Source organism: Neomonachus schauinslandi, chromosome 5 (genome assembly GCF_002201575.2).
Source record: "Neomonachus schauinslandi chromosome 5, ASM220157v2, whole genome shotgun sequence".
Classification (NCBI taxonomy): domain Eukaryota; kingdom Metazoa; phylum Chordata; class Mammalia; order Carnivora; family Phocidae; genus Neomonachus; species Neomonachus schauinslandi.
Window position 1 is genome coordinate 81,013,778 of NC_058407.1, and position 126,212 is coordinate 81,139,989.

At 39.7% G+C, this 126,212-nt stretch overlaps 1 protein-coding gene across 1 annotated transcript; it reads left to right on the forward strand.

Annotated features, from left to right (window-relative positions):
* The first annotated feature begins 25,662 nt into the window (after positions 1-25,662).
* On the forward strand, positions 25,663-91,540 carry BCAT1 (branched chain amino acid transaminase 1). The gene is made up of 11 exons (XM_021690677.1): positions 25,663-25,704; positions 26,773-26,844; positions 36,512-36,712; positions 44,923-45,033; positions 47,363-47,482; positions 65,143-65,306; positions 72,879-73,021; positions 78,144-78,229; positions 81,473-81,613; positions 83,703-83,777; positions 91,404-91,540. Exons 1-11 carry the CDS (start codon positions 25,663-25,665, stop codon positions 91,443-91,445), a joined length of 1,197 nt encoding a protein of 398 aa, XP_021546352.1. The 3' UTR covers positions 91,446-91,540.
* The last annotated feature ends 34,672 nt before the right edge of the window (positions 91,541-126,212 follow it).

Consider the following 126,212-nt stretch of genomic DNA (forward strand, 5'->3'; position numbering starts at 1 on the left):
AAAACAGAGGAAATTATATTACCACAAGCAATAATCCAGAGAAGTTGTACTGAAAAACACTTGATTCTTTGTCATTAAAAAATTGTCAAGTACTTGTAAAATCCAGCTTGTCCCCTTAACACTTGTCATATTGTTCATCGAAAAAGAACCAATTTATTAGTTCTTTATTTTGATAGGTAGATCTGAATATTTGATCAATTGCATTTATAGTCTGTCCTAGCCTGAGAAATACTTTTACTATTTTAACTGTGGATGGTTATTTGCCTTGAGAAGCACTAAGAAGCCTAGGATGTAATTAGAAGGTTCAAATTCTGTCTGATTCCTTTTCAGTCTAGACAGAAGGAGCACCTGTTGGGATGTTCTAGGCCAAACATGCCACAGATATCTCTTACATGACCAACAAAGATTTCAACAGAGTTTGGGCATGAAGCCAAGGATGGATTTGCACAGGGTGATCACTCAGCAGCTGTTAGCATTTCACCACTACATTAAAGGGTGATTTTGCCTAGTACATTTTATTTTAGCTGATTCGGATTCACAGTTATATTGTTTTGATTTTAGTACTAGACGATAGTTCAGGAATCTGATGTCACAGTAAATGTTAATTTGAATTTTGAAGATTAAAAAGTAGAGTTAAATGGAACTATAAGGTTTTCTGTGGAAGCATAATGCATTCCTCAGGGATTCCATGGTTTTCAACGTTGTGAATGTTATGTATACTTGCAAGGTTAATGCTGTGTTAATGGAAGAAATACATGCAAGCTTGAAGAAGGACTTCTTTGCTTAACTAAGATAATGATGCTTAATATTTCTAAATGCCATATAAATTACATAACATTGAATTGTAACCTCAAAACATTTGTATGTTTTGCATTGCAGCTATTATTAACCTCATTTTACAGACAAGGAAAATAAGGATCAGAATACAAGAATTACTTAAGATCACAAATAGCAGAGCATAATAGAAACTAGATATTTTGAGGCCTAGTCCAACATGCTATCCACTTTACCAGTGCTTCTAGGATCTCTTGGGTCTGATATCATATGGGAAATCTTATGAAAAGTATAAACAATCTCTCCAGCAAAATGTACAAACACGCATAGGCATACAAGTTTGCATCTCGGTTATTTGTTATTAAAATCAGGACAATAGGGGCGCCTGGGTGGCTCAGTTGGTTAAGCGACTGCCTTCGGCTCAGGTCATGATCCTGGAGTCCCGGGATCGAGTCCCGCATTGGGCTCCCTGCTCGGCAGGGAGTCTGCTTCTCCCTCTGACCCTCCCGACCCTCCCCCCTCTCATGTGCTCTCTCTCTCAATCTCTCTCTCTCAAATAAATAAATAAAAATCTTAAAAAAAAAATCAGGACAATAGAGTCCATATAGCATGGGAAATTGATGGAAAATACTGAAATGATCTAGTTATTTAGAGCAGTAGAGAGCTATTGGCTCTTGCCTCTATAATCAGCTGAGATATGAAAATATATAAAAGATCCACACTGTCCTTTGAATATTGAAAAACCCCAAATAATCACCTGCCTTTAGCTCAAACAAAAAGGCAGTTTCCTTGTTTTTTTAGCAGCATGTGAGTTATCAGTTTCTTCTTTATGTTTTATCTCATGAAGATCTAAGGTGTATAGTGCAGGAGAGGAATAAAAACTTTTTGCTGATACCCTCTTAGGTTCTGTACCTGGGGCCATTCAAACTAGACTGACGAAAGATAAAGAGAGGAGAACAAGGTTATTAGTTCATGCAGCATACATGCACGTGAGAGAATTTCAGTGATGAGTAACTCAAAGGGGTGGTCTGTACTTGTGCTTATATTGCATCTTCATGAAGAATGATAAACTTGCAGAAAAGTAACAAGGATAAAGGCACAGGTTTTGGGCTTCCAAATGCATCAAACTGTGGGCAGGTGAATACACTGGGGGAATAATCTAAGGGGATTAGGTTTGTTTGTGCAGGTCCATCTCACTGCTGACCTTCTGTCTTAATGCTGTAAAATTTTCTTTCTTTTTTTTTTTTTTAAAGATTTTATTTATTTATTTGAGACAGAGAGAATGAGAGACAGAGAGCATGAGAGGGAGGAGGGTCAGAGGGAGAAGCAGACTCCCCGCCGAGCAGGGAGCCCGATGCGGGACTCGATCCCGGGACTCAATCCCGGGACTCCAGGATTATGACCTGAGCTGAAGGCAGTCACTTAACCAACTGAGCCACCCAGGCGCCCCAATGCTGTAAAATTTTCTAAGAAGTGTCTGCTTTTCGTCAGAGAAGGGAAAGTCCAGGAAGTCTTCTTTCTGCATCTCTTGGATCTCAGTTGCTGTTAGCTCAAAGTAATCCTTATGTCAAAAGGGCATATTTTGATCCCTACACTATTCACAGAATAGAACTTGATTTATAGAAGCTGCACCCTGATAGCTTTGATCTCAATCTAGTTTTGAAGTGTGTGCATGATTGTTTGGTTAAACAGGGTTAATACATAATTTTTTAGTAGAGTTTAATAGTTTTGGGTGCCTTGTTTTCCCATTTCTTAGATATAATTCCCTACCTGTAGTGCCTGTCAAAGGGGCAGGCCTACAAGGCCATGTTCCTACCAGGTGCCCCCAGCTCAGCCACAGCAGATTGTAGCAAGGGTGGATATTTGATCCAATGTCAACCATCTTTTACTTCTTTCTTATTCTCTTGTCCCCCCCATTCAATGAGATATCCTACCCTGTGGATTCTCTTTTCTCCATATCTATATGTTTAGTAAAACATTTTGATTATACTTACCCCAAAGGATGGATCATTAAATTATTTTAAAAGTAAGATCATACTTTTCCTCTGTGTTTGCTGGAAAATTTTTCCTCAGTTGAAAAGATGGAATTCTTATTTTCCTTGTTATACCAAAATTACTTAAGGCTCTCAGTTAAGCTAGTGAATCTCATAAGTCCTAAAACATATCATATAAACATATTAACATATTAACCAAATATTTCAATCCTAAATCAGTTTAATTATACAATTTAATTTAGCTTAAATAGATAATTTAAGCTAAATTAAACTGATTTAGCGTTGAAAAGGATATCAGTTTTTTAAAAGTTTTTGCTGTTGTTCATATTTGTTGTCAACTAAATAGATAAATAAGAAATAGATGTAACATTATATATCAGTTATAGTATGTAATAAATTTAACTTGAATTTAAAAAACCAATAGTGTGCTCCTATAGACAAAGAATGATGGATCTCTGAGCTGTATTATTTCAAATATTAAATATTAGAAATATTTTAAACTGCTATTATTAAAAATAAATGGGTTAATAACTAATAATTTCATACTAAAATAATTATCTCATGTAATTAAGATCCTATGGTTGCAAATGACCCCTCATTCCCAGCTTCAAAGTGTTGTCCTTTAACAGCAAGTGGTAGACTGATGGGCTACTGTAAATAATGTTCTCGGAACATAGGTCAAGAGGAAGGAAGGTGCCTGGTTGACCAGCAGAAATGACATTAATGTTAAGAGGCATGCATAAAATTATTAAAGGCACATAAAACTCATTGACATCCTTTACCTACATATTCACGGAATGACTGACATTACTAATAGAATATTCGCCCTAACGTTACAAAAGAAAATGCCAGTTCAGTTAATAATATTGTACTTTATGGGGCACCTGGGTGGCTCAGTCAGTTGAGTGTCCAACTCTTCATTTTGCCTCAGGTCGTGATCTCAGGGTCTTGGGATGGAGCCTCATGTTGGGCTCTGCCTGCCCCCCCCAAGTGTGTGCTCTCATGCATGCTCTCTCTCTCTCAAATAGATAAATAAATCTTTAAAAAAAAATAACATTGTACTTTAAAACCAAGCAATGAAAACATACATAATGTTATGTGATATATTTTTAAAAAGCATAAAGACTTGTGGCAAACAAGTCAGCATAATCAAGCATAAATGGTTGATGTGTATAACTGAAAGGAAAAAGAAGTAAGTTAATTATCAGGAAACTTTAAATAGTGAATATGCTAGGTGGCAGAACTGCCCACAGAAGATTTGAAAAGTCTTGGTTGTCAAGGTATTTAAGTGGAATAGAATTGAAAGCTAGAAAAATAAACTCGAAAGAACAATCCTTTGGCCGAAGTAAATGCCTAAAATGACCTAATATTTTTCTTCCAAAATTCCAGTATTCAATGAACACTGCCTCTAAGTCCCTCTTTTGTTAGATTTGTTTGTCAGTGTATGCATTCATTAGATTGCCTAAGAACGGCATTGTTCGCAACAACAACAAAAAACATGTTGAACAGTATTGGAATTGGTTAACATTCCCAGACACATGACTTTGTTCTATATTCTAAGTCAGTTCCGGGGCTATGACGGGAGTTTCCCATTACAAACTGTTGAAATATAAAAGCAGTAGTGATTTAGCAGAGTGGCACTGCTGGCTTTATTTGTTAGGAATTTCGTGGTTTTCAGTTTGTATTGCTATGAATTTTCCCAGAAATATTTATAATCTGTTTATGCTTACAGTCTATTTGCAATCTACATAGTTTCACCACTGACATTCTGTAAAAAATCAATCAGGAAATAACAGCTACATAAAAAGAGTTTGGCAATAGGCATTAAAACATGTAAATACTTACTGTTCTCTACATGTTTATATTTTGGAAGTCAGTTAAAGTTTGACTCCAAACAAATATAGATATGGAAAGATGTAGCTGCTGTTTGAAAATGAAGAGGTGAAAAAACACAATTAATTTGACCTGTGAAGCCTAGAAATAGTAGATGATTTAACTCAGCTAATATTTGTAAAACACCAACAATGGTGCAAGGTTCAGGCCAGAGGAAAGGAAAGGTGAGTGCAGAGGGATTGCAGGGTATGATCAGTGTATGATATAAGATATCCTAACTTCAAAATGAAACCCTACTTTTGCCTTTCCACCTTCCACCAATGTTCATTTCCCTGTGAAAATAGTCACTGTTCTCAAAAAGTCCCTGGGGAGTGAGCCACATAGTGAGGGGTGTGCCGGAGGGTATAGACGGGGAGAAGCATAAATGGGGAGAAATGGGTTAGGAGTGAATATGTGGAAATGTAAGTGCTCATTCTGAGGTACAGCAACCCCCCCCCCCATGACTAGAGGAGTGCACAGATTAAAAAAGTGATGGGAGAACAGATTAGAAAAAGACCTCATGCGCTAAGCTAAATTCAGTAGACAATAGGAAAGTCATAGAGGTATTTGAAGCGAGGGAATGACATAATTCAAATAGTGCCTTAGGAAAATTCAGGTTGAGGCCAGTTGAGAAACCTGAAATAATTCCAACAAGAAGCAACGAGAGCATAAATCTCTCTCTCTCTCTCTCTCTCAAAAAAAAAATAAATAGGGCGCCTGGGTGGCTCAGTCGTTAAGCGGCTGCCTTCGGCTCAGGTCATGGTCCCAGAGTCCTGGGATCGAGCCCCAAGTTGGGCTCCCTGCTCAGCGGGAAGCCTGCTTCTCCCTCTCCCACTCCCCCTGCTTGTATTCCCTGTCTCGCTGTCTGTCTGTCTGTCAAATAAATAAATAAAATCTTAAAAAAAAAATGAGGTAAAAAAATCAGTGGAGAGAAGAATGAGGCTCTCTATACAAGAGGAAAATCTCCATGAGACTTTTCACTGTACCTGTTTATATATTGTTTGATTTTTGACACGAGTTTATTATATTCAAAAATGAAAGAAAAAAAGAAAAGGAAATGCCTTATAGTGGTCTTAACTTGACTCTAAAGCCATTATCAAGAAAATCTGAAATTTTGGGAAATTCAGAAATACCAGAAATACTGGGTAATTCAGCATAATTCAGTTAAGACGAAGGATATATATATCTTGACAAAATTTCAAACTGTTGTAATTAATTTTAACTAACTGAAAATGCTCTATTGAGAAGGCAGGTTAAACATAATGCGCACACCCAAGTTCACAGTAACTGTTATATTAAGAGTATGCAAACTCTTCTTTAAACCTAAAATTTATATATTAGTGACCAGCAAACAATGATTGATTCAAGTTTCATTTGGTTAAATACTTACGTAGCTCTTACTAAGGCTATCAGGCTTTGTCCTAGGTTAATAGGCAAATGGAAATGATTCAAGCATTCTTTTTACTCTTGAGAAATAACTATTCAGGGAGAGAAATGTATAATACACAAATGCAATGAAGAATAATAGTTGCCACAATAGAAGTCTGCAAAAGGTACAGAGGTGCCTAATGAAAGATGAGTCAGAGAAATCAGGAAGGCTTTCCAGTGGAGATGAAGTTTGAGCAGAACCATGAAAGGCGGCCAGACGAACGAGGAAGTGAGCTCCTCTTAGGTACATATATGTTCCGCTTTCATCCAACCTCAGACTTCTGGACGGAGGTTCAACCACTCATTTACTGACCATAGAAGACTGTGAGGAAACATACCCGACCACCGATAAACACAGACAGCCCTGAGTATCCAACATCCTCCAGGGAACAAACGGTTGGAACCCACAACATTGGCAACCTGGCAACCAGTGAAATGTTAGACCTTTGCACAGTGCTCTCATGCACCTTCACTCTCTCTTAATGCTCTGTGTTTTCTGCCTTGACTCAACACTCACTGGAACCTCCCACCCAAATTTGTCCACAGTACCCTTTGCAACTCAATACTAGCACATTCCCCTTCCCTAAATATATCCTGCTCTTCCTGGCCTTAGGTGAGGTCACTTCCCTACCGACCTCTAGGGGATGTTGCTCATTTTCTCCACCTTCCTCTCTCAGAATTGGAGGGGTGCTGATCTCCTTTACTGTGCCCAGTGCTGTTTCCACATCAGGCTCCTCCTGTGAAACCTCTTTCTGCTACTCATACCATCAGTCTGTGATAACCCATCTCTTCCTTGTAACTGTCACTGAAAGACAGCCTGGTCATTTTGCCCCCATTATGCACTGAAGATTTTAGCACTTGGTTCCTGCTTCTCTCTTCCAACCCAAGTCTTGTTTTCCCATATTATTTCAAGGTACCTGGATGGCCCATTTTCCTTTCTGGTATCTCAGTCACTTTAATTTCTCATCTCCTTTAACTTGCTTCATTTCCCAGATGCCACCCACACCTATGGCCATACCCTGGACTTTTGAATCACACTAAATTACAAGTCCTGTGGGTTATTTTTGTGCAAGATATAGCTGACATTTGTACAATTCTATTTTAGCTGCCATGTGCCCCATTCAAGCCACTGTCTTCTCTTTACTATGTTTCTTGCTCACTTCCATTTCCCACCCCTAATCTGTTCTCCATGGAGCAGAGTAATGACATCGTTCATCTGCTTAAAAGAATTTCTGAGCCCCTCCCTGTTATGCTTTGAATAAAACCCAAAGTCTCTACTTTGCTCTAGAAGTCCCAGAGGGATCTATCTCCTCTCCCCTTTGCAGACTTACCTTGTTACCACTGTGACCACCTTCCCTCATCCCCCAAACTGTTTCTTCAAGGCCTTTGCATTTGCTGATCCCTCTGCTTAGAAGGTCTTCCTACTCCTCATCTTGCCAGCATCTTATCACCCTGCCAGCTTCAGATTGAATGTTGCTACTTCAGAGAGACCCTTATGACCCCCTGTGATTTCCAGTCTTCCAGAGCATAATTCCAATCTACAATTATTCATTGGTGTGATTATCATTGTGGTTTTGGGACTGATGTCTGATTCTCCCACTAGATCATACATTTCTTGAGGGGAGGGAACATAATTGCTTTTTACTACCATGCAACTGTATGTATTCCAATGCCTGGTCCATTATATGTGGTTGGTGAGCATGGTAGGCTGCATAATGGCCCCTCAAAGATGTTTATATCCTAATCCCCAGAAACTTCTTATCATAAGGGAGATTTGCAGATGTGGATAAGTTATGGATCTTGAGATGGGGAGATTATCCTTAATTATCTGGGTGGGCCCAATGTAATCACAAGGGTCTTTACAAGAGGGAGCAGGATGGTCATGGTCAGAAGGAGATGTGATCATAGAAGTAGAGGGGTGTGTGTGTGAGAGAGAGAAAAAGAGAGAGAGAGAGTTAGATTTGCATATGCTTCACTGCTTGCTTTGAAGATGGAGGAGGAAGGGGCCATGAACCAAGGAATAGAAGTGGCTTCTATGGCTTCTAGAAGCTGGAAAAGGCCAGGAAATAGACTCTTACCCTGCAGCTCCCAGAAGGAATGCAGACCTGCTAACACCTTGACTTAGAATTTGTGACTTCTGAAACTCTAAGATAATAAATTTTTGTTCTTTTAAGCCACAGTATTTGCAGTAATTTGTTACCACAGCAATAGGAAATGAACACAGATTTTGGTACCTGGAAATGGGGTGTTGCTGTAACAAATATCTAAAAATGTGGATGAGGTTTTGAATTGAGCATTGGGCAGAGAATGGAAAAACTTTGAGGAGCATGATAGAAAAAGCCTAGATTGTCTTGAAATGGATTGCTGGTAAAAATATGGAAATTAAAGGTTCTGCTGGTGAGAACTTAAGAGAACTTAGAAGGAAGTGCGGGACATGGTAGAGAAAATATATAGAATCTTACAGAATATCTAAAAAGTCATAGACTGTTGGTAGAAACGTGGATGTTAAAGCACTGCTGATGAGGACTATGTTCATGGAAACCAGAGCAAAGGGAATCCTTATTATATAGTGGAAGAAAGTGTATTGGAATTGTGTATTATAGTTATGTGGAAAGCAGAACTTGTACATGATGAAGTTGGATATGTAGTTGAGATTTTCCAAGCAAAATATTGGCTTTTTTTTTTTAAAGATTTTATTTATTTGTTTGAGAGAGAGAGATAGTGAGAGAGAGCATGAGCAGGGGGAGAGGCAGAGGGAGAAGCAGACTCCCCACTGAGCAGGGAGCCCGATGTGGGGCTTGATTCTGGGACTCTGAGATCATGACCTGAGCCAAAGGCAGACGCTTAACCGACTGACCCCCCCCCAAATATTGGCTTTAAAGCAAAATATTTACCTCCTTCTTTCCATTTCCCTCATGATGATTACCTCAGAGACTGTAAAGTATTTACCGAACAAATAATTGAAGAGTGCCCACCATGTAAGCATCAGGCACTGCTGAAGATCTTGAAGCCATGAGGATGAAGAGTTGGCAAAGTCACTGCCCTAATGGCCCTTGCAGGGAAAGGACATGTATGGTGATAGATATAAGCACATACTGGGGCCACATTGGAGGTGTGTGAGTCCTGGCTTTGCTCTTGAATGACCTCTGTCAAGTTATTTGTGCCTCAATTTCCCCATTTAAAAAATGGTGGTAATAATAGTACCTACCTCATAGAGATGCTGTGAGGATTACATAAAATAGCAAGTATAAGTGCCTGATCCAAAATAGCTCTACATAAATATCACAATTTACTCTCATCTAGTACCAAATATTTCAATTAGTGATGTAATAGGAACAAATAAAATGAAATGATGTTAAAGTGACAGAGTTGAGGGGAACCTGGGACTAATTCATGCTGGCTGGTCAAGGAAATCTTCCCAGAGAAGGTGAACTCTGAGTCAAGAGTGTACCACATACACACACAAAAAAACTAGAGGGTGATCTTGAGGTAGAGTGTCCCAGGTAGAGGGAGTAAGAAATGAGACTTAGTGGGTCTTAGACTTCTCTATTTGTTTGACATTAGACCTCCAAGACTGATCCTCTAATTTTTTTAAAAGATTTTATTTATTTGTGAGAGAGATAGAGAAATCACAAGCAGGGGAGGAGGGGCAGAGGAGAAGGATAGGGAGAAGCAGACTTCCTGCTGAGCAGGGACCCCCTTCCCCCCAAGATCATAACCTGAGCTGAAGGCAGACATTTCACCAACTGAGCCACCCAGGTGCCCCTATCCTCTAATTTCTAATTTTTTTTCTCTTCTTATGCCCAATTTTTGGGTTGGGATGATTTCATCAATGTTATATTCCAACCTTTTTTTCTAAAATTTTAGCCTTCGTATTTCTAAAATTCTCTAATTATTCCTTTTTAAATTTTTTTTAAAGATTTATTTGAGGGAGAGATTGAGTGTGCATGCACACAGGGAGGAGGGGCAGGGAGAGAGTCTTAAGCAGACTCTTTGCTGAGCACAGAGCCTGATGTGGGGCTCAACCTCACGACCGAGATCACAACCTGAGCTGAAACCAAGAGTCGGATGCTTAACTGACTGCACCACCCAGGTGCCCCTCTAATTATTCCTTTTAAAAAATAACGTCATGGGCGCCTGGGTGGCTCAGTTGGTTAAGTGACTGCCTTCGGCTCAGGTCATGATCCTGGAGTCCCGGGATCGAGTCCCGCATCGGGCTCCCTGCTCGGCGGGGAGTCTGCTTCTCCCTCTGACCCTCCTCCCTCTCATGCTCTCTGTCTCTCATTCTCTCTCTCACAAATAAATAATAAAAAATCTTAAAAAAAAATTAAAAAAAAATAACGTCATGTTCTTGTTTCACAGATGAAGTATCTTCCCTATATTTCTGAGAAAATTAGCTAAAAATGTTTTTTTCTGGTCCCTGCATTGCCCCTCCCTCACACCCATTTTGTTTCTGTGTTTTTTGGTGGGGGTTGGGGGGAGGTTGCCTTTCATGTTAGTAGGCTTTCCTCAAATATCTGGTGACTTGTAGCAACCTATATTTAAGAATGAGGCATGAAGAATCCTATAGGAAGCTCTGTGGTATGTTTGGCGCCATCTCTGGTTGTTTCAGTTATACGACCACATGGAAGTGACCAGGCCATTCTACTGGAGCACTCCAGTCTTACCTCTAGGTATTTTCTCGGTGTTTTTGCAAGAAGAATCATTCAATCTGCACAGGACTTCCTGCCAGTGTTCTACAGGCCCACCAGGGGTAGGGGACTAGAGGTTTCATCATTTTCATCATTAAGTGGGTTTTCACTTAATCCCCTGACAACAGTGTTTAGATTACCTCAGACCTGGCTCTTTTCTGCTCATGTCTCCAGTGAACACACCTCCCATTTCTTGCTGGAATCTGGAAGGGGTAGTTACCCTGTGGTGCTGGGCATAGAGACCCAGATGTAGGTGTCTGTGAACCTCCTATGGGTGACACAGGATGCCAAATGAGACAGTGACCTCCATGGAGGTCCCAGTGCTGAGCACAGAGCAACAGGTACTTCCACAGTCCAGACAGCCATGTTGGCATATCCAAAGAATTTTCTGAACAATAGCAAAACCAATTCTGCAACCTTTAACTCCTTATTTATCTCTAAGTTATATTTAAAAGAAGTCTGGAGAGGGGCACCTGGGTGGCTCAGTCAGTTAAGTGTCTGCCTTCCACTCAAGTCATGATCCCGAGGTCCTGGGATCAAGCACCACGTCAGGCTCTCTGCTCAGCAGGGAGTCTGCTTCTCCCTCTTCCTCTGCCTGCTGTTCTCTCTGTCTCTCTCTCTCTCCCCCTTAAATAAATAAATAAAATCTTTTTTAAAAAAAAAGAAGTCTGGAGATTGAGCAGGTAAGGAAGAAGAGGATTATTTGGGAAAAAAAATTGTTGGCCAAGCAAGTGTACTTGCCATTTCCCCTTCTTTACCCCAGAGGAGGGAGGGAGTGATTTTTCCATCTCTCCAACACAATACTCACCAAACATTTTGTGAGGATTTGTGGGTTCCTTTGCCTTAAGGGCTGGAGTGGAGCCTGGAGACTCTTGAGAGCACTTGATTTGTGTTCCCTGGCCTGTTGGGTGTTGGGGGAAATACCAGGCTGTGACTCTCCCCTGGGAAAGTCAAGGCTGGCTGATGCTGCCTATGATGGGACAGTCAGGAAAGGGTTTGCCATGAGCTTTGTGGACTTTGAGGAAAAGAGCCATATCGGGATCACCTAGACAGGTCCCTGTCCAAGAAGGCTACTTGCTGGGGCAAGGAGAGCCCAGCTATCAGAGGCTGTGCAGGGCATAATGCCAGAGCTGGAGCTGAAGGGGCATCATGAGAGGTGAGGCAGAGCGTGCATCATTGCAGTAGGGAACTGTAGGGCAGAGGCCTTCTCTGGTGGTGGGGATGAGTGAAGAAGGGTGTGTGAAGAATCCATAAATGCTCCATGATGCTAAAAAAAAAAGCAGCATTTGAGCATTTGTCTCTGGAGGGGTGAGGGAGGCCAGATTACAATGGTCCCAGATAAATAAGGCCTTTCCCATTTCCTCTCACTCATGGTCCAAACATGATCCTGGGGGGATCCAGAAGCAGCGGTGGCTGGGGACTGGAGAGGAAGTAGAACAAGGGCTTATAGTAATAATATCTACCTTTTAGTGTTATAACATGTGTGTGGAACTAAGGGCCTGATGGAGGATGCATCTGATAGATGGTGGTTGTTACTACGGAATGTGTTAACTGTTCATATAAAGAGCATCTTGTGTTTGTCAGTGTATGCTCATGTCTTTTTGTCAGGTAATACTGACCTACAAATGAATTAACTCTCAAATCTTTGATGACTCATTTGATGGGAACAACAGGTTCCTAAGCTAGTTTATAAGGACTCCTGGTTCTTTCGCTAAAATGTGTGTGTGTTCATTACCTAAGAGGTATTAAATAATTTGGGAATTTTATGGTCTGAATGTGTCCCCCCAAAAATCACATGTTGAATTGTCACCCCCAAAGGGGATGATATTAGGAGGTGGGGCCTTTGGGAAGGGACTAATCCTTCATGACTAGGATTAATGCCTTATCAAAGAGGCTGTAGACAGATCCCTTGCCCTTTCCTTCTTGTGAGGACACTGAGAAGTCTGTAACGCAAAAGAGGGCCCTCACCAGCCATGCCAGTGCTGTGATTCTGGATTTCCAGACTCTAGAACTGTGAGAAAGAAATTTCTGTTGTTTATAAGCTTCCAGTCTGTGTATTCCGTTAGAGCAGCCCAGATGGACTAAGACAGTTTTCCTTTTTTTTTTTTTCCCCCCTCTTCTCTTCATGCTTTCCTTTATGTGTCCCTGGTAATCTGTAAACACACTACATTCATGGCAGAAGGTTACAGAAGTGAGGAAGGGGCATGGAGTGGATTTAGAGAGAAACTTCACAGGTTCTCAAGTTGTGACTAATAGGAACTATTAAAACAAAATGTACCAAAGATATAGCATAAATCCACGCCCTCTACAATTATATTTCTTTTTTTAAAAGATTTTATTTATTTACTTGAGAGAGTGAGAGAATGAGCACGAGGTGGGGGGAGGGGCAAAGGGAGAGGGAGAAGCAGACTCCCTACTGAGCGGGGAGCCTGATGCGGGACTCCATCCCAGGACTCTGGGATCGTGACCTGAGCCCAAGGCAGATACTTAATTGATTGAGCCACCCAGGTGCTCCTACAATTATATTTCTTACACAGTTTGTCCGTTGGCTGTCTTGAGGTGGATGGAAATGCTGCTGAATGTCTCATTAAATAATCCAAAGATCTCTAAGGTTGGTGATATCTCTTAGGGTCAAGAAAGCAAAGCACTGAGGATGCTTCCCCGCTGGTATGGAACATGCCTCAACACCACAGGCACCACACTGCATGAAAGCTGACTTTGAGGAAGAGTACAAATCATACTCACTAAAGGCAGAATCCCAGGGGATATTGGCTCTTGGCTCTGTGGCTCCAGATTTAGAACAGTCTCATATTGAAAGAGTCCTCCATCCTTGAGAACTGTCCATTCATGCCTACATATGTAAAACATGATGGGGGGAGACTGGAGGCTTTGGAGTGAAAACTGGCCTGCCCTCCCCTGGCTGCCATCTGCCATCTGGGCTGTGTGTAGAATCGCTCCGTTCACTGCTCCTATTTTCTGTGTCAGGCCCCAGAGGGCTGGAATATGCTCCAAAAGGGCACCCTTCTTCCAGTTCCTCCTGCTCCAACTGATGCTATACATTCTCAGGAGGATGATATCACCTGTAACTTCTTGAATCAAGTGCCTTAAAAAGATTCTCCATTGCGGGACGCCTGGGTGGCTCAGTCGGTTAAGCGTCTGCCTTCGGCTCAGGTCATGATCCCGGGGTCCTGGGATCGAGTCCCGCATCAGGCTCCCTGCTCTGCGGGGAGCCTGCTTCTCCCTCTGCCTCTGCCTCTCTCTCTCTATCTCTCATGAATAAATAAATAAAATCTAAAAAAAAAAAAAAGATTCTCCATTGCTCGTAGAATAAACTCTTGGCATAGATGTTCCTTAATAATCCTCACACTACCTCCCCAAAATAATTCTCATTAATCTCCTTTATCTTCTATTTTGCCCAGCTTCCTGTGACTAAACCATACTTCCTTTGTACTGCTATCTGCTTTAAAGATGTATGGTGATGCTGAATTGCAATGTAAACCTGTTACAGGCTATTTGGTCAAAATAATTTATGACCAATAGGCTATTATTCTGATGATTTGAAGTAGCTGGAATCAGCACAGCAAAAAAACACGAGGTAAACATAAAACACACGTATGCTAACACTTTTAAAACTGTCCTTTTTTATGGCAGAAGATAGGCTAGTAGAGAGAAGTGCAGTTCTTTACTGTAAAAATAGGCACAATTTTTACACAATAGGTGATTGCATTATTTTAAAGTCATAATTTCTGCTTTTACTTTGTAAGCTAATTCCATTCAAATGCACACCGTGAATTGGTATTTAAAAGCCATCAGTGGCAAAACTTTTGCATATTAGAAACCTTATATCTGTTTTGTAAATTGAGACTGTCATCTATTGGGCTTACTTATAGTGGGAAAAAAATGTTTGCTGTCATCATTAGTGAGAAAGAGCTTCCATGTCAATTTTTTAAAGTAGAGAAATAAGTTAACCAGACTTATTGAGGAAGCAAGTTTTAACTGACTTGAGGACTGTACCAGATCCAAACAGTAAAGGATCTCCAGTAGAAAATTGCTCCAGTAATCTGAAGAAAGGCTAAAAAAACAGTGGACCTCCTACTACAATGGAAGAAGTTCTGGCCACATGGAGTGGTCAGTTTGCCAAGAGGATTTATGGAGCATGTAAGGTCAAATCACCACTTCTCAGCCAGGCAGCAGGGTTCTAAGGAAGCCATGCCACAAGGTTTGGTTTATAGAGAAGTGAAGTATCTACAGGTCCTTTCTTCTAAAATTATAGATAATTCTAGTTTCACAGATGCCAAATTTTCTCTAAATACCTTCAGATTATATTGATGAATCTTCACTGTAATTATTAATTGTAACTAACATAATTTGAGAATTCTCTGGGTGCCGGCATGGGCTTTATGTGAATTTCTCATTCAATCTTCATGAATAGCATTTCACAAATGGAGAAAGTTCCAAGGGGACTACCCAAGCAAAATATCTTGTTAATAGAGAAAGGCAGTTTTAGTAAGTAGGGTTCAATATATCTATGACACAGAGCCTGAACAAATCACCTCATTGAAAATCTATTTTTGGGTGCCTGGGTGGCTCAGCCATTAAACGTCTGTCTTTGGCTCAGGTCATGATCCCAGGGTCCTGGGATCAAGTCCCGCATCGGGCTCCCTGCTCAGCAGGAAGCCTGCTTCTCCCTCTCCCACTCCCCCTGCTTGTGTTCCCTCTCTCTCTGTCTCTCTCTCTGTCAAATAAATAAATAAAATCTTAAAAAAAAAGAAAAAAGAAAAGAAAATCTATTTTTTATTCTTCTATGCCTAACACAGTAGAGTTTATATAGGTATCGGTTTTCTGCTCTCCCCCTATGTGTGTGTGTGTGTGTGTGTGTGTGTGTGTGAGAGAGAGAGAGAGAGAGAGAGAGACACATTAGCTTGTCTATCAATTTTTTGGGGATTACCGCAATAAGTTTAGCTAACATCATACCAATTTTTACTTTAAACAAAAACAGGTGGATTTATACATTCAAACAGTTTATTCAGAAAATATTTTTTGAGGTTTGCACATTTGCCTGGTTGTGTACTAAGTACTGGAAATCCAAAAGACCGGCGCCTGGCTGGCTCAGTTGGTAAAGCGTCTGCCTTCGGGCTCAGGTCATGATCTTGGAGTCCTGGGATCGAGCCCCACATCCGGCTCCCTGCTCAGTGGGGAGTCTGCTTCTCCCTCTCTCTCTTTCCCCCTCCCCCCCACCGCACTCATGCTCTCTCTCTCTCTCCAATAAATGAAATCTTAAAAAAAAAGAAAATGAAGTCATCACCCAGTCAGGCGGGTACTGGTGAACAAACAAGCAGGTCGGTAATCAAATGTCATAACTGCTCTAGCAAGTATACGGCTCAACTAGGATCTCCAACCTCCAGTCATAGCCCTGGAGTTGCAGGATGACTTCCTGAAGCAGTGCACTTGGCCTGGCGAGTTAGGAAGCCAATCAATTTCCAGGTTCCTAACCTTCTTTAAGTCTTTTCCCAAGTCCTGCCTGCAAGGCAACATCCAAGGAGGAAGCATCTTGCCTGTTCTCTTTGCCACCTCCCATTACACAATGGCCCTTCTCCCAGTCTACAAAGGAAAAGCTTTCTTTCATTCACTCCCAATTGTCCAGCAAGCCACCAGAGCATAAAGAAATGGACGGTTCAGATGACTGTGTCAGCAAAACCTCTCATCAAGTCACCATAAACCCACTGCCAGGCTTCCTGTCTGTCTCACTGCTGCTTCTCCTCCACTCGGGGTCAAGGATGGTATTAGAAACTGGAAGTTTTGGTGTGCGTTGCCACCATTAACATTCAGACTATGTTAAAGATGGAAGCAGCAGGAACAGTGCCATTTTGTTTAAAAATCTTGCCTCTTCCATGCCCTCATTCTGGTCTGTGAATCATCAGGGCTGGAGAGGAACACCGAAGAGGGTGGGCCCTTATTTCATCCAGGTGACAGACACATGGCATGCTTCCGTGCCTTATCTCTCCGTATTAAAATTAGAGTATTTGAGGTTTATAAAAAAGCGGACCAGGAATGACAAATCTATGAGGCATGCCTTTGTACTGTCAGCGGGAGAAAGCTTGATAGACTCTCTTCCCATCTGTGTCTTTGTTGCATACTTACAATGTTCTCAAAGAGGTGTTAAGTGCTCTGTTTACTTCTGATGGAGAATGGCCTATCTAAGCGCAAAAGGGACATATCTAAGAGAAGTTAGTAATTTATATTTTCTTGAACATGTATTATACTCACAGGAAAAGCATTTTTTTTTAAAAAAGATGTTATGTATTTATTTGACAGAGAGCACAAGCAGGGGGAGCAGCAGAAGGAGAGGGAGAAGCAGGCTTCCCACCGAGCAGGGAGTCTGCTTCTCCCTCTCCCACTCCCCCCTCTTGTGCTCTTTCTCTCTCTCACTCTCTCTCTCAAATAAATAAATAAATAAAATCTTAAAAAAAAAACTAGTTTATCTTAGTGGTAGTATATTGTGGATTCCACTGTAAATAATGTACTTAACAATCATGAATAAAACTTAATACATCTGGGTTGTAGCCCAGTGCCTTTTCTTTTTGCTGTTAATTTCCTCCAAGTAGATTAACCTGGACTCTTACCAACCCAATAGCTACTTATGTAGTGGTGTAAAACAAAATGTTCTCTAAAGCAATCCAGGATATAATACTCTGGATTTTAAAAAAAACAGCCTCATTTAATTAGGATTAATTTCTCCCTCTCAGACTTGATATGTGATTCTATTTTGGTAAAAAGCATAATTATAAAAGCTTACTTATTTCCAGACATGAAATGATATTTCTAGTCTAGATTCTATCTGGAATTTTCAGGTGTCTGTTCCTCTCTGTCCAGCTGTCATTTCTCTTTAGGGTACCGCAAGATGACCTAGAGATTTGCCATGCTGAGGGTTTCTTCTGTGTACAAAGGAAAATGGGAAGTGCAAATGAGGGTGAGGGGAAGGTCAGGAAGGGAGAGATAAAGAAAGAATCCTGACAGGCAGTTCCAGAACCTGCAGAACCCCACACACAAACTGAGCTCAGGAGTCTGCACTTCGGAGCCCAGTGGTTTCCAAGTGGAGTGTGTGCACACAGGCTGTGCAACAGAGAACACTGGGGTGTCAGAAGCATTGATTATATGTGTGTTTTCTTTAATGGGTCGGAACAATGACTTGTATTGCACTCACCTGGGTTGACACAGGCACCCTCTGCTCAGTCTGTGCGTCAGATGATCACACTGTCATAAACTTTCCTCGGGGAGTGGAAGGGTAGTTTCACTGCTCCAGGGGCCACCTGTGCGGCCTTCTGCATTTGCCCTTTTTCAGCAGGGCTGTGATTGTGGCAATTTATGGAGCTTGGTTAAGAAGATTTACAGATTATGCCAGCCGGTGTTCATTGATAATCCTTGCAAAAGGGACAACTGGCCTTAAAAGATTTCTGCAAACAAAACAAACACAAACAAAAAATTAAAAGCATAAAATCAGATTAAAGAAAATATTGGTAACATAAAAACAAGGATCTAACAAAAATAAGACAGCTATTTGTTTTTCAGTTCTTATTATCACAAGTTCTCCATTATTCATGTTCCAAGATAAAAATATTAATGATTTAATCAGAACTGACAAGCAGTGGGCCACAGAATTTTGGTATCATCAAGAAGGCTGTTTAAGAGGGATTTATATCTACTGTCATTAATGATTACTTGGGTCTTGTGTATACTAGGCCTTCAGCCAAGGATGGTATAAGAAAACAACCGTAATTCAGAAGATATTTTAAAATATGAATTATTTCATGATTATGTCATCTTTTTTACTCCTATTTGTATGTATGATTTATTACATATTAGGTTATTTTCATAAATAACTAAGCAAACATGTTAGGCTTGTATGCTGCTTTGGTTAACATTGCTGTATAACCAACCAACCCAAAGCTTTGTGCCTTAAAACAGCAATGTACTATTATCTCATGATCTGTAGGTTGTCTGGGCTCAACAAGGTAGTTTTAACCTTAGGTTTCTTATGTGGTTTCAGTCAGTCTTCTGGAAGCTCTACGGGGCTGGATGTTCAAGATAGACACTCAGGTGGCTGGCAGTGCATGCTGGATGTTGGTTGGGAGCTCATCTGGGTTGTTGGCTAGTGAGCCTGTACATGGCCTCTCCATGGGGTTCGGGCTTTTACAGCATGGTGTCTGGGTTCCAAATGGGGGAGACCCAAATGCCTTCCTAGAGGAAGGAAGCAGAAACTGCCAGGCCAGTTGAAGTATGCCCCTAAAAATGGAACAGTGTTACTTCTACATTTGTGCCATGTTCTTTTGGTCAAAACAGTCACAGGGCCTACCGAGATTCCAAAGGGTGGGTAAGAGCATATAATTAAGACATTATTAAGAATCTGGTCCCTGGGGCGCCTGGGTGGCTCAGATGGTTAAGCGTCTGCCTTCGTTCGGCTCAGGTCATGATCCCTGGGTCCTGGGATCGAGCCCCACATCGGGCTCCTGACTCCGCAGGGAGTCGGAGACTGAAGTGCTAGCCGTGAGCCAAGCAACACCTGGGGTTAACAGAAGTTGGAAGAGAGGCAGAGAAGGATTTTTCACTGCAGGTTTTAAAGGAAGCCAGGCCCTGCCCACACCTACCCTCTAGCACTGCAGGACAGTGGGTGAGTGAGTGAGTGAGTGAGTGAGTGTGTGTGTGTGTGTGTTTAAAGATATATTTATTTATTTTAGGAGGGGTGGGGCAGAGGGAGAGGGAGAGAGACACTCAAGCAGACTCCACACTGAGCATGGAGCCTATTTTGGAGCTCCATCTCGCAACCCATGAGATCATGGCTGGAGCTGAAATCAGGAGTCTGATGCTTAACAAACTGAGCCACCCAGGTGCCCCTTTGTCTGTGGTTTTAAGCCAGCCAGTTTATGGTACTTTGTTACAACAGCCCTAGGAAACTGATACAGTAACTATATATATTATATATATATATATATATATATATATATATAATATATTATATATATATATATATATACTACAAAGATTTACTCATTTTACTTGGTTAAAGGGGCTTGGCATTAAATAAGCCCAACTAATTCTTTTGTCAAGATTTCTTTCTGGTTCACCTTTCCAGAGACATGAGATGGGGCTTTCTCAGGGCAGGTAAAGCTGTGCCTCGTCCATCTGTGCCTTCCCAATGGCAAGCAGAAACATGTAAATAATAGGTATGCAGTTTGTTTGATGAACCAAACTGGGCCTTTTAAAAATTTTTTATTAAAAAAAAAGAAACAATTAGGGCGCTTGGATGGCTCAGTCAGTTGAGCATTGACTCTTGGTTTTAGCTTAGGTCATGATCTCAGGGTCATGAGACTGAGCCCTGCATCAGGCTCTGCATTCAGTGCAGGGTCTGCTCGAGTTTCTCTCTCCCTCTCCCCCCAACCATGCCTCCCTCTCTCTCTACAATAAATAAATAGGGCGCCTGGGTGGCTCAGTTGGCTAAGCAACTGCCTTCGGCTCAGGTCATGATCCCGGAGTCCCGGGATCGAGTCCCACATTGGGCTCCCTGCTCAGTGGGGAGTCTGCTGCTCCCTCTGACCCTCCCCCCTCTTGTGCTCTCTCTCTCTCAAATAAATAAAAAATAAAAAATAAAAATAAAATAAATAAATCTTTGGGGGAAAAAAGCTAGATAGATATTTTTAAGGTTTTCCCCCCATATAATATTGTCCTGATCATTAATATACCCAATCAAAGGGCTACCTATCAGTGAAAAAAAAAAAATCATGATTTTTTTTAAATTATAAAATAGAAACATAACAATAGCTAACATTTATTGAGCAATACCAAGATGCTAAGTACTGCTGAGTCCTTTATACATATCTTCATGCTGAATCTCATCACTGCCTTATTACTTACTCTGATTTTAAATGTGAGATTCAAAATAGATAATTTGCCAAATAATTGATAGAGCCAGGGTACCAACCCTCCACTAGGACCAAATATATGAAAATGCTCAAATCTGCACCAAGACCAGAGCCATATGTGGCTATTAAAGTATAAATGAAAATGAATTAAAATTAAACAAAATTAAAAATTCAGTTCCTTAGGCACACCACCCACGTGTCAATGCTCAGTAGCCAGATGTGGCTTGGTGCAGGTACAGAACATTTTCATCACTATAGAACGTTCTATTAGAAAGCACTGGTCTGATCCCTTAACAGAATACATTGAAAACCCATGTTACAGCCAGTTAAGGAAAGAGAAGGAATAGCAGAAGGAAGAGAACAGAGGAAAAGGGAAGAGAAAGATTTAGGGTTGAGGGAGAACCTTTCAGTGAAGAAAGAAGCCTATCTCTAGGGGTAGAGTGGGCTCTGAGAATATTTTTAGTCTGTTGCATTATAAATGTTGACAGTGGAAATTCCAAAGCATATTAAATATATACTTTTTAAAAATTAGAGAGCTACAATTTAACAGATAAATCTCAACTGTGTGCCTGGCATTGAGTGAGGGCAGACTGCTAGGTCAACAAATAGGCCTAAGTTACCATCATAAAAATTAGAGAGCTATTAATCCAATAATTAGAATAAAGTATGACAGTTGTATTTTGTTTTTGTTTTTTTTAAAGATTTTATTTATTTATTTGAGAGAGAGAATGAGAGAGAGAGAGAGCAGGAGAGGGGGTAGGGTGAGAGGGAGAAGCAGACTCCCTGCCGAGCAGGGAGCCCGATGCGGGACTCGATCCCGGGACTCCAGGATCATGACCTGAGCCGAAGGCAGTCGCTTAACCAACTGAGCCACCCAGGCGCCCCGACAGTTGTATTTTGAAGTGGAAAAAATTCTATGGAAATAAATAGCAGAGGGGCCCATGGTAAACTTGATAGGGTTCAGGAGTTCCTCCCCGAGGACAAAGTGCCACATAAACTGAGAAAGGAAGGATCATCCAATCATCCAACCATCCAGTGGCAGGGGGGTGTTTCAGGCAGATGGCCAGCGGTGAGAAGGCCTGATTCGAAGAAGGACTGAAGCAGTTAAATGTGTGGCTGGAGACAGGGAGAGCTGCAAAAGGTGAGCCAGGGCGTCTGGGCAGGAATCAGAATTTGGGATGGGTGGGGAGCTTGCTAACATATTTTGTCATAAGGGTGATGTAAAGCTTTGAGGATTTTTTAGCCAAGAAGGGGTACATTCAGATTTGCATTTGGAGAAGATCTCTCTGGTTGCCATGCTAAGGATGGTTTAAAAGGAAGCAAGGCTGAAGATGGGGAGGCTACTTGGAAGCTGCTTGGTACTCGGATGGCAGTAATGCCTGGAGAAATGGTGACTGTCAGGATATTTGGAGCTAGAATGTATAGACATTGGTGATCACTGGGTTGTGTTTGAAGGACAACCTTTAGGTTTCTAGTTAGGGCAACTGCATGGAGTAGGCATCTACAACCTACAGCCGACTGGCCAAATCTGCTCTGTCTTGTTTTTGTAAATAGAGTTTTATGGGAATCCAGCCATGCACATTCTTTTGCATACTGTCCATGGCTGCTTTGAAATATATTGACAGAGCTGAGTAATTGCAGCAAAGACCACATAGCCCTAAAGGCTAAAATATTTACTATCTGGCCCTTTAAGTAAATGCCAACTGGGATAAATTGTCTTACTTTCATTTATTGAGGGATTAACACTTACCAATGTTCTAAATAATTTTCATGTGGTGCGTATGTTATGATACTCCATCCCAATTGGCAAACATGAAGTGTTGCTATTGTCCCATTTTAGAGGCACAGATGTGACATTCTTACTCATCCCCGTAGCTTCAGTTACCACCCCCATACCAGGGACTCACCAAATGTTGACTTCTAAACCAGACCTCTCATTTGAACTTCGGATAGGCGTATCTCTAACAGCCAGTCTCAGAGACGGCCCAAAACTCAATATGCCCCAAACCAGACTCCTTCTTGTCCCCTCAAACCACATCATCTTTCAGTGTTCCATTTTTCTTAGCGAATATCACCAACCAGAAGAGCAAGCCAGAATCGAAGGAGCCCTCCTTGGCACTTCTCTCTCCCTGTCCCTTCTCTTGTCCATTCTATCTAAAGATTGCTGAAATCTGAAATCTGGCTGCTTCTCTTCATCTGGATCACCTACCACCTGCCAAGTCCATCTTATTAATAGGATCATCATTTATGTGGGTTCTGTAACAGCTTTCTCATAAATCCATTTCACTCCACCCAGACCCTCCCCCAATCTTCAAACTGCAGCCAGAGTGCACTTTCAATCGTGTCAACCTCCACCTCCATTCCCCACCTAACCTACCTTTTCGATGGCTTTTCTTGTTCTTAGGATTCCCATCAGTTTTTTCATTGTTTTTATGTTGTTTCATTGTTTTTTAATTACTCTACAGACAACTGATAGGAAGGCAAAATAATTCTTTTCAATACGCATGAAATAAATTCTGAAGGCCAGGGTTCAGTGAATTTAGCCTCCCAATTGTGGAAGAAGCCAGTTTTATGTCCATTACTAATTCACGTCACTGTTTCTGACCCAGAAGTGTGTCTGTCTGAGCAAGTTTTAACATCTGCCTGGTAACTTCATTATAGGAGTTAATACAAGACTATAGACTATAATACAAGTTCATTTTATGTGCATATGACAGTCATGCTTTTACCTTTATCAGGGAAATTATCTTCTAACTCTCTTTATAAGGCACAACCCGTGGTTGGCTCTCTGCCAAGGCTCCCAGTCTCACCCTGGACCAAGCGCCCTCTGTTTGTCTCCACTCCAGCCCTGGCTCTCTCGTGTCTCCTGTAAGCACCACGTTCCTTCCCTTCTCAGAGATGTCCTTTCCTGGAATTCACTTTCATCCCAGATGTTTTTCATCTCTTCTTGTAGTAAATACTTTTTTATCCTCCAGGTCTCTAGTTAAGGATCCCTTGCTGGAAAGCTTTTCCCGACCTTTCCGAGAAGGATGCATTCTATTATTAGAGGCTGGTAAAACACAGGTAGTGCTTGTTACTTTTGCAATTTTACATTTGTAGGATTAGTTGATGCTTTTTAACACAAGTAACATTTTTCTATATGACTAAAGGCAAAGCATGATAATAGGATGGAGGTATGCTCACACTGCCTCCTCAGCACCTAGCCCAATGCCTTCGCCTTTGCAAATGTTACATACACAATAAATATTTTATACAGATTTTTGGCTGTGAGTACTTACTGCTCAAGAGAGGTGGACTGAAAAAATATATATTTGGGAGCCATCACCATAGAGGGTTAGCCATGAAGATGCACAGGAAGCAAAACCATTGGGCTGAGCAAAATGAAGGCTCTTAGGAACCTTGTTCAGGTGGAATAATTGGACAGGAGTCAAACTGTAGCCACTTGAAGTGGGAGAAGCAGAAGCAGTTAATACAGATGGCACTTGCACAAAGTTTGGCTCTGAAGAGATGAGAGGTATAAGGTCTGACACTGTGGTCATTCTTTAATAACCTCATTCTTGTATTATATATGCTTTCTTGACTGAAAAGCAAGGATTTACAAGTAACATTTAAAATAGCAAGAAAATTGGAGCTGTGTAGTATCTACCTTTAAAACAGTAACAGGCTTATAGTGCAATCTGGTGTTGTCAGTTAAACGTAGCTTTTGAATGCAAATAAATTGTTAATTCTTCAACTAAGGGTTTCTTATTTTTAGGCATGGGGACAAGGTTGGAAAATGGCAGCGCTAGAGTTTACTTAGTCTGTACTTTTTAAAAAATTCGATTTTAAATTTCTTCAAAGAGACTGGTTTCCAGGGACCTGTGACCTGCCTGGGCTGTACGGTCTTTGGAGCTTCAGACTCCACCCAAGCATAAGAGGCTTTTCTGTGCCTTTTATGAAAGGAAGGGAGGAAGGGAGAAATGAATGTTGCTTTCTGAGTTGATAAGATTAGAGCTATATTGTCGTTAAGGCTGTATGAAATCAATTCTAAAACCAGACCAGATTTAACCGCTCTTACCCAGAGTAAAGGGCCCTCCCCCTTTCCAAGAACAAATCAGCCCAAGTCACCACTTCCTATTAATTCTAAAGCCCAAAAAAGCTCATAATTTAGGCTGACGTTGCCCTGGGAGAACACAGCAAAGGAGGCCGTAGCTTCCTTTTCCCTTTCAAAGGTCGCATTATCAGCTCTCTTTCTAAATATTGCTTTCACCTGCTTACATCAGAAAACTGTCAGTTCGATTGGGAGCTCTTGATAGTCTATTTTGCCTGAAAACACTGAATGGGTGGGTGGATCTAAGTAGCATCGAGGTCTCTGGGCAGAAAGAGCTCTTAGAGATGTGAGCCTGGTAGCCCTGCAACACCCCGCAACAAATCCAACTTGAGTAGGTGGCGCAAAGAAATCTAAAACCCAGATTCACGTTCTTCCTCATCAGTTTGCGCGTGGGGGTCGGTGGCAGATAAGAGCCAGTGCACAACTGCCAGTCCTGGGCTGCAAACTGCCTTTAGTCGGTTTGTCCAAGGACACTCTCCCCTGATGTAAATTTCTCCCAAGGTTGCCTTCGCCTTGGCCGAGAGGCGTTGCCGAGCCCGTTCACCCAGGGGTTGTTTGGTAAACAAGGATGTTCACGAAGTGCCTGTATTTGGAAAGGCGCTGGCCTGCGGCACGCATTCCCGTGCCCCAGCCCGGGACCAGGTGGCGTGGACGAGGGCTCTGGTTTTACCCACAGAAGAGCGAGAAGGACCAGACCGGTGGAGGCTCCTCCTCCAGAGATGCTGGAGGGACTGCGTAGTTCCCTGCGCCTAACCCTGGCGCGGGGCCCCCGGCGGTGGCAGCCCGCGCCGCTCAGTCAGTGCGCGGGGGCTTGGCCGCGCCGCCCGCTTTCGCGTCCAGCCGCGCGCTGCGTGCCGCCGCCGCTCTCCGCAGCCCCGCGCTCCCGGAGCCTCCCCATGGCCACCCCGACCTGTGCCGCCGCGGCCCTCGCCCGCCAGGTACCCGAACCCGGGTGTTTGTGGAAGGGGGGCGGATTGGACCCGGGGTCTCCGAAGCCAGCCGGCCTGGTGGGGCGCATCGCTGGCGTTTCCTGCACCATCCTGCTTCGCCGCACATCGCCGTTCCGTCTCCACCCAGGCGTTTCCTCTCTCCCCAACCCTAATCGAAATCTAGACCTCCAGCCAGCGAACTCCGCTTTGGAGAGGCCCCTGCCGGCCAGTTCTAGCGCCCAGCCGGTGACCCGCTCCGCAGCGCGGCGCGGACAGCCACCGGGAACGTGAGGCTCGCCATGGAAGCCGCTTTGGGGGAGGAGGGAGAAGCGGAATTTCTGGGCAGCCAGAACTGACAACCACATCCTGCGTGCTTTGGCCACCCCAGAAGATTTTGACCGCAGCCCTCTGCCTCCTTGGATTCTCCCCCCCCCCCCCCGCGCACGTAGCTATATAGCAGATTAGGCTTTTTTCTATTTTATTTTATTTTTAAAGGTCTGCACCTTTTCCCAATTCGTCCCACTTCCATTGTGTCCTTAAGTATCTTTTAAATTACTTCCTAATTCCCTGAGGTTTTGTCCTTAACCCGTGAGGTTTGGTGTCGATGCGCCTGCATTGCAGGACCCTGCCCTTGGAGAAAATGGTTCATTCTCGTCCTCATCCCCTTTCCAGTCTTGCTATTGTGCGCCAGTGATTGATAGGACCACGAGGCTGAGAGCGCCCAGGAGATTTTTCTATAAATGGCTGAAAACCCTAGTCTAGACTATTTACTCGGATATAAGGGGGACAATTACCTTCTTGTTCTTTGCTGGTGAACCCTGGCTCTGTAGGGCGACCCTGGAATTTAACCAGCCTGCCATAAGCCAGCGGTGGAGGACGAAAACAGCTGGGTAGAAAGTGAAGGACAGCACTCCCAGGACGCTCTCCTTTGGGGCTGGTGCCTGGGTGCTTGATCCTCCTTTTCCTGTTTGCTTGGGTACCTGAGCGGAGCCCGCGGTGTGATGGTGAGTGATATTGATTACCCCAGGCCGCAGTTATCCACCTGGTTGTACTTAATGAATTTAATTCTTCTTTAAGGACTGCAATAACGGATGCTCCCCAGAATGTACCGGAGAAGCGGGATCAAAGGAGGTGGTGGGGACTTTCAAGGTAAGTTATTTGCCAGAGGTTAAGTGAAACAACAATCAACTGAATGAATCTGTTTCCTGTTGAGATTTGGGCAATTTTTCCCGGGTGCGTTATATAGTAATTTAGATATGCTGCCATACATTTTAAATTCCATTCTTGGGGGGGGGATCATTTGGGGAGCAGTAATATCTTCACATCTAAAATTACCTGGCAGTTGTTTATTTCATTTCATGAATCATAACTGTTTTCTTGGAAAACAATTAATTTGTAAATATTCACCTAGAGGTTTATCTGATTGTATAAATAAGTATAACCCTTCACTAGTGGAAAAAGTTACACTTATAATTTTTCTCTTTAAAGCAACACCTAACATTATGCAGTAAATGTGTTGTGTTTCCTTACTTTCTCTCTGAATTATGGGTTTTATATATTAAATAACCTCATAACTTCCCAGGCCACTAATGAGCAAATGAGAATCTTGTAAAAGCACTTTGAAAATCATAAAAATACAACTATTAGGTGTATTATTATTTTCTCTATGAATCTTTATCTCCACCCCACCCCACTGCTTCCCACCAACCATGGAGGGTTTTGCTTCTCTTTTAAGTCTCCCTCCTCTCTCCTGCCTATTTCAGTCACTGTCAATTGTCATCCATAGCACAGAGTGTCCTAATGATCTCACATCCTGGCAGGGTTCAGAGAGGGAGTGGAAACTTGACTCATCAATTTCCCACACACCCAGCTCTTACTATGTGGTAGGCATTGGAAATCTGAGGATAAATTCAAGATAAGGTCTCTGCTTTCAAGATGAAAAAAAGAAGAAGAAATAGGTAGATAGATAGATTCAAATATAGTAATTTCCTGACTAGAATAAGTCATTGAGTTTATTTGTCCATAATATTCCTGGTCCTTTAAAGATAATATCCTCTATAGCCTTATAGCTGATCTAATCTACTCTGCTAGTCTATGAAGACTAAGTTTTAATACATTCTGGGGACGTAGGTATTGAGATATGGATTCTAGAAAGAATGAGATAAAATGGACTATTTGATACTCTCTCAGGGTTATTTTATATAGTAGGTATATTCCTCAAAGGGTATATAGACAAATGTGATTTTTCCCTGAAAGGCCTTTATATTTTTATACATAGAGAATTTTTACAAAGTTAAAATTAATTCATAATGTTGGGGCCCCTGGGTGGCACAGTTAGTTGAGCATCCAACTCTTGGTTTCAGCTCAGGTCATGATCTCAGGGTCAGGGGATTGAGCCCTGCATGGGGCTAGAGCTCAGCGAGGAGTCTGCAGGAGTTTCTTCCTACACCCCCCCCACCCCCAACACCACTCCCTGTGCTCAAGCTCTCTCTCTCAAATACGTCTTTTAAAAAATTCATAATATAATCTATTTGTTGAATTTAGATTTCTGTATACTAGGTTTTAGTTAAAGGGGGGTGTACTGACATTCTATGCTTGTATTACATATTAAAACATGAGTTGTAATGGTGGTTGTATTCACAGTGCATATATAATGAGGCAAATGAAAAGTGAGATTGATAATTTGGGGGGGAAATGGTGGGTTTTATAGGACTATTTTTGCTTTTGACAAAAAGCAAAGATATTTTTTTCTTTATTTACTCCATTTGTATTTTTAAATTGCCTTTTGAGTTTCTTATGGGTAAGAAACTTGCATCCCTTCCCCCATTTTGATGCAGTCATTTTAAAGTGAGGATGCAGTTTCCCAACAAGGCCCAGAAATGAGATGCCTTATTACTGGGGAATCCTACAGAATCTTTCTATGAACTCCAGAGCCTTCTTTGTTTCAAAGAGATCAGCTGTCTATTTCTTCCACTTTCCCCTGCTTTATAGATCTCCATAGAATGTGACACTCCAAATCTGTAATTCTCTTCTTCATACCTTTCTACTAGATCTGATTTGACTTTTTTAAGGATTTATTTATTTATTTGAGAGAGAGTGAGCAAGCAAGCTGGGTGAGGGGCAGAGGGAAGGGAGAGAGAGAATCCACAAGCAGACCCCCTGCCCTGCTGAGCATGGAGCCCCATGCAGGGCTCGATCCCAGGACCCTGAGATCATGACCTGAGCCAAAACCAAGAGTCGGCTGCTCAACCTACTGAGCCACTCAGGCACTCCTCTATTAGATTTTAAAAGAATATCTCTAAAAGATAATGAACATAGCACCTAAGGCTTTCCAAATAGAGTAAGAAAATGTACTTATTGTAGAACAAAGTTATGTATCTCCTAATGTAATGCAGAGGGAGCTTTTAAACATTTAAGTATTGTGTCCAATGCAGAGAAGTACGGATACGATACTGAGTGGTGAACAAGAGATGTGGCCTGAATGCTGGCTAATACAGCGCTCAGGTGCAACCAGGTTGCATTAGCCTGCTCCGGCCTTCCCCATTTCAGAGCAGATGGTTACCCAAGCATGAATTTTGTGTTAGGAAGTTGTTATGTTTAATATGCTTTGTTTTTGTCAATACTTGTTGTCATTTCACAGTCTAGTCATTGTGGCCTTCCACATTCTTCCACAAGCATATGGCCTGAAACATCCTGACTTTGAAGTCATCAGAGAACATGGAGCACTGGAAGGAGACAGATTAATTATGCAGGAGAAAGTATCATTTTACAAAGACTGTTATTTTTATCCATCTTTGGAAAGGAAATGTAGAAAAAGGTTTCTAAACAGTGATAAAAACTGTTTGCAAAATTTGTTTCTTTATGCCAAAGATTTTTTTCCCCTTAGAACTAGATTTCACAGCTACTCAAAACCAATCACAAACCTTCAGGTAATATTGGTTATTTTTGAATTTCATTCAGTTTACTAATTGTTTTGATTTAATATTCTTAGGTAATTTCTCTCGGAGCTTAGGTTAAAAGCTGTTAGTGTCAGTTTCCAGAATTACAGAATTTTTTTTTTTTTTTGAGAGAGAGAGCACATGCACGTGGGGGGAGGGTTGCCTGGATGGGCAAAGAGCGACGGAGAGAGAAAATCTTAAGCAGGCTCCACACTCAGCATGGAGCCCTCCCTGGGGCTCCATCACATGATCCCGAGATCATGACCCGAGCCGAAATCAAGAGTCGGATGTTTAACCGAGTCACCCAGGCACCCCAGAAATTGTTTTAAGTGAAGGAAATTAGACTTCTTGATGAAATTCTGAAGGCACTCAGTTGTGTATTACTTCGAAAAAACTGCATGTAGGGCAATCCTTATTTACAAATTAGAAAGTTAGAGGGTTGCTATTCTTATCATTAATAAGTCACATCTTACAAAAGGATATAGTCACTTACTAAAATAGAATACCTGGTAATTTAATCATTTGTATTCAGTTTTCAGGAACTTAACTAGTAGTATCAAGTTATAATTACAAGAGCACGAAGTCCAGCATAAAAACACCTTATTCTATATCTTTGCCATTAACTAACTTGATCTCACAGGGCCAGTGGATCACTGTGGGTTGTCCTAGAGATATTTTAAGGACAGAGTTCAGAAAAGTAAAAATTATATACTGGGCCATGGTCATTCTTAAAGTTGGTTCTTTAAGGATTTGTAATAACAAAAGGGTCTTCTATGAAATACAGCAAGCACACATGATTTTTTAAAAAATATTTTATTTATTTGACAGAGAGAGACACAGCGAGAGAGGGAACACAAGCGGGGGGATGGGAGAGGGAGAAGCAGGCTTCCTGCAGATCAGGGAGCCTGATGCGGGGCTCGATCCCAGGACCCTGGGATCATGACCTGAGCCGAAGGCATTCGCTTGATGACTGAGCCACCCAGGCGCCCCAGCACCCACAATTTAAAAAAACTATAGCAGTCTGTTATGTTGAGATATCCAAAACCATGAAGATCAATCCATGTTTAGCGAAATTTAGAACAGAATTATTAGCACATATTTGATATGTATAATAGTTACTGTGCTAAATGAGAGTCCAGCATAATCTAAAGAAATGACTCCCTTTTCCAATTGTTCAAATTAATTAAAGGATTTTATAGGGGGTTGGGATGTCCAAATAGAGGGGTTGTATGAGCAACTGCTAGGTAGTTTGAAAAGCTGAGGATACCACCAGACTGCTGGGCCAGATGGGGTGCTCCAAACTTCTTCCTGGAGGAAGTTTCCACACTTCCTCCTGGAGGAAGAAAGGAGTTGGGATAAACTGGCTACACCACATGTCCAGTGTTACAGATGGAGGAAATGTTGGGGGAGAAAGAAGAGGTGAGGATGGGAAGGCATCTGTAGCCAAGTGTAGTCCTTCCATGTTAAACAGAGGCATGTAGACAATGCTTAAGAGCTAGTCAGGGTTCAGGCACTGGTGGGCGTGTACCCCCAGTACAGCCCACCCATGTTCCTTATTGACAGATGCTGTTTGCAGTTCTCTGACCTGCCCTGCTAGCCTCCCTTGCAGCTAGATAGATCAGTGTGACACATTTCTGACCAATAAGGCATATGGAAATTCCTGGGAAAATTTTGCTCTTGTGATCAGAGGAAATAGACTTGTCTGCTGTTATCATTTTCCTCCCCTATCTGTGGACCTTGAAAATCATTAAAGCTGAAGCTACAGCCATAATGAGCTTTCTTTTGACTCTGATGAGAAGGCTCAGAAAATCACACGGCCTTGAGATTATGGGGTACTGCCAGGCCTGGCTCCTCCAGACTTACGTGAGAAAACCAATTCCTATTTGTGTGTTTGACTTACTTGCAGCTGAATGCATTGCTAAGTGATAAGTAAAAGGTGAATGCTGGACATTAGTGAGAGGTAGAATTGAACAAAGAAGTTAATGCCATACTTGGGATACTTGATTTTGCAGCTAAAATATTTGGGCTTATCTATGGCCATTATTCTATTCATGGACATTGAAGATTATGATCAAGCATGTGATTATGTTCAGAAAGATGATAGGGAAGAGATACAGGATAGTTGCTACTGACAGGGTAGTAGAAATTGAGGCATCAGACTTATTAAAGAGATTCTTGAAAGTACAGGTGTCTCAATTACTGATAGGGGAAACTGAGGGCTGGGAGAATGTTGTTGAGAATGGTAAATCATCTTGAAAGTAATGAAGATGTAAAGAAAATATAGAAACATGCACAATGAATTTGTTAATGGAGGTCATGTCTGGGAAGTGGGAACATGGTGGCCAGGGTACTAGTTGGAAATGTTATTGACATTTTTTGAAAGTTGGGAATTTTATACTTTTCATTTTTCTTCCCTTTATGGTAGAATTTTAAATAATAAACATGCATTCCTTTTATTAGATGAAGGGTTAAAAAGTAAAGTAGAATGTAATATGATATCAGAAATAGGGATCAAGTTTTGGAGGAAATATGTGCTCTATTTTAGATACGTTCAGTTTGAGGTAACCAAGGTCCTGTGATTACAAAATAATGTATGGCTTTTGATAAGAATTCACAAATGAGACTTGAATCTCTTAAGTGGTTCTCAGCCCTTCCAGTGCCTTGTAATCTCCTGGAGAGCCTTCAGTGAAAATTGATGTGAAGTCCCACTCCTGAGTTTCTTTCTTTTTTTCCGGAGTTTTTGTGCATCTTGGGTACAGCATGAGCAGTGGTATTTCCTTAAGAAAAAAAAAAATCTTCCCACGTGAACAAATTCAGTAGCCAATGTTGGAAACCATTGCTCTTCAGGTTGCTGAAATCTTCAAGGGAGATAGTGTGGTGTGGTTCTGAACCCTGAGTGCCCAGTTAGAATCACTTGGGTAAGTTTGAATAACCAACCAACCACTCCCCTGCCCTATCCCTCTGAGATTCTGGTTCAATTCTGGAATGGACTGTGGTTTAGTGTTTTTAAAAAACTTTGTAGTTAAATCCAATGTGTAGCCAGGGCTGAGGATCTCTATGCAGAGGAGGAAATGTAGAGGCTTAAGGAAAGAGCTCAGTGTTACCCAGATTTTTGTATTTTACCACCATCAAACATCTCCCCCTTCCTGCTTTGCTCCTTCGTATTTTTAAAAAATTAAGGAAGCATGGTAGCCATGTCTCTAGTATTATCCCTGATGGCTACTTCAAATTGCCTGGAGTAAAGGGGTAAACTGGGGTTATTTTAATTGCTAGCAGCCTCTTTGGTAAAGATTCCTGGGGAAATAAGATGGGGTACAGTCTTTTTATTTTTTTCCAAAGATTCACTTATCTATGAACGAGAGCATGTGTGGGTGGGGGGAGGGGGAGAGGGCAAGGGACAGGGAGAGAGAGAATCCTCAAGCAGACTCCCTGTGGAAACCAACGTGGGGCTTGATCCCAGGACCCCGAGATCATGACCTGAGCTGAAATCCAGTCAGACTCTCAACTGTCTAAGCCACCCAGGTGCCCCAGACAGGGTACACTCTTGATTGCACAGAGTCAGAACCCATGGAGAATTGGAATGTTGGTCAGTATAGGATGAAGTTCCCTTTCCCCTACTCCAGCAGCCACAGTGCCTCTGTGACATCTTCTGCCCCTCCCTTTCCCCCACATTTCCTGAATTCCTGCCACACTGAGCCTTTCCTGTTCCTTGAACATGCCAAGTCCATCCCCGTCTCGGGATCTGGGCCCTTGCTTCCTCTGCCTCAAATACTTTGCCTCTACATATCTACATGGCCTACCTTCTTCATTCGAATCTCTGCTCAAAGGACACCTCATCAGGGAGGTCATTCCCAACCTTTCCATGAAAAATCAGCTTTTTCTTCCCCACTCTGTCCTTTTAAGCAGCTTTCATTTTCTTCATAGCACTAATCACCTCCTGACCTCTCTTTATCCACTTATTTCTTTATACTGTTTTCCCTGCACTAAGAGAACAGGACTTGTTTTATTCCCTGAGATTCCTTTGGGCCCATAGGCGTAAGCGCACAGTAGCTCAACAGATACTAGGTTGAATGAGTAATAGTTGCTCACAGTGGCTATTTCTGTCCACGGCTGACGGTGAACTTGCCTGAGAAGGAGGGGCTGGGCCACGGGGCATCTTTGTATCTCTTGTGCCTACTTAGTGCAGTGCCTGTGAACCATTGTGCTGGTGCTGAGTGAATAAAAAGGCAAAATACTAAGAATAAGAAAGCAGATAAGAAAGAGCAAGGGAAGGAAAAATAAAAAAAGATCACCCTACAGCTGTTTGATATGAGGCCATAGTCTCGTTTTTAAATATTATGTAGATTGTTATTGATATAAAATATATATTCCAAGGCCTCTTGTTTTCATGGCAGGTGGTTATTTATTGGAAAGCTTAGAAATCCTGAAAAGTATAAGGATCATGTGTAGTTGATTTCTTGTTGATTAGCTCATGGGAGAATTGGTTTGCTAATGATAGAAATAACGGGGAAGGTGATTTTTATTTTACTTTTGAAGAACCATGCGAAGTAATGGTTCTGTCACTGGGGGGAAAGGCTAAGGTCTGTTGCCTTTGCAATATTGAAGATGTACCCCAAATTCAACAAGCAGAAAAAACTCACGTCTTCTACTCACACTCTCACTTCTCCATTTTTACCTACTCTCATCTTTCTGTTTTGGGTCTTACTACCCTCCCCTGTTATTGAGAAACTTTTACTAATAGTCTTAATAGGTGAAAATTTGCATTGTTTGTGTTACTATATTGATATAGTTACAGATTTTTCTTAGCCCAGGACTAAGAAAAGCCACTTAAAAAAAGCTCACTAAAGCAAAGTCCTAAGTGCTTCATTGTGCAAGAATACTGTGAAACCATTCATGTAATGAAAAGTTTATGTTAGAATTTTACTCACTTTGAATCCCGGCCATCTTCTGCGGATGAGTGTGTCATCTATCGGGGAGTACATCTGAAATCAGCGGAATGTTATTTTGAGTATTTGAGATAACTTGTACTGTATTTTGTATGTGTGAGGCACTGTGCTAGGGTCGGAGATTTAACTGGAATATCTACTCAGTTCTTGTCTAAACAGTCTTGAGGGACTGGCAAACTTTTTAATGGGTCGGATAATAAATAGTTTAGGCTTGAGGGCCATAAGGTTTCTGTCACTATTAGTGGACTATGCCATCACTAAAACTAAAAGAACAGTGTGACTGTGTTGCAATAAAACTTTTATTTACAGAACAGGCCGGAAGGCTGCATTTAGCCTGCAGGTGAAATTTGCCCAAATTCTACTTGGGGGATGAGGTCTAGAGGATAAAGGGAGAGAAATGGGATTCAAGGAGCAAAATAATTGAGCTGGAGTATATCCCTTTAAATAAATTATATTTTTGCACTTAATAAAAGGTTTTAAGTTAAGTTACTTATTTGAATTAAATAGTGGTAGAAGAAAGTCCATGTGCCCCCAAATTTGGCATTTTATTGGCATATTCCAAAGTAGCATTACTAAATCTGGAAATTACAGTAATATGTTGTCTTTAGTGCCTTAGGCTTCCCCATAATATGAGCTTTCTTGTTGTTTTAGAATACATTCAGCTGAATATTATTATAAAAATAAAACTGATTATCATTCATAATATATCAAATGACTTAGGCATGTGTAAGGCAGTGAATTAATCAGAAGCAATTGGATTTTTTTTTTTTTTAAGAGAGCATGTGCATGAGGCTGGGAGTGGGAGGAGGAGAGGGAGAAAGGGTATCTTAAGGAGGCTCCATGCTGGGCATGGAGCTGACATGTGGCTCGATCTCATGACCCCGAGATCATGAACTGAACTGAAATCAAGAGTCAGATGCTTAGCTAAGTGACTTGAGCCACCCAGGTGCCCCTGGATCATCTTAAATATAAGGATAAGAGCTGATGATCTAAAGGGAACTCCTGTACTTGATTTTGGGGGCAATGAGTACTTTTGTGGAGTTTGACCTTCCTTACATCCTATTAGCAAGTAGAACCTGTCCCTGGTTAATATTGTCTTTTAACTGATCAAAAAGCTCCTTCCCCCCATGGTTTTGTTGGCAGTCTACAGTTGTTGTGAAGTTAGAGATGGTGCTGTGATTCGGGTGTGTGTGTGTGTTGGGCCATTTGTAATGGGCTTTGTGGAGAGTTGGTGTAATGCTGCTGTGTGAAGTTGTTCCCTATTACTCTTATTTATCTTTCTCTCAAGAAGAGGCCCTTTGTTCACTGTTTCCTCAACACAGAATAGAGGATTTATATCTTGGTGTTCATTCTCTACTTCTCTGTTTTCAAAGAGGAAAATATTTGTTTCATTCTGCTCCTTTCTTCTATGATGAACCCAGGGGGTTTTGAAGCCTTATGCCAAGAATTCTTTGAGAGAGTTGGAGTACAGCCATCACCAAGAGATTCAATTCTTAATGACTTTAATTTTAGTTTAACAAATCATTATGAGTGTTGCTATCATTGTTCTAGAAGACACCCCTTACCTCATTCCTCAGTGCTCAATAGGAGTCCTGTAGTGAGAGTGAAGGCATGTGTTCTCCTTTTTCCATTATTTTACCCCATCTGCTATTTTGTCCCTGTTTCTAAATATCATTGAATTTGGTTCTGGTCTTTATTAGGCAGTGTTCAGCACAGAGATTTCAAACAACAAGCCAAATTCTGAATGCCAACATGATTTGTTTGGCTCACGTAGTGTTGTTAAATTTCTGAGTTCATTGCCAGCATTTAAACGTCACATGATTTCACTTTTTAGTGGCCAGTGGCCTAAATTTTGTCTTTTCACCCTCTCTATCATCCAGCCAGTGGCTGTTCAGTAACTTTTCTTTAATGATGTCGATTTTTCTTCCCCAGGCTAAAGATCTAATAATCACACCAGCCACCATTTTAAAGGAAAAACCAGATCCCAGCACTCTGGTTTTTGGAACTGTTTTCACGGATCACATGTTGACGGTGGAGTGGTCTTCAGAGTTTGGATGGGAGAAACCGCGTATCAGGCCTCTTCAAAACCTGTCATTGCACCCTGGCTCATCAACTTTCCACTACGCAGTGGAAGTAAGTACATGGGAATCAGTGATGGTGATGTACTAGATCTTCACTGTGAGTAGGGAGTAGCTCTTCCCGCTAAAATAGCTTTTGGGCAGGATGGGCTTTATCATAGTGACTTGAGGAAACCATAACTGTCTTTAAAACTTTTCCCATAGACAGTCGGATTGAAGGTAAGTCTTAAGAACTAATCTTTTAGATAATCTTGAACTTTCCATAATGTCAATAAAAAAATCATTTGCAGCAAATGCAAGGATAATAGGTAAGAAAATTCGCAAGCAAAAATCCAGGACTGTTAATATTTTACTAAGTCACTTCTCAGATCTTCTAATGAGTGAGAAGGTGTCATTGAGCACAGTATTATAGTTAGATTTTAGTGCTTACTGCATGTTTTTATGACCAGCATTAATGTGCAGGTGTATGTTTTAAGAGACATGTAATTAAATGTCATCCTTCAGGCATGAGTGGAGTAATTATAAGCATAAAATATTAAATATGTCGAGAATGCTTTCTCTAGTCCTTGTCAGGATACACACTGAGATCCATGATACACTCCTCATTCTCTTGACCCGCATTTTATTCTACTCATTTTTAATGTGTTGGACATCTTTCCCAGAATATTGGGGTGCTGGAAATAAGCAGTGGCCTACCTATTAAGGGAGTAAAAGTAGTAGATATTCATAACAGTAATGATAAAATTACTTGTGTTTATTAAATTCCGGCACTGTGCTCCGCACCTTATATGGGTCATCTCATTTAATTATTTTAAGTGAGAAAACAGTTAAGCATTCACGTTCTACAGTCAGACTTCCTGGCTCAGATTTGGTGTCTGTTGCTCCCTAGGGAGCTCTATGACTTGGGAAGCTTATTTAAAATCACTCTGTGCTTCCAATTTCTTTACCTATAAAATTGACATAGGGATAATACTTACCTAATAGTGCTAGTATAAGGATAAGGTAAGGTAATTTGTGTAAGTGGATACAGCCATGCCTGGTGCATAATGAGAGCCCAGTTGTTAGCTGTTGTTGTTAACCCTTACAACAGCCTTATCTGTTGTAGAAGCAGGTTCAGAAAAGTGAAGTTTCTCAGCCAAGATTACACAGTATTAAGGGAGGAGACAGGGTTCAAATGCTGAGTTCCTACTCTCTGCGACATCACTCCTAAACATATACACTAAAATTCCGAAGAGGCCTGTCCAATTGATGTGTTCAAAATTATAAATTTGAATCATTTGGAAACCTGTTCGGTGTCCAGACGTATTCACGGGCTGTTGCATCTTTAGTTTCTATTCCCAGCTCTGTGTCTTCACTGTATCAACTTGGATGAGCTCTATGTCTTCACTGTATCAACTTGGATGAGTTCTTTGATTATTTGCTCCAAGCCTCAGTTACAACTATAAAATAAGAGTGGGTATATGCCTGTGTCATAGGGTATAATAAAGAGCAAATGAAATAAAGGAAGGGCCTAAAAAAATTGAAAGAAGGAATATGGCAAATCTTAGGGCAGTGGTCTCAAACATAGCACATGTCAGAGTTTCTGATTTCCCCTGAATTCCCAGGCCATGTTCATGCTGCTGCTTCAGGGACCACACTTTGAGAACTGGTGGCCTATGGGAAGTACCTGAGAAAGGATTAATGTGATTTTTGAAAGCTAAAAACAATTTTGACGGCCACTGGCTTTTGAAAACTTGTTGGAAATCTAATTAGAGGAGCTAGAAAGCTCGTTTGCTTATTAGTTTTGCCAGTTTAGATTTTTGTGACCAGGAGAGTTTAAAACTTTTTTTTTTAATTACCGTTATCCTTTGTCAAATGAAAATTGAAAACTTTTCTATATTATTACTGTTGCACTGACAATATAGATACAAGAAGTGTTTTGCATGAAGAAGATTGTATATTACATCAGTTGTTGATTGCAATGTAACAGATTAATGACTTAAAACAACAACCATCATTTTGTTTTTATCTTCCACGATTCTGGGGGTTGATGACTAGGATGGCCTAAGTGGTTCTTGCTTGGGGTCTCACATGCAGTTTCTGTCAGATAGTGACTGGGGTTGGAGTCCGTTCAAAGGCTTCCTGACTCCTGTCTGGTGCCTGGGTGGGGAAACTCAGAAGGGTGGGGGTGAAAAGCTGAGGCTCTGCCAGCATCCCTCTTTCTCCATGTGGTCTCTCAGGTATGGTGGCTTCAGAGTAGTCAGACTTGGTACATGGCACCACGGGCTCTAAGCTGTGTGTCTCAAGACACTGAGCCCAGATGGAAGCTTCTAGTTCTTTTTATGTCCTAACCCCCAAATCACACACCATGACTTCTGTCATAACTATCATCCTGGCCATCACGAAGGCCTGCTCAAGTTAAAAAAAAAAAGGAGATACACCTTTCTTGATGAGGAATGTTGAGGTTCCAGGAGAGCATGTAGGACTGATAATATTATGTGGCTATTTTCGGAGATACAATCTGTGATATGTATCAGGGATAAATGGGGAGGTAGAGGAACACATTTAGTTTGCTTTTTGTCAGATTGGGTTCTTAGGTTTAGCAGGCAAAATATTAGGACATTGTCATAGGGATTTAGGAAGTGCACAAGGATTTGCCTCGTGCAGAGAAACTGGATCCTGGAATTTTCTGAGGCATTTCAGTCGATTTCCTATTTACTTACTTGTGCAATGGATGCTGAGGGTCTACTTGGTTCCCTGGGCCTGTGCAGTGTGCTTAGGATAGGATGACAAGCAAACTGCCACGATCTTGCCCTCAGTATAAAAATATTTTTTTAATCTTTTAACCGCCACTAACAGCCAGATACTTTTTTACAAAAATTTTCTTCCCAAATGTGTTTGAAACATTCATGTTTTAGGCTTTTTCACAGGTATGACTGTTTCTTTTATACTGATCCCCTTACGGACACTACATTATTGGATGCCAACCTGACTTTGAAGTTCAAAAATAGTTGTAGTTATATTTTTTTTAACCCCAAAGTGAATATATGAGCAGTCTTCTTAAATATCATTCTCCTCCATTCATCAGCCCTATTGATTTTAGAATCCATTTTATTTTGAGATCTGCAACTACATGTGGTTTTTATTAATTATGAAAGTATTCTTTATTTTTATTTTTTAGAGCTTTTATTTATTTGATAGAGTGAGCACAAGCAGGGGGAGCCACAGGCAGAGGGAGAAGAAGAAGCAGGCTCTCCACTGAGCAGGGAGCCAGATGCAGGACTCCATCCTGGACCCTGGGATCATGACCTGAGCCGGAGGCAGACGCTTAACTGACTGAGCCGCCCAGGCGTCCCATGAAAGTATTTTTTAATAGATACATATGTGAAGATTTCAAATAGCGAAATATGAACCATGAGTAGGGAACTTGGGCAAAATATGAAACTTGATAGTAGTTCATTTTCAGGTTGAAAGAGTCAAAACATAATTTGACAAAAAATGGGTAATGTACTGTTATTTAATGAATACTTAACAAATGAGTGCTTTAGATTGTATCTATCTTTAACACTATAATTCTGCCTTTTTTTAGTCTTTTTTTTTTAAAGATTTTATTTATTTATTTATTAGAGAGCGAGCGAGCGAGAAACAGCATGAGAGAGGAGAGGGTCAGAGGGAGAAGCAGGCTCCCCGCCGAGCCGGGAGCCCGATGCGGGGCTCGATCCCAGGACCCTGGGATCATGACCTGAGCCGAAGGCAGTCGCTCAACCGACTGAGCCACCCAGGCACCCCTAGTCTTTTTTTTTTAAAAGATTTTTTATTTATTTGACAGAGAGAGAAAGAGAGCACAAGCAGGGGGAGCAGCAGAGGGAGAGGGAGAAGCAGGCTCCCCGCTGAGCAAGGAGCCTGATGCGGGGCTCGATCCCAGGACCCCGGGATCATGACCCGAGCTGAAGGCAGACGCTTAATGACTGAGCCACCAGGCACCCCTAGTTTTGCCTCTTTTTGAAACTTTATGTAAATGGAAATATAAAGTGTGTGTGTGTGTGTGTGTGTGTGTTGTTTGAGCTCAATATTACGTAAGATTTATTCATCCAGGACCCACATGAACATCAGTGGGGCCTGGGACAAAAGTACAAACAGAAACCCGGTGGTTCACCCACTACCTCTTCCTGCCTTGGCTCCATCCTGTGCCACAAAGAGCCTCACACACATATGTGTAGATACCTATACTATGTGCAGATGGATGAGCCTTGGCCATCCGTTGGTCTTGGGCATGGGCACACCAGTGGTGCTATGTGTTTTCAGTAGGATGAACCTAAGGAGAGTCATTCAGGCTCTGAAAATGGGATCAGGGCCATTTGGGAAGGGAATTCCAGGGAAGTGGGTACTTGGAGCCTGGTCTGAAAAAGGAGCTCAGGGTCCAGATGACTACTTGCCCCAAGGAAAGGTCACAGCTGGAGGAAGGCAGAGATGAGAAGCCCTCTAAAGTATGGGGCTCCTTTCAAGAGGTTGCCAAGGTTAAAACACTTCGCATTAACACCAAGACCATATTTTTCTTTTTCACTGTGTGTTGACATTTGCAGTAAGACTCTGACACCAGCTTCTGCTAGTTAGCCATTATATTCTTTACTGCCAAGTGTTAAAGTATAAAGAACATCAGCTTTACTTAAGAGTGTTCTTGGTGAAGTGGCAATAATTATTAATTTATTAAATTTTGACTTGAGTAAGTGTCATTTTAATCTGTGTGGTGAAATAGAAACTTTGCCTAAAGCACTTCTACATCCTTAAATACTACTACAGTTGTCTCAAGGAAAAGTAATTGTGTGATTTGTGTGTTGTGAGCGTGTGTGTGCTGTGAGCTGAATTGGCTGCTTTTTTCAACTTAGAACCATTTTACTTGAAAGAACAAAGTATAGTTACACAGAATTGGGCATTTTGCACGTGTCTTCTTGAAAATGAACAAAGTGAGTCTGCCACTTCAAGCAAAACAATGGACTATATTTGTTGCCATTGATAAAATTCTAGCTTACAAGTAAAAATTAGGATTTTGGAAAATTTGTATCCACCACCACAAGCTTGAGCCTTTCTACTATTAGAGAGTTTTTTGATGATGTTAGTATAAAATTAACAGATTTTAAAAAAATACGTTGTATGAAAAAGGTGTTAACCTTGGGAAGATCTGCATAGCTTGAACCAATGTTTTCCAGATAACCATTGCATGACATTACAAATTTATGCATGACTTAAGATCCATTCAAAATACAAGATAGACTGTGATGGCTTTTGATGTGTCAGTTTGGCTAGTCTGCGCTGCAGTCCCCAGAATTTGATTTTTAGTTTCCTTCTAGTTAGAATACCTACAAGACATTCTCTTGTGAGTGATGGAGGACAGAGGGAGGCATGACCATTTTATTGCATACACATAATCTTCTAGGTATTCAATCAAACACCCATCTAGGTGCTGTGGTGAAGGAATTTTGTAGATGTGATTGAAGTCCCTAATCATCTGACTTAAAGTTAATCAAAAGGGAAATTGTTCTGGGTGAGCCCAACCTTAGGACTTCTGTGAGGTAAGAGACTCCACACATAGCTAGACCTAGCTTTCTTTTCCTTTGTCTCTCCCTTTCTGATCACCTGAGCGTCCCAGCCTGCTTGTCATCTTCTCTCCCTGATGGCCTGTCTTACAGATTTTGGATTTGCTTAGTCAGCCACCACAATTGCGTTGGCCAATTTCTTATAATAAATCTGGTAATAATATAGGTATCTCCTGTTCTGCTTCTTTAGTTGAACTCTGATACATTATTGGATTTTAATAAGTTAACAGAGTATGAAAACTTTATTGATAGGGCTTCAAATTCCGCATTGCAGCTAACCTTCAAGGAACCACCACTGGTCAACTTTTGAAGTGGTATCAGAGAAGAATAACCACAGGTATCTGAAAAGGCTATCAAAAATACTTATCCCTTTCTCAAGTGCGTATCTGTGAGATTGGGATTTTCTTTGTGTACTTCAACCAAAACAATATACTGCAAGAGCAAAAGCAGATATAAGAATCTAGTTGTCTTTCATTAAGCCACCCTTTAAAGATTTACAGTAATGAAAAACTGCCACACTTAACAATAATCCTTTTGGAAAATATAGGTAGTCTTCATTAAAATATGTTAAACATGTCACGGTTTATTATTGTTAAATAAATTTAAATGGCTCACTTCTAATTTCTCATATGGTAATTATTGATAGAATAACTGCATATATAAAAGCTTTTGGGGGCCTTCATAATTTTTAAAAGTTTACACTTGATCTTAGCCAAAAGACCGAGAAGCAATAATAATTTTTAAAAGTTTAAAGACCTCCTGATGCCAAAAGATTTGAGAAATACTGTGTAAGCTTGTATCGAGGAATAGTGCTGCTAAGTCATCGGATGTATCTTTAGTTTTATAAGAAAAGGGAGACTATTTTCTGTAGTGGTTTTACCAATATTTATACCCACCAGTCTACGGCCGTACCACCCTGAACGTGCCCGATCTCGTCTGATCTCGGAAGCTAAGCAGGGTCGGGCCTGGTTAGTACTTGGATGGGAGACCAATATTTATACCCACCAGCCATGAATAAGCATTCTCACTGTTCCAAAACCTTGCCAACTCCTAATATGGTCAGATTTTAAAATTTTAGCTACTTCTGTGTAATGGCATCTCATTATTGTGATATTAATTTCCATTACTCTTAAGAGGTTGAACACCTTTTCATAGGTTTATTGGGCAATTGGATATCTTATTTAAAGTGCCTATTCAGATCTTTTGCTCACTTTTTTATCATGTTGTCTTTTTGATTTGTGGAAGTACTTTTTGTGTCTGTGTTGCTTAATGAGATTATCATATAATTTTAACATATGTATGTACCTACATCAGGTGCATACAATTTTAAAATTAAAGTGAAGTAAATGGAACCCTATGAAGTTATTTTCTTTTATGTCCAGTTAAATTTAAGTTAAAAATTTATTTTGTTTTGTATGTACTAATTTTGTTTTGTATTTACTAATTAAAATTTATTAATTTTCTTAAAATTAAATAAAATTTAATTTTGTTTTATATTTACTAACAATATAACCTCACCAGCTTTACTTTAGAAAAAATTTGTATGACATTTTGCTTACTATGTCTTTTTGTTTCAGGTGTGTTTCAGATGTTCTCAACCAAGTCCAAAATCTGACAACCTTCTGTTTTAACTGAAGCTTTACTCCTGTTCCATTTAATAAGTTACATATTTGCCCTTAAATCTAATTTAGTGCTTTGAAATTGTGCTACATGATTTAGATTTCTTTTCTCATGTGAGCTGAGCTTTAAGGCTACAAGCTTCTAAGGGCCCAACTATCCTTCACTTCAACAAATTTTCTAAATTCCCTTATTTTTCTTCTTTGACTCGCACTTTATTTAGTGATGAGTTTCTTCCTTTCCAAAATGTTGACATTTTGTTGTCCTCTTTCTGATCCTGATTTCTGGTTTATGGTTGGAAAATGTGTGAAAAGAGCATGCATTCTGCAGGTGGTGTGTGCAGGGTTCTGTCTGTCCGCTAGGTTAGTTTGCTGTTCCTGTTGTTCAAATCTTCCATATCTTTGCCGAGTTTCAGCCTGTTTGTTCTGTCAGTTTAGAGAACGAGTGTTAAAATTTCCCACTAAAATTATTGATTTTTCTCTTTTCTCTGCATTTATCAGTATGTAGCTACTTCAGAAGAGTCTTTTAACATCCCTGCCCAGTGGTTTGTCTGGCGTGGCATTTTGAGAAAGGTGGCCTGGCCCTACCATAGGATGGTCTTGAGCTGCTTGGCTTCTGTGATTGGGGTACTAAACCAGTCCTGGTCACATCTAGATTATCTACTATCCAGAGTTTGTATGAGCCAGATTAAATGAAAGGATGCATGCGTGTTTAGGGTGGCAGGAGTGGGTTCTTTGTGTCCATTTTCATTGACTGGGCAGTTAGCCCACGTTGTGTGATTGGAGATGTGTTCTCCCCACCTCCGTGGAGGTGTTACTTGGCAATGTGGCTCCTGCTAAGGAAAGGATGACTTTGAATTCCTATCAGATTTTGGTACTAAAAGAATTTCTTTTTAACCCAGCTACAGTAACCAGCCTGTCAACTGTTGGCTTCTTTAGATTTGGAGATCTTTGGTCTATGTCAACAGCTTGGCATGATGAAGAATATGAGTGCCCATAGAAAAGTCAGTCTTTTAAACACAGAGATTGTTTTCATTTAGTTATCCCCTAAGATTTATTTCTCTTTTTATCTTTAGTTGTTTGAGGGATTGAAGGCATTTCGAGGAGTAGATAATAAAATTCGACTGTTTCGGCCAAACCTCAACATGGATAGAATGCACCGATCTGCTGTGAGGACCACTTTGCCGGTATGTAAATTTAGGACTTTCTTTGGTGTTTCTCTTGATGTAATGGGTCACTGTGAATTTACCACAAAACAAATCATTTCTGAATACAGTTGACCCTTGAATAATGCAGGGGTTAGGGGCACTGACCCCCAGGCAGTTGAATATCCTCCCAAAACTTAACCAGGATCCTACTGTTGACTGGAAGCCTTACCAAAACATAAACAGTTAACACATATTTTGTGTATATATATATATTATAGATTTGATTCTTATAACAAAGTAAGCTAGAGAAAAGGAAGTGTTATTAAGAAAATCACAAGGAAGAGAAAATACATTTACAGTACCGTACTATATAAAAAAAAATACACATGCAGATGGACCTATGCAGTTCAAATCCATGTTGTTCAAGGGCCAACTGTAGTTAGATCAATATTCAGTAAAAACCATATGAACACTTAAGTTACTTCCGATCTACTTGGTAATCAGTGAGGTAAAAATACAAGCAAATAACCAATACCACTTGGCAGTTCCACAATCTGTTTCTTCATAAATGTCCATGGGGTGTTAATGTGTATGTAAGAGATAATAGGATAAGGAAGAAAAATATACCTTAAACTAAAATCAATAAAATTTGAAGACCCTATGAAATAATATGTGAAATGGAAAATAGGGTGTGCCACACAGATATTTTGGGAGTATTTTGCCTAATTGCTTGGGACACTAGCAAGTTTGCAATGATTTAATTTATTTTACCCTAGGCTTTATTTTTTTTTAAGAAAATGATATCGAATGGTTTGTCATGGCCATTGGTGACTGTCTATAACATTGTTTTGTAAAGAGCAGAATTCATTACATGGTGGGTTGGATTTAGATCCTAAGGCTCATGTCTAGGTAGGAGGTGTCTTAGATTACTTCCCTTCCCTGAGATGTGACCAGGCTGCCTTTCTGAACTGAAGGAGTCCTTTTCTTCTTTTACAAATTCTGTGTGCCTAACTTTTAGGAGCCTAGCCCTAGCTATGCTTTGAAGAAGCCCAACTAACTACTTCTTTTTAGCCGGGCTCTTCCTTCTCCTCCCTATTTTTGTAACCCATGCTCACGCACCTCCTTCAGAGGCCATAATATAGTGCCAAAAGGGAAATGAAGGTAAGTTCTTTGGACCAATTTCACAATTGTGCCATTACAGACAAATTACCAGGAAATACTTTAAAGTGGGGACAGAAGGAAAGGGAAATAACATCTGTTGGACCACAGCTCTGCCATAAACTGTGTTATGTGGTTATACATTCCTTCTCTGTTTAATCATAACAGTGAGCCTCAAGAAGGTATGGGTTTAAAAAAAAAAAAGTTATGTGTTGTACATTTTAGTAGGACCTTTGTACCTAGAAGAAAACTCAAACCTCTAGAGCATAAACGACTTGCCTAAAGTCACAGAGTAAAGGGACAGGGCAAGAAATTGGGTGCAAGTTTTTTTAATTCCTAGTCAAGTTCTATTTCCACTAAATCCTTGGTGACTCAGGGTGATGATGTGTCCTATATGATTGGCAGTCCCGATTTCCTATATTATTGTGCTGTGATTGCTGTTCTAAGTTCTCATTTAAGTAGCCAATTCTTGGTATTATGAGTTCTACTTGGATGTGTGTTTCTGACTCATTTCAACCTTGCATAACCCATGACATACATCTCTGAAAGTATGTTTCTTTGCCCTGTTAAGTGAGTAGAAACTACTTATTTTACAAACTGTCACCCATCTAGTATATGAAAGCCTTTTTCTCCTTAGAAATAAACTGCTCTTTGCCTTTGCCCATTTTCCTATTAGATCATTTGTGTCTTTCTTACTCATTTTCAGAATATCTTAACATATTCAAGTTATGATCCTTGGTTAATTATGGGTTACGAATAACTTCACCCAATTTGTTGCTTCTCAGCTCAGAGTCTGCTTAAGGACTCTCTCCCTTCTCTCTGTCCCTTCCCTCCACTCTTGTGCATGCACTCTCTCTCAAATAAAAAAATCTTAAAAAAACAAACAAATGCTTTCCTACCTTAAGGTGACAGAGGTATTTTTTAATTTTTACTTTGTAAAAGTCTTAATGTTTTATCGCATTTAAATGTATAATCCAACTGTAGTTGATATTTACTATGGTAAGAGGTAGGGATCCACTGTTTTATCTCCTCCACGTAGATAATCCATCATCCCATCACAATCTGGGGGTAAAAAAATGACAGAAAAAGATTCTTGGTTGGTTTTATTATTACTATTTTTTTTTAACAGTCTAAAGCTTTCATGAGGATCATTACTTATTGCTACAGTGGAGGAAAATTCCACTCTTCATTATGTTTTCCATTCCTTCAGGTATTTGACAAGGAAGAGCTTTTAGAGTGTATTAAACAGCTTGTGAAATTGGATCAAGAATGGGTCCCCTATTCAACATCTGCTAGTCTGTATATTCGTCCTACGTTCATCGGAACTGAGGTACAAACTGACTCCCTGTTTCTGGGTGGGCAACTTATCATTCATTCATGTGTGAAACTTCTAATATCTAGTTTGAAATAGCCCCCCAAAACATCATAAGTGACTCCTTTCTCCTGGTTATCAAGACCAGGTGTCAGCAAACATTTTCTTTCTTTTTTTTTTAAGATTTTATTTATTTATTTGACAGAGGGAGACACAGCGAGAGAGGGAACACAAGCAGGGGGGGTGGGAGAGGGAGAAGCAGGCTTCCCGCTGAGCAGGGAGCCCGATGTGGGACTTGATCCCAGGACCCTGGGATCATGACCTGAGCCCAAGGCAGACGCTTAACGACTGAGCCACCCAGGCGCCCCAGCAGACATTTTCTTTAAAGGGCCAGATGATAAATATTTCAGGCTTTGTGGGCCTTATGGTTTCTGTCGCAACGACTCAATTCCACCATTGTGATACAGAAGCAGCCACAGTTACCAATGTAGATGAGTCAGGAATGAGCAATGAGCAAGGCTGTTTGCCCTTCCTTAATCAGGATTCACCAATATTTCCTCATATTTTCCTGAGTGTCCTCAGAGGCATTCCTCAGTGTAATGTCTCTTGTCTTGGCAACAGTTCTCCAAGGCAGAAGTGGTAATGGTTTTGAAATTTGGAGGAGGGAGAGCTGCTGCTTTTTATTTTCATTTTCCTGAAGTCTTGGGATTACCAAGGAGTGGGAGTGGAAAACTCTTCCCCCACAGGAAATATTGAAAATGAAGTTCACAGTGGGAGTTAGGGAAGGAACTTGAGAACTAGAGTTGTAGCTTTACACATCATGCCGATAAGATCTGCTGGTAGGTCCCAGTCTACTGGTGGGTGCCCTTGCCAAAGAAGGACATGCCTGGAGTAGCTAAGGCCATTTGTGTGGGTTGAGGATGCCTTATAAAGACCCTATCACTTGTCTCCTTCCTCTTCTAGGCAGCTCTGGTTTTATGGAGAGTGGTATGGAGGGATGATTGAGGTGGGGAGATTGAGTGTGGGTGGGCAATGAAGGGGCTGTGGCATATGGAGATTTTTAGGAATAGGGAGAATGAGATGACACTCTTTTGCTATATAGTCTATCCATTCTGCTCTCTACCAGGTAATTGTATGCTTACCAGGTTCTCTACTCTGTCATCTGAATACAAGAAGTACGGAAATACATAAGGCCATAGAATAAATACCTAAGTGGTCCTTTGGCATCCTTTTGATGCCTTTTGAAAGACTATTAAGAATCTAGGTAATGAATTTCATGAATTGCAGTCTCCCTAACAAATTTGGAAGAATTGGGACAATTAAAAAAGTTATCTACTCCTTATGTCTCTGACATTTTAATATTAATGAAGTTTTAGTTTTTAGTTTTATATTTTTATTTATATATTTTTAGTTTTTATATTTTAGGATAGGAAGAAGCAATTTTTAAAGTTTGTTGAAACATTGTTACTACCCTGGAAGCACTGTCTTGCATTTATCCTGAAGTACTTTCCCCCTCTAAGATCGGATTCTTTTATTCCAAGTTTGTTGAGAGTTTTTGTTATGAATGGATATTGGATATTGTTGATGCTTTTTCTAAACGTCTTGATTATGTGGTTTTGTCCTTTATTCTATAGTTATGTTTGTTATATTCATGTTATATTTCCTAGCATATTTTGTTCTGTGATTTAGTAAATTGTTCTGACTCCTGGAATCCTTTAATCTAGAGTTAGACAAGCTTTTAAACCTGATTTTATAGTCCAGCATGTTGTCACAATAATCCTCTCTATTGGTGGTCTTCAACTTTTTGCATTTGAATCACCCAGGTTTGTTTGATTAATTGATTGTTTGATTGGGCGGGCAAAGGGAGAGGGAGAAACAGAATCTTAAGCAGGCTCTAGCCCTAGCATGGAGCCTGATGCGGGGCTCGATCTCACAACCCTGAGATCATGACGAAATCAAGAGTTGGATGCTTAACTGACTACTGACTGAGCCACCCAGGTGCCCCCACCCAGGTATTTTTTTTTTAAACACACATATTGACCCTATTCCCAGAGATTCTCATTGAGTAGGTCAGAATGGTGATTCTGATGCATGCCTAAATTTAAGAATCTCAGTGACAAAAGCTTGCCAACTAGTTCGCTCCAACTACACTCTTTCAACTTACCTATTTGATTATGGTTTGGAATCAAAAATTTTTTTAAATCTGCTTTACAAGCAGTAAGTTAAGAATCAAAGGAAATAACGGATATCGTTTGGTAAGTCGACGTTATTTATATTTGGTATATTTATATCAACTAGAATTTTTCTAATTAAAGGTACAGGCAGAAAACAATCACCTGTAATTCAGAAACAAGCATAATACAAACAATGTTCAATAAACCATATGGATTTAAACATTTGTACACCACACAGATGTTCTACAATCTAGTCTGGTAAGTTATCATGCACGGTCTTTTCATGGTGGCTGCATTTGATAAGTGCGGTGCTGGCTGGAGGGTTAGGCCCAGTGGCTTCCCGTCTACTGGGCCGCTTTCATCAGGGGTGGCTACTTTTGCTGGCCTTTTTATGTTACTTGGGTTCGTGATGGCTCTGTCTTGTCACTGGCTTCCCAGAATAATTGCAGGCTCACCTCTGTGTCAGTTATCTGATGTTTTGGTCTTGTCTACTGCTGGCTAACATCCACATTTTTCTTTCATGTTCTTTTCATGGTTAGATTAATTGATTAAGTGGGTCTTCGATCCAGGAGGTATTTTGACTTCTTTGAATGAGCAAATAAATATACGTCGGGGTAATTTATTAAGTGATATCAGCCCCTCCTTGATCTCATGTGCCCAGTTTCTCTTCTTGTGTGTGATACTCCCTTGTGTGTATAGAATATTCAGTATTCTACAACAAACTCATCTGTATTGAGCTCCAGTCCAGATCCAAATAATCTAAATCTGTGGAGCCAGGATCAGAGACTCTGCATTTAAACAAATTCTCTAAGGATTTCTTAACTACTTTCAAGGGTATCACCATCTCAAGCCTTGTGAAAGAATTAAGTATATGTCTAGCAGTCTTTAATGCTTTATTTGCTCCTGGGTTTGCATACTGGCACCCGGTAGAAATATTTACATCTTTGAAAGCTCAACTTCATCCCAAGGGCAGGGTGTTGTTTTCACTTTTAGGGGCCATGATATAACAGTCTAATATTAATTATTCCTTCTCACGCCCAGTATGATTTGGTAGCAGCCATGTAATAAGAGAGTGGTTCTACTCTCAACTTATGAATTTCATTATGTTTGCAAAGTATTCTGCTTCTTTCTTCACATGTTTTATAATTAACTGACCCTTCATTTTTATTAATTTCCATAGGTAATACTTATGTATGAATGTTTTTATGCAATTCTTCATATGTCTTCCAGCCTTCTTTGATAATAATTGGATCCATTGCTAAAATCCTTTTAGATTTAGGATTATAGTAAACAGAATAGTATTTTATTGGAACATTTGTAATTAGCTATTAATATATAACCAGTGGGTAGAGCTTGCCAATAAAAAATACCAGGCTGCCAGTGGGTGAAAATTTAAAAAAAAAATATTTTTTCCTGTAAGGTTCATATTATTAAACAAAATACTAAACATTAATACATAAACCTCTTGTAAAAAGTTTAAAGAGTAAAGTCATTCATGTTACCAAAAGATTTCTCATTAAAAAAGGAATTTCAGTATCCCTTTAGTATCTTCTGAAATATTTATTTAAAAGCTTTTTTTTTTTTTAATTCATTTGAGACAGAGAGATACAGAGAGAGAGAGAGTAGGAGCAGTGGGGAGAGGCAGAGGGAGAGGGAGAAGCAGACTCCCCGCCGAGCAGGGAGCCCGATGCGGGGCTCGATCCCAGGACCTGGAGATCATGACCTGAGCCTAAGGCAGACGCTTAACGACTGAGCCACCCAGGTGCCCCTAAAAGCTTTTTTTTTTAAAGATTTATTTATTTATTTGACAGAGAGACACAGCGAGAGAGGGAACACAAGCAGGGGGAGTGGGAGAGGGAGAAGCAGGCTTCCCGCTGAGCAGGGAGCCCGACGACGAGGGGCTCCAGCCCAGGACCCTGGGGTCATGACCTGAGCCGAAGGCAGATGCTTAACGACTGAGCCACCCAGGTGCCCCGAGGTAGTTAAAAACTTAAAGAGAAACTAAAAGCTGGAGTGCTTCAGACTACTGCTGATTATGTGTCAATTGGAAATTAAGATAAAATCTGAAAGCCTAATATTTAAATAAAGAACATTTACATGAACAGTTTCTAGATTTTCCCTTTATTAGACAAGAAGTTAAAATTACATGACTGTCAGTTTCAATACTGGATACCAAACAGCCTTACATCTGAAGAAGCTGGGTTTTGCTATTTTAACATCTGTTTTATCCAACTTCACTCTATTTAGTAACTCCAAGCAGGTACAACTATATGAATATACAAACAGACACAGGCTTTATTTCCTTAGTGATTCTATTAAGTGTACAAGTTCTTTGACCTCAATCTATACCAAAATAGGCACGAGCATGAATTCTGAAATCCCGTGTGATCATGGCGTTCAGCCTTTCACTTTTCCAGTTTTTCTCAGTATCCTCTCATCCCACTGGAGATAATTGGAGAGATGGTGGAATGAGGCAGCACTGAATAGCAGCAGGGCTGAGAATCCGTGTCACGGAGAAGGGTCAGGTCTGATGGTCGAGAGTCAGCCCACTCAGCCACTTTGACCAGGTCCCAGGCTGATGCCACAGATCTGCAAGCTACCAGCAGATTGGGCTTTTTCAGCTGTACGCCTAGACAGATTGACCTTGGCTCATGTGGAAGGTGAGGAATCCCTTATATTCCGTTAACTCATACTTCTACATTCAGAGCGCCCCTAAATAAATTTCTGAGGATGAGTTCCACTAGAGAAGCAGTCTGCTCTTGGTTAATTCCAAGCTCGGATGCACAGAATACAATCTGAACAGTGCAGAACATTTTCATTCACTTCACATAAACAATTTCCCCATTCACAACTTCTGGAAATCTTTCAGTATGACATTTTCATTAGAGCTCGCATTTATAAAACTGCTGCTGCCAAATGGTCCACTCCTTGTTTTCTGGTTCACTGCATAGGGAGCTTAAGGACATAAATTTCATAGACATGTCTTTCTTTTCCTTTTATCACCTTGTAAAATCTTTATATTACACATATAATTTAACCTATAATCGTAACAGTTCCCATGAAAAGAATTCCCTTTATTCACTGCCTTTATTTATGCTTATATATCTTGTATCTTACCATCATTTCTCTTCACAATTAGCCTCTATAAATGGAAGAATCTGAAAAGATTTGAAAACTAGGTATAGCAGTGATTTGTGATCCTATAACTTGTGTTTTGTCCACACTTTTAATGTACTCTTTTGCGATCCTATTTGAGATATAGGATACACACATATACATATACATATATATATATACACACACACATATACATATATATATACACTCATTCATTCATTCCACTGCTTATAAACAATATTAAATTCACATTTACATAACTCTTAACATGCTTCAGATTAACAGTCCCATCTAAGTATCTTCAGACCTTGAGTTTGAAGCTTATTTGCATTGATTGTAGCCTGTGATAATCAGCTTGTTGTTATCAGCTACTGTCCACTCCTACCAATGGACAGCCTCATGAGGCTGTTCTTGTCCATTTCATCATTACCACAGGGGATGATTGTTGTTGTTATCTTCATTTTTACTCTTGCACTTGTGGTGCAGCTGGTTACTACCTCTCAGTTCATGGCACTTCCCATCATGGGCACTGAGGTCCCGCTCTTATTCCCTTCCATCTTCATTCCCTACTCTCATCTCATCTCCTCCGCACCCCCCCCCCGCCCCCACCACGGCAATCATCAATCATCTCATACATTGAATGAATATTCTTTTAGTTTGTGTGTGTTTTTAAGTATCTCTTACTACTTTGTATGCCTGGCATTTTAATTTCTAGAAATGGTTTTGTTCTACAGATCTCCTGTTTCTGAACGTTTTCCCAAGGCATGTTGTTTTCGTTTCTGTGCAGGTTACTGTGTGTATATCCAGTCCATCACTTCTGAGTGCTGGAAAGTTCTCCATGCCGGACACCTGCCACACCTGTCCCAGTTCCCTTACTGGGATTCCATTCCCCTGTTACTTTACATAATACTGCAGTGAGCAGTTTGACAATATACAACCCAGGGAATTCTTGAAAGAGTTAGTGTTTCCCAGCAAGATGCCCTTGGCCCATCTTACTTTCGCAATCCAGGAAAGTTCTGCTGCTTTTCAGGGAAGTCCTGGTTCTTTTTGACGAAATACAGTAACTTGTCTGATACTGTCACCAACCCCGGGCATTATGAAGCTCTCCTAAGTATCAGGCATGGTGCTTGGTGCTTTCCGTGCACTGACGATAACCCTGTGAGTAGGAGCTGCTGGTGTCATTTTAGAGATGAGGAAACTGAGCCCCAGAGAGATGAAATAAGAATCCTGCACTCTTGGGGGTGCCTAGGTGGCTCAGTCGTTAAGCGTCTGCCTTCTGCTCAGGTCATGATCCCAGGGTCCTGGGATCGAGCCCCGCATGGGGCTCCCTGCTCGGCGGGAAGCCTGCTTCTCCCTCCCCCAATCCCCCTGCTTGTGTTCCCTCTCTCACTGTGTCTCTCTCTGTCAAATAAATAAATAAAATCTTTAAAAAAAAAAAAGAACCCTGTGCTCTTAGCCTCTCTGCCACGGGGCTGGGTTTAGGGAAACAGTGCTGAGCAAAAGCCACGTTTCTGCTCTCAGAGAGCTAGCTCAGTGTCTGGTGCAGCAGTCACTTTTCATAATAGAAACCCACGAAATGAATGTGTATGGACAGAGGGAGGTCCGTGCTGTGGAGAAATGGGCTGTAGCTCAATAACAGTGGTTAGTGTGGAAATATAACAGGGCCACTAAGGTCTTCCCCATCTTGTTCTAATATCATTTCACCTTGTGTCTGTTTCCTTTCCTTCTCTGAGCTAACAGCTTTCCTGCTCTGAATTACATTTGACCTAATCACTCCAGATATTATAATATGTTATATATTCTGTACTACATAACATACACTATCATACAATACACACACGTGTTACATAACACACTCCTATATCTTACATTCAGTTACAACACTTCCAAGTTTAGGAATATCAGTTCTCACATGCAAACTTGCCCATCTGTTTCTGGGATTTTATTTTTATTTAAAATAATTTTTTGGCCTGGGTGGCTCAGTGGGTTAAGTGTCTGCCTTTGGCTCAGGTCATAATCCCAGGGTTCTGGGACTGAGTCCCGCATCAGGCTCCCTGCTCAGTGGGGAGCCTGCTTCTCCTTCCCCCTGCTTGTGCTCTCTCACTCTCTCTCTCTGACAAATAAGTCAATCAAAAAAAATTTTTTAATTCAGGTTTAACTGTCAGGTGAAGAGCATAATGATCTAATACTTGCATATATTGCAAATTGATCACCACAGACATAGTTACAAATTTTTTTTCTTATGATGAGAACTTGAAAGATTTACTCTCTTAGCACCTTTCAAATGTACAGTACAGTATTATTAACTGTTGTCACCATGCTGTACGTTACATTCCCAGGACTGATTTATTTTGTACCTGGAAGTTTGTACATTGTGATTCCCTTCACCCATTTCTGCCCCTGCCTCTGGCAACCACCAATCTGTTCTCTGCATGTATGAGCTTGTTTTCTGTGTGTTTTCATTTTTGTTTTAGATTCTAAATATAAATGATATCATCCAGTATTTGTGTTTCTCTGTCTGACTTATTTTCACTGAGCATAATGCCCTCGGGGTCCATCCATGTTTTGCAAGGCTGGATTCCTTCTTTTTTCATGGCTGAGTGGTATTCCATTATATATATATACACCACATTTTCTTTATCCATTCATGTATCAGTGGACACTTAGGTTGATTCTGTGTCTTGGCTATTGTAAATAATGTGCAGTAAGCACAGAGTTCCTTGTATCTTTTTGAGTTAGTGTTTTTGTTTTCTTTGGATAAGTACCCAGAAGTGGAATCGCTGGATCATATGGTATTTCTATTTTTAATTTGTCCGGGAGTCTCTGTACTGTTTTCCAGAGTGGCTGCACCAATTTACATTCATAACAACAGTGCACAAGGGTATTTTTCTGGGGTGTTAAAGGAGTGATTTGGAAGGAGGCAAACTGTGGAACTCTGGATCAGGATGAGAATGGAAAGGAAGCTTCTTTACCCTTATACACCTTTGGTACTATTTGAGTTTGTTGCCAGATAGTTTTGCCTCCTCCAAACAATTCCTGTGGCCAGCTTTTCTTATATCCTTCTAGAGGTGTACATAGTCATACCTCTACCTGCATACATGTGTTTGTACATTAACTATTCTTCTTTTTACACAAGTGGCTTTGCTCAGGTTCCCAAACTCAAAGATTTTTACGCACACATTCACACACACACACACACAGACAGTTTAAAGAAAAGAATTAAATATTAAAATCTATGCACACAACACCTAGTTAACATTAATATGGCTAGTACAGTTGGGATTAGAAAGTGACTAGTACAATTGAAACCTTTTGTATATGTTTCTCTGTTGATTCCCTTTCCTTCCCCAGAATCAACTAACCATGGTTCGCTATGTAGTTCATTCTTTATTTTCTCCTCCTTTTACCTCCTGCCCTGAAATATGGGATTGTTTTACTATGGATGGACAATTGGCATATTTCTAACTTTTGGCTATTATAAATAAAGCTGCTGTGCACATCCTTGTACATGTCTTAGGATGGACATATGTACTTGCTTCTCTTTGCTATTTACTTAGGAGTTAAGTTGAGTAGAAGGATATAGGTGTGTTTCGCTTTACTAGATACTGCAAAACAGAGTTCCAGAATGCTTATACCAGTCTATTCTCCCACCAGCAATGTATGAGAATTCTATTTGCTTCTATCCTTGTTAACACTGGTAGTATCTTGTTAATTTTACCCATTCCGATATATGCAGTCTTATCTCTGTGTGGTTTTATTTATTTTATTTTATTTTATTTATTCTTATTTTTTCTCTGTGTGGTTTTAATTTTTATTACCCTGAGGACAAATTATGTTGAGTACCTTTTCATATGTTTATTGTGTATCGAAAATCCTTTGGGGAAGTACCTGTGCAAGTCTTTTGCCATTAAAAAAATTGATTTGTCTTTTTAATTTTTTAGAGTATATATTCTAGGTATAAACCCTTGGTCAGGGATATATTTCACAAGTACTAATTTTCCATTCTGTGACACATCCTTTGTCAGATAAATGTATTGCAAAGAGTGTTCTAGTCTGTGGCTTGATTTTGCGTCTAGTCTTGCTTTTTCACTCTCTTACTGGTATCTTTTGGGAAACAGCAGTATTGGGGCACCTGGGTGGCTCAGTCAGTTAAGCATCTGACTCTTGGTTTCGGCTCAGGTCATGATCTCAGGGTTGTAGGATCAAGCCCCACATTGGGTTCCGTGCTCAGCCCGGAGTCTGTTTGAGGTTCTGTCTCATTCTCTGCCCCTCCCCCTCTTTCTAAAATAAATAAATAAATCTTTTTAAAAAAGAAGTATTTATTTTTAATGTAATTACATTTTTTTTCTATGTATTTTGTGGCTTTTATGTGCTTTAAAGGAATCCTTCCTTACTCCAAGGTCATACTTCTGTTTTAGAGTTTTGCTTTTCCATTTAAATGAAATCCATTTGGAAGTGAACTTTGTATGAAGGACTCAATTTTATTTTTCTCCATATGGATACCACATTATTCCATTACTGTTTACTGAGTGGTCTGTCCTTTCTTCCCTGATTTACAGTGCCGGCTGTTGATATGTTAAGTTTCCATAGAAGAAGGCTATTTTTGGCTCCCCAGCTGTACCTTTTCTCTCTCTCTCTCTCTCTCTCTCTCTATAGATTTGTGTTTTTGTCTCTCGGTCTCTTTTTTACATAAATGGCAGGCATACTATGAACAATTTTGTTTGTATTATTGTTTTTGCATTTATAATTTGTCTTAGAGATTCTTCCACATCAGTACATATGGATCTACTTTATTTTACCCATTTTCTTAGCTGGAAGGTATTCCATTGTACATATATATCACTTAATTGAATACAGGATGCCATAAATTATAAGTCACCCATTATTTTATGCATTGAAATGGAAAAACATTGCTAAACTATGATGTAGTACTTTCCTGACAATCCTGGCTGATTCATGAATTAATCATACCATCCTTTTATTTATTTATTTTGTAATGTGTGTTTCCAGAGGACATCTGCAATTCTTCCTGCCATCATTTGCACCGCTTGGCTTGTGATAGGCATTTTTATTTTTGCATGTAGCTTAATAACAAAAACTAACACAGCTTTATCTTCATGTGGATTTCTTCCTACCAGAGGTCCCATGAGAAGACTGGATGTTGCGTTGCAGGAAAATACTCAATTGCACTTGTTCCATGTTACTACGAATATTTGTTTGACTAACATCAAATATATGTCCAGCTCCTGTTTTTGCACTTTCTGTTCAGTAATTTTTCTTTTCAGTGCCAGATCGTACTGTAACTTTTTGAAGACATTTTAAATGGCAAACTCAACATGTATGGTATTTCCCATGCCAGCTTTTCCATGAGTGTTACTTCGCCAATAGCAATTGTAAAATGCTGAGTCTGGATTGCAGACACATTAAATGTGAGGAAGAAATGGACATCTTAGAATCAATGAAATGTGGTAGCGTAATTTATGCAACCAGGGTCCTGTTCATCACCCGTCATGTTGATAGAGCAAACGTAAGATCTATTATTAGTAAATTGAATAAAATGGGACAGTTAAATTTGGGAATCTTAAAAATGCAGGTTTCCTTCAAGGAATTTATGTTGTAGGCCTATCCCCTAGTTCACATCAAGACATATATTCAAGGATATTTATTGCAACTCACAAAATTTTCTGATGGATTGGATGTGAATATGAAAGAAAGGTCAAGTTTTCCTTTGGGCCAGAGCAGCTGGATAGTGACCATTTGTTGGGATGGGGAAGAGTGAGGGAAGAGGTTTTTCTTGCGTATTTTGTTGGAGCAATGATGGTTAGAATCTAGAGTTCAGTTTTGAGCATGGTAACTTAAGCTCAAGTTATCAAGTAAGTGGGCAGATCTACAAGTCTGGAATTCAGGGGGAGAGTTTGGAATTTAAGTAATACATTCTAGTGTTTAACATATAATGCCTTTAGAGTCAAGGGTCTAAGTGAAGTTATTAAGAAATCTAGATACTGATGAAAAGAAGGTGAGGACTAAGCCCTGGGGCAGGCCAACATTTAGAAGAAAGGGAGATAAAAAGGAATCAGCTAAGAAGTCTGAGAAGTAGCAGCCTGTAAGGTAGAAAGAAAAACAAGAGGGCTTGGTATACCAGAAGCCAGTAAGGGACATGGAAGCAGTGATCAGTTGTGGCAAATCCTGCCCACAGGACCAGAGAGGTGGGGCCCAGGAACTGACTATTGGATTTGGCAACATGAAAGTCCTTGGTGAGATGGTTGTCCTGGAGTGGGACACGTGGTAAAGGGAGTGTGTTTGTTTTAGATGGGAAATACTACGACATATATTTAAGCTGATGGAATGATCCAGAGGAAAAGGAAAATTGATTGTTAAAATATTGAAAAGATTTCCCAAGGTCTTCTTCTGTCATGGTTCAACTTCTAAGGGTGATGGTACAGGCAGGCAGTGATATGTGACTACATGACGGAGACAGAAGTAGAGTGCATCTGTTTCTCTGCTCCACTGTGATGCAGAATGCCCCACAAGATTTGTACATACTCGCCAACATAACCTCGTTTCCCTTTGTTCTTTCTTGAATCCACAACATTCAGACTTTTGACCCCCCCCCCCAACCCCAACTCCCACTGAAATATGCTTGTCAAGATCACCATCGACCTCCATGTTGCCAAATCCAATGGTCAGTTCTTGGGGCTCTCTTGAGTGTAGCATCCTTTCCCTTGCACCTGCCCACTCAGGATCTCACTTGGTTGGCTGGGTTGGGACTTGCCTATTTGGGGAACATCTTCATTGCAGTTGCCAGCTCCCTGTGCTGGTGGTCTAAGGTGTCTCTCTATTCCAGGCCCATTGTGCACTTGGCCCAGTCAATTGAAACAAACTTGATGGAATCACAAAGTCAAAGTCTGAGCGCTGCGGCTAGGTCAGTGAAGAGATCCTGGTTTTAAGGCCATTCTTGATACAAGGAAAATGCTTCCGTAGCATTTTCCTGTCCTCTAGAGAAGGGGTCAGCAAACTTTTCCTGTGAAGTCAGGCAGCTACTCATCTCTGCCTTTGTGGCACAAAAACCTCAATAGGCAACACAGATATGCATGAATGCACGTATTCCAATAAGACTTTAAAAAACAGGAAGCAGGCTGAAGTTTGCTGACCCCTGATCTAGTCATTTCAGAAAGGGAAATGAAGCATGGTTTTTCTAAGAGTGACTCATTCTGGCTCTTCCTGGGTACTTCCCTATCAAGTTTTCTTGACCCGTTGTTTAATAATCCATGCTAAATTTTTATGTAGGGTTGATTTCAAATATACTAAGCTGTATTTCCGGGGATGTTGGTATAATAATCCTGTCTTTTTCCCAAGTGCTCATTCTCCACAATTGCAACATTGAGTGTTGAATGTAGTTCCATGGTCCCATCTACAGTCATTCTAATGTCGCCTTCATGCTTTGCGTATTGGTACATACTGAATTTATATACCACTATTACTGTTCTAAATGAGTATTTTTTTTAAAAAAAATACTTACTGTTTGTTGGATACTTGAAAAAGAGGAGGTTCTGGGTGCTTTCCACAGTTTATCTAATTTAACCCTTACACTGATGCTATAAGCAGTCACTATCACTGCATTTATGTAACCTTAGGTAGGTGTTCTTTTCCCCTTAAGTTTTCTTTTAACTGTGTGCTTTCTAAATTTTAAGTTCATTCTTATTTAAAAACTAAAAAAGAATGCTAGCCTTCTTTTTGTCAAGTGTTAAATATATACTATCTTTCTCTTTGAACAGGCCTGAGATTCCCCTACCCATTTTATAGCCAGCCTCAGAAACTTCTGGACTTTAGCTTCCCTCATGGTATTCTTTGAATGTCTACATATGAATTCTGTTAGTTTCGAGGTCAGCACTAAAGGAAATAAGGCAGGGGACAAAGGAACATTTTCTCTTTGGTGTCAATGCAACATAGGAGGATTAGCATCAGTAGTTCAAATATGGCAAACAAATCATCTAGGTTGTTTTCATAGCTCCTTTCTATAAACAACTTCTTATAAGATGAAGAGTCATTCAACAGATATATAGTAAACCTGGTATAACAAGGTACAGTGCTCTGTAGGGGACGAAGATGGCCTTGCCCTTCACCGAGTGTGCAGATTAGCTAGAGGTAGAGAATTAAAGAGCTATTTGTAAGTGAGTGTGATGGACATTTTATCTAAATGGACAGAAGTGCAGGGTGTTGTAATAGCATGTAACACAAGTACCTAACTTTGTGAAGGGGCTCATTTTCTGAAATGACATTTAAATTGAGATCAAAGGGTTTGTATTACTTAGGAAAGAGAGGGGATGTCTTAGTCGGCTCTGGCTGCCATAACAGCATACCAGATTGAATGTCTTAAACACTAGAATTTAATTTTCTCACAGTTCTGGAGATGATCTGGAAGTCCAAGATCAAAGTGCCAGCAGGGTTAGTTTCTGGTAAGGTCTCCCCATAGGCATCCACCTCGCTGTGTCCTCACAGAGCCTTCTGTGTGTGCGGAGCGAGTGGATTGGAGAGGGAGTGCAGAGCTCATGGTCTAATGTCTCTTCCAGTTCTTAGAAGGACACCAGCCCTGTTGGATTTAGGGCCTCACCCTTTCTCGACCTCATTTGACCGTAATGACCTCCTTAAAAGCCTTAGCTCCAAATGTAGTCACACTGGGGGTTGGGGCTTCAAATTGGGGGTAGACACGTTTCAGTCCATAACAGGGGAGGGGGAGAGTGTCCCAGGTAGGGGGAGTAGTTCAGGAAAACATGTAGAGGCAGGAAATTGAGGAGGTTTGAGCATGAGGTGCCTATATAGAGTGTGAGGGCCGTGCTGAAGGCTGAGGTAGCAGGAAGTGACGCCCTGGCTTGAACTCTTTCCAGAGCAAGAAATCTTGTGTACTTCACTTATTGTTTTAAACTTTGATATTATAAAAAGAGGTCTGGATTAAGAGTAAAAGATCTAGAGCTTAATAACTGAGACCTTGGGCGAATCATTTGTTTGGAGCCTCAGTTTCTTCAACGTAAAAACAGTTATAACCCTTAACTTCCCGGCTTGTTGGATTAGATGAGGCTTTAACTGTGAAATGTCTTAGAAAACAAAAACTGTATAATTATTGAGGGTTTTTAAATCATTCACCAAACCAACTAGTTTTTCCTACAAAAACTGCATGAATTTGTTATCCCTCCATTTTGTAACTCACACACTCAAGGCCTTGCGTGGACCCCTGGTCCTCTCCATATCTCTTATAGCACCCCTCAGTCCAATATTCTTTACTGTTTTCCCCTCTAAAACAAATTAGGCTCTTCTTGGAGTTAAAAAAAAAAAAAAAGTCATGCCACTCTTTTTGAAAAAATGTTCCTGTTGTTCCCAGTTATCTTATTTCTTCTGTCCCATATTTGTCTCGCTTAAACAGAATTACTTTCTGCTGTGCCTCTCTACCTCCCATACCACAACAAGGACTAGTACCTTTCTCAGCCCCTGGGATACTTCCTGCCATCGTTCACATAACCTCTGAAATTCTGCCTTTTTATACACTAATTTTCTAACTGACTCAGAAGTGGTGATTTTCACTGGAATACATCACTTTATTTTCCATCACACCCCAGTGTCTTGTTATTTTGTGCAAAACATACAGGTACTTAATACCTTTATATATGTATTTGTGAGGTATAATATAAAATAAGATGAGTATTTTTTTTTGTACACATAAGAATTTCAACTTAAGTCAGTATGGTCCCTTGAGAAGTTATATAATTTGCATCTGTGAGATTTTATATTCCTCATTTCCCATGACTTTTATTTTTTTAAAGCCCTCTTCAATATATAATGAAATAATCCAGGAAACTAGAAAAAAGAATAAAAAAAATGTTCATAAGGAAATGAGACTTATTGCAACATTTACACAATTTATCAGGTGTTCATATTTTCTCTTTATTTATGTGGCTTTTGCTTTATTTGAACAGAAGCCTGACCAGGTCATCATAGAAGTATGTTTCCTAGCATTTAATTAATATTATAGAAGTTGCTCTTAATTGTAGCAGTAGCACAGAATTTAAATTGCTTTCCAGAATAGAAGGGAGAATTAAGACAAAACAGATAATGGTTCCTGAGGCTAGAAACAGACCCAGTCCCCAAGCTCCTCCCAGTTACCTTTTATTTATTTTCACTCTTGAAGCAGTCTGACCATTTGCAGTAAAGTCACAGAGTTCTTTTCATGAAAAGACGATCAATATAAGTAATCATTTAAGGATGAAGGTGGCCAAACTGTGATCGACACTAGTACTTGAAATACTTGTAAAAAAACCATGAGTTGGCTTTGCTTAAATTTCAGAAAATAAAATGTTGGTACACATAAACATATTATCTCTCAGCATTGAAAACTTCTCATCTATAATTTATCTGCTTGCTAAGAATAAGTGTTACTTAAAGGTTTATTGATTTTTTTTTTTTCTTCCAGAAAGAGATTTAATGCATGAGATTATTCCGTTTTTCCATCTGTGCTCTCTATACCACCACCTAGTGGAGTAAATGCAAGTTTACCTGTCAAAGTCAGGGGAAGGAAATGAATAAGATGAAATTTATCCCACAACAAAATTTCCATGATGATAAGTTATTGCTTTTAGTATAATGCAGGTTGTGAAAAATACATGAGTTTAGAGTGAAAAAAGTCCAGACATTTGTGTGGTATCTAATAAAATGCTTATCAGTTTGTCCACAAATAAGCTATTTTATTCGGAAACTTAGAAGCTAGATAAACTACTGAGGCTTTGTGCTGCAGATTGGATATCGAAGTTATGTTGGGAAGCTTCTCTTTATTACTCAATATGAGGGCCCGGGAACATTTAATACTTTTTAAGTATTAAGCTTCAGAGCTCCTCTGATAAGAAAGAATCATTGTATTTACTTAACTAATAGGGTTCATAAAAGTGTAGAGATAAGTTAGTCAATTTTTATCAAAGCTGGGAAGAAAGACAGGTAAGTATTATTATTCTGAAGTTTTTTTCTCCCAAACAATGAAATTAAAAAAAAAAAAAAAAGGCAAATGAAGCTTTAAGGCTTTTCACTCTTTACTGGTAGGGGAGTCTTGTTTAGCCCCAACTAAGAACAAATCCAAACAAGTAAAAAACCAAAACCTGTTGTTTCTTGCTGACTCTGGCCATCCAAGCCTTTCTTGGTCTCATGTTCCATGGAATGCAAATGGAATCATCTTCCCATTTTCTGAGGGTTGCGTGCCTTTCAGATGGCATCAGTGTACACATATACAAATACATTTTTTATGCCCATGAATATTTTACCTACCTGATTTTTGATGATATGGGCATAAGTAGTGAGTGAGGGTCTTGGGCCAATAGGTAGTAGAGGGGAGATAGAATGAAATTCAGAAAAAAAAAAAAAAAATCCCCAGACCCACTTCAGCCAGTTCATCAAACAAAACAAAAGGCACACAATCAGCTGTCGTTGAGTCTCTTCTTATTCTTACCATGACAGACTCTTACCACCATCTAGTCAGACAGGACTCCGCTGAAGACTGGACATAAGCACTTTATCTCCTGAGACTGTCACTGTAATAGTCCTGGACTTGTTTTCTTATTCCTGATGGTCTTGAATCGCATAGAATAGCGCAGTGGCCTTTTTTTGCTTTTATAATACACAACCCTCAAAGCTTTCAGTCTTTCAGTTTTCCTCCTTAGAAAACAACTGAGTAATTACTTATAGCTGCTTTGTGCTGGAGACAACACAGTTTTGCGTGGTTGGCTTATGACTTCCCAGTGTTTGTGGGGAAAGACCATGTTCTGTCGTTGTCATTCATCCTCTGGCTTTTTGGGGGGATATCGGTGTCATCTGGTATCTTTGCCTCTAGTGGCGCTCCGCTCTTGCTGTCTGCTGTCTGTGACCGGGGGCTGTAGTAATGACACACTCACTTGTACTCACCACCTGCAGGAGGCCCTGGCATGTCGTGAAGTGGTTAGTAATCTGTGAACACAGAAGGGGAAGTTAGAAAAGCAGATATTGCATTTCCTCTCCAAAGACGAAGGTCATGTCTGGGTTCTTCCCTTTTTCAATTCCCAATCAATAAAAGGTGTTACATAGCTGGTTGTCAAAGATACATTTCTCCTCTCGCCCTGCTCACAACAAATTGTGACAAGTTTGCTTTTCCCCTAAAATCATAGCTCAGAAGGCAAAGCAAGATGAATCCTCAGCACTCCTTTCTTTGTGTTTTCTTCTTGAAAGACCATCTGGCTTTGTGTAACTCAGCTTGAGAAGGAACAGCTCCTGTGCTTTAGACAGTGCCTCTGGGAGATAGTTACAGATCTATTCTAGACTTGAAGACTGGTGTCTACATTTAAATTAACAGTTGTGTGTACTTTTACTCTATTGCAGCCTTCTCTTGGAGTCAAGAAGCCTACCAAAGCCCTGCTCTTTGTAATCTTGAGCCCAGTGGGACCTTATTTTTCAAGCGGAACCTTTAAGCCAGTGTCCCTGTGGGCCAATCCGAAGTACGTGAGAGCCTGGAAAGGTGGGACTGGGGACTGCAAGATGGGAGGGTAAGTGAATATTAGTTTCTGTCTAAAGGAAAGAGTCCCTCACAACCATTGAGTTACCGCCATCTCAAATCAGTCCAAGTACATATGTTAATATTCAAGTGGAAAGGCCCTTTTTTTGTTTTGTGTTTACTCTTCAGTGTTAAATTGCGCTAGTTCAGGGGCACATGGGTGGCTCAGTCGGTTAAGTGTCTGCTGTCGGCTTGGGTCATGATCTCAGGGTCCTGCGATCCAGCCCTACATCAGGCTCCCTGTTCAGCAGGGGGAGTCTGCTTCTCTCTCTGCCCCTCCCCCTCCCCGCTTGTGCTGTGTCTCTCTCTCTCTAATAAACTCTTTAAAAAAAAAAAAATTGCGCCAGTTCAAAGGATAACCTGTGACTCTTTGAAGGGAGAACTATCGAATGTGATAGGCAAGAACTGAAATAAATAACTAAAGCAGGAATAACATTAGTGCTTTGAATTCACTGCCTCTGGAGGCTGGTGCTCTGGCTGCAGGCGGACAGGGGGCCTTAAAGAGCATCTGCTGCTGGGGCCGAGGCGCTCAGTTGGCTCCAAGGAGTCCTCCTGGGGAAGGTGCCCGCTTCACTCAAGCGCCGTCTTCATTGCCACAGATTGTAGGCATACCTGCTGCCAGCTGGCCGAGGGACAGCCCTGCTTTGGCTCTGTCAGGCCGGTCTCATTGGCCATATGTAGCTGGCTGGAAATAAAAGAGCATTTGAAAAGTGTTAGACAATTTCAGCGGTGGACTTGGCCGTGATAGGAGAATGCCCCTATGTGTGGGCAGGAATAGCCACGTTAACCAGGGGGCTCTTCCTTCGTGTACATCGAGCGCTGATATGTATCGCATACGCAGGCAGCTCACTGGGAGGTGACGCGGTGGCGGCTTCTGGGCTTGGGGAACACGTGCAGATTCAGGGAGCCCTGGGAGTATGGGGGACATGCCTCTAGGGTGTGGGAGAGATGCTGACAGCTGGCTTTGAACCCTCTGGAGTCCTTCTGTATTTTCTTTTTCTTTTCTACCCCCCCCCTCAAAAAAAGGTTAGAACATTCTGGGTCCTCTCCTCGCTGCATTTGTAGCAGCCGCATTCTCTCAGCTAGAGAAATCCTAATGAAGTCCATTAAACCAAGAAGTCCCTTTCTTTTCCTTTTGGCGTGGAGCACTCCTTCCTGACTATGTGCTGTGCCAGGCAGGTTGAAACGACTACTCTTGTGCATTCTCTTGATATCTTTTTCACCTGTTCAGACTTCTTCCCAAAGCATATGCACTCCTGACACCATATATATCACTTTGTTAGAACTTCCCCTAGAGTTCACGTTCCAGTAAATCAGTCTTGATGAAGAGGTCTTAATAAGCTAGTTCTTCCTCTTTCAATCTTGCTTTCCAACTCCCCCCTACCTGCCCAGGGTAAAGATCACATGGAGACATTGAGAAATTGCAGGGAAATCTTTAGTTTTAGTGTTGGGGATAGGTTGTTACTTATTATAAAGATGATGTAATGCAGTATCAACGGAATACATGGTCACTAAAGGCCAATTAAAAACTGTTCTTTTCTGTACAACACAAAGAGTGAACCCTAATGTTACTATGGACTTCAGTTAATAGTAGCATATCAGTGTTGGCTCATCAGTCATGACAAGTGAACACTAACGTGAGAGGTTCATAGGGGAAACTGAAGTGGGAGATAGGGCATAGGGGAACTCTTTTTGCTTACTTCTTCTGTAAACCTAAAACTGCTTTAAAAAAATAAAGTCTATTATAAAAAAATTAATACTTCGACTCATTAGGCTCAGGTGGACCATCATCAGTGGAAGTTGGTGTGAAGGCTCTTAGAGAAGAGAATATAGGATCTTATAAATAAAAGCAGAAATGACAAGTGGGAGGGCAGTAACCCAAAGGGTGGATTTTAGCCAAAGAAGTGCAAGGGAAACACAGGATTCTTCATTTAGTATCAACCTATTTAGTTGGCAAAGACATTTGGCAGCCCCCTGAGATTTTATTATTGCTTCTTCTCTAAAGCAATTAATTCAACAATTACCTTCCAAGTTTTTTAGGACCTCTGTAGTCAACTGGCATTTATTAAATAGCTATTGATTCTCCTCAGCTCAAGGAGATTTAACTGCTTTCTCAGTAAATCTGAGGAAGAGAGAGAAGGATTTTCTTTTTTATTCTAAGATTATTTCACTTTTTTGGAAGCCATTAGAGATAATATTATTCTTTTATATCTAAATATGCATAAGTGAGAAAAGTAATACAATGGCACACAGCTGAAGGAGAGTTCTAGCACAGTGGGTCTCACCTGTGGTTACAAATTGAAATCAGCTTTACCAACTACTCCTCTCTGGGTTCCACGGCGAGAGCCTAAGCATCAGAATTTTCTAAAAATTTTTATTTAAATTCAAGTTAGTTAACATAGAGTGTATTATTGGTTTCAGGGGTAGAATTTAGTGCTTCATCAATTGCATATAACACCCAGTGCTCATTTTGTCAAGTGCCCTCCTTAACGTCCATCACCCAATTACCGCATCTCCCCACCCACCTCCGCTCCAGCAACAGTTTGTTCTCTATAGTTAAGAGTCTCTTATGATTCGCCTCCCTCTCTGTTTTTATCTTATTTTATTTTTTCTTCCCTTTCCCTGTGTTCATCAGTTTTGTTTCTTAAATTCCACATAAGAGTGAAATCTTATGGTATTTGTCTTTTTCTACCTAACTTATTTCACTTAGCATAATACCCTCCACATCATTGCAAGTGGCAAGATTTCATTCTTTTTAATGGCTGTGTAATATTCCATTGTATTTATATACCACATCTACTTTATCCATTCATCAGCCAGTGGACATCTGGGGTCTTTCCATATTTTGGCTTTTGTGGCCATTGCGGCTATAAACATTGGGGTGCATGTGCCCCTTCGAATCACTATTTTTGTATCCTTTGGATAAATACCTAGTAGTGCAGTTGCTGGGTCATAGGGTAGTTCTATGAGCATCGGAATGTTTTAATGTGAAGCCAAAGTTGAGAAGCACTGAGTTAGAAGAAGGTCTTTCATCATATTAACATCTTTATTCCCAATCTGTTAGTTTCATTGTTAATATGGAAAGAACTGGCCCTGCCCCCACTCTAAATTAATTAATTAATTAATTAATTTACTTTTACTCTCATTGTGTACTTGGAATACAAGCTTTGAAGTCAGATAGACCTGGCTTAAAAACCTTACTGTCCTGGGATGTTACTTAACTGCTTTATGCCTCAGTTTCTTCATTTATGAAGTTAGGGCAGTAATACCCAGCTCATCTGTGAGGATGAGCAGGATAATACAAAGTGCCTAGGACCGTGTGGTTGGCCTATAGAAAGCTGCCAATACATGTGGTGCTATAACCTAGCAGTTAACAGCATGGGCTTGGCTGTCAGAGGTATCTGAGAGTCCTACACTTATATCTGTGTGATCCTATATAGTTAAGTACCCTCTTTCTCTAAGTCCTCCAAAGTAGAATAAAGTCTAGTGTTGTTTTAAGATGATTCAGTGAAATAATGGACTTAAGTACTCAGTACCCTGCCTGGCAAGTACTAAGTATCCTCTCAGCAGACAACAGTTGATACTGTGAGGCTTGCTTTCTTTCTCATTTCATCTCCTGGACACTCTGCCTTAGGAGCAATCAGTTGGATTTCATACAATAGAATTTACTCTTTAGGACAGATGTATTTAATATATCTTCTCCCGGATTTTTATTCCATGTACAATTAAAATTTTTCTGTGCAGACATTTGTCCAAATGTTTCATGTTTCTCTTTCTCCCAAGGACATGTGTTTCTTTTCTGAATATTGGTGGCACTTGGGAGGGAACCCCAATATATTATCAAAATATTAATGACCCTGGAGATGTTAATAATACAGTTTACACCTGGGAGAGAATTTTGAGGAAAAACTCATTTAGGGAAAAACACCATCTATAGAATATAGTAATCAATCAATCAAATAAGCACCAAACAAATAAAAACCCTTTTTCTTTCAATGTATTGAAATGGTTGAGGTCTTTAATTCTCTTTCTTGCCCAAATAGCTTCATGATGCTAAGGAACCATGGTTTTAATTCAGCTAACATTCTCAAAAGTGTGTATGTGTGTGTTTTTAGAAACTTCTTGGAAAGGCTAGTTATTCATGCTATGAAAATTTTCTTTTTAATAAAGAGCATTTTATGAGAGAAATCATTTATTTTCATATATGGTAAAATCTCAACGGCAATGTCTATGAACTAGGCAAAAGTCAATTGAAATTGAATAGTTATTTTTTAAAGATTTATTTATTTATTTATTTATTTGAGAAAGAATGAGAGTGAGCATGAGGCGGGGAGGGTCAGATGGAGAAGCAGACTCCCTGCTGAGCAGGGAGCCCCATGTGGGACTTGATCCTGGGACTCCAGGATCATGACCTGAGCAGAAGGCAGTCTCTCTCTTTTCTTTTTTTTTCCAATTTTATTTTATTATGTTATGTTAATCACCATACATTACATCATTAGTTTTTGATGTAGTGTTCCATGATTCATTGTTTGTGCATAACACCCAGTGCTCCATGCAGAATGTGCCCTCTTTAATACCCATCACCAGGCTAACCCACCCCCCTACTCCCTTCCCCTCTAAAACCCTCAGTTTGTTTCTCAGAGTCCATAGTCTCTCATGGTTCGTCTCCCCCTCCGATTCCCCCCGCTTCAAATAATACATTATATGTTTAAAAAAAAAAGCGGAAGGCAGTCTCTTAACCAACTGAGCCACCCAGGTGCCCTAGAATAGTTATTATTTTTTAAAAAAAACTTAATTTTGGGGTGCCTGGGTGGCTCAGTCGTTAAGCATCTGCCTTCGGCTCAGGTCATGATCCCAGGGTCCTGGGATCGAGCCCCACATCGGGCTCCCTGCTCGGCGGGAAGCCTACTTCTCCCTCTCCCACTCCCCCTGCTTGTGTTCCCTCTCTCGCTGTGCCTCTCTCTGTCAAATAAATAAATAAAATCTTTAAAAAAACAAACAAACAAACTTAATTTTATTAGGATATAAGAGGCTCACATAAACTGTTTCTTAGCTTTTATTGTTATTGTTTCATTTTTTCCAAATAGCCCTATGCAGTGTATAAAGCAAATATTTGTATTTGCCAGATGAATTCGTTAAGGCAAAAGTATGAACTGACTTGCTTAAGTGCACACATAGACAAATAGTAGAAGTTCAAGAGCTGTACTGCAGTCTGCTGGCCCCAAACCCATGCTCTTTCTATTGGACTGTCCCCTAAAGTCTCATTTATCCTCATTCTTAAAAAGTATTCATACTTTTAACTCCATTATTGCTTATTTGCCATTAATTCTTAATCTGGGTGGTCCAACTTTTTATGGTCATCAAACAAAAGCCTCCTATATAAAGAATTGTATCCTCTCTAGGTTGTCCGATAATTTACATTTTATTATCTGCATTTTGAAGGTCTTTTTTTTTTTTTTTTTAAGATTTATTTATTTTAGCAAGAGAGAGAGCGAGCATGAGCAGGGGGAGAGGCAGAGGGAGAGAGAATCCCAAGCAGACTCTGCACTGAGTTTGGAGCCTGACGTGGGGCTCGATCCCGTGACCCTGAGATCACAACCTGAGCCGAAATCAAGAGTTGGACACTCAACCGACTGGGCCAACTAGGTGCTCCATTTTGAAGGTCTTCTAATAAATCTTACATTACCTTGATGTGAATAAACTCATGACCCATGTTGCTATAGCCATATAATATAATGTCTCTTTCCCATGGTTTTTCTAGAATGTTTTAGTTATTAGTCAATATTCTTTGAGTTGCAAGTCAGAAAACCAACTCAAGGGGTGCCTGACTTAGTCAGTGGAACATATGACTCTTGATCTTGGGCTTGTGGGTTCGAGCCCCACATTGGGTGTAGAGATTACTTAAAAATTAAAAAGATATTAAAAAAAGAAACCAACTCAAACCATCTTAAGCAGAAAATGAATTGAGGGGCTCATGTAAGTAGGATGGTAGCTCATGGACCCGCTAGAGGCTCAAATCATTGTTGCTGTTTCTTTTGCCCTTGTGTATGTCCTGCTTATGCGCTATCCTTCTCCCCAATCTGTTTCTCTCTCTCGCCCTTCCCTTTCTGCTTCCCTCCTCCCTCCATCTCTTGTGGTAGCTTCTGCCTGTGCATTAGCCTAGGGCTCTCCTCCTTCAGATGCTTTCTCCTGTGAAGGGTGGTGGTCATGAACACAATAGACCCCAGGCTTATGTCATAGCAAACAGGCTGCCACTACCCCCAGAGGGTAAAATAACATCTTTCAGGTACCCTACATTAAAATGAATGAGTGAATCATTCAAAGAAGGGCTTATATGAGCAGCTTAGGTTACATGCCCACCCTTTATTTCAGTTGTGTAGGGCAAGGTATAATGACTGTCAACCCAAGCAGAATGACTTGGCTCCAAAGGAAGGGCCAAAGAGAATATAGTGGGACCGGGAAGCTGTGCAGAAGAAAATGGCAGACAGCCACGGTGAGTGAATGTGGCTCTAGTGCTTAACCGACACTTTTAATTAGACATTTTGATCTTGACCAGATGTAAAATCTTGACCTTTAAAAGGCCTAGGTGCGTATTTTGTGGAAGCTGACATTAATGCTTTGTCGTAGTTATTGTAGTATGTTTGATTGTTTCTGCATGTTTGTTTGGGGGCATCATGATCCAAGGGCGGTTTAAGGTTTCTTTCCAAGCCCTCGATTTTCATTTGGTAGTGTTTCTCAAACGTGTTTGCTAATGTCCTGTGAAAACCGGGGAGAGTGAATTATACAACCAGGGGCTTAGGGAGGCTAGCAAACATATTTATTTGAGGACTCTTATGTTTTATCTAAAACATTCATCCATATTTTGTAATATATGCCATAATTTTCTCATTCAAGTTTAATAAAAGATGACAAATTTAAAATATTAAACTAAACTTATTCTAGGAAGATGTACTATCCTTGTTGATTTCGAATAATCTAGGATGAATAGTGCAGGTTGAGAAAAATGGGCTTTTGGAATACTTTTGGTTAAAATCAGGATTTTTAACATTTTGTCCCACCCTTTGGAGAATTTAGACATTGGGCATTTGCGGTCTCTTAGATATATTGAAAGGTCTCAGCTAAGAGAGCACAGCTTGGTGCTCTGCTACTTCATGTAATTTGATACATGTTTGGCTTAGAGTATTGGTGTGAGGTTTAAATGAAATAGTTCTTGGACGATAGCTTGGAAGGTGAAAAAATACCTAAGAACTTTTAACTGTTATTGTTAACTTAGCTACTTATCTTTGTACTCATTATCTCAACTTCTCAATTTAGGATTCACAATTTTGCTGTTCTCTCTCTCTCTCTCTCTCTCTCTCACGTGAGTGCAGTTAGATCATTTAGTTTGTCTAATGAGTTTCCCTTAATGTTACGCAGTTAACTGGAGTACACACACACACACACACACGGGCATGGTGCATTGACTACATCCACATACAAATTAAAGACCTGAGGATTTTAGTATGGAAGATGGCAGGGGAGGGGTAGTATATTCATAGTCAATATGTTTCCTCTTTCTTAAAAGGAATTATGGCTCATCCCTTTTTGCCCAATGTGAAGCAGCAGACCACGGCTGTCAGCAGGTTCTGTGGCTCTATGGAGAGGATAATCAGATAACCGAAGTTGGAACTATGAATCTTTTTCTTTACTGGATAAATGAAGATGGAGGTAATTCACTCAGATTTCAGCTCTTTGCAGTTTGTCAATCATTTTCAATAGGGCTGGAGAAAAAAGAACGAGGACCTTAGAATAAGGCGTAAGTAGCATGAGCCCAAAGACTAAGAACTACTGTGCTTTTGTTGTTCAAGTAGAAATGAGTTTAAATTCACAGAATTTATAAAGGTTTTGTTTTGGGGTTTGGGCTTGAGATGTGCTTATTACTGAGATGTCAACTTAAGGAATTTAAGACTCTGTGATTTGAAGATTTGTTGCCTTATCCCCTGCCATCTTCTTACCCATTTTCCTCTCCAAAATCCCTTTCATTTGGAGATAAGTCTCAGATCAATTCAGTGGTCATTCACCATATGCTGTATGTATAAAATGCTGTAGTGATAAGCATAGTCTACTTATTCTACTGATATGAAATTTACTGTATTCTCTTGCTAAAAGTTGTATTAACAGCTGTTGCCCTTTCTACATATTTTGATAATACATCAGAAATCTTCCAGATTTACTCTGGAGCTCAATTTGATTAAAACACACTACTTTTAAGGGCAGATTGGTCCATTTTGGGATTGTACTTAGATCCTGGTTCATTCAAGACTGTTAATATGTGTCTACTATAAAAATCTGTATTTCTTCATTGCCTTAAATATCCTGAATGCTCATTATCTTTCTTTTCTATTTTTTCAATTAGTTGGCAGAGACCATAGAGGTTTAGCAAAGTGTTGACAATGTCTATGGTATTGAATGAAATGACCAATAATGGGAAACAATACAGATATATGCATTTATTTCCATTAGAATTTTAATAGTCATAACAGTTTAAAAACATCTTTTTAGGCTTGTTTATGTTCTTAGGCAGTTCATTTCACAGTACTGAGTATAGAGACTAGAAATATAAGTTTCCAAATGCTTATAAAGTCTGAGTATTCATTTCAATTAAAATTTTAAGTGAAATTTTTATTTTAAAGTAGCTACAGTAACTTCTATTGCTCTTTTGTTTTTTTGGCTACTAATAGAGGAAAATGGTGATTCAGATGTGGCTGACTTCAGAGCTATGCACTAATTTGAGCATTAGTTGCAGAGACTAATAAGATGAGCCTTATATTCCAGTCAGATGTAGAATAAACAGGTGTGGTGAGTACACCTTGTCCTTGGGTTGACCATTGGTAATCCTTGGCATTTGAAAAGCCAGATGCAGATCATGCTGATTCTTCCATTCCTGTTGTTTGTACTTGACACAGTTTAGAAACAAAATTTATACTGGAATATTTGTGATTGCTAAATTTGAGTCATTCCATATGACATATATCGAAAGCTATGCTTGAAAGATGACAGCCAGTGTTGCACTCTATTTAGTAGGAGATAATATATTGATTCAACTCCTTCTTTCCACCTGCCCACTCCTACCCCCAACCACGATCCTCCCCAAAAAAACCACACAACCCTAAACAAAAACCATTCCATCATACAGAAGTGGTATAATCATTATTTATGGATGGGAGATGTCAGGATTTAAGTACAGTCTGAATCAGAGCTACACGATTTAACCAGAAACACTAGAAACTTGTCCTGGTGAAAAATTACCCCTTATCCAAACAACAATCATGAACCATTTCTACCATGACTTTTAAAGGTCAGAATAGACAAGGGTGAATTTGTCTTTTGACTCGTACAAAATATATCAGATCTTTTGTTTTGTTTTTTGTTTTATTTTATTTATTTATTTTTTTCTTTTTTAAAATTTTATTTTATTATGTTAATCACCATACATTGCATCATTAGTTTTTGATGTAGTGTTCCATGATTCATTGTTTGCGTATAACACCCAGTGCTCCATTCAATACGTGCCCTCTAATAAGAGTTACTATTCAGATTATGGTTGCCTGAGATAGCTTTAGTTTTAATGCTTTTTTCAACTTGTGCGTGTTCACCTAACAGAGCAAATAAAATTTTAAGTAAAGGGAAAGGAAGTGCAATAAATGTTTGGACTGTACCATGAGAGAAGTCACTAGAATGTCAGGAATAACCTTTGGGCTAAAAACAAAAGAAGACATTGAGGGAGCTCTACAGTAAGGTAGAATTCCAGAAAGGAACGGTTGCTCCAGAAAGGTGTACGAAGTAAATAATCTGTTTTCACAGCGCGGTGCCGAGCACCATAGCTATCTGTGGCACTTGGCCTGTAACTCACGTGGTTTTGATTCTAGTAACAGCGACCCTGGGAGTAAGATCACACAGCATTGATTCTCTGCTATACTGTGGTGCTGAGTAATTTATCATACATGCTTGCTATTCACAGCTGGAACAAACCATTTTACCTTGCACTGGACTCTGGAACTACCCTGAGAATAAGACCCAGTTGTGTGGCTGAGTTTAGAGTTAGTTTGGGAGAATGATCATGGCAATGAATGTTGATGTTGCTCAGTCTGCTCGGGCCCCATGAGCCTTCTCAGACATCAGGCATTTATAGACTTTGTTTGGAGCACTCTTCTCTCAGATGTGTGCATGCCGTGCTCCCTGCTTTCAAGTCTTTGCCCACATATCCCTTTCTCAGTAAGGCTTTCCTCAAACATCTTAATAAATTGCAGACTCCCTCTCCTGTCACTTCTAGCATTTCCCTTTGCCTTCCCTCTTTTCTTTCTTTTTTTTCTCCATAGTCTAACATACTATTTGACATAATAATTGTTTGCCTCAACCTATTAGAAAGTAAACAGCAGTTACATCAGTTTTGTTCACTGCTGTATGTATAATGCACAGATAAGCCAACTGTCCATGGTAGGCACGCAATATATCATTTGTTGAATAAATAATAATTGTGCTGACGGTGGGCACTTATACAAACCCACATTCCTGGTTTTTTTTAGAAATTCACTTTGGGATGTCACAGATGACTTCTGCCGTTACTGCTTCTAAATTCTTCATCTCCTACAAATGATTTCTTTGTCAAAAACAAGTTGTATTTGTAGGCTCTGTTTTCCTCATGTTGGGCAATCTGGAGCTAGTTCTGGCTCTTGTAAGCATGTTTGTGGTTGCAGAGGAAAATGAATATTTCTCACCCAAACGTTGTCATGTCATCATCTCTGTCTGGCAACCAGAGAAACAGATGTTCTGTGCCTTGACCTTAGGCTAGTGGTTACGGTTTTGGGTGTTAAGTGTATTTCACAGAACTGCACTTGCACTTGCGAGGCCTCTGTTTTTATTTAACTTCACGTAGCCTTAGAGCTCAGCAGGCTTTAGGAAAGGTCCAGTTTGGAGGCACTGGAAGTATGTTTGTCTCTGTGTGTGCGGTCTGCGCACATACACACACGTAGATCCCTACATTTATGTGTCCAGCTAGCTAGCTATTGCAAAACACAGGTTTATTTTGAGATCAACACTTCTAAACATGACAAAGAGTAGCCCTAAGAACATTGCCAAGAACAAATTTTCTCCTTTCCAGAAAGTGGTTTTCAGCAGATGATTTTTAGAAACAAACTTCAAAAAAATCATGCTGCTGTCTCCTAGCAAAAAGGATTATTCATTCATTTATTTATTTTTTTAAATTCAGAAACACTTAATTACGTACCACACTGGGCCAGGCATGACACCAAGTTTGGGGGACACAGGCATGAATACAGAGTTTTGGTCTTCCAGACAGCTTGGCTCTTGGGGACATCTGGTGGAACCACAGTGGAATAGGGGAGCCCCGACCACAGGATACTAAAAGAAAGGACAGTGGCCCCAGTGTTGGGACACGTAAGTTCTGATCTGACTCCCCCCCAGTGTTACCAGTCTTGAAAGTCATTTATGGGGCGCCTGGGTGGCTCAGTTGGTTAAGCGACTGCCTTCGGCTCAGGTCATGATCCTGGAGTCCCTGGATCGAGTCCCGCATCGGGCTCCCTGCTCGGCAGGGAGTCTGCTTCTCCCTCTGACCCTCCTCCCTCTCATGCTCTCTGTATCTCATTCTCTCTGTCTCAAATAAATAAATAAATTAAAAAAAAAAAAGAAAGTCATTTATGTTTAGAGAGCCTCTGTTTTTTTCTGAAAAGTAAGGATTGTATGAGGTGATTTCTGAAATCCTTTTCAGCTGCTTAAAATGGCTTGGGGGAGCTTAAAGATACCAGCGTGATTTCTACAGTTCTTGCTACCTGGTGATCCTTTCAAGCATACCTTGTTTATTGCTCCGCAAACACATGATAAGCAACACGTCTGTTACAGTGTTCAGCGTCTTTATAAAGTGATGATTTAAGGCTTAAATTTCTCCCTAGATTTAGCCTCCTGGATGCCAGATGTGGGGAGGAGAAGGGGATGTTGAGTACTAGAGACTTTTCCTGTAAGGAGGGCTGGTGTGGTTGTCGGATCACGCTGACTCTTGTAGACAGATCATCATACTGGCCCTTGTGTTGGTTAGGAATGCGTGTGATAATTCTCATAGTAGACCAGTGTCTCGGCCTTGGCTCTCCATAAATCACCCATGGAATTTTGTTTTGATTCTTTGGATTTCTTTTTTTCTTCTTTCTTTTTTCTTTGTTAGCCACATACATGCTTGAGCTTACCCTGAGCCCGTTAACATTGGAATTGCAGAGGGTGAAGTCAGTATCCCCATATTTGATGTGGATACTCCTCCAGGTTTGGAAATCATTATAGATAGGTATATCTACAAAGGGTGGTGTAGAAGCAGTGACCACCCTGAATAGGCAAACATACTTCCTGAGGCTGGGTTCCTCCACAGGATTCTTAGATGTTTTGGTAATGACCAGTGTTCCTGCATCCGGTCTATCTACATGATTCTAATTACTAACCAGTGTTAGTCCACGGAGGTAAATTTTGACTTCAGAGGGTTCCTCTTACTGTTTGTTAGTGGAACATCATCTCAGTTTTTACTAGGTAAAGATAAATTGAGGATGATTTGATGAAGGGCTTTATTTCCTTTTTCTTCTTTCTCCTCCTCCTCCTTCTTCTTCCTTTTTTAATAAAGAGTTACTTGAAGTGTGAATTGATTTGGGAAGTTAGATAATGCAGAACAGTAACATCATCTTCATGTTTATTACTAGCAAAGTTTCGAGAAACAGTTTTTAAAAATAGCTGTTAATATAAGGCATGGCTACTGTAGTTAAAGTTTGAAAATATTCCAATTTCTAATTGACAGAAGAAGAGCTGGCAACTCCTCCACTAGATGGCATCATCCTTCCAGGAGTGACAAGGCAGAGCATCCTGGACCTGGCACACAAGTGGGTGGGTGCCTTTGACACGAACAACTTTATAAGCATGAAACAGAAAGTAGTCGAAATAAACCTGGCTTCGTGTTAAAATAATATTCTGTGGTTCCATCCAGTGTTTTCTAATCTTTAAATCCTGACTTGAGTGGAAATAGCTCTTCCAGAAGGACTGTCTTGGCAACCCCACTAAATAAGTATTGTTTATAGGAAGGGCAGAGAGAAAACAGTTTGGCGAGTTATCCTAGTGAGGAAGTATTCCAGTACTAATCTCACGCTCTTTACCAGGGGTCTCCTACCAACTCACCTGGTTTTGTTTTGTTTTTTTTTTTTTTTAAGATTTTATTCATTTATTTGACAGAGAGAGACACAGCGAGAGAGAGAACACAAGCAGGGGGAGTGGGAGAGGGAGAAGCAGGCTTCCCGCTGAGCAGGGAGCCTGATGCGGGGCTCAATCCCAGGACCCTGGGATCATGACCCTAGCTGAAGGCAGACGCTTAACGACTGAGCCACCCAGGTGCCCCCCAACTCACCTGGTTTATACTTCATGTGCTACCATTTCGCCCGTCCTGAACTTTTCCAATCTAAGTGTGGTGTTTCCAATTGGCAGTGATTTGTAGTTCTTCCTTTCCTCTATTTATTCCAGCGTAACCATGCTAGTCAGAGAAATTAAAGAATTTTACTGACATATAAATGTTTGCTAACATCACATTATTAGTTTGGCTGCCTTTTTTCTCCCTCCTTCCTGCCCCCTGTCCTCCCCAATTCACATACATGCTTATTTTAAAGTCAAAACACTCAGGCAAATGTAGTTGTTTTCGGTAGAGTTTCTGATCCATGTGACACGGGCAAGCATGTTAAACCATTTGGGATTGAAATGACATTTATAACATACTCAAGACGAATGTTGGATGAGTTGGTTATCTGGCAAAGATTCTTGGATGGAACTTTTGACCCATGTGTTAAAATGGTCTCCAAGGGACATGAAAAGACTTTGAGCACACTGTGGTCAAACAGTATTAATGGGACAAATGTTTAGAAACGCACATATTATCTAGGAGAGGACTAGCATAGTTTCTCTGGAAAAGGCTTTGGAAATAAAGGAAATGTGCTATAAATAATTTTACAAAACCCTGAAGTAGACAAGACCCAACTGCCACATGCTGGCTGGCACATTGGGCATGACATTTACAAACTGTTGGTATAATTTCAAACAGCTTGCCCTGTCCTAAATATGTTTGCAGTTGGAAAGATGTATTTTCGAAGCTCAGTAATTTTTGTTTTATTAAAGAAAAAAATCAACCAAGTACAGAAGGTTTGATGACAAGTTGCAAGTGGAAATGCTTTCCCACACTAATGATTTGCTAGCTTGAAAAATAGGTTATTATGGAGGAAGTTTTTCCTTGACTCCTTAGCTGTAATTTATTTTAAAAGCTATTTTAAAACAGTGAGATATAAATGCCAAGAGGCATGTGGGGGGTTACCATTACTTGCCAGACAGGGGAAATTGTCCAAAGATAAGTAAGGGTGAGTAGAGTAAAAACAATTCTGTTTATTTACAAGAGATTTTTTTTTTTTCTTTTCCAGAACACAGAGCTCATCTTGTTTTCAGTTAACTTGGCTGATTTTCTGGAATTTTATTTACTTATTTATTTATTTATTTATTTACCTTTGAACAACATAATTGCAATTACAGGCTGAGATAAATTGAAACTTGCAAAAAGCCATATTTCTATTGTAGGCATATTTCCCTACCCTTCCAAATCATACTTACAGCATGATGCTTTCTTCTTCTAGTGTTTTAAATCTTGCCAAGGGCTGTGATTTTCATTTTTATCTATTGTGGATTTGTAAGTTTTAAAAAATACTCTCATCTTAATTTAAAAAAAAAGGCAACAAAGAATGGATAGTTTTTTTTTAAATAATATGAGACAGACTTTGAACTTTAACCATTAACATAAAAGAATGAGAATGAAACAGATTGAAGAATGAGTATTAAACAGGTTGTTTAAGCAGATAGCTTAAAAACATCAATTATTTTTTCATTTCCTATCTTCAAGCAAATAAGTTCAAATGGTTCAGCAGAAGTCGATGAGGTTATACCAGTAATTCAGTGATGAAATCTGACCTAGTGTGATACTAAAGAGAAGGAAGAGGATTTCTGCTATAAAGTCAACTGAATCAGTGAATTTAGGAAGAAAAGAAAGATACAGTGCAATTTCTCAAAGTCCAAATATATTTTCAATGTTTTAAAATAATGAAATATTTCAGATAGTGAAACTCAGTCTATGTTTTCCCTCCATGAAAAACCTAGTAGAGGAGGAAATTTGGAGCCAGTCAGATCAGACCTGAGTTCAAGTTCAGTTTCTGCCATTTAACTAGCTGTGTGGATTTAGGGATGTCACTTAGCCTCCCTTTGAACCTTAATTTCCTCATCCGTGAAATGGGGATGATAATATCCACCTTAAAAGTGAGAGAACTTGGCATGCAGTGGGTGCTCAATAAATGGTAGCTATAATTATTAATATTATATGATATATTCTTTTATGATAAATAGGGTTCAAGACACTGTTAACATAGAGCATACCTTAATTAGCACTGGGGGTGCCTTATCTTGTGAGACCTCAGACTTGGCAACAAATAAAGGCTAAAAAAGCTGGCCTGTATGAAAATATACCATGTATTTTATAGTGATCGTCTTATTTTATATTCTCTGATCATCTCATTTAGAGATGCTAGACCTTATATGAGGAATTTGAGAAACAAGACAGAGGATCATAGGGGAAGGGAGGGAAAAATGAAACAAGATGAAACCAGACAGGGAGACAAACCATAAGAGACTCTTAATCTCAGGAAGCAAACTGAGGGTTGCTGGAGTGGACGGGGGTGGGAGGGATGGGGTGGCTGGGTGATGGACACTGGGGAGGGTATGTGCTATGGTGAGTTCTGTGAATTGTGTAAGACTGATGAATCACAGATCTATACCCCTGAAACAAATAATACCTTATATGTTAATTTAAAAAAATAAATAAAATAAAACAATAGAGATGCCGTGACCTCGAGTAGGTAGCTTAACACCTCGTGTGTTTACCCATAAGATGGTGGTGCTCTCCTCAGCTTTCCCTCAGAGGATAATTCTCATATTATTTGAGTTCAGTCAGAATGTAAAGTAAGAAGGTAAGTACTGCAGGGTTGTTTTTTTTTTTTTTGCATGCCTTTCCCTTGAAAATATTAATATTTTTATTTTTTGTATTCCAAACAGGGTGAATTTAAGGTGTCGGAGAGGTACCTCACCATGGACAACCTGACAACAGCCCTGGAGGGGAACCGGGTGAGGGAGCTGTTTGGCTCTGGTACAGCCTGCGTTGTTTGCCCAGTTTCTGATATACTGTACAAGGGTGAGGTAAGACTATTTCTTCACCTCCTGTCATTTCCAAGCATTTGCCTATAATTTAATTCTTCAAATGTGTAAATGAAATGCTAGTTGGACCCAAGATGCAAAGGATTTTTTTTTTTAAAAATATAACAGCAGTTTGTCCCAATGAACCTGTATTACCAGATTACTTACTCTCATCTTTCCAGTGATTTTGTGTAAGCTCCAATCTTGGGGGGAGTCAGCTTTGTCCTCGGACAAGTATCACATCTGCCTTATGTCAGTTTAGGGACTGGAGATGTGCCAGTAAGTTTCCACTCTTATTTCTTCCTACTAGCTCACTGAAAAGTTCTACAGGTAGTTAGCTTTCAGTTTCTGGTTTCCAAAAGGACTCCTAAACTACTGGAGTAGTAATGGCAAACAGCTGTGGGAAACTCAGTTGAATGATCAACTCCTGCATTTATTGTTATTATTATTGCTGCTGTCGTTATTATTCCTTAGACCATTTTATAAAAAAATTTTCATTTGGCAAAGTTGATACACCTGCTAAAATCCTCCAAAAGAAATTCAGTCATTTGGTTGGAAGAAATTTTCTTCTCCCAGTAAATTAATCTGATTTTATATGTGCTGTATTTCCATTCCCTGTGGGGGGCAGAGGGTTGTGGGTTTTTTGTTTTTTGTTTTTTGTTTTTTTTATTCATTCATTCATTTTTTTAAAGATTTTATTTATTTGAGAAAGAAACAGAGAGAGTGAGAGAGAGAGAGAACACGAGCAGGGTGAGGGACAGAGGGAGAAGCAGACTCCCTGCTGATCAGGGAGCCCAATGTGGGGCTTGAAACTGGGACCCCAGGATCATGACCTGAGCCAAAGGCAGACACTTAACCGACTGAGCCGCCCAGGTGCCCCTGAGCTCTGATATTTAACATCATTGTCTAACGTCATAGCTTAAAGGCATGTGGGTATAATTCTTACAATGTGAATTGGCTTAAATTAATCATATTAAATATAAATTTGATTGGTTTTTAAATTTAACATAATTATTTTTCCTCAGTAGTTTTCTTTTCTGATTTTAATGGTGGCTGCTTCATTGCTTGAAATTTTCAAACTTGATTGTAAGGAATGACTTTTGACCTGATTCCATCTAGAGATTGATCGTTTCGAAGGAGAAGAACTAAATTATTATGTATCAATACTTATACTGATTATAAAGCTACTGTTTCACATTTTATTATGGTAATATCTAGGTAAATGCATTATTGGTCCACTTTTTTAATTGACTAAAGTTGCCATTAGGTCAGATTTTTAAAGTCCAATTATTTCACCTCTAGAAATAAGAGGTTGATAAAGTCCAATGCATTTTTAATAGTCTTGTTTCACAGGGTATTCAGAGCTAACCGGTACATCTAATTATCCTGTTATCACAAAGAGTGTAAGAAGAAAAGTGACAGCATGGGCTATATCTGCTAAAATCAGACTATCAAAAGCCTGCAAGCCAGTGAGGCAGGAATGGGCATGACTCAAATGTAAATTAGGGGCATGAAATCTCTCAGCACCCAGTGTAACCATGCTATCCAGCATTGTGGAGGTTGTAGCCCCCGCAGGTCTGACTTTGAACAGACATAGGTTTAGTCGCCCCATTTGTGAAGGCATAGACTTGCTTTAATTTATGTTCCTGCAATGACTTGCTTTAATTTGTGGCAAAATGTTTTTGAGTTCTCATTCCCTGCCAGAAGGATTAGGTACAGAGGCCAATCGTTCATCCTGTAGATTCTCAGAATCCTGAAAGGTGTAAGATTCTTTATGTCTCGCCACTCTTTTCGGTTCCCATAACTTCTCTTTGGTTCCTCACATCAGCCTAAAGACTGACATATAAACCAGTTGTGCCCTCAAATCAGTTGGTAGACAAGAAACAATCTGTCATTGGCTAGTTTGTTTTTATTCAAATTCAGAATAGAAAAGAGTCTTTGGCATAGGGAGCTAGTATACATAATCAGGTTATCATAGTGCCATTCCTTATCTCCATGGAATTGCCTTGACACACTAGAATTGCTAAATGTCTTACTGTCACCATCTACATGGATATCCTCAAATTATACTGCATGTGGTTTTCTTTCGTAGACTATACACATCCCAACTATGGAGAATGGTCCGAAGCTTGCAAGTCGGATCTTGGACAAATTGACTGATATTCAGGTAAGGGCTTCTTTCTTTGAAAATGTCATCTTATTTCAATCAGAACTTAAAGTCAAATCATATTTCAGTGGAGAGAAGAGAGTAGTAAGCACTGCCATTTGGAGTTAACAAATTAAATTTATAGAATAAAGCACAGAAGAAAACTATTACCTGTGATTTCAATGCTGAAATATAACCATTGTTAATTTTTGATGTCTCAACTTTTGATATTTTGTGTTTATATACTTTTCGATAATTTTTTCTAATAGGGTCATACATGATTTTGTTACCTGCTTTTTTTTTCACCTCATAAATCATTTGCTCTTTCATATCAATAAATTTCTTAATTCCATGTAATTGGATCCCATTATATGGATGCACCACAACTTTAAAAGAGGTATTATTATTGAACATCTATGCTGTTGGCAATTTTTTAACTGTTATGTACAGTGCAATCTTTGATTATTTCCTTATGATAAGTTCGTGAGATGGTTAACTGTTGGGTCAAAGAGTGTGCATACCTATTTTTTTTTTTTATACTGTTAACCTTGTTCTGCTTATGTTTTCCTGAGCAACAGTTTACAGTAGTGTCTCATCAGGCAGTTAAGCCTATTTCTAGGCAGGCATATCAAGTACCAGGTATTGAATGCTGGGTCATATAAAAGAGACTGTTCTGTAATTTGCAAACACCTTACAAGTTGTTGAAAGTTTTTGTTGAGCCCAGATATCATCATTACCACTCACTGAACACAGCCAGCGGAAGCTGAGATTCATACTGAAATGTGAAATAAAGTCTGATAGTTTGGGTGATAGCCAACAGTGCCAGGTCTAAAAGCTAAAAAAGTTGGTTGGCAAAGCAGCAGCCCCCTCCAGAGTGACTGAGGTCCTAGGATAGTGATAAAAATGGTATTTTTGGAAGACTTACCCAGCAACATTTATGCAAAATTAGTAATATTAAAAGGTAAGAATGATTGTGGTTTTTGAATCAATGAACTATCGATCTTCCCCTCTTCAGTGAAGGCTTTCTATAAAGGAATCTTCCATAAACAAAATAAAGGAATTTCTTAATATTAGAAGACATATAATTTACTGAGTTGTTTTGTACATAGAAACAATTTGGAATAAATTAAGTAAAACTTTAATGAAAAATATTGGGATGTTTTAGTCATCTTAATTTTTTTTTACAGTTATCTGAGTAAATCTGATGAAAGTAGTAAGTTATTAGTGTTTTGGTCAAATAAAAAGCGTAAATAGAACAAAAATATATAATTGGCTAGATTATGAAAGCCTTTATCCAAAAGAGAAGTTGAAAGATTTTTAAGGGGAAGGGGGTATGTCGTTATTGTGATAAGAAAAGATCACTTTGGAAAAATTTCTGGAACAAGTTGTACAGAAGAGAGAAGAGAATGTTTCATTCTATTGAAAGTCAATACACAAAACAAGAGATTTCAGAGTCACCTCTTAGAGATTAGATAAAATAAGAAAATTTATACTTAATTTGATTTGGTTGTAAAGGATTAGAAGAAAAGGAATAGAAGTTGACTAGGCTGAGGGGAAAAATCAAACTGTATTAAATTTGAATCGGAAGAAAGATCTAAGTAGAGGTGTTTGATGGACATAATCATCATCTTAGCTTTGGCTAAGACTGGCAAAAGCAGAAATGCGTGTCATCCCCAGGGAGATAGTGACAAAATATATGCATCAGAACCCTAAAGTATAAATAGAAGAGAAGCCCAAAGACGTATTTTCGGGGCAAGGTGGCAAGCCAATGCAAAAGTTCTCAGAGCGTTTTTAAAGTAAGATTAGGACTGCAAGGAATGTTTTTGACTAATTCATTCAATAAATATGTGTGTGGAGCACAAACAGTATGCAAGAAGCTGTTCTAGGTGCTGGTGATATAATAGTGATAAAAGGGATAAAAAAATTAGAGATGTCAAAGCTATAGAAAGACAAAATAAATATTCAACTTAAATGTGAGACCACATGAATATGTTTAAAAATAAAAGATATATATGAAGCAGAGAATGAGAAGAAACAATATTCTTGTCTTACCTGTATATAGTCTCTATAGTGCCTAAGCTAAGAAGAAATTAATAATTTCTCTTTTTACCCTAGGTAGTAAAGTATAATGGTAGTAACACTGAAAATTAGTGATACATTCGGAGCTCCCTAGGAACAAGGAAACAAAGGGATAGTCACAGGATACATGGTTCTGAATTAAACCACAAACCAGAAGGACCAACTCCCCTCCAAATTGTTAAGTAACAAAGGACCATCCATTCAGAATCTAAGACCACATCCTTTTCCAATTATTTTATGCCTGTGGGCATGGAACCTAAAGTTTCAAAATTACTCTCTTACAAGATGGCAAATTGGTGCTGTCAACGAAGCTATGGGTGTCTGTTTCTCTCCAAGAAAAATAACTTAAACGATTGTTGAGGAGGAAAGCATAGAATTGCGTCATGTTTTACGTTTGATCTCTTTGACATTACATAGAAACATGGATATTTCCTACAAAGTGCTCTGGTAAATTGAAGAAGAGGAAAGAGACAACAACCAAAAAACCCTCAAGATTCTTGCCACTGTGACCTGGGGGGGGAGATTCCTTCTTAACCACAGATTTGCTTTTCATTTAACTTGTGTATTTCTGTATCTGAGTAAGAACCTCTGAGGTTAAGCATTCATTCCGTTTGGCTAATTTTCCATATAATTCCATGGGTTTTAGATTGCCTTACAAATACCTCTTAGGAGGGGAGCATTTCAAATGACAGTCTCTTTTTTTCTTTTTTTAAGCCACAAACAAAAACACGTTTATGTTACTTAACCAAACTGAAACTTGGAGAACATTGGCCATATTGCCAATGTTTCTTTTCTCTTCCATTCCTCTTTGCTAATCTGATTACTCACCATCATATTAACCTATGTGCCTGCCATTTGGGGTCTTCTCTGTTCTCCAATATGCTCTGCTCTCTGTTGCTTCTTCCTGCCTTTCTGTACCTTTTACAGTTTTCCCACTTGAGAAGTTATTGGTTGTCCTTCAAGGCACGCCTCCTTGAGGAACCTTTAAAATCTCTTTTGAACAACATCCCTTTCCCCCAGTACAAACACCTATTCATTCATTCAAATGCTAGTTCTTCCTCCAGCTTCCATAGCACCTGGAATGATCACATATGGCCTTTAAATTGTATTTAGTCACACACTTGTCTTTGTTCCAGGTTGTTTGAATGTAAGGATTGTTTTATTCCCTTCTCGTAACCCCAATATTCAGTGCAGGGCCTGGGCTATAGTACGTACTCAGTGATGTTTCTTGCATAAATGAAAAAGGAATGAATAAGTGAGGGATATACCAGGCAAATACTGAAGAACAGAAACGTGTTGCTCTTGTATATTAACACATTCTGAGGAGAGGTGGGAGGAAGGTCTTGAATAACGTCAAATTATTTGGCAAGAAAACTTTCAGAGGACCTGATTTTTCACTTAAAAAAAAAGTGAAATACACATACCAAGACTGCTATCAGGATCAGATAAAAGCTGGAATCCAGGCCTCAGATATCAGGACAGTATGTTTGTGTAAGTAGCAGTGCTGCTGTTGAGGTTTTAGAAAGTGGGAAGTAGTGATTGCAGAGACTTGAGAGGTCCTGAGTAGGTTAGGGAAAGGAAATCCCAGTGAGCTAGGAGCAGGATCTGTACTGATTGCAGGCCACCAGATGGAATTTCTTTCAAAAATCTGTTTTCCCCACTAGTGGCTACAGCTTTGTGAGAATAAATGACCATTAGTGGTCTTGCATTTTTCTTGTTTTCAGTGGAACCGCTTGATGGCTTTTAGTTACATAAGTTAAAGAGCCCCACCACTTTCCCCTGCTGATGTCCTGAGTTATCCTTCTCTTTGTGTGCATACCAAGTGAACATTGCCAGATTGTCTTGATGACACAGTCCCTTGACCAACTTCCCAGCCCCTCCTTGTTCCCTAATACACACTTCTCCACATTACAGGATTACAGAGCTTTGCAGGCCATTGAATAGGATTTAGAACAAGAATAACAAATTGTTACCTGGTGGGCAGCACTGATTATATTTTTATTGGCATCATAGAGAGTAAATACATGACACGTAGATTGCCTTTTATGTTGCTAAGGTCTTTCTGCTGAAGGTAAAAGGCATTTTAGCAAAGGCCATGTAAAATTATTTGCCATATGTGCATTGAATGGGAAGTAATGAACTTGTCATTATTCATGTTTTGGTGTAGCGTTCTTCCTGGAATTCATGAAAAGTGAAATTTCTGTACATCACACTGTTAGGCTCAGAGTATCACACCACTGGCTCAGTCTGATCTGCCATGTTGCTTTAACTTCGTCTTTGATTCCAGTGAACAACATCAAGTCAATGTGACTTAGAGTGCACCTGCCAAATGCTGAAGGTGTGGGCCTGCTGCTGTGGTTTTGTAATCACCCTGACGATGGGATAAGGACAGCCTCGCCCAGGCAGACATTGTTCTTTCCCCTCCTCTGGACACCTGCTCCTGAGGAAAGAAGATAATTTCTATTTCTACTAAAATCTGTCATCTCTGCTTTTGAATTATTTTGCTTTGAAAAATTAAATCGAATTATCTATCATCCAAATGAAAAGTTTGATTGCTAACTGCCTAGGTGTGGGTATTATAAATGACCTGTATTATCACATCTCTTGGATGCATCTCAGAATGCTATAATTTTACAGAAAAGCATAAATTACAGGATGTGAGGGGTAAATCTTAATATATGTTATGCAGGTTCTTAGATGGCCTATGACTGTCATTGTAACCAAAATTGATTTTTGACTGTTTATAAAACTAAAACAACTAATTGGAAGCAAATTTACTTTAACTGATGAGATTCAAGATGAAATTACGGTGGGCGTGAATCACAATAATGTAGATCTGCTAACATGTCAGTGTGATGACACTCAATTGTTATTAATGGCATAAGTGTCTAATGTATTAATGGGAATCCAGGCATGAGAAATAAAACACATATTTTGATCTTAGCTTAAGTCATGTTGGCACCATACATAAATCAAGCAGAATTGGGGAATGTTTTATCCAGCATTCATCATGAATCAACAACTGTAGTTATAGTGGGAAGCCACACTCTTTAGACAACTCTTTCTGGTATGGATTCAGCAAGTCACTTATAGTCATTGGGCTTCCTTCATTCTCCTTTTTCTATAAACCGGAAGGTCGTAAGTAGACCCCGTCTTGGCTTCCAGTATTTTTTAACCAATTTTGATAGATTCTGCTCTCTGAGGTCTTTAAAGCTCTTTAAGAGGAACACAGCACATGGACAGTGTAACATAGGAGAAATGGCATCAAACAGAGGCAAGAGCTCTGGGCTTATGATTAAGAGTTTTCTAGAGCCTTAATGTCCTTATATGTAAAATGAGAAGCTTGGCTTAAAAAGTTCATTGCTCTTCACACTTGATTTTTTAAAAAAAAATTTTTTTTTTTTAAGATTTTATTTATTTGAGAGAGAGAGAGAGCACAAGCAGGGGAAATGACAGGCAGAGGGAGAGGGAGAAGCAGGCCTCACAATGAACAGGGGGCCCGATGCGGGGCTCGATCCCAGGACCCCGGGATCATGACCTGAGCCGAAGGAAGACGCTTAACCGACTGAGCCACCCTGGCGCCCCTTGATTATTTTTTTTTTTAAGATTTTATTTTTATTTATTTGTGAGAGAGGAAAGTGTTGAATGTGAGTGGAAGAGGAGCAGAGGGAGAGGGAAACACAGACTCCCGCACCGAGCACAGAGCCTGACGTGGGGTTCAATCCCACAACCCTGAGCTCATGACCTGAGCCGAAATCAAGAGTCAGATGCTTAACTGACTGAGTCACCCAGGCACCCCACACTTGATTTTGAAGGAGCAGAACTTTCTACAAAAGAAATCTTTCCTGGAATCTCAATATACAAAACCAATCAAAGTGGAATTGTTCTGAAATAAAAATCCAGAGCCCCACTATTTGACTCATCCCCTGCATTTTATTTATTTTTAAAGGTTTCACTTTCAAGTTATCTCTATAACCAACATGCGGCTTACGACCCTGAGATCAAGAATCACATGCTCTACTGACTGAGCTAGGCGCCCCGAATCCCCTACATTTTAGATGATCATTAAAGTTCTTTCCAATTTGGAACTTTGTATGTTTTGTATGAATTTCAACTGAAGTTCTATTAAGACTGAAAGGGGGACATCATCTGAGTGATTTAGGCAAGCACATGGTGGCAGACATAATGGCATGCTGCTCTGGGTGGTAGGGGAGATATGTTCCAAGTCTGTCTCCACACACATGGCTATGTGAACACGTGGCAGGAATTCCAGATAGTAGCAAAGAACATGTAATTTGGTGTGAGAGAGACCCTTGGCTAGAGTCTGGGCTCTACCATTTACTAATTGCCTGAGTAAGTTTTTTAATCTCCCTAATAGAGTTTTCTCATCCATAAAGTGAGATTGATAGTGGCAGCTACTATCTGGGGTTACCATGAGGATAAATGTAGTAATGAGTCTGTAAAGCACTTGGCACCATGGCCTTAACATGCAGTACTTGCTCAAAGAGTGAGAGCTCATTTACACACAGAGATGTTTGTTGAATGAATGAATGAATGAATGAATGAATGAATCAAACTAGCTTTCCACTTCTGACATCTGGAATATCTTTATTTCATTTAATTCAGTTTTAAGTATGAAAATTCTGGTTGGTAAAAGTGAATCACTTGATGCAAATAAATTCTGATTATGATGTAATTCCATAACTTTTGAAAGAATAAGAGAAATTGGGATGCTAACATCACAGAACAACTTTAATTTAGAGAACAGAGTTGCTGTTCAGAGCCACAGGGCTTGTCCATTTAATATTTTTGTCCACAAACACAAAACACTCTTGAGAAGGGGGCTGTGAGAGCAGTGACTCTCAACCTTAACGTCACAATCACCCAGAAGTGTTGGCTGAGGCGTGGTTGCCTGGACCCATCCCCAGACTTTCCTGATTCAGTGAAGTCTGAGCTAGGGCTTGAGAATTTGTACTTTTTTTTTTAAATGTTTTTTATTTATTTATTCATGAAAGTCAGAGAGAGAGAGAGAGAGGCAGAGTCAGAGGGAGAAGCAGGCTCCCCGCCTAGCAGGGAGCCCGATGTGGGACTCAATCCCAGAACCCTGGGATCATGACCTGAGCCGAAGGCAGATGCTTAACCATCTGAGCCACCCAGGTGCCCCGAGAATTTGCACTTGAAACAAGTTGCCTAGTGATGCGGATGCTCCTGGTCTGGGGGATACACTTTGAACATTACTTCTTTAGAGTAAAGATGACAATAATTAAATTTAACTCAGTTACTTTATTTGGACAGCAGAAGCTAAATACAGAATGGCAATAAAAAGGCAGTACTTCGACCTATACCAGCTATAAATTTGAGTTCAACCATAATTATGAAATTTGTGATTCTTTCCAGGTATTTGATTCTTTCTCTCTAATCATATTTTTAATGGGAATATGCTTTTAATGTTCAAAACAGGAGCATACCTTTTGTACAATGTTGGTTGTATTGCTGAGTTTAGAAGCGATTCCTCCACTGTTAGCTTTTGCACTTAAATATGTTTTCTTGCTTTTTTTTTTGTTGTAGTACGGAAGAGAAGAGAGCGACTGGACAATCATAGTGTCCTGAATGGAAAATACAGGATATCACCTGTGTGCTGTTGAGACAGACCGTTGCAGTTGAATTATGATAGATTTCTTTAGCTACCTGTTTTTAGTTGTGCATAATGTAGTTTGTATTACCAGTGTTACCGGGGTGATTGTTTCTTCGTGCCAGAGAAAATGAATTGCAATCAAGTGCTATTTTGTAAACTTGGTAGTAGAAGCTTACTTTACCTTCTCTTGGAAAGATGATCACGTAAGCCATATAGCATAGAATTTTCCTCAATAATCTTAGTGCCTCCCTTAATACTTTACTCAGATACAGAAGTGTTTGTTTATTCCTTAGCTTAAGTTATAGTCTCCTCAACCAAATGAGTTTGTGTTTGAAAACTGATCTGAGTAAATGTCATAGGTAACATTTCCTGTGATGTATCTTCATCTTCAGAAAATAGTTGGGTTTTGTTTTGGTTTTTTATAATTAAGACTTTGAAAAACTGGTTTTTTTCCCTTTTCTTTTTTTTTTTTTTTTTTGCAGCCCCTCCTCCCCCCCCACCCCATGTCCATCTTAAGGTAAATCTCTCCCCTTCTGCTTGATGTTGTCACGGTCTGCTCCAAGTTCTCCTTGTGCATCAGCAAGACCTGTGCACATTTCCACCATTGTCCTTTCTGCAGTGTATTGTAATTGGCGGTTTGCCAGGCTCTAATACAAGACTGAGGGTCTTGTGCCTTAGACATCTTTGTAGCCCCCTGCCTGGCACATAACAGATACTCATTAAATAATGAATGACCATTTAGCTTCTATAGAAGTGTACCACCTTTGTTTCTATATTATGAAACCTCTTTATTAGAATTTGTGGTTGATTCTGACATTGTGCACATGTACCTCATATTGTCTTTATTTTCCAGGGACTGCTAAGTCATTAGAGATACTCAAAGGCATAGCTTGTTGGAGGGATTATTTTGTATTTAAAGACTGTCTTGGAATTGAAATAACAGCTCTAGTGAGGTCGTGATATCATACCAACCAAATGGAAATGACATTTGTTAAGTGTTAAATACAAAATAAATCCTCATATCTAGCTTTTTGGTAGAAAGCAAAGGGGTATACTTTGCTTTTGTAGGCGTTCATTTCTTTTGAATGGGGATTGGATGATCACGTGGTTCGGATATAGGGAGAGCAATTCTAGATGTTATTTTCCTCATTTAGGAGCTGTGAGTTAAAATTGAATCCTGGTTTATCTAGGGGAAAGTCAGATCTTGCTAGAAAACATTTACCCTTGGAAGGTCAACTCTCAGACATTATATTTTGGTTTCCCTCAGTTCTAATAACTTTCATCTTGCTGATCATATTTCATTCTCTTTTCAGAGCAAGGAAAAAAAAACATTCTAAAAGTTTGATGTGTTAGAAAAATTTCCTTAAGGCATTTAGCAGCACATAGCAAATGGGGCTTTGATTCTTTTCCAAGACTTTTGACCATAGGGTCTTGTTAGATAGGGATGGTAAAATGAAAATTAGGGAAGTATAAGATGAAAAGGAATAGTAAAAATATCTCTTAGGGGGCTTTTAATTGGTGATCTGAAGTCTTGGAAGAGTCTGTTCTTTTCAGGCCTCAAGTACTTTAACTGTCCTCTACACACATTCACCAAGTAGTATTCTAAGGGTGTGCATTTGCCTTGGCTAAATCCCGTGACCTCGTTTTTAATATAGTAGTCTAGAAAAGACTTAAAGGTAATTCTAACCTGTCAAGTAGCACTTAATAACTAGACTCACATTTCTATGAGAAACGGAAATCATTTGTTTGCCATAAATACATTTTATACTTTGCATCTCTAAATTTAGTATGGCAACACGTGTCCGTTGTAGAAGTTAGAGAACAATATATCTTGACATTATGTCTCTGTGATTTCTTTGATCAAACCTTAAGAGCATTTTAAGCCCTTTCTACCAGATGGAGTGAAAACTAAGGATATACATTTTAAAAAACTGGGGGAGGTCTCCTAAAACAGAGAACACAATCTGCCATTCTCTTTTAAGTAGTAAGACAGAAAATTGACCTTGACACTAACTTGTTAAATAGATTTAAAAGGAACATCTGCACATCTTTTTTCCTTGTGCACTATTTGTTTAATTGCAGTGGATTAATACAGCAAGAGTGACACATTATAACTAGGCAATTATCCATTCTTCAAGACTTAGTTATCCTAACACTAATTGATCATTTATGGCGTAAGATAGTCTAGCATTAGGAACATGTGAGGCTAATCTGCTCAAAAAGATCAACAAATTAATATTGTTGCTGATATTTGCATAATTGGCTGCAATTATTTAATGTTTAATTGGGTTGATCAAATGAGATTCAACAATTCACATGTGCATGAATATAAACAGAACTGGTGGCACTTAGAATGATAATGATTAACTTACTTTGCATGTTCTCTTCCTCCCACTTTTTTTTTTTCAGTTTTTACATTTCAGACCAAGTTTGTCAGCTTTTTCCTAAACACATGGGTAGAAACCAGGATTTTAAAATCAAGTGTTCAGACATAAACAAAACTTGGGCATTTCCTAAAGATACTGACTATTAGAAATTTTCTCGGTTACAGTCATTTATTAAGGATTCCATTCATGATGCCCCAAAAGAAGCATCAGCTGCAGGAGTGCGCAGCATGTTCTCTAGGACCTGCCACTGGCAGGAATGAATAAACTAATACCTGTTTTTACCTTTGCTTTCAAAAGTACAAAGGAAGAGTGAAAGGGAAAGAGAAATAAGGGAAGAGAAAAATTGTTAGGGAATCGTGTTTTTTTTTCTACTTGGTAAATACCCTCTATTCTTTTCTCAAAATATTACCATAAGAAAAAAAAAAGGTCACCAATGGTAGCAGCAAGAAAGCACAGCGTAACACCACCTACACGACATGCAGGGTCAGCCCTCCTGGAGTTAGGGGAAGCCTACATTAGACGCCACAGGTTAAAATTCTTCATCGTATCCATTTTATTGCTTGATGTAATTGTACCTAAACAAGGGGTCTTGCTTTCCTCACATTAGCAGTCTTAAACGCTTGAGGCAATTAATGAGTATATCTTGGTCAAAAGAATTGTAGGAGCCTTTTTACTAAGGTGGCAGAATCAGCTCCCTCCACTTTAGGGGTGATGTGCTATAAAATCAGCTGCCAGTAAGTTTACTTATTCTCCCCTTTCCCACTCAGCGCTCAGTCACTGTATTCTTTTTCTTAAAAAGTTTCTGTTTAAAAGTATATGTTCAGTTTACCATTATGATTGGGAAAATGTATTTTAAGCAGAAAATGACAACACTTGTTCACTTTATCTTTTCTAAAATATTTAGGGCAATCAGTTTTCATCAGATGGACTAAAAGCAAAGGGCTTAGGGGTTAGAGAACCATTGTAAGGATTCCCTATGTCATGTTCTGATGCTAAATGTGATCCAAGAATTCTTTGTAATGTGGATTTCTTATGTGGATATGCAGAAACTTAGGTTATAAATAGTAATGCTCACAAATAGTGGACACTTTATAACACCTGTCACTTTGTTTTACCACAAGTAGGATTTGTTCACCTGTTTTCCAGATGTCTCCCCCCAAAGGAGACAAAGAGTACCAGCTTTTCGGTAAGCATTACCTATGACAAAGGTCATAAAGATTATAGTTCACTTTGTCATTTAATTTGGTAAATGTTGAGTACCCACAAATTTGTATCTAACATAACTAGCAGTAGGGATTAGGAAGTTAGTTTAAGAAAATAAATAGTGCATAGACATTATATTCATGGAGTTGATACTCTACTACATAAGCAAATTTTTAGATGAAAAGGGAAATATTTAATGTAATTTGATGATGAGATCTGACAGCCAGAACACATCTCTTATCAAGAAGTCACAATGAATATTATCATCTCATTTTTTTAGGGAAATTTGTTCCTTTTTTCATTCCTTCCTTCCTTCTAGTGCAAAACTACTCAGTGGGGTTAGTATTTAGAGGTTATTCAGCCACTGTCTGTCTACATGGTGTGAATTCCCTCTTGGTTTACCACTTACTGCCAGCCTACCTAGTATATTTGTTAACTACATTCTTTGGAGCAATGTTAACTTGTCATGGTTCATCTAACAAAAGATCACCTTAAATTACAGCATCCTTGCTGATCTTAAACTCAAAGTCAGGTATTATTGAACTAAAACGTTCTTAGGGTGCGTTTTTCTGGAAAATATAATGAATCAAACTGTTTAGAGTGTTAGCTTGAAAATGATGGATCCAGCTACTCAGAAAAATCAGATGGAAGACTAATATAACAATGATTTTTCATGGTTTGAGGTTTTAAAAGAAAGGCCATTTAACGTATTGCAACGAGATTATCGTATTCATCATTGCCAAAACACATTTTGAAGAATTCAAAGGTAGAAGAAAGTGATTTGTCTCTTCAGCATACATACTCTATGACAAGACTTCTCAGATATTAATTTGGGGGGCTTGATTAAAAAAAAGTCAACAGGATATAATAGCATTTGTGGGTAAATAATTCCCTGGGATCAGATATAAGTAAATATATTTGCTTTAGTGAATGGTAAAGGCATGAAATTCGGTATTAGAAATGAAGCAGTCTTTAAAATCTGCTGGATACAGTGACTGAAGTCTTAAGTAATCATATTCTGTCTGGAGCTGTATTTTTCATAACACTGTAGACCCTACTAATAAGGTCTGAAGCTTGAGTTGCATAATGTCCAGCTTACAGAATCCACTGCTGGGATGGTAAGAATTGACGATAAGCTGTGGTATGAGAATGAATTGAAATACAGTTTCATTGACAGATTTCTCTGCACATCCACTTCACAATGGCTAGGTTCCTTGTTGCCCATTATTAAATTATAGGGAAAGAAACTTTTAATTAGAGATGTCAGAAGAAGAACAACTGAAGGTAGAGGAAGGAATAGAGGGGGAAAAAATCAAACTTGCTTCTGTGTTGTCCAGAGAAGCCTTTTCCTTATTCTGCCAGCCGTAGGCACCTTTAGCTTTCAACATAGGTGCCAAATACAAATAGTGCCGATTAGGAAGGGGCTAAACAGAGTGGTCAGTTCATCGGACATTAGAATTAAGCCTAGATCTTGAGGTAATAATCTGATAGTCCTGTTACATGGAAAACACTTTACTACAAATTTAGGTAAGAATTTATTTTATAATTGCAATAGTCTGTAAGGTCTATTGTGTCATTTCTTCAACATTTAAGATTTGTGAAGCTTCTTGAGGCTGAAAAAATAAGTGACAAGGAGTAGATTGTGACTTTTGCCCCACCCCGTGCCCTCCTTAGAAATACAATTTACCACCATCCCCTTTCCCTTGGTGAAGGTTAACTGACTTGGAAATTAGTTGAATATTGACATTTAGTCTTAAACTAAAATCATGCTGCAGTTTCCCCAAGTTGATTTCACAGTGGTCATTAAAGTCATCCTTAGGGTTAGTGCAGGAATGCAAATATCTGCCTCAATTTTTACTTCATTGATAAGTTTTTGAAGAGTGCAGGAATTCTCTCAAGTGTATGGCTATAAGTAGATTTTGAATGAGGTCTTAGAAATAAGCTGGCTAATCTGTAAGTATCTATAAATTCTGCAGATGTTTCCCTGGTGACTTTTGAGAATGAATGATGGTTCTGTAGTGGACTCAAGTCGCTAATAAACAGAGCCTAACCCACTGTTGTGAAGAATTTGCACTTACTTGGTAATGGTGGCTGAGAGAAAATAAGTAGTTTGAGGAAGCAGTTTTTAAATCAGAGTTTACAGATAGAAACAGGAGAATATCAGCTTAACTATGGAATTTTTAGAATGTGTTCTCTTGCATCTAAATCTAATTGCAATGAAAAAGCCCAGCCAGTGAGTCTCTCAAATTTCTCTAGTTGTGTAGTAATTCTTGAAATTCTCTTTAAGAAAAATCAAGTAGAAAGAAACACTTTATAAATAAGGCTTGGCCTTCTGGAAAAGTTGTTTACAGGTTATGTGAAAGGACTCAAGATCATTGAAAGTGTAGTGGAAACGTGGAGAACAATGTGGGTAAAGGAAACTACCTCACTCTTTGAAGGTTTTGTAGAAGCACAATTAAACCTCCTAAAATGGCTTTGTCACATATGAACCTTCTGGTGTGAAAGAACTCTATATTTGTAGTGTCTAAAGGACCTGGAATAATTGTATTTTGCTGGCAATAGACACATTCTTTATTGTTTGCAGATTCCTCATCAGATCTTTAATTATGCACTTGTTTCTGTCATCAATAAAACAACTCAAAAGAATCCTGTTTGTGTAGTCTCTTGAAATCGGCATTTGTTGGATGCATGAAGTATAACGTTTAATTGCCATTTTCGTGGTGTTCCAAGGCTTTTGGTCATAGGATGTAAAGGTAGTGTATTTTTAAACCAAAATGACATTGAGAGCAGGAGAAGAATTGAGCACACCAGAAAGACCCGAAACCATATACCTGGATAGAATCTAAATCTATTTTCAAACATTTGGATATAAATACAGTGGGCTTTTAAGAATTGTCCTTTCCTCTGAGTATGGATCTGTCTTTAGTAAAATTTAGCTTTGTCTTAAATTTTGCACAGAATAAGGGGAATAGATTGCTTCTTCCTATTCACTGCCCTAATGCATCTACCTCACTGATACGATACACCCGGAAGTGGCTAACTAGCTTTAGAATTAAAAACCCAATATGAAGTGAAAGGCATTCCATCAAAACTCAGAGAACATCAATGGTGTGTCCTTTCAGTCAAACCAGACGTTGTATAAACTGCCCTTGTATGCACATATCTGAGAGAACGAAGCCAAATGCGTTCTGAGGGTCGCATATATTCATTTTCTTGTCATTTGTCCCAGTGATTGCCAAGTACAGCAAAACCTAACGTTTTTCATCAAGTTACTATAAACTGACTTAAAAGTGTCAAAGTGCTCAGTGACCCGCTTCTCCCAACCCTGTCAACCTGTGAAAATATTAGCCTTTATCAAGGAGTTAACGTGCAGAGTTTGGAAGGTCCAGGTGAAGGTTACTAGTCAAGTTCTCATACAGCATCAATGCTCAAATCCCACAAGAGTGACAAAGATAGACCTGTCATTCCTGAGGGTGATGACATACATTCACTGGAGCTTATATGATTTATCAGTTGAGACAGCAGTCTCCTTCAGGGGAGAAAGTGTCTCTTCGACAACAGTTTACTAACAAGCCAAAAAAAAAAAGGCTTGGAGGAATGGGGAATTTTCAATCTTTATAATTATTTTTCTGCTAAGCTGATTCAATTTGATTGTAAGCATATTTTTAAAATCAAGAATCTGATTCCACAACATGGCATATCATAGTTGCCTTCCACCGTGATAACTTATCTTTAGATGAAATGTTCTATTGTAGCCTGACTTGATTTATAATGGTGATGACTTGCAGGATCACATTCTTGTAACCAAAAAACCCACAGCCATGATGTAGATGCTTCTTATGTGTATGTAGAACAATCACTGGGCTTAATTCTCTAGTCATGTCTGTGATATGATAGTGTTGGGATAGGGATAGTGTTGACTGAAACCCATGGTCATTCTCTCCAAAGTCACTAAGTCTCTGTGGTCACTACGTGGATAGGATTTTTGAAAAATCTATGAGAGTAACTCATAAAAAATTTTTAGGGTTACAAGAATCAGGCAGAAAGTATCCCAAGTGTAGTGTAGCTATTTTTAAACTGAACTGATTCAATTGAGAAAGAGGCAATTAAACTGTGTTTATTTTATTTTTTATTTTGAAAGATTCATTTATGTGAGAGAGAGCGTGAGTAGGGGCAAGGGGAGAGGGAGAATCTCATACAGACTCCCCGCTGAGCACAGAGCCTGACTTGGAGCTCGATCCCAGCACCCTGGGATCATGACCTGAGCCGAAGGCAGATGCCCAACAGACTGAGCCACCCAGGCGCCCCACAAAACCTCTTTCTTAATATACAGATTGCCTAATAATTAAGAGAATGGTTAAGGGCCATCAACTGACCCTGTGATTTTAAACCAGTTACTTAAATTCATGAAAAAAAAAAATGGAGATCATAGCAGTATCAGCCTCATGGGTTATAAGGATTAATGAGTTAATATTATAAAGAGTTTATAACAGTTCATGGGTAAAGTGTGAGCTAATGGAATTTTATTAAAAATAGATGAATGAACCCAAAGACAGAGAGGAGCTAATGGATACTTCACAAAAATGTACAGAGGTGTGGTGATCAGTTCTTCCTTCCATGCCTGGGGGAGGTGGTGAAATTTCCTAGCTCCAGACCAGTAGCACAGGACTAGAGGTGTAATCTAGCTTCCCCAGGCTGCTTAGGGTGAGTTAGAAATGTGTGATCTAGTCAAGCCTGGAGGTAAAATCCAGGGCTAGTCCAAGCAATGATTGATAAAAAATTGAGAAGTATTTAGATGGTTTTAGTTTTTAGAAATAAAGTTTAGTTCAATGTTCTATACAATACAATTATGATGGTTAATTTTATGTGTCAACTTGACTAAGCTATCATGCCTGGTTATTTGGCCAAACACCAGCCTAGATGTTGCTGGGCAGAAGGTATTTTTTAGATGTGATTAACATCTAAATTGGTAAAATTTGAGTAAAGTAGAATACTCTCTACCATGTGGGTGGGCCTCATCCAGTTGAAGGCCTTACCATCAAACGTAGATTTCCCAAAGAAGGAATTCAGTCTGAAGACTGCAACATAGAAACTGTGCCTGAGTCACCAGCCTGACTGGTCTGCCGTGCTGATTTCAGACTCAAGCGGACACAATGACTCTTACCTGAGTTTTCTGCCTAACAGCTTGTCCTACAGATTTTTGATTTGCCAGACCCCGTGACTGCTTGAGCCAATTCCTTAAAATAAATAGCTCATGAGATATATATCTCTCAAAATATATAATATATATTGCATATTATGCATATATATTATATAGGTTCTATATATATATTGGTTCTGATTCTCTACAGAACCCTGAATAATATAAAACAAATAACATTCTTAGAGTTTCCTCTTTTTTTTTTTTTTCATTTATTTATTTGAGGGAGGAAGAGTGAGAGAGAGCATGAGTGGGGGCAGGGGCAGAGGGACAAGCAGATTCCCTGCTCATCGAGGATTCTGTCACAGGGCTCAATCCCAGGACCCCGAGATCATGACCTGAGCCAAAGTCCGATGCTTAATCGATGGCCCAGGTGCCCCTAGAAGCTTCCTCTTCTAAGAAAGAAAATCATGTGTCATATTTTTCCCTTTTGACTCAGGTATCTCATCTAAGGCATGGCTAGCATTCAGAAAATTGTTAATTGCGTGAGGCATCAACATTAGCCTGTTCTAATTGCAAACAGTGCTTAGGAGAAAGGAAGAATTTCAGGACAGCGATGTTGCACAAGGCAAACCAACTAAATGAAGGCAGATATAACAAGTGAAATTTCAGATACCAGTGAGGGAAATATTTGAGTGTCGGGCCATCAAATGCCCCATAAAATATTGTTAGCTTAGGGTTTCTGGCCTGAATCTATGCCCTGAGAATGCAATGTGGCCAAAAGTAGATGGAAAGAATTCCCTCTCTGGTATAATTGAAGGATGGGGTTATTTTGACAGGTAAACAGCCTTCTCATGATAGAAATCAGCTTCATAGATTTTCTAGATGTATGGCTACAGCGATCATCATGAGAGCCATCTGGACCCTGCTGACTTCACACAGCATGGCAACCAGGTTCAACCCAATACTTACTGATGCTTTCACTACCGTGCTTTATTTAAAAGAGTCATCTTTTATAGTTATTTGGACTTTTATTTACCTATCTTCCCAATATATTAAAGTTAACATTTTGCAAGACAGTTTCTGTGAACTCCTGAATAAATAAATAGGTCTGCTTCTCCAGTGAGATTTGACAAGGCAATTTAAAAGGCAATAAGAAGCCAAATGAGGTTAAGTGATGGGGGCAGAGATCACCCAAAATAGCTCCTCACCAGTTTGGTTATTCTCACAGAGGAGAAGGTGATTTCATATTTCGTATGAGAAGGAACAGTATTTTTCTTGGACTTGCTTTTGTCATAATCTTGAGGTTAATGTTTGCATTTTTTGCAAGGGTATCCCCACCCTCCAACCCCCAAGTCTAAAGCAAACTTTCTTTAATGGCAATAGTCCTCCTCCTCCTGATGCTATTTAACACTTGTTCTTGCTAATCATTTGAATGCATAGCCTTTAGTCAAGTGTATGAAGGCCACAGACAGCTCTGCATTTAAGCTTCCCCTTTCATCTAGGCGGCTTTGAGAACTTGTAATTATTTATGCCAATGGTTGCCTCTCCCACTTGACTAGTAACTCTTCAAAGGATTACAACACATTCTCCTCTCTTCCCAGAGAAAAAAAATCTTTAATCGTACATAAGCAGTATGTACGAAGCACCTTGCATGGTTCCTAGCATCCAGTAAGCAGCTTCACACCTTCCTTTCTCAAAGCACCACTTAGCTCCAAGTATTGAAGCTAACCGTCATTGGTTAGCTTGTCTGAAGGCTAAATCTCACCCAATTCCTGAGGTCACTGGGAATAGGTGCGATAGCGCATTAACGGCTGAGCTTCAGGGGCATGAAATTAGCTTTGCTGCCCTAATCCCAGCATCTAGTGTCTCTTGGATGAGCCGCTGATCCCACCCGAATTTCTTCCTAACCCTCAACCTGTATGTCCATTCATTCTGATTAACTGGATTTCTGCCCTGGTATAGTTCTTCTCTGTGGTAGTCACGCTGCTTACAAGGCCTCAGCCTGTTTGACCGGGCCCAGCTACCATCTCAAGCCTGGACTTTGTCTCTTCCCCTCCCAACACACACGAATCCAGTTTCGATAGAGATCGACACCTTTGGAACAAAATCACTGCCTCTTGGCTCAATAGTGGTTATTGCTGGACCCTGTCAACCAGACTAACTCTTTGTTATGAAAAATGGCCTTGATTAGCCCTGAGTTTGCCATAACCCCTTGGGCATGGTGATTTGGGCTGATCCCTACTTCCACCACAGGCTAGAGGCTTGCCTGGCACTGCTTTGTCTGCCAGCTTGCTCTTGAGGTCTCAACTTGCAAAAGCTCCTTTCTTGCCCTGAAGAGACATAACCATTTAGCATTGAAAGTCATCGTAGCTTCCTGTTGCCTGGGCTTAATTTAATCTAATTTAATTTAATTTTTTCAGAGAGTGTCTTGTAAAATCTAAAATAGCAACTGCCAGATGAGTTTAGAAGTTATCTAAAGCCTTGCTACTCAAAGCATCATTACCAGACCACCAGCAGCATCAGCACTTCCGAGGCCCTTGTTAGAAATGCAGAATCTCAGGCCCCTCCGTAGACCTACTGAATCAGAAGCTGCATTTTAACAAAATGATTCATCTGCACATTCAAATTTGAACGCACCGATCTAAACACTTCTCAGTGAACAGAGCCACATCAAATGGAGGTACCACTAAGAAATCATTGTGGAGTTAGAAACAAGACTCATTTAAAAGGCAGAATCAATTTTATAAAGAAAGACATTCATTCTGAAGAAGTGATTTTTTCCATCCCTATACTCAAGGTAGCCTTGAGTTTGCTCAAAACCCAACATATGCAGGTCTGATTATGAAATGTGCCTCCTAAATTGCTAATTCCTTCTGACTTTTTTCCTGGCACTTCCTTTCTGTCTCGGCCTCAAGTGAGTAAATTATCATGGTGGTCTCTGTGAAAATTACCACACAGGAAACAACAGGAGACTCTTAATTACTGAATTCCTGCACACTATTTATTCTTTATATTTAGAGCCATTGGAGAGCCTCTGGGCATATATACACAATTAAAAAGATAAACAAGATTCCCAGCCAAGTTGCAGCTGTTCTTAAGTTTCTTGGAATACTAAGCTAGATAAGTGCTTCCTTTTACATTAAAGTGAGTTCTCTGCCAATGACGGTTGGCTGATAACCCGAGGGACTCAAGTGTTCTCGCAAGGCACTGCAGGTACAGCCCTTGGCCCAAGTGATCCCAGGGAGTTATCCTTCCCCAGTTTTGAGTCTAGGTTTCCTACAATCTGAAATCAGGATGTTGAGAATCAAGTCAGTTAGGGTTAGCTCTTACCAGAAACGTGGTTCCTTGTTACATTTGTAGACCAGAAGTAATTCTTAGATTGGGCTGGACTGCATCTAAATCAGCAAGATATGAAGAATTTATTCCTTTATAGCTATCTCCAGAACAGGAAAAGCAGCTGGCCCTTTTTGGAGATCATTCTAATGTCTAAAGTGTTAAGATTTTTTTTCTCTCAAGTCTAAGTCCTTTTTGATGCCAAAGACATTTTCATATTCTATCTACAGACAGGCATTTACAAACTGAAGAAAATCTAAGTTTCCCCATATAACATCCTTCCATATGATATAATATTATTATTCAGCTATCAACAATTTTTGCTTCCCTAGGCGAGGTTCTAATTTTCCTCTTTGCATCTCATTTTTTCTCTTCAACTTTTGTGCGTGTTCTATTAAAGCCTCTGAAAGCTCTCTGCTTCTTTCACCCTTCAGACTCTGCACCTGGACAATGAGCTTTAGTAACATTCTTGTTAGTGGAAAGGACACAGTCCTTTTAAGTGGCATTTCTGTTGTACTTCCTGATATGATGCTCCTCTTCCTACATTGCTTTGCTTCTTCTAGGTAACCAATTGCATTTATATCTTCAGTGACTTTTTCTTTTTGGCCATGGTGGTTATCTGAATCATTGTCCATTAGCATCCTGGTTTAAGATACTTCTTCCAGTTTGCCAATAAATATCACTTTGAGGTGTACTTTTAACTCACAGATGATCTTTTGTCACAAAAATGAAATTTGATGCTACCAGCGACTAAACAAAAAGGAAACTCAAAGAAGTTGTGTAATGCTGAGCACAGACTGAAGTCGGGAGTTCTGGATTTGAGATTCTTACTCCCGTGTCCTCCAACAGCTCCACTGGCTACATGATCTCAAACAGATTAACTCGTCTAAGGAGAAGGGCTTCCACTTGTGGGCCCCTAAAGTCCCTTCTTGCTCTCAGCCTCCTCAATTCTGAGAAATCTGTCGTTAAAGGACTCAGTCTTTTCCATGATCTTTTCCATCCCTTCCCTCCTCCTTAATTTCCCTGTTTTAAGAGCTTACTTGTTTAAAAAATGAGTCTTAGGAGAGACTCTGAAGGTAATCATCCACTTAAAAAAACTCTTAAGAAATACACAAAATCCAAAACATTATAGACATGAATCCTTTATCATTCTTGCATCCACGTCACAACTTCAATAAATAAGATATTACCATGAAAGTTTAATCTTCTGGATATCCTCTCATCTATAGAAATTCCCTCTCTACCCCTAGGAGGTCCCCTCTCTTCAAGATCATCACATAGTTTTTAATGTAAGTTTAAGTCATAATGTTACTCCTACAAGAAATATTATATTCAAGCCTAATCTCTAATAATAAAATAAATAGGTTGTATATACCTGTGGCAGAATTTTTGGCAGATGGAAAACATGTGGGAAGCAAGGTGTCCTTCCCACTAGTAAGAGCTAGTTCTGAGAATCATAATATACTTATGTTTTGTCCTTTGTATTATCAACAAATGGATTTCCCCTGTTGCTGGTGCTTTATTTACATACATAGGACTCTACCAACAGTACTAATTCCAGGAAAAGTATTGTTTCTGAACAAAGTGATGGGGTTTTGTTTAGTTTAGTTTTGTTTTCAAAAAAATTCATTCCCAGTCTCTTTCACCAAAAGGCCTGGGGTTGTTTATAACAAGGACAAATATAATGCCCTTATTTTAAAATTAATTACAAAGGAGAAAACAAGTTTAAAGGCAAATATGAAAACATATTAGCTCTTGGGGTTAATTCAAAGTTTGTGACCTGATTCTGTGCAAAATCAACAGATTCTAACTGATTTACAACTGGAAACATACCAACACTTCAGAGGAAGACAGAGACTTTTTTAGTTCCTAAAACAATAAAAGTTTTCATAAAGGACAACCAAGTATGCTTATAAGAGATACAGTTTTAATCACCTTCCTTGAATTACAGTGACTGTAACAACAAATAGAGAACCACAAAGCTAAGTCATTGGCTGAATTGCTCCCTCATATGATGTTAGAGCTTGTCCTAGACCTTCAGGGTCACTCACATGTAGTTGAAACACTCAGTGCTAAATTCTCAAATGTCACCAAAGTACACTGTATTCTTAAACTCCTATGTGTCAGTCACAGGAAATAGGCAGTATGGTAATAATTAGAACTATTCACAAATATTCTGGTTTTCCTCCTTCTGGACCCCTGTTAAGATTGCAATTTCCTGCCCCACTGACTTGCTTCAGCCAATAAAATGTGAGTGGAAGTGACACAAGTCACTTCCAAGTGGAAGCATTTAATTGGTGGTGCTCAACTGCAAACTTCCTTTTTCCTACTTCAGTGATTATGGAGTCATGAGTTAGCATGCGGCCTCTGTCATCCTAGCTCTCTGGGAGACCAAAGTAAGCAAAGACCCCTGCCAACCCATGTTGGACATGTTGCACGAATGAGAAATAAACCTGGATGGAGTCATTGAGATTTGAGGGTTGTATATTATCATAGTTTAACATCCTCCCTCTTGGTTGTTATAGAACAAAGAAATCTCTTAAAATACATTTATTTGATTATTCTGTCAAGTCAGGTTTTATTTCTTGAGGCTAGTTATGCCCATTTCCTCCTATTGATGAGTGCAAAAAAGGCTGGCTACAGTGTCTATAAAGGGATATATATATCACCACCAGTTTAGCCATAAATATGATTTACTCCTTGTTTCCTGTGAAAATAATCCACACATGAACTCTACATGAAAATGACTCTAGCACACACTGACACTTTGGGAAGATCTCATGACTAGTCCTATGGGAACTAGTTGACAAGTTAAGGGACAATAGCAGATCATTAAATCCCAAATCTAGAGGGTCAAGTGACAAAGGAAGATAGAAGGAAGATGGCTGTGTCTGCCTCTGAGACACCCGGCATCTGCCATGGATGTGGACCACTTCCTGCAGGTCATCGCTCTTTGGTGATAAAAGAAAGGTGGGCGGTGGGGGGGGGAAGGTACTCACATGAAGCATTTTTAATTATCTGTTAATTGAATGAAATGGCAACTAAAGTGCCTAAAGGCCATATGAATATTCATAGATTGTCTTCAAAGGGTACAATTGCCAAAGACGATGAAACAGATTATGAGTTAATATTGGATTGTGATTTGGGGCAGAAGAGGGTGAGGCATGTTCAGATATCTTCCTCCAAATAGCTGCTAAGATTAATTTGTCTCTCTGGTTTTATATGATAATATGTGGTGGTACAATTTGCCTGAGAGCATAGCATGTTTGTCAAAGGAACAAGTTCCAGAGTGGGCAGTCCCCGGCAATTTTCCTGATTGCTCTACGTGTACAATCCTTTTGAGGTGCAGGATAAGTATCTTACGCCATATGAAAGTTTAGATAATATTTTCCATGATAGTCCTGTCTAATATTATTTCCACCAGAAATAACTATTTCTGCTTGTGGTAAGGATTAAATATAATATTCCCTTTGTGAATTTCCACAGGAACATAAAAACAATATTTTTGAAAGCAGTAGCAAAATTTTCTTTCAGAGCTCCCAAAAAAGAGTATGGAAAAGAGATCTGGGAACACCATGGTGAAGTCCTCCCTCTTCCTTGAGGAATATGACATTTAAGATTTAATGTTCAAGTGACAATGCAGGAAGCAGTAGTTCAAATTCCACAGGGCCCAGGAATGGATGGGAATTGCAGACACATTATTCTGTCTGCCCTTGTTCTGCTCAGCTGCTGAGGTTGGTGCAGGGGGAAGATGTGGAAGGGAGAAAAAGCCACCCGTATCCCCAGGGCACTCTCTAAGTGCCTGAGTTTTTGTCACTATTTTCCTGCCACTTCAGATAACATAAGGCAGCTGGTGAAATATAAAAGGCTCAATGACCACAGTTTGGAGACTTCCCACAATAAAGTATTTTCACTTACTTTGTTGAGTCCATCAGAAAGAGCCATCGACTTTCTAAAAACTGTATTTTAAATCAATAGACTTTCTTTTTTAGAGCTATTTGAGTTTACAGAAAAATTAAGTAAAGGTCCAAAGAGTTCCCATATACTTCTTCCTCCCCCCATTTTCCTATTATTAACATATTGCAGTAGTGTGGTACATTTGTTACAACAGACATGAATACTGATACATTATTATGAACTAAAGACTACTTGGTGTTCACTTTCTGTGTTGTATGGTTTTAGGGGTTTGACGAGTACATTATGTCATGTATCCACCACAGAGTATTATACAGAATACTTTCACAGTCCTAAAAATCTGCTATGAGGGACAGTGATCGTATGGCTATTTTAGAAGCATGTTCCCAGGCTCGTTCCCCTTGTAACAGTCTAGTTCCACGAGGTTGTACGTTGTGTACAAAGAAGTGCTCTGAAATTATGATACACATGGCATGACAGTCAAGTAAATTGGCCCTGCTCTGCCACTGCCGAGTCATTCAGCCTTTCCCATCTGTAAAGTGGGGATAAGAACTGTACTTAGTGAGTATTGAATGAGATTACACATGCAAAGCACTTAGAACAGTGCCAGGCAGATAGCAGGCACTCCATACGTTTTAGCCGAAATGACTATTTAAAAATGAATATAGGTACACAACCAACACACACACACACACACACACACAGGTACAAGTTAAAGTAGGGAAATCTGAATAAGCTTAGTGGATTGTATCAATATCCTGGTTATGATAGAATCCTCCAGTTTTGTAACATAGTGTTTCTGAAACTGGGTAAGGTATAACCAGGATCTCTCTGTATTATTTCTTGCATGTAATATGTGACTCTACAATCATCTCAATAATAATAATAATAATAATAATAATAATAATAATAATTTCAGTTTAGAATAATTAAAGCAGGGACGGGGGCAGTGTTGGAGGTGTTGCTGAAGATTTATAAGGACATTAGAGATAAATCAACAGCCATGTGGGATGATCAATCACACTCTGCCTGGGAACCAAAACCGGCTGTCAAGACCTTTGGGAAAAGTTGGAGAAATTTGAATATGGAATGGAAATTAAATGCTCTTAGGGAACTTTCTTCTTTATTTTTGTTAGGAGTGGTCCAGGTGTTGTGGTTATAGAATGGGAAAAAAAAATGAATTTAGCTCCTCAACTCTCCATGGCCTTAAGCTGCAGTCTGTGACAAGCTGATTATTAGGAAACCTCCTAACATAACTCTTCACTTTAGGGTTATAACCACTGCCACACTTGCGGTGTCTGCTCAAATTTTCTAGGAGAGAGACTCAATAAGCCACAGCAGGCCATTATCTTGCCCAAGACCTAAGCCTTTAGATACAGCAAACAAAAAGTCTTTCTCTAAGAGGGTCACCAGCTCTCCAGGACACATTCTCAACAAGGGATTATTAATCATACATCATGTGCAGGCTTTCTCCCAAAATGAACTACCCAGATATGAAACAAAACAACAGGCTCTACTGAGCATTCGGCTTCCTTGAATTTAAATGCCACCGATGTATTGCCAACAAGAGAAATGAATGAGTAATTATTGTTCAGCACAGCGATGGCCTGTGTATTTTAGACAGCTTCCTTTCAACTTGACTTTAGCAGGGGCGTTTAACGTCTCTGTTTGTAAAACACTTTGTTCACATCAACAGCTGTATCTTGGGTGTTTCCATATTGTCCAGCTTTCTAGTTCTTGCAATTCATGTGAGCATTTCAAGTATGGAAGTTTGGGGAATGCCTTTCCACCTGCTGAAGATACACTGCTTAGAAGTTTCAGATAATGAACTGCTCTATGTCTGCTTTAAAGAACTGTAAAAACATATGCATTTTTTCGCTAAACAGCTTTTGTCCACTAGGCTCCTCTCTCCTTGATCATTTCTGACAGAAAGTTACCAGCATGGACATGTTTGTGGTATTCCTGCAACTGTTACATCAAACCAAAATTTTAAGGGCCTTTTGAATTCAAATATGAGAATAAGCTCCTATGAGGTTTGTTCCCTGAGTGTAAATATATATATATATATATATATATATATATATATATATTAATATATATATATATTAGTAGCTCTGAATGCTCATGGAGTCACTTTTAATAGAGTAAATAGTAAATCACAGACAAGTAACATGAGCCACTGAATTTAGTTTTTCTCTTGATTGGTATTATTTCTTTCATTAGCTTTAAGTATATATTATGGGTTGTTCCTCCTTTGTTCTCAATGATAATATTGTCTCATGCATTATAGTTGGTTGTTTTTCTTTTTGTTTTGTTTTGTTTTACATCTTGAGAATGGGGAGGTCTTTGTTTAGGTGATAGTTTAGCCATCACAATTTTCCTTCTTGCAACAAAAAGTGGGGAGAGTAGGGAGTTGTAAGCAAGTAATCTCTAAGTCTTCTTCAGATTCCATGTTCTATGAATCAACTCCGTGCTAGTCCAGAAGAATACCCAGAAAACTATCACATCTAATATCTGTTTGAAAATTATAATTTCTATTTTCCAAACTACCTTTCTCAACTTGAAATGTCCCAGTTGGTTTAGCTTTCCCCAGATTTAGCTTTTTCCTGGCAAGAAGTTAAAGTAATTTTGGTAAATTGTAGCTTGCTTTACCTTGAAACCCATTGGAGCTTGAAGGCAAATATTTTCTGATAAATAAAATATCATTTTTCCTCTAAGTAAATGGACATGAAACATTACTTTGAGAGAGGGAAAAGGTACAACTTGCAACGATATCAAGTCAAAAAAAGATTTTAATAAATTGCCAAACGAGAACAGCAGCATTAGTTATGCTAAGAAAAATATGGCTCTTTAAGGTAAATCTGTCTTTGGAAGATGAAACTAAGGAAAATAGTGCTATAGCTTTCTCTTAGATCCTTTCACTGGGGGCATTTAATTTGAGCACTTTCCCTCCATATGTGCACACACACACACCCCTCCTGTGGTATCACTTAGAAACCAAATACCTGGATTAAATTGTATGAATAGAGAGACAGACAGATAGATAGATGGTAGATAGATAGATATAACCTAATAAGAGTGTCACTTTTATAGTTTTAATTATGGACCAAGGCAGTTATACCTCCATATAAACAAACAAACAAATAAACAATATCTTAAAAATATATAAACCAGTTTGTTTCTCTGTGTTTAATATTGACCCTTATGGCTTTAATTGCTCACTCTCATTTATCCTTTGTTATAGCTGTATGAAAGTTGGTCATACATGAGTGTCCCCCCCTCCATTAAGTGTCACTTAACCCCCCCCCATTAAGTGTTACTAGATTTGTTTAGTTTGGTTTGGGATGTAAGCTCCTAAAAGCTTGTACTTTTCAGCATGGTCTAAAAAAGTAATCTCACAGCTCAGTATTTTGGGCTTTTTAAAGGTAAAAGAGTAACTTTGTTCTCTTCAAAGAGCAAAATCTGTCCTCGTGCAAAATTGGTCCTTTAATAGAGAAATCAGCATTCTTCAATGTGAAGAAGATGATGAACAATTTTATGGAGTATAGTTTCTGTACCTTCCTCCAATAAGAGTTGAAATTAATATTTTATTTTGAAGCCTTTCAGGCAACCTCTGTTATTTTCACTTTTATCTTATCCTTATTTTGGCTTTTCTAAAATAATCCAATTTTCATTGCCTGAGTAGCTTGAGCATACATTTCCTGATAAAATGCACTTTCCAACTCCTACTCATTTCACTTAATGTTTAAAACTTGTCTTATCTCCAGCTATTAAAGTGGTCCTCATTGATTTTGGCTGCCAGAATCACTCAGGGTTATTCTTTACAACAGACTTTGCATAGGGTTTTTTGTTGTTGTTGAAGTAGACATAAATTATTTTTTTACTTTCAAAAAGCCATGTAGGCATTTCTTCCTCTCTTAAATTAGCTTTGAGGTCTGACTTGTTTCTACCCAATACAAAGGAATATTGCTCCTGCTGTATATTTTCACACCTCCTAATCAGTGACTTCTCTCTACATTCCTTTATCTTTCAAGCCCTAGTCCTTGACAGTAAGTCTCTGAGAATTCTTACAGTCTAGTAAACAGAAAATGATGTCTTTTCCTCAAGAAACTAATAATTTTATGCAGGAAAGAAGGCTAAGGAAAGTCAAACATTACCTGAGCTTGTTAAGAATGGGTAGAATTAATTTGGGAATGCTTCTTAGATTATGTGGCTTCACTACTGTAGTTTAGGAGTATAGTTGGACAGACAACTTCCCAGAGATTACTCACTTCCTCTTAATATTAGAATACACCTTTAGCCAATTTCTTATATTTATCAATTTTGACTTTATAGCCCTACTATGGCACTGGAGGGAACTGATATGATTATAGCTGTGGATTGCATACAGGGACCCTCTAGTTTAATGGATGTGCGTATTTTTTCCTTCTTTGGGAAAAGCAGAGAGGTTCAGAAGATGGAGTTTTATCAATGTGATTTTGTAAGTCTGTGTGAGTTGAGATGAACTCTCTTCTTCCTAGGTTTGAATGAGAGGTGATTAAGACAGAAAGGAACTGAACATCTGAGCAACAGATGCTCCACATGAAATTCTCAGCAGTAAACCAGGGAACACAGAAGGTGTCACATGCAACACACATAGGTGGTGAGAATGAACAAATGGATACCAGGGTGGGCAGAAGAGGAATGAAGAAATAGGCAACAAAGAGGCAGGGCCAAGTGTGTGAAAAGAATGTTTCCATAAAGTGGTTGATGGATTGTGAAGAGGAGGTACATTTTATTTTTACTTAATTTAGGCTGTGTTTAGGTGTTAACCTAATTACTGTTTACCTCCATGCAAAATGAAAGAGTACATATTTGCACAGAATGTTTGCCTAATGCCCATAAGTCACAAGTTTTGTGGATAAATATTGCAAAAAGAAAGTATTTTCTCTAATGGGTTTTCACTAAGGCACTGTTTGAGATATTTAGGGGTTCACTTATAAAAATTAAACTATTCTCTCTTTGGCATTCTTCTCTCCTTGTGTCTCCTAAGGCCCATACTGATTTCTTGACTTGCTTTTGAGTACCTTTTGCATACCAGGTAGCAAACAAGTATAGGGCTTATCAACGTATTATTTCTGTCCTCATGGCCTTAATTTTGCCTTATTTTTATTTATTTAAAAAAATTTTTAAGATTTTACTTTAATTATTTATTCGACAGAGAGAGATAGCGAGAGAGGGAACACAAGCAGAGGGAGTGGGAGAGGGAGAAGCAGGCTTCCCACTGAGCAGGGAGCCCGATGCGGGGCTCGATCCCAGGACGCTGGGATCATGACCTGAGCCGAAGGCAGACGCTTAACGACTGAGCCACCCAGGTGCCCCACCTTATTTTTATTTTTATGAGTAATTGGTTTATGAGGGAGTTTTAGAAGTATTTCAACTAAACACCAAGAGCATTGATTAATTTCTAGAGGCAGAAAAATGGGACCCATTTGACTATTGTTAAGGAAAGATTAAGGATTACTCTTTGGTTAGCAAGAAGTATTCAGTGTCATCATTGCAATGTAATAGCCATTGTCCTATTACATAGAAATAAATGGAAAATCATTCAAACTTGAAATATTGTGTTACATAAATAATTTTACTTATTTAGATTTAGTAGTTGATTATTTTTACACTATATGTTTTTTTTTACTTATGTTAATCCCCATACATTACATCATTAGTTTTAGATGTAGTGTTCCATGATTCATTGTTTGTGCATAACACCCAGTGCTCCACGCAGAATGTGCCCTCAATACCCACCACCAGGCTAACCCATCCTCCCACCCCCCTCCCCTCTAGAACCCTCAGTTTGTTTTTCAGAGTCCATTGTCTCTCATGGTTCGTCTACCCCTCCGATTTCCCCCACTTCATTCTTCCCCTCCTGCTACCTTCTTTTTCTTCTTCTTCTTCTTCTTTTTTTCCTTAACATATATTACATTATTTGTTTCAGAGGTACAGATCTGAGATTCAACAGTCTTGCACAATTCACAGCGCTTACCAGAGCACATACCCTCCCCAGTGTCTATCACCCAGTCACCCCATCCTTCCCACCCCACCCCCCACTCCAGCAACCCTCAGTTTGTTTCCTGAGATTAAGAATTCCTCATATCAGTGAGATCATATGATACATGTCTTTCTCTGATTGACTTATTTCGCTCAACATAATACCCTCCAGTTCCATCCACGTCGTTGCAAATGGCAAGATCTCATTCCTTTTGATGGCTGCATAATATTCCATTGTGTATATATACCACATCTTCTTTATCCATTCATCTGTCGATGGACATCTTGGCTCTTTCCACAGTTTCGATATTGTGGACATCGCTGCTATAAACATCGGGGTGCACGTACCCTTTCGGATCCCTACTTTTGTATCTTTGGGGTAAATACCCAATAGTGCAATTGCTGAATCATATGGTAGCTCTATTTTCAACTTTTTGAGGAACCTCCATACTGTTTTCCAGAGTGGCTGCACCAGCTTGCATTCCCACCAACAGTGTAGGAGGGTTCCCCTTTCTCTGCATCCCCGCCAACATCTGTTGTTTCCTGACTTGTTAATTTTAGCCATTCTGACTGGTGTGAGGTGGTATCTCATTGAGGTTTTGATTTGGATTTCCCTGATGCCGAGCGATATTGAGCACTTTTTCATGTGTCTGTTGGCCATTTGGATGTCTTCTTTGGAAAAATGTCTGTTCATGTCTTCTGCCCATTTCTTGATTGGATTCTTTGTTCTTTGGGTGTTGAGTTTGATGAGTTCTTTATAGATTTTGGATACTAGCCCTTTATCTGATATGTCATTTGCAAATATCTTCTCCCATTCTGTCGGTTGTCTTTTGGTTTTGTTGACTGTTTCCTTTGCTGTGCAAAAGCCTTTTATCTTGATGAAGTCCCAATAGTTCATTTTTGCCCTTGCTTCCCTTGCCTTTGGCGATGTTTCTAGGAAGAAGTTGCTTCGGCTGAGGTCAAAGAGGTTGCTGCCTGTGTTCTCCTTTAGGATTTTGATGGACTTCTGTCTCACATTGGGGTCTTTCAACCATTTCAAGTCTATTTTTGTGTGTGGTGTAAGGAAATGGTCCAGTTTCATTCTTCTGCATGTGGCTATCCAATTTTCCCAACACCATTTGTTGAAGAGACTGTCTTTTTTCCACTGGACATTCTTTCCTGCTTTGTCAAAGATGAGTTGACCATAGAGTTGAGGGTCCATTTCTGGGCTCTCTATTCTGTTCCATTGATCTATGTGTCTGTTTTTGTGCCAGTACCATGCTGTCTTGATGATGACAGCTTTGTAATAGAGCTGGAAGTCTGGAATTGTGATGCGCTGGCTTTGCTTTTCTTTTTCAACATTCCTCTGGCTATGCGGGGTCTTTTCTGGTTCCATACAAATTTTAGGATTCTTTGTTCCATTTCTTTGAAAAAAGTGGATGGTATTTTGAGGGGGATTGCATTGAATGTGTAGAGTGCTCTAGGTAGCATTGACATCTTCACAATATTTGTTCTTCCAATCCATGAGCATGGAATGTTTTTCCATTTCTTTGTGTCTTCCTCAATTTCTTTCATGAGTATTTTATAGTTTTCTGAGTACAGATCCTTTGTCTCTTTGGTTAGATTTATTCCTAGGTATCTTATGGTTTTGGGTGCAATTGTAAATGGGATCGACTCCTTCATTTCTCTTTCTTCTGTCTTGTTGTTCGTGTATAGGAATGCCACTGATTTCTGTGCATTGATTTTATATCCTGCCACTTTACTGAATTCCTGTATGAGTTCTAGCAGTTTTGGGGTGGAGTCTTTGGGGTTTTCCACATAAAGTATCATATCATCTGCAAAGAGTGAGAGTTTGACTTCTTCTTTGCCGATTTGGATACCTTTTATTTCTTTTTGTTGTCTGATTGCTGTGGCTAGGACTTCCAATACTATGTTGAATAGCAGTGGTGATAGTGGACATCCCTGCCGCATTCCTGACCTTAGGGGGAAAGCTCTCAGTTTTTCCCCATTGAGAATGATATTTGCTGTAGGTTTTTCATAGATGGCTTTTATGATATTGAGGTATGTACCCTCTATGCCTATACTCTGAAGAGTTTTGATCAAGAAAGGATGCTGTACTTTGTCAAAAGCTTTTTCTGCATCTATTGAGAGGATCATATGATTCTTGTTCTTTCTTTTGTTAATGTATTGTATCACATCAATTGATTTGCGGATGTTGAACCAAACTTGCAGCCCAGGGATAAATCCCACTTGGTCGTGGTGAATAATCCTTTTAATGTACTGTTGGATCCTATTGGCTAGTATTTTGGTGAGAATTTTTGCATCCATGTTCATCAGGGATATTGGTCTGGAATTCTCCTTTTTGATGGGGTCTTTGTCTGGTTTTGGGATCAAGGTAATGCTGGCCTCATATAATGAGTTTGGAAGTTTTCCTTCCATTTCTATTTTTTGGAACAGTTTCAGAAGAATAGGTATTAATTCTTCTTGAAATGTTTGGTAGAATTCCCCTGGGAAGCCATCTGGCCCTGGGCTTTTGTTTTTTGGGAGATTTTTGATGACTGCTTCAATTTCCTTAGTGGTTATAGGTCTGTTCAGGTTTTCTATTTCTTCCTGGTTCAGTTTTGGTAGTTGATACATCTCTAGGAATGCATCCATTTCTTCCAGGTTATCTAATTTGCTGGCATAGAGTTGCTCATAATATGTTCTTATAATTGTTTGTATTTCTTTGGTGTTGGTTGTGATCTCTCCTCTTTCATTCATGATTTTGTTGATTTGGGTCATTTCTCTTTTCTTTTTGATAAGTCTGGCCAGGGGTTTATCAATCTTGTTAGTTCTTTCAAAGAACCAGCTCCTAGTTTCGTGATCTGTTCTACTGTTCTTTTAGTTTCTATTTCATTGATTTCTGCTCTGATCTTTATTATTTCTCTTCTCCTGCTGGGTTTAGGCATTATTTGCTGTTCTTTCTCCAGCTCCTTTAGGTGTAGGGTTAGGTTGTGTACTTGAGACCTTTCTTGTTTCTTGAGAAAGGCTTGTATTGCTATATACTTTCCTCTTAGGACTGCCTTTGCTGCATCCCAAAGACTTTGAAAAGTTGTGTTTTCATTTTCATTGGTTTCCATGTATTTTTTTAATTCTTCTTTAATTTCCTGGTTGACCCATTCATTCTCTAGTAGGATGCTCTTTAGCCTCCATGTACTTGAGTTCTTTCCGACTTTCCTCTTGTGATTGAGTTCTAGTTTCAAAGCATTGTGGTCTGAAAATAGGCAGGGAATGATCCCAATCTTTTGGTACCGGTTGAGACCTGATTTATGACCTAGGATGTGATCTATTCTGGAGAATGTTCCATGGGCACTAGAGAAGAATGTGTATTCCGTTGCTTTGGGATGGAATGTTCTGAATATGTCTGTGAAGTCCATTTGGTCCAGTGTGTCACTTAAGGTCTTTATTTCCTTGTTGATATTTTGCTTAGACTATCTGTCCATTTCAGTGAGGGGGGTGTTAAAGTCCCCCACTATTATTGTATTGTTGTCGATGTGTTTCTTTGCTTTTGTTATTAATTGCCTTATATAATTGGCTGCTCCCATGTTAGGGGCATAGATATTTACAATTGTTAGATCTTCTTGTTGGATAGACCCTTTAAGTAGGATATAATGTCCTTCCTCATCTCTTATTACAGTCTTTGGTTTAAAATCTAATTTGTCTGATATAAGGATTGCCACCCCAGCTTTCTTTTGGTGTCCATTAGCATGGTAAACGGTTTTCCACCCCCTCACTTTCAATCTGGGGGTGTCTTTGGGTCTAAAATGAGTCTCTTGCAGACAGCATATCGATGGGTCTTGTTTTTTAATCCAGTCTGATAGCCTGTGTCTTTTGATTGGGGCATTGAGCCCATTTACATTCAGGGTAACTATTGAAAGATAGGAATTTAGTGCCATTGTATTGCCTGTAAGGTGACTGTTACCGTATATTGTCTGTGTTCCTTTCTGGTCTATGTTGCTTTTAGGCTCTCTCTTTGCTTAGAGGACCCCTTTCAAGATTTCTTGTAGGGCTGGTTTTGTGTTTGCAAATTCCTTTAGTTTTTGTTTGTCCCGGAAGCTTTTTATCTCTCCTTCAATTTTCAATGACAGCCTAGCTGGATATAGTATTCTTGGCTGCATATTTTTCTCATTTAGTGCTCTGAATATATCATGCCAGTCCTTTCTGGCCTGCCAGGTCTCTGTGGATAGGTCTGTTGCCAATCTAATGTTTCTACCATTGTAGGTTACATATCTCTTCCCCCGAGCTGCTTTCAGGATTTTCTCTTTGTCTATGAGACTCGTAAGTTTTACTATTAGATGTCGCGGTGTTGACCTATTTTTATTGATTTTGAGAGGGGTTCTCTGTGCTTCCTGGATTTTGATGACTGTTTCCTTCCCCAAATTAGGGAAGTTCTCTGCTATAATTTGCTCCATTATACCTTCTGCCCCTCTCTTTCTTTCTTCTTCTTCTGGGATCCCAATTATTCTAATGTTGTTTCATCTTATGGTATCGCTTATCTCTCGAATTCTGCCCTCGTGATCCAGTAGTTGTTTATCTCTCTTTTTTCTCAGCTTCTTTATTTTCCATCATTTGGTCTTCTATATTACTGATTCTCTCTTCTGCCTCATTTATCCTAGCAGTTAGCGCCCCCATTTTTTATTGCACCTCATTAATAGCCTTTTTGATTTGTACTTGGTTAGATTTCAGTTCTTTTACTTCTCCAGAATGGGTTTCTCTAATAACTTCCATATTTTTTTTAAGCCCAGCTAGTATGTTTAAAGTGATGATTCTGAACTCTAGATCTGACATCATACTAATGTCTGTATTGAGTAGGTCCCTGGCAGTCGGTACTACCTCTTGTTCTTTTTGTTGAGGTGATTTTTCCGTCTTGTCATTTTGTGCAGAGGAGAATAGATTAATGAGAGAACAAAATGCTAGCAGAGTAACAACATCCCCAGAAAATATACTCTAAACAAATCAGAAAAGACCTGAAACAATGGAAAAAGAAATGGAAAGAGAGAAAAAAGAAAAAGAAAAAGAAAAAGATAAAAACAAGCAAAAACAAACAAAACAAAACAACAACAACAAAAAAACCCAGAATGTGATCACATATGATCAGGCTGGTATATAGATCAGTGCCACACACTAGTTTTGGGGTGAATTTTGGTCTTTTAGAGGAAAGTGCCTCCCAAAATTTTAAAGAAAGAAAAACTTATATATGTACAAAAAAATAAGGGTTGATATGATGAAGGGATGGAATATGACTGTAAAGATGGAAATTATAAAAAATTTTATAAAAGGAATTGATAAGAAGTTGTTTGAAAACAGAAAGAAGAGGATTTAAAAAAAGAAAAAACAAAAAAAAAGGGAGAGAATGTGATCAGTCAGGGGAGTAGAAAAAACCATATACTAGAGATTTAGGGTATATTTTAATCTGTTAGAAGAAACTATCTCAAAATTTTAAAGAGAGAACAACTTATATATATAAGCCAAAAATACGGGTAACTACTATGAAGGGATAGAATATGACTCTAAAAATGAAAAATAAAAATGTTTTTTAAAAAAAGGGATTGATAAGATGTTGGTTGAAAAAGGGAAAAAGAAAAATTCAAAAAAAAAAAGAAAGAAAAAAAGACAGTTAAAAAAAAATTAACTTTGAAAGACTAAAGAATCATGGTAAAAAAGCCATGAATTCTATGTGCAGTATTCCCCTAGCGCTGGAGTTCTGCCATTCTCATTGATCGGTAAACTTGGTCTTGGCTGGCTGTTCTCGCTGATCTTCTGGGGGAGGGGCCTGTTGCCGTGGTTCCCAAATGTCTTTGCCGGAGGTGGAATTGCCCCACCCTTGCCCCCTGCCAGCTAAGTAATCTGCTCGGGTTTGCTCTCGGGAGCTTTTGTTCCCTGCGAGCTTTCCGTACAGCTTTGGAGGCGGAGAGTGAAAATGGCGGCCTCCCAATCTCTGCCCCGGAGGAGCCGAGAACTCGGGGCCCCACTCCTCAGTGCGCCCCAGAGAAAAGCAGTCAGTCACTCCCGTCTCCCCGGTCTCCGGCCACACTCTGTGCTCACCCGGCCTGTGACCGCGCATTTCTATCTCTGGCACCTGACCCCGGGTGGAGTCTCCAAACCCAGCAGATCCCTGCGGTGCACTCCCGCGCGGCTCCTCCCAGGGGAGGAAGGTGAGTCTCCCCGGATCTGCCGCTTGTTGGGTCTCTGCTGGAGGAGCAGTGGCCCGACTGTGCCGCGGATCACAGTTTATGGCAACCCCGAGCTGAGAGCCCGCGCCTGGGCTCCGCCTCTGCAGCCGGCTTCCCTGCTCTGTTACCTGGGAGCTCTGCCACACTCAGGCACCCCTGGTCTTTCTGTGACCCCGAGGGTCCTGAGACCACAGTGTCCCTGAGGGTTCCACCCCCCGCTTAGCCACCAGAGTGACGTCCCTCAGCGGAGCAGACTTTTAAAAGTTCCGATTTTGTGCTCCGTGGTTCTATCACTTGCCAGAAGCGGCCGCCGGAGGCCCCTCCCCCGCCGTCTATCCTCCCGAATATCGCCTCGGATTCACTTCGCACGTCCTACCTTCCAGAAGGTGGTCGCTTTTCTGATGAGAGAGTTGTTGCTCTTCTTTTCTTCGATCTCCTGTTGAGTTTGTAGGTGTTCAGAATGGTTTGATCCCTATCCAGCTGAATTCCTGAGACCAAACGAAATCCAGGTCTCCTACTCCTCCGCCATCTTTCTCCGCCCCCTAGTAGTTGATTATTTTTAAACTAAATTTGGTGATAAGTATACAAACTTGCATAATATTGCTCAGCTTATAGGAAAAAGAAGAATAAAAAACCAAATTCTCAAAGGATGTGATCATTCCTCTCAAGTGACTTGATAATGCTTAACCTTTGTGATGGAAACAAGGACAACTTGACCAAAGAAAATGCAATCACCAATCCCCTTTGAAGCAACCAATGATTAAATGCAAAAAAAGCATTTTTTTTGCATTTGACTGAAGAATCAGCTGCAATGTTTCTTGCTCTAAGAAGTTAAACATCTAAAAAATAACATAGAGTGTTTCTCACAAATAAGAATTACATTCTCTGAATCCTTCCTTCACTAGCTAGTTTTTAAGAGAGGTGTGTTCTCTTTTATTGTTTCCTTATTAGCATTTAAATGATCTTAAAGTTACTATAAAATCTTTTATTTTTATTTATTTGTTTATCTATTTATTTATTTTTGAGAGAGCTAGAGCGAGTGTGTGTTTGCAGGAGCCCAAGGCAGGGGGAGGGGCAGAGAGAGAGGGAGAATCTCAAGCAGGCTCCATGCCCAGCACAGAGCCGGACGCAGGGCTCAGTCTCAGGACCTTGAGATCATGACCTGAGCCAAAATCAAGAGTTAGATGCTTAACTGACTGAGCCACCCAGGTGCCCCACTATTAAATCTTTTACATTAGATGTAACAATTTGAAACACCTCATATGACTTTATAATTATTTTTGATAGTTTTATTACTCAGGCTTTGTGTGCACATGTCTCTAGAAGTGCTTCTATATTTTAACTATTTAGTGAAAATCTTAGAAATTTTTATATGGACATTTTGTACATTTAGGTTCCTAAATATATTTGAAACTCTCCCTAATGCTGACACGGTTTGGTTTATCCTTTTGTATGGTTTTTATTTTTGTCTATACTTTACAATATATACAGGGAATTTGTCATTTCTCAAGAGGATTTAATTGCCAATTAACTTAATTACCAATTTAACATGGCTTTGTGAGTTCTGGATATATTTCTAAAATGTACATAGTACTATGTATTGGTTAAGTACATCAGTCCTCTTCTAAAGGGGATGGGATGTCAGTTTAATTCTAACTTGATTTTATTTAGAATATGGACCCAGAGACAGATAAGGATTTGGACTTACTTCAAAAAGTCATGGTATAAGGGCACCTGGGTGGCTCAGTCGTTAAGTGTCTGCCTTCGGCTCAGGTCATGATCCCAGGGTCCTGGGATTGAGCCCCACATTGGGCTGCCTGCTCAGTGGGGAGCCTGCTTCTCCCTCTCCCTCTGCAGATCTCCCTGCTTTCTCTCTCTCCCCCTCACTCTCTCAAATAAATAAATAAAATCTTTAAAAAAATCATGGTATAATGTCTCTCTCGTTTCCAAACATTACTGTTTTGGTGTGTATTTGTGTAATGATGGTGCGGAGTGGGTAGGGCGTAGGGGAGTGAGTTATATTGGTACCAATTACACATGGTCAAGAACCATCAACTCATATCTCAAGTGGCCTGAGGCAATGTTGCTATAACATTTTCTCAGAATGGACTTCTCTTTGCCTGAGAAGGGTAAAATAATATAGTGTAAGTTAGCTGAGGAAATTACTATGTGCTCATGAGCCCTGAGAGAAATAAGTTCATCTTCTCACTACAGAAATCGGGTAGTAAGCCCTTATGAAACTTAGTATGGTATTTCTTGCTTTTCGGTTATTTTCTTGCCAGACTTTTGTGGCTTTCATATTTGTGGTAGGCAAAGTGTAAATATTCAGCTATGGCAAATTCTGGACTCTTAATAGCCTGGTAAGAACCAGCAGGAAGAGAGAACACAGTGGGTGACTGAGCAGAGTCAGAGACAGTGAAATGTGGGAAACAGACATGGGTACCCTGGATTGTCTGTTAGCAATCAGCCTGACCACTGTCTGCTTTTACATTCTTCTCCTGCAAGGGAGAACTCTGAAAATACAATTCTCAGAATCCCTTTCCGATATGTTTCTAGGTTAAATTCTGCTAAATGACCGACATTTACATGAGATTTGAAGGGTGCAGAAAGGGAGAGCCATTATTCTCAGGAGCAGCTGAGATCAAGCACGGTGGCTTCTGGGATCCCCCTAGAAGTTACCCACTGTTCCTGTGACCCCTGTACTTCCTTGTGTCCCAATTAAAAAACTTGACCAAGGCCACCTAAGTGAACAAGCATGAATTCACATGAATTCAATCCCAGGAATGGAACTCTGGGGCCCTTGAGTTTTTTTGTTTGTTCGTTTTTTGAGAGCAAGCGAGAGAGAGAGAGAGAGAGAGAGAGAGCATGAGCAGGGGGAGGGGCAGAGGCAGAGAGGGCAGGGATCCCCTGGCAGGACTCGATCCCAGGACCCTGAGATCATGACCTGAGCTGAAGGCAGATGCTTAACCAACTGAGCCACCCAGGCACCCAAGGGGCCCTTATTTTTAGCCACTCTCTGTGGTAACTGCCGCACAGGGGAGAGGGGATGCTACTCTGCTCTCTTCCAGTGCACCTGTGTTTTCTTTTCATTTTACCAAATCCTCAGGCCAAGTTTTGATCATCCTTTAAATGTAAACCTTTAACCTTTTTTGATTGCCTCCATTTATCACATCAACTTATAGCACGATCTACTTTATTAAACACCTGAAGAGGTACATTATTTGTAGAATTTATCCAACACCTGAGCTTAGAGAACTTGTACTGGGTAGCTTTATTAGCACTTCCCAAACCTTGTTATGCATCACAATCCCTGAGGGCATTTCAATAATAAATATTCCCACATCCTATATCAGACCTACTGAATGGGAGTTTCTGGTGTTGGGACCTGGACATCTACATTATCAACAAGCACCCCCAGGTGATAACCATGCATTCAGATAGGTATGATCTCCAAACTGTGGTCCGAGGAAACCCAGATTTCAATAGAGGAGAAATTTTTTTTTTTTAAGATTTTATTTATTTATTTGACAGAGAGAGGCACAGCGAGAGAGGGAACACAAGCAGGGGGAGTGGGAGAGGGAGAAGCAGGCTTCCCGCCGAGCAGGGAGCCCGATGCGGGGCTCGATCCCAGGACCCTGGGATCATGACCTGAGCTGAAGGCAGACGCTTAACGACTGAGCCACCCAGGCGCCCCAGAGGAGAAATTTATTAGATGAAGTTCTCCATGCCTACTTCAACACAGCAACTCATTTTTAGCTTGTTTATACATTGAGGTTCTACTGGATTTTATTCCCTAAAAGAGTTCCACTGCTTTTTTTCTTTTTTTTTTTTCTTTCAAATAGCTCTCCTCAGTTGTATAAATTTTCCTGTCTAATTTCTCAGCAGCCACATGAAGTTCCAAATGCTTTTCTTTTTGCAGCTCACCAGGACACTTTTTTCCATTTTGCATTCAATCTCTTCCTGATTCTCATAGACAACTAGAATTGAGCTGTAAATACTCTCAATTAGACATACGCTCCTTTACTTTTCCCCCAGCACTGAAATCATTGCTTGCATATAATTACAAAATGGAAACACTGAAAAAAAAAACTCCCTCGTTTTTCTTTGAACAGATTTCCATATATCTATGTGACCTTATTTGTTTGTCATTTATATTAATATATTCTGAAAGCAAAAGGAGTATTTAATTTGCTTGACATAATATTCATGAGCTGAGCCAGGTGTACTTAAAAGCTGTGATCACTATGCTAAAGTAATGGTTTCTGCCATTTAATGAAACTATTAGGTTTTATCCTCCCTTGTTTAATGATTATGGACCGTACCCCTAAGATTCTATGTTGTTACTCTAAGGAATTAAGGAGGAGAGGAGACTGAATAATACCAAGTACCAATCCTGATGATGGCTAGAGGTGTATTTCAAAGCACACACCAATAAGATCATGTTCATATACAATGGACAGGATATTTCAGAATTTTTGCCTAAGGAGAATTATACTAACTTGAAATAAAATATGTAATATTTTGAAACTATAATATGTATTTGTATCACTTTCATCTCTATCTATACATCTCTGAGAAAACTGCAGACACCCTGAAGTGTTTTAACTTCTCAAATTTTGCACCTATTGTCACCCTCCTTTTCTCTGTGTACCAAACCTATACCTTGTACCTGATATCTGTGAACCATCATGCAAAGCACTTGATGTGCATCATCTCAAACTATCCTCAATATAATGACAGGATGTAGCTATCGTATCTTTCCCCATTGTACAGATAAGGAAGCTGAGCCCTAAGGATGTTAAGAAACTTTCTCAAGGCCACACTGCTAGGAAGCAAAGAAAGTTGGATGTCAATCCCAGCTTCTAACTCTAGAAGCCACATGTCTACTAGGATGCTATTTTGCCCAGCCCTCTAGGGAAAGGAATGTCTTTTCCTTTTTCCTCCTTTCAAAGTTCAGAAGGGGGCATGCTCTCTGGGGTAAGCACTGCCTCTGTCATTTTGGCAGATATATGAATTTGGCAGATATATCAGTTATTTTAACTCTACAAGCTTCAGGTCTTCTGAAAAAACAGGCACACCAACTCTTCAGGGTTGTAGTGAAGATTAAATTAAGCAGTATGTATGGATGTGCTATACCTGGGGCCTCATCAGTGGATGTGCAATGAATGCTAGCTTGTCTTCTCATCTACCTTCCTCTTTTTATCTTTATTATTAGCTCTGCAAGACAAACACACAGACACAAAAACCCTAAGCTGCTTTTTATTCTATGTTCGCTGACTCTCCATAATTGGAGGTGTCTAAGTTAGAAATGAATGACTCCTTGACTGAATGTTGTGACTAGAATTCCAGCCATCTGGGCAACTGGCTTAACCAACACTTAATTCATCTCAACTGTCCAATTCTACGATTCCATGGCAAATGAGCAAAATGCGTCATTTTATTTTTTATTGAAGTATAGTTGACACACGATGTTGCATTAGTCTCAGGTGTAGAGCATATGGATTCAACAATTCTTTGTGTTATGCTACACTCACAAGTGTAGTTACGATCTATCACCATCCAGCACTATCATAATACCATCCACTATATACCCTATGCTCCCTTTTATCCTCCTGACTTATTTATCCCATAGTCGGAAGTCCGTAGCTACCACTCGCCTTCACCCATTTTGCCCATTCCCCATCCTCCTCCTTTCTGACACCGTCAGTTTGCTCTGGGTCTGTTTCTGCTTTTTGTTTGTTCGTTTGTTTTGTTTTTTACATTCCACATACATGTGAAACCATACGGTATTTGTCTTTTACTTATTTCACTTACTACAATACCCTCTAAGTCCATCCACGTTGTCACAAATGGCATTTTATATTTCAGTTTTTATTTTTAAAATTTACTTAAAAATCTGACTATATTTTTTGTACTGGGAGGGAGGGAGTAGAAAAGAAAGCAGCCCCTGTACTGGGCCCTATTCTGCGGTAGTTTCCTGTTCCATACTTAAGACTGAGGGGGAAAAAAGGTGTTTGGAAAAATCCAGGCGTAGCTGCTTTGTATGTTATGATGGGTGGAGGGATGAAGTGAAGAGTGAAGGTCCCTCACACCCTCCATCTTGCCTCAGACTTTGTCGGGGAACCTGGGGCGGGGAAAGCGCCATTTGTGTTCCCGCTTCTTGGGATTGCTGAGGGCCACGCAGGGATAGAGCGGGACAAGCAGGAAGAGCTACACTCCCGCCCAGCAAGTCCACGAAGACCGCGGGCAGCAGCCTCTGGTCGTCTGGTCAGCTGGACGCGGCTGTGAGGCGGTCTGCGGGCAAGCCCCCGGTAGGAGACTTCATATGGGATTTTAGTGTGTGTGTGTGTGTGTGTGTGTTTAAGATTTTATTTATTTATTTGAGAGAGAGAGAGCACAAGCCAGAGGGGAGAGGCAGAGGGAGAAGGAGAAGCAGGCTCCCTGATGTGGGGCTCGATCCCAGGACCCCGAGATCATGACCTGAGCCGAAGGCAGACCCTTAACTGACTGAGCCACCCAGGCGTCCCCTATTCTTCTTCTTCC

Coding starts and splice junctions, on each gene's coding strand:
- BCAT1 (XM_021690677.1), top strand. CDS start 25,663: ATGGCCACCCCGACCTGTGCCGCCGCGGCCCTCGCCCGCCAG. Junction 81,614..83,702: donor ATATACTGTACAAGGGTGAG/GTAAGACTATTT, acceptor TTTCTTTCGTAG/ACTATACACATCCCAACTAT. Junction 83,778..91,403: donor ACAAATTGACTGATATTCAG/GTAAGGGCTTCT, acceptor TTTTTGTTGTAG/TACGGAAGAGAAGAGAGCGA.